This window comes from Mustela nivalis, assembly GCF_964662115.1.
Source record: "Mustela nivalis genome assembly, chromosome: 19".
Lineage (NCBI taxonomy): Eukaryota > Metazoa > Chordata > Mammalia > Carnivora > Mustelidae > Mustela > Mustela nivalis.
The window spans coordinates 16,682,434-16,818,479 of record NC_139038.1 but is presented as its reverse complement, the minus strand read 5'-3'; the positions used below and the strand labels follow the sequence as shown (position 1 = coordinate 16,818,479).

The window sequence follows — 136,046 nt, the reverse complement described above, 5'->3', positions numbered from 1 at the left end:
CCAGATCTTAATTCTCTTCTCAGCTGCTCATTAAAAAGAAAGAAAGAAAGAAAATAAGAAAAAAAGAAAGAAAGAAAGAAAGAAAGAAAGAAAGAAAGAAAGAAAGAAAGAAAGAAAGAAAGGGAGAAAGAAAGAGAAAAGAAAAGAAAAAGGCTTTAATTAGGGGCCTTTAACAAAAATGCTGGGTGGGGTCATCACGGGTCCCTGAATTCAAGAACAAAGAAGACCCAGAAGGGGCTTCTGAGAACCACAGAGTTTTAAAGATGTACCCAAATGCCATACTGAAAATTCTATCACCAAACTGTCATTTGCTTAGGCATACAGCAGGGAACATGTTTTTTTTTTTTTTTTTTAATAAAATAAAATATAAAATAAACTGGTAGTAAAGCCATGCAGAAGGTAGATGGGTGTTCATTGTTTTATCCTTGCACCTTTTCTGAGTTTGAACGTTTTCAAAATAAAACAGCATAGAAAGATCCAGAATCTGGCTAGTCTTGCTCACATTCACTGCTGCCTCCCTGGGCCAATCTCACTGCTGCTCCAGAGCCCGAGACGGCTGCCACCCGAGCCCAGTCCTCCCAGCGGTCGCCGGACCACCCCCTCCCTCTCCCACCAGGATTCCCTCTGCTCCTGCCACCCATTCTGGCTTCTGAAGAATGTCAGCCTTGGGGTCTTGGGACCGTAGTGGCCCCACTTGGAAGGCTCTTCACCCAAGTAGCTGGACGGCTCCCTTTCTCGCAAGTTTTGGCTCAAACGTTACCTTGTCTGGATGGCTTCACCCTGTTTAAAATTCTGCACCCCCCACGGCCTCTCCCTCCGCTCCAGCCCTGCTTTCGCTCCGCCACACTGCACGCCCTGTCATTTGCTGTATCTACCTTTGTCTTCTTTTTTTTAAGATTTCATTTATTTATTTGACGGACAGAGATCACCGGTAGGCAGAGAGGCAGGCAGAGAGAGAGGAGGAGGCAGGGTCCTTGCTGAGCAGAGAGCCCGATGCGGGGCTCGATCCCAGGACCCTGAGATCAGGACCTGAGCCCAAGGCAAGGGCTTCGTCAAGGGCAGAGGCTTGGACCCACTGAGCCGCCAGGTGCCCCGCTGTATCCACCTTCTTATCTTGTTTCTGCCTTTCTGCCCCCAGGACGTAAGGTTCGTGGCAGGACAAGCCCGGGCTGTGCCCGCGGCCCCTGGAAAGTGCTTCTCCACAGCAGGTGCTGGGGACGGGGATGGGCAGTTGCCAGGCTGAGAGAAGGAGCGGGCATCCCGCGGGCCAGAGGGGGCCGAGGACGGGGTGCAGCGCTGCGAGCCGCGGGAACCCGAGCTGGCGGAGGTGGGGTGCGGGCTGTGGTTTGAAGGCCCTGCCCAGCGCGCACCCCGACTTCTGGAGGCTCTCCCGGCTGCTCGAAGGCTGTAGAGCTTCAGAGCGCGGCACCACTTGTGTCTGCCCCACCCGCACCTCCACCCTCCGTCCCTCACCAGGGTCTGGACGTGCAGCTCTGACCTTCAGCAGGTCCTTGAAGAGCCATTTCCTGCCAGACACCGCAGCAGGTGGGAGTTGGCGCAGCACAGCCTGTCTCCCCTTGCTTCGAAGTGGGGTGCCAGGAAAGACACAGGACAGGGGACCGGGGCACCTGAGCTGTGTCACCTCCTCTCTGTGTGGCCTAGGCTCAGTCATTTCACCCCTCTGCCTCAGTTTCCTCATCTGTAAAATAGGGATAATAATGCTATTTTTCCAAAATTTGGGGGAGGATTCAATTAAGTTAGCGTGGGGCCCTTGGTGAGAACTTATCATCTAATAGCTGATGTAATAAGAACCGAATTGATAAGTCCGATTGTGATCTTCCAGGTTGGCGGGGGGGGGTTGTCCAGGGCGCCAGGATGTGGGTTTGCTTTGGGGCCCTGGGGTCTTTCTTTGCATCTATAACCCTGTCCAGGGACAGGCAGGCCTTGTTCTCCGGGGAATTTCCATGTGGCCGGAGATGTCTATGCACTGGTTTATTCACTGGACAAAATTGTTTGGTATTTTTAAATCAAAGTAATGATATTATAAATACAGAGGATTCATCACCAATGACCAGTCTCCTCCCCAAGTCATGGTCTGGGGGAAAAAAAATGTTTTTAGGGGCGCCTGGGTGGCTCAGTGGGTTAAGCCGCTGCCTTCAGCTCAGGTCATGATCTCAGGGCCCTGGGATCGAGTCTCACATCGGGCTCTCTGCTCAGCTGGGAACCTGCTTCCTCCTCTCTCTCTGCCTGCCTCTCTGCCTACTTGTGATCTCTGTTTGTCAAATAAATAAATAAAATCTTAAAAAAAAATAAAAATTAAAAAAAATGTTTTTAACTTATTCTAGTCTCAGTTCTTCCGATGGGTCCATATCCCTAAACAGGCTGCTAATTCAGCTAGTTCTTCCCATGCCCCCACTCTGCCTGCCATAATCTACCAGCTTCCTCCTCAGTGGCTGGACCCTTGGCCCACTGGCCTTGTCCCACTTCTCAGGTCAGCTACATCCCTTTTTAAGGCTTTGCATCTGTAACTAAAGTTGCGTTATTTTATTTTATTTTATTATTTTTAAATATTTTATTTATTTATTTGACAGAGAGACACAGCAAGAGGGAACACAAGCAGGGGGAGTAGGAGAGAGAGAAGCAGCCTTCTCACTAAGCAGGGAGCCTGATGCGGGGCTCGATCCCGGGACCCTGGGATCATGACCTGAGACGAAGGGAGACACTTAACGACCGAGCCACCCCGGTGCCTCTAAAGTTGTGTTATTTCAGATAGTAGCCCTGGCTGTGGCCATCTGGTCAAGCTCCACGGCACAGTGGTTAAGGAAGTGGACTCTGGGGCCAGAGTTTCCGAGAGTGTGTGATCCTGGGCACCGACGCGGCCTTCCTGTGTCTGCCGTTGCTCACTCATGAGAAGAGGCTGAGCCGGGCAGTTTCTGCCAGGCTGCCCTGTCCCGAGGGCTGAATGAGCTCGGACGTGGGCGGTGGTCGGAACAGTGCCAGCGCTGTGCACGTGGGCTGGAACGAAGCCGCCACCGTCACTTCGCAGCTTCCCTTCCCTTAGCTCTCTTCTGTCCAAGATCTGTTAAGTGTCCGTTTGCTTTTATAGGGCTCTGGGTAGACGGTACTCGCGTTCTCTTCTGGTAGTGTCTAGAGCTGTCCTACCCCAAACGGCAGTGACTAGCCACATGGGGTTATTTTAATTTAGATCAGTGAAAATTAAATAAGATTTTAAAATTCAGTTCCTCTGTTGCAAGTAACCGGCTACATTTCAAGTACTTGAAAACCACGTGTGGCCAGTGGTTACCTGACTGGATGCAACCCAGTAACCTATTTGCTGCATCTCACTGGCTGGTCCAGAATTTCAGTCTAACAATAAAAAACCATTAATTGTCTTTCCTTTTAAAGGTTATATAATTTGGGAAGCATCTGAGTGGCTCAGTCGGTTAAGCCTCTGCCTTTGGCTCAGGTCATGGTCCCAGGGTCCTGGGATTGAGCCCTGTGTCAGTCTGGGGAGTCTGCTTCTCTCTCTCCCTTGCCCTTCCCCTTGCTTATGTTTTTTTCTCTCTCTCAAATAAATAAATAAATAAATGAAATCTCTTTTTTTTTTTTTTTTTTAAAGATTTTATTTATTTATTTGACAGAGAGAGAAATCACAAGTAGGCAGAGAGTCAGGCAGAGAGAGAGAGAGAAGCAGGCTCCCGCTGAGCAAAGAGCCCGATGCGAGGCTCGATCCCAGGACACCGAGATCATGACCTGAGCCGAAGGCAGCGGCTTAATCCACTGAGCCACCCAGGCGCCCCAATAAATGAAATCTCTTATTTAAAAAAGTTAATACTTTTTTCTGTGCACAGCCAATACTTTACTATGATTATCCTGAATTATACATCTTTCCATTTTTCTTTGTGTTTCTTCTTCTTTGTTTTTTTTAAGATTTATTTATTTATTTATTTGACACAGAGAGAGAGATCACAAGCAGGCAGAGAGGCAGGCAGGAAGGAGGCGGGGCTTGATCCCAGGACCCTGAGATCATGACCTGAACCGAAGGCAGAGGCTTAACCTACTGAGCCACCCAGGTGCCCTTTTCCTGGAGTTTCTAATTGCTTTTCATAATTCCTTGCTCCAAGAGGAGGCCTCCCTACCCCCTGCCTCTTCCTGTTGCTACACAACTTTATCCTAGAACCAGTGGCTGTTTCTCTCCCCGGTGGGATCCCCCAGTTCCTGTGCCTAACATCCTCTTCTTTCAAAGGCTTAACCTCCCATTTTAATTGTTATTGTATTTGTTCATTTATTTTAAGTAAGCTCCATGGCCAGGTGGGGATTGAACTCACAGCCCTGAGATCAAAAGTTGCATCCAGGCACCCTCTTATTTTTTCTAGAGCACATCCTCAAATCATTTCTTAATGAAGAGACCTTCCTAAGAAGAAGATAAACTTTTTGATTAATCTTTCCCCTAGATATGTCTTTATTTTATTCCTACACTTGCCTGATATAGAATTCTAAGTTAAAAATTATTTATTTTATAGTAGGATCTGAACACTTGATTTTACTGAGGAATAGTTTGGTGTTAATGCAAGAGTTTTTCTTAAAAATAAAAAGAGTGGGGGCGCCTGGGCGGCTCAGTGGGTTAAAGCCTCTGCCTTCGGCTGAGGTCATGATCCCAGGGTCCTAGGATCAAGCCCCGCATCAGGCTCTCTGTTCGGTGGGGAGCCTGTTTCCCCCTCTCTCTCTGTCTGTCTCTCTGCCTACTGTGATTTCTCTCTGTGTCAAGTAAATAAATAAAATCTTTAAAAAAAAATGAAATAGCATGCAAGATTGAATTCTTAGAAATTAAAACTGTGATACTGAATTAATAAAAGTATTAGAATATAAAACAAGAAACCATCCCCCAAAACAGAACCCTCCAAAAGTGGAAAGTGGGGGAGAAAATATGAAAGACAATATATAAGACCAAATTATTTCAGACAAAACTTTGTGTTATAACAAAGAGGTGGCCAAAAGAACAAAGTAGATCATTTGTCCTTAATGTAAACAAGTCCAAGTGAAGCGGCGGTGGTGCTGGTGAGGCAGCTCTGTATCTCACATCACTCAGAGACCAGACCACTTCCTCCTCACTTTTATACCATCCACTGGTGCTTAGATAAATCTACTATCTTGAGTTTTAACTGGCAGGAAGAAAAGAGAGTGTGGAGGAGGCAGGCCTTGCCCACCTTCTTAGATGTATGTCTAGAAGTCTTTGTTTTTAAAGATTTATTTATTTAAGTCATCTCTACACCCAACATGGGGCTTGAACTCATGACCCTGAGATCAAGAGTCACATGCTCTACTAAGCCAGCCAGGGGCCCCTGTTTGCCTGAAAGTCTTAAACATCAATTTCAAAACATTCTGTTGCTGAAAACGTAGTCAGATGATCACGCCTAACTGCAAGGGAGGCTGGGAAATGAGGTACAGCCACGTCAGCAGTGGGAGAGGGGATGATTGGATTTTGGCAGAAAATGAGTCGTGCTCACCACAGAGAGACAGAAGGTCAGTTCAAGAGGCTCGAGCCAACCATACCAGGAGGAGAGCACACACACACACACACAAGGAAGAAGGTTAATTATCAGAGAAATAACATCAGACACTCACTCAGCTGAAAACGCACTTTCAGACAGATCCCAATAAAAGACTCCTTGGCTATATTTATTTCTATGTATTTTATTTCATTTTTTTAGAAGAATTGGTAGAAAGTCATTTATTTATTTATTTATTTATTTGAGAGACAGAGAAAGGGCATGTTGAGGGGCAAAGGGAGAGGGAAAGAGAGAATTTTTAAGGAGGTTCCACACCCAGTGTGGAGCCCAACATGGGCTCTATCTCATGACCTGGAGACCCATGACCTGAGCTGAAATCAAGAGTTGGACGCATAACTGACTGAGTCACCCAGTTGCCCCTTCTTATATATTTTAAATTTTTTGATGCAATTTGTCCTTTTTTTTTTTTAAGATTTTATTTATTTATTTGACAAACAGAGATCACAAGTAGGCAGGGAGGCAGGGAGAGAGAGAGAGAGAGAGATGGGGAAGCAGGCTCCCCACTGAGCAGAGAGCCCGATGCTGGGCTTGATCCCAGGACCCCGGGATCATGACCCGGGCTGAAGGCAGAGGTTTTAACCCACTGAACCACCCAGGCACCCCACAACTTGTTCTTTTTGATGGAGATTGAAACATTCCCAATAAAAGAAGACTCATGCCCAGACACTTCACAATTCCCAATGATGCCAAATATGACTTCCATCTTTCCGAAGGCATAGAAGGCACCTGAGTCCAAAAAACACAGGATGAAATCAGAAATGAAAAAAGAGACATTACAACTGATAATTCAGAAATACAAAGGATCTTGAGAGACTACGATGAACACTTACATGCCAACAAACTGGACAGCCTAGAAGAAAGGGATAAACTCCTAGAAACCTACAACCTACCAAGACTGAGCTGTGAAGAAATAAAATATCTGACAGACTCATCACTGGAAGGAGATTGAATCAGTGACCAAAAATCTCCCAACAAACAAAAGTCCTGGACCAGATGCTTTCACTCATGAATTCTACCGAACATTTAAAGAAGAATTAATACAAATTGTTCAAACTCTTCCAAAAATAGAAGAGGAGGGAATACGTCTGAACTCATTTTATAGAGTGAAAGTTACCGTGATATCAAAATCAGACAAAGAGACTACAAGAAAAGAAAATTATAGACCAATATCCCTGATGGACACAGACAAAAAAATTCACAACAAAATATTCAACAATACATTAAAAGGTTCATAAGCCATCATTAAGTGGGATTTATTCCAGAGATGCAAGGATGATTCAACATCCGTGAATCAATCAATATGATACCACATTAACAAAATGAAGGGTAAAAATTATATGATCATTTCAATAAATGCAGAAAATGCATTTGACAAAATTCAACATTTATGACTAAAAAAACCTCTCAACACAGTGAACGTAGAACATAATATCTCAACATCATAAAGGCCGTATATGGCGAGCCCACAGATAACATCATACTCAATGGTAAAAAGCTAAAAGCTTTTCCTCTGAGGTCAGGAACAAGGTAAGAATGTCCGTTTTCACCACCTTTATTTAACATACTATTGGAAATTCTAGATGGAGCAATTAGGCAAAAAAGAAAAAAAAAAGACATTTAAATAAAAATAAAATAAGTAAAAAATTAAAAAGGCATTTAAATCAGAAAGGAAGAGATAAAACTTTCTATTAGCAGATATCATGATATTATATATAGAAAATATTAAGACCACCAAAAAACTGTTAGAACTAATAAAGGAATTCAGTAAATTTGCAGGATACAAAATCAATATAGGAAAGTCCATTGCGTTTCTTTCCTTTTTTTCTTTTAAGATTATTTATTTATTTATTTATTTGACAGAGAGATCATAAGTAGGCAGAGAGGCAGGCGGAGGTCGGGGGAGCAGACTCCTCACCGAGCAGAGAGCCCGATGCGGGGCATGATCCCAGGACCCCGGGATCATGACCTGAGCCGAAGGCAGCGGCTTTAACCCACTGAGCCATCCAGGTGCCCTGTCAATTGCGTTTCTATTCACTAACAGTGAATTATCAAAATGAGAAATTAAGAGAACAATTTATAATTGCATCAAAAAAGTAAAATGCCTAGGAATTGATTTAACCAGTAGATAAAAGACCTCTACACTGAAAACTATAAGACAATGATGAAAGAAACCGAAGAGGATACAAATAAATGGAAAAAAAAAAAAACCCTCCATGCTCATGAATTGGAAGAATTAATATTGTTAAAATGTCCATACCAACCAACATAATCTACAGACTCAATAATCAATTTAATCACATAGAAAAATTCCAATGGCCTTTTCACAGAAATAGGACAAACAATTCTAAAATTTGTATGGAACCACAAAAGACCCCAAAGAGCCAAAGCAACCTTGAGAAAGAACAAAGTTGGAGGCATCATCCCATCATGATTCCTATTTCAAACTATATTGTAAAACTGTAGTGATCAAGTATGGTATTAGCATATTAGTATAAAAACAGACACACAGACCAACTGAACAGAATAGAGAGCCTAGAAGTAAACCCACACATATATGGTCAGTTAACTCATGACGAAGAATCCAGACTATACAAATGAAGAAAGGCTAGTCTCCTCAATAAGTGGTCTGGGGGAACTGGGCAGCAATTGAAAAGAAAGAAAACAGACCCTGATCTTACACCATACACAAAAATCAACTCCAAATGGATGAAATATTTGGACATAAGACCTGAAATCATAAAGCTCTTAGAAGAAAATATAGAGGGTAAACTTGATATGGATCTTGGCAAAGATTTTTTTTGGATTTGACTACAAAAGCAAAAATAAACAAGTGCGATGATGTCAAAAAGCAGAACCGAAAAGCTTCTGAATGGCAAGGAGCCGCTGGCAAAATGAAAAAGCAACCTACCCAGTGGGATAAAGTTTTTGCAAATCACATATCTGATAAGGGATTAATGCCCCCAGTATATAAAGAACTTATACAACTCGATAGCAAAAACAAAACAAAAACAATTTGATTAAAGATGGGCAGGGGAGGGGCGGTGCGTGGGTGGCTTGGTGAGTGAAGCATCTGCCTTTGGCTTGGGTCATGATCCCGGGGTCCTGGGATTGAGCTCTGCACTGGGCTCTCTGCGAGCAGGGAACCTGCTTCTTCCTCTCCCCACAGCTCATGTTCTATCTCTCATTCTCTTTCTCTCTCAAGTAAATAAATAAAATCATTTTTTAAAAATGGCCACAGCAGGGGTGACTGGCTGGCTCCGTAGAGCGTGCAACTCTTGATCTCAGGGTGGTGAATTTGAGCCCCACGTTGGGTGTGGAGCCAGTTGGGTGGGCAGAGGATTTGAATAAACATTTTCCTGAAAAAGACATACAGATGGCCAGCAGATTCATGAAAAAGTGCTCAACATCACGAATCATCAGGGAAATGCAAGTCAAAACCACGATGAGAGCTATGAAATAGGACCTGACACCTGTTCGAGTGGCTATGGTAAAAAAGAAAGAAAGATGGAGGGAGAAAGAGAAAGGAAGAAGAAGGAAAGAAGGCAGGCAAGAAAGAAAGAAGAGGAGGAGAGGGAGAGGGAGGAGAGGAGGAGGAGAAAGAAAGGAAGGAAGGAAGAGAGAAGGAAGGAAAGAAAAAGTGTCGGTGAGCATGTGGAGAAGGGAGGACGCTGTGTGCCATTGGTGGGAATGTAAATTCATGACGCCACCATGGAAACCAGTACAGAGATTTCTCAAAAGCTTAAAAAGAGAAATATCATGATTTAGCAACTCTACTTCTGGTATTTATCTGAAGAAAATGAAGTCACTAATTTGAAAAGATATCCACACTACCATGTTTCTTGCAGGGCTGTTTATAATCGGCAAGGCATGGGAGCAGGCTAAGGGCCCATCAGTGGGGGAATAGAAAAGACACACACACACTCACACACACTCACACACACTCACTCACACACACACACACTGGAATATTATTCAGCCATCAAAACGAATGAAATCTTGCCGTCTGTGACCGCATGGCTGGACCTCGCGGGCATTATGCTAAGTGAAGTAAGTCCAAGAAAGACAAATGCTGTCTTGGTCTCGCTCGGTCCCACTCACTCTTGTTTTGGACTCTAACACAAGACAAAACCAAAAAATGAATTCACAGATACAGGGAACGGACAGGCGCAGGTCAGAGGGGGGTGAGGAAGACCTTGGGCAAATGGGGGAAGGGGGTCAGAGGTACAAGCCCTGGGATGTAATGCAGAGTGTGAGGACTCTACTTCATAACGCGGGGCTGTTTATGGGAAAGTTGGCTGCAGAGTAGAGAGATACTAGTTCTCATCACAAGAGAAAAAAAAACAACCGTGTCACAATATATTTTCAGTAGATTATTGTGGTGATCTGCCAATATGAATCCACTCTATTGCTACAAACACATTCTGCTCTATACCTCAAACTGATACAATGTTGTATGTCCATTTTGTCTCTATTTTTAAAAAAAGAACATAGATGAGGAGTTAAAATAAAAATGAGAGAAAAAAAATCCAAGCCTAGTAAAGGGCCAATAGAGGGACCAAGTTGACATTTGATGTGGAGCTTCCTGGGGCTAAGCCCGGAGGGGACAATTTACCGTCAAAAAGGAGAAACATGGTAGTTAGTTCCTCTGAGGAGTCCAGAACCCACTTCTAAAATTAGTTCTCATGAGAGACCGTACCTCATGCCAGCTGATGTCACGGCTGTAATGGCGGGTGGACAATGTGTCAGTCACGAGAGAGGGTCTGGGGCCTGGAGACAGACAAACGGGCTGGAAGGGGACTCTGCCGGTCATTGACTGTGTACTCCTGGGCACATTTCATTTCTGGGCCTCAGTTTTCCTGCCTGCCCCCACTTTCTAGGAGATGTGGGCAGAGAGAGAGAGAGAGAGAGAGTCCCAAGCAGGCTCCACACGGAGCACAGAGCCCCACGCAGGGCTCGATTTCACGAACCCTGAGATCATGATCTGAGCTGAAATCCGGAGTCGGGCGCTTCACTGACTGAGCCACCCAAGTGCCCCAAGGCCCTTGTTGAAATGGGTCACGCTTGGTGTTCTCTGAGAACCTGGAGGAGGCCGGTGGCTTGAGCAGAGCACAGCACAGGCAGAGGGTGGAGGGAAATGGCCATGTCCTGTGAGGGGACTTGAGGACTTCTGCTCTGGCTGCTACAGGGAATCTGGGGGGACATGGCGGGGAGCGGGGAGCAGGAGACCCGGACGGACGCTCCTGGACCAGGCCAGGTCGGAGACCACCAGGTCCGCGCCAGGGTGATGGGAGACGCGGAGAGACGCGGGCAGGTGTCAAACATCTTTTGAGGTGGAACCAGCAGTTGTTTAACAGGCGGGATGTGGGTGTGCAAGAGAGAGCGAGGACAACACCAGGGCTGTGGCCGGACAGACCGTAGCGATGGAATTGCATTTTCTGATATGGGGAGGCTGGGGTTGAGCTGGTTTGGGGAGGAAGATAAGGGTTTATCTGGGGGCAGCGCAAGCCTGGGAAGCCCTAGTAGACAGCCACGTGGGGTACCAAGTGAGCCGTTCTGAAGCTCACAGAGGGGGTCTCCACTGAAGACATAAATTTGGGGGACATCAACATTTGGATGGTGTGGGGTTTTTGTTGTTGTTGTTAGATTTTGTGTATTTATTGGACAGAGAGAGAGACAGAGCACACAAACGGGGAGAATGGCAGGCAGAGGGAGAAGCAGGCTCCCCGATGAGCAGGGAGCCCAAGGTGGGGCTTGATCCCAGGACCCTCGGATCATGACCTGAGCCAAAGACAGATGCCCAGTGACTAAGCCCCCCACAATCCCCTGGATGGTGTTTAAAGCCATGAGTGTAGACAGGTTCACCTCAAGAGTGAGTGCGAAGAGAAGAGCCCAGCACTGACGTGTGAGATGGGTACTACTCCAACTGCAGAGAGAACCATAGGGGCTCAGAGAGGTTAAGTAACTTGCCTCAGGACACACAGCTGGTAAGGGGTGGAAGCCTTGGGGCTTGTTGCCCTGAGCTGGTTGTGATCTACCTGCCACCCCCAGATCCATCCTCTGCTCTGCTCCATGACTTGAAGGTTCCTTTGCACTCGGCTTCCCCTTGGGCTTGGCTAAAGGGAGGACGGGTTGGAGAGCAGAGGGAGAGGCAGAGCAAAGGCGTCAGGACATTTCTTCCTTGCTCCCTTCCTAATGTGGGTCGCACCTCTGGCAGTGGCTTCATCTCCACACGCTTGTCTAGCGTCTGTCAGGTGGTCCCTTGCGATAGTGGGACTTATCATAAGACTATATATTTGGTCTCTGTCCCCGTTTCTGGCACGGAGTTCTACACACACACACACACACACACACACACACACTCTATCACTCTCTCTCTGGAACTGGTGATCAGGATTTTAGCTCTCCTCCGCATCTCCAGCTTTTCCCTAGTTTCAGTGACAGCATTCCGCCCCTTCCCCAACACTCCGGTCCCTTGTTGCTGGCCCCTGAGTGCTTCCACATTCCTTGTGGGTTCTTTCAACCATCCCCACCTCCACATGGAGTCCTTGTAGTCAAGTCTCTAGAATTGGTTTGTGTGTATGTGTTTTTTTAAGATTTTATGTATTCATTTGGCAGAGAGAGGGAGAGAGCACAAACAATGAGAAGGAGCAGAGGGAGAGGGAGACGCAGACCCGCACTGAGCGCAGAATCCAACGCCCCAGCGTGGGGCTTGATCCTCAGACTCTGAGAGCAGAACCTGAGCCAAAACAAAGAGTCAGATGCTTAACCGATGGAGCCAGCCAGGAGCCTGGGGATTGCTTTTTCTTTCTTTCTTCTTCTTCTTCTTTTTTTTTTTTAAGATTTTAATTATTTATTTGAGAGAGAGAAAGAGAGTGAGCACAAGCAGGGGGAGGGTCAGAGGTTACCTATTGAGTTGCTGAGAGTTCTTTGTGTATTCTAGATACAAGTCACTCCTATTAGCAGCCACTCCTCATTCCCCACTCCCCCCACGCCCCCACCCATCGTGGCAACCATTAATCTATTTTTTTAAAGATTTTATTCATTTATTTGACAGACAGAGATCACAAGTAGGCAGAGAGGCAGGCAGAGAGAGAGGAGGAAGCAGGCTCCCTGCTGAGCAGAGAGCCTGATGCGGGGCTCGATCCCAGGACCCTGAGATCATGACCTGAGCCAAAGGCAGAGGCTTTAACCCACTGAGCCACCCAGGCGCCCCCAAAAACAGACTCGTAGATACAGAGAACAAACTGATGGTCTCCAGAGGAGCGGTGGGGGGAGGGGAACGCAGGAAGCGACGAAGAGCCCCTGTCCCAAGACGTCCCTCGGGTATGGTGGCTATGCTAGTCACTCCGGCCTATCCTTCAGGAAACTCCTCTGGACACGGACTGGCCTGGCCAGTGGAACGTGTGACTCTTGATCTCAGGGCTGTAAGTTCGAGCCCCACGTTGGGTATAGAGAGTCCTTAAAAAGAAAATCTTAAAAACAAAACAAAACAAAAAAAACCAGACCCCCCCAAAACCCCCCAAAACAAAAACCAAACACCAACTCCAGGAAGCCCCAATTTCCAGGGAGTGCTAGGTTTAGACCTGGACAGCAAGAGCCCCGCTCGGCCCGTGTTCTAACGTGCATAGCATGTGCCCCCCGTGTACCCCGGGGCACCTTTGTCATCAGGTAATGGGTTTGTGCGTCGTGAATCCGTCCCGTGCGTAAGTCAGCCTCGAGTCTAGGTGCACGTTACGGTGCTCGACAGACCGGCAAGTCCGGCTCCGGCGCGCTCCCGCGGATGTCCGGGGCCCAGGCTGCGCGCGCTGGGCGAGCCGGCGGCCGGGGGGGTCCCAGGTGCCCGCGCCAGGCTCTTGGCTCCACCCGCTCGGCCCGGCCGGCCCCGCCCCACGCGCTCGCGGGCTCAAGAACGCGGAGAACAGCGCCCTCTGCTGACCTGCACGGAGAACTGTGGGTTCGTTTGCGGAAAACCAGAGGCTGCCCGCGACCACGGATACTGGGGCGCAGCCTAGTGCGACCCAGAAGCCTGACCGGGGCTTCTGATCAGGATGAAGAAACGGGGCCCAGATACACCCGATGTGGACAACAGCGGCCAAAGAAAACTATTCCATTTCCTTACGACCCACCGCCCGTTGACAAGTCTGCGCCAGGCACGGGGAACTTCCTCCGCGCACTCAACGTCTTTGATGCTAACGCCTTGCTAAGGGCAAAAGGCAGCATTGGCTTGACATTAGCCTGACCTCCAGGATCCTGTAAGTCTCTTTTAACATGTACAAAATTCCTTTGGAAATTTCCTTTATCTCTACTCCCCAAGATACACGGTAGCAATCGTCTTCCAAGCATATGACCCACCAGTAGACATCTGAAGGGTCTCAGGACTAAGATTTTACTAGACAGTCATAAATGACCTTTTTCTAACAACAGCTATCCCCGCAAGGTCCCGGAAACCTTGCTTCCAAATTCCTTAGCAACTTCTAACCCCCTTCCAACCTGAAAGTCTACAATCAGTCCTTCCTCACAACCCTAGTGAGCTCTTTCGGCCCACGGGTTCTATCCCCATGCTTTAATAAAACCACCTTTTAAAAATTTTTTATTTTTTAGAATTTTATTTTTTCAGTGTTCCAAGATTCATTGTCTATTTCTTTTTAAAGATTTTATTTATTTATTAGACAGAGAGAGATCACAGGTAGAGGGGCAGGCAGAGGTGGGGCGGGGGTGGGAAGCAGGCTCCCTGATTAGCAGAGAGCCCGATGTGCAGCTCGGCTCGGTCCCACTACTCTGAGATCATGCCTGAGCCGAAGACAGAGGCTTAACCCACTAAGTCAGTTGCCCCAAGATTCATAGTTTATGCACCAAACCGGGTGCTCCATGCAATAACCACCACCAGGCTCCCTGGGGTGGCTCCCTCTGCCCCTCCGCCACTCCCTCCCCTCCAAAACCCTCAGTTTTGTTTGTTTCTCAGAGTCCACAGTCTCTCATGGTTCGTCGACCCCTCCAATGTCCCCCACCTCACTTCTGCTGTCCTTCACCCAATGTCCTTTGTTATTGCTTATGCTCCACAAGTAAGTGAAACCATATGATAATTGACTCTCTCTGCTTGACTTATTTCACTCAGCATAATCTCTTCCAGTCCCATCCATGGTGCTACAAAAGTTGGGTATTCATCCTTTCTGATGGAGGCATCATACTCCATAGTGTATGTGGACCACATCTTCTTTAAAACCACCTTTTTTTGCACCAGAGATACCTTAAGAATTCTCTCCTGACCATTTGCTCCCAAACCCCAACATTTTCACATCTTAAACAAGAAAAAGAACTTTCGGTCCCTGGACAACAGGCAGTGCAGGATAGAGAGCCATATGGCTTCCTTGGCTCCCTGCCTGGAGAGAATTTCCGGGCTGTAGCCCAGGAAGAGGGAACTCAAACAGACGCCAGCAGTCTCCCTGGGGTGAGGAGACCACGTTCCACAGGGAGAATCCGCAGGGCAGAGAGGGACGCTAGGCCCCGGGCAGAGGTTGCCACACACCTTCAGGTGAGCACCAAGGGGGTTAAACAATCCCCAGGGTCTGCGTGCGGTGGAAGGAGCTCGTGGTCCCACCAGCCAGAGCGAAAAGATCACCAAATGCACAGGTGTCTAGTAGAGGACTCAGAAGGTCATTGCCACGGCAATGGGGCCAAATTCACCCTAGACGGAAGCTATTCTGGTCCTGTCTAACATGTAAAGGCAAACCTTGAAAGGATCAGACTGTTTCCAAGCCATTAAGACCCTCCAAACTTTTTGGACGAGGAACAGAACGATTTCCCAGAACAGAGTTCAAAATATTTAAAGGAGGACGTTTCCACCTACGGTTGAGTGGGGAGGTCAGCAGATCCTCTCGCCAGAAGCAGCTCTAATGCTGCACAAGGCAAACCAAACAGCCCGTTCAGGGCTCTGAGATCCACCAAAGGCCGACCACAATCTGAGAAGCGAACCGTCTTGAAACCCACTCAACTTTGAGTTAGAACAGGGGGAGTCTCGCTTCCCAGCATGGGAGTCGCAGAGGCTCTGGCAAGGTTGGGGGTCGGGGGTGGGCTTTGAGGACTGGAAGCTTCCCTGCTGCAGGGGGTTTCTTTGATTTGGACGTGTGGACGATGGCCACACCCCGTGATGTCGCCGGAGGAAGCTGCCGGCTCAGTGGCAAGTGAGTGTGGACAGTGAAGCCCACAGCGCTCTTAGCCTGACTTGGGGTTGGGGTGGAGGCACGCATGCTCCCTGCTGAGGCTGTGGGCATTTGCAGGCCTAACCCTGGGGCTGCGTGCGCGGGGGCGGGGGAGGAAAGCTGGGGTCAACCTGAAAATGGCCCGAACTTTGTCCTCTCCCACGCACATATAGATCATTGTCAGAGGACAGAATTCTCACTGGCTCAGGGTGGGGGGCTCAGTGGGTTAAGCGTCTGCCTTTGGCTCAAGTCATGATTCCAGGATCATAGGACCAACCCCCCTTTCGGGCTCCCCACTCAGCCTGGAGTCTGTGTCTCCCTCTTACTCTGCTGCTCCCCCTGCTTGTGCTCTCTCTTTCTGTCAAATGAATAAATAAAACCTTAAAAAAAAAAAAAAAAGAGCGGACCTGAAGCTGCACAGACACAGGGGCATTCCTAGGAATCCGAGCTTAAGAATAAAAACAAGAATTATTTTAAATGGGGCAGAGACAGCAGTGGCCACCCACCCTGGGGGAAGCAGATTCACTGATTTGGCCCAGGCAATTGTTAAACAAAGAAACAAACAAAAGCCAGTGACAACAACCACCTGTAGAGGGCATCAGAATCCAGTCTAAACGCAGGAAAAGCAAGTACTCTAACCTGTCTCTGCTGGGGCCCAGATGTTGCAGTTAGCAGACTAAGACTTTGGAACAGCTATTATAAAATATGCTCAAAGAACTAAAATAAAAAGACTCAAAGGAAAGTGTGACAACAAAATAAATAATCTTGATAAGGGCTTAGAAAAAAAATTTTTTGAGAGAGAGTGGGGAAGGAGCAGAGGGAGAGGGGGAGAAGCAGACTCACTGCGGGGAGCCCAACGCAGGGCTCGATCTCGTAACCCTAACTGAGGCGATGACCTGAGCTGGAATCAAGAGTTGGCCGCTTAACGGACTGAGCCCCCCAGGCGCTCCAGAATTTTTTTTTTTTTTTAAAGGAATGAAGTACTGACATGTGCTACATTATGGATGAGCCTTCCAAACATGCTAATTGAAAGAATCTGGATGCATAAGGAAAAATACTGGGTTTGGGCTTTTTTATTTTTATTTTTTAAGGGAGGGAGGGGAGGGAAAGAGGGAAGGAGAATGTTAAGCAGGTTCCACACCCAGCATGGAACCCAACATGGGCCTTGATCTAATGACCCTAAGATTATGACTTGATCCAAAATCATGAGTGGGCTGCTGACCCGACTGAGCCACCCAGGTGACCCCAAACGGAAAAATATTGTATGACTCCACTTATAGGAGATACCTAGTATGAAAATTCATACACAGAGACAGAAATAAAACAGAGGTTATCAGGAGCTGGGGGAAGGGAGGAATGAGATGTTGGTTAATGGAGTTTTTGTTGAGAAATGAATCGTACATGTACTTAATGCTATTGAATTATACACTTAAAAAATGGTTACAAGGGAGGCGGGTCTGTCCGACTCGGTTGTTGGAGTGCGCACCTCTTGATCTCAGGGTTGTAAGATAAAGCCCCACGTTGGATGTAGAGGTTACTGAAAAAAGAAAATCTTAAAAAAAAATGGTTAAAATAACAATAAAAAATAAATAGGAGCGCCTGGGTGGATCAGTGGGTTAATGCCTCTGCCTTCGGCAGGGTCCTGAGATCAAGCCCCGAGTAGGGCTCTCTGCTCAGCAGGGAACCTGATTCCTCCTCTCTCTCTGCCTGCCCCTCCATCTACTTGTGATCTCTGTCAAATAAATAAATAAAATCTTAAAAATAAACAAATAAATAAATAAATAAATTCCAGAGTTGAAAAGTGTAATAATAACTGAAATTTAAAATTCAGTAGAGGAACACCTTACTGGCTCAGTGAGTAGAGCACAATGACTCTTGATCTCGGGGTTGTAAGTTTGAGTCCCATGTTGGGTATAGAGATTACTTAAAAAATAAAATCTTAAAAAAAATTCACTAGAGGAGCTCAACTACAGATCTGAGCTGACAGATGACCGAAGCAACGAACATGAAGATGGGTCGATAGAAACTATCCAACCTGCAGAGGGGCAAAGGGAAGAAGAAATGAGTCCTTACTCAGAAATCTGTGGAATGACATCAGGTTTACCAGCATAAGAATAATAGGAGTCCCAGTAGGAAAGGAAAAGGGAGAGCGGAAAAAGATACTTGAGGAAAAAATTGTAGAGCTTCCAAGTTGTGTTCCACTAGAGTTCCACATACTGGGAGGGTAGCACACCCCATTTTCATGGGACCCAAAACTCCTGAGCTTGGGACCCTTCCAGACCCCATCCTGTGTACTTCTTCATCTGGCTGCTCATCTGGTTGTCTGTATTTTTTTTTTCCTAAAGATTTTATTTATTTATTTGACAGAGAGATCACAAGTAGGCAGAGAGGCAGGCAGAGAGGGGGAAGCAGGCTCCCTGCTGAGCAGAGAGCCCGATGTGGGGATCATGGATCATGACCTGAGCCAAAGGGAGAAGCTTAACCCACTGAGCCACGCAGGTGCCCCGGTTACCTGTATTCTTTATAATACTCTTTATAATAAAGCAGTAAACATAAATTAAGACTCAAAGTCACGAGTCTCGAAGCCATGTGTCCAGATTCACACAACTCATAACTGGTGGAGCTGGAATTGAAATCTGGGACTCTGTGTCTAGGAAACCAAAATCTTAACCATTTTGTCACAGAATACATCATCACGAGAACTCATAGAGTACTTTATCAGGGAAAAGGAGAAAAAAGAGAGAAACAATGGCCAAAAACTTTCCAAATTTGATAAAAAACTAATCTACACATCCAAGAAGTGCAGTGAATGCCACATAGGAAGAATATGAAGAGCCAGTCACATCACAGTCGACATAGTCAGACACATCATAGTCAAACCACTGAAAGAGAAAACAATAAAAGCAGTAATGAAAATGACTCATTATGTGCAAAGAAGCATTGATACTGATCTACACGAACTTCTTGTCTTAAACAATGGAAATCAGTAGAATGACATATTCAAAGGGCAACAGACCAAAAATGAAATTAAGAAAGTAACTCCAAGAACAACTTTGTGCCAGTAAATTTCAATCATATAGATGAAATGGACAGATTCCTTAAAAACAGCAACTGCCAAAGCTAACTCAAGAAGAAATAGAAAACTTAAATAGCCCCACATATAATTAATGAAATTGAATTGTAGTTAAATCTTCCCATAAAATTAATTGGAGCTCTGTGCCTAAAATAAAAGCATTATTTTTGGAATGGGCACAGACCTCTAGGCACTGAGAGGAAACCTGCCTAGAGGTCTGTGCCCATTCCAAAAATAATGCTTTTATTTTTCTCTTTCATTCCCAGAAATACTGTTTCATCATAAAATGTTTTGTTGTTGTTGTTGTTGTTTTACAGGAGCCAACTTTCAAAATATTTGGAAACAGAAAGGATTCTCTCTCAAGTTTCTCATCATTGCTTTGCTGGTGAACTTGATATAACCTATTGAATTCTTTTACATTTCCCATATACTGGAGATAATAAATGGAAATATTCAGGGGAAAATATTCTTACAAAAAAAATTCCAGGTACAGGGACGCCTGGGTGGCTCAGTTGGTTAAGCAGCTGCCTTCGGCTCAGGTCATGATCCCAGCGTCCTGGGATCGAGTCCCGCATCGGGCTCCTTGCTCGGCGGGGAGCCTGCTTCTCCCTCTGCCTCTGCCTGCCATTCTGTCTGCCTGTGCTCGCTCTCTCCCCCTCTCTCTCTCTGATAAATAAATAAAAATCTTTAAAAAAAAAAAAAAAATTCCAGGTACAGATGGTTCCCTTGGTAAATGTAGTAATTCTACATAGATTTAACATTATTCACATCAAACTCCAAAAACATTTTTTTTAAAGATTTTGTTTATTTTATTTATTTGACGGAGAGAGATCACAAGTAGACAGAGAGGCAGGCAGAGAGAGAGGAGGAAGCAGACTCCCCTCTGAGCAGAGAGGATGTGGGGCTCGATCCCAGGACCCTGAGATCATGACCTGAACCGAAGGCAGAGGCTTTAACCCACTGAGCCAACCAGGCGCCCCTCCAAAAACATTTTTTGAGAAATTGACAAGCTGATTCTAAAATCTGCATAGAAATGCCAAAGGACCTAGACTAGCCAAAACAATTGGGGAAAAAAAAAAGTTAGAGGATGTTCACTACTTGATGGACTCACTCTAAAGCTAGTTATCAAGACAGTACAGTATTGGAGGGCACCTGGCTGGCTCAGTCAGTAGACTATGCAATTCTTGATCTTAGGGCCATGAGTTTGAGCCCCATGTTGGGCTTAGAGATTTTTTTTTTTTAATGAAGGAGAAAAAAGACTGTATGGTATTAGTATGGAGATAACCATTGAAATCGATGGAATAGAGGTGCAGGGGTATCTCAGTCGGTTGAACATCTGACTTTTGATCTCAGCTCTGGTCTTGATGTCAGGGTTGTGAGTTCAAGCCCTGTGTGTAGAGCCTACATTAGAAAAGAGAGAGAGAAAAGGGGAGAGAGCATGTACCTACGTGGCTCAGTCAAAAGTCTGCCTTCAGCTTAGGTCATGATCCGAGGGTCCTGGGATCGGGCTCTCTGCTCAGCCGGGATCTGCTTCTCCTTCTCTCTCTCTACATCTTCACCCTTGCTTGTGTTCTTTCTCTCAAATAAATAAATAAAATCTTTAAAAAATTCCAATCAATAGGATAAAATCTGTAATCCGGAAATAGATGAACATATATGTGGTCAGTTGATGTTTTGCAAAGGTGGCACGGCAATTTTTCAACAGCAGAAAGGATAATCTTTTCTACAAAAAGTACAGACACAACTGGCTACCCACAAGCAAAAAAAAAAGTGTATACAAAAGTTAACATGAATGGGGGCACCTGGGTGGCTCAGTGGGTTAAGCCTCTGCCTTCAGCTCAGGTCATGATCCCAGGGTCCTGGGATGGAGCCCCGCATCGAGCCCCATATTGGGCTCTCTGCTCAGCAGGAAGCCTGCTTCCCCCTCTCTCTCTGCCTGTCTCTTTGCCTGCTTGTGATCTCTGTCAAATAAATAAATAAAATCTTTGAAAATTAATTTTAAAAAAGTTAAAATGAATGGATCGTAGACCTGATGTCAGAGCTGAAACTATAAGACTTAATGAAGATACAGGAAATTTGGGGGATTCTGAGATTTCTTGAATAGGACACAAAAAGCCACAAACTGTAAGAAAGAACAATAAAAAATTAAACTTCATCAAAATTTAAAATTTTGACCCTTCAAAAGATATTGATTAAAAACAAGTTTAAAGGGGCGCTTGGGTAGCTCAGTGGTTAAACTTCTGCCTTCAGCTCAGGGCATGATCCCAGGGTCCTAGGATCGGCCCCTGCCTCAGGCTCCTTGCTCAGCAGGAAGCCTGCTTCTCCCTCTGACCTTCTCCCCTCTCATGCTCTCTCTCTCTCTCTCAAGTAAATAAATAAAATCCTTAAAAAAAAAAAAAAAGGGAAAACAACAGGCATTTCACCAAATTTTCTGGCTAGACTTTAGGATCCCACAGACCCAGGTTCACTTGCTGGCTTTACCACTTTCAGGCTGCGTGACGTTAGATAGTCACTTTACTTCACCTCTATGAGCCTCATTTTTCACATCAGCAAAATGGAGGAAACTTGTAGTAGGTAGTCAAGAAAATTCTTTCTTCCCTTCCAAATACAGATAGGTTTAGTGATCGAATTTCAAGCCTTGGAAAAGCCAACACTGTGTTTAAGCCTAAGAGGTTAAGACAGAGAAATGTGTCCAAAACAGCGCATCGGAGCGGCCAGCGCTGGGGCTGCAGGGCAGAGATCCAAGGTCGGCGGAGGTCGGAAACCAAAAGCAAGAATAATAGCGTCGGGACAGGAAAACCAGACGCTGCCCAAGCAAATCTCAGGCAGCACACGCGTCTGCTGTGGGTTGTACGGGCTTGTCGCATGCTGTGTTTACGCAGGTGGGGAGACCCACCAGCCTCCTGGAGAACAGGGGACCTGGTGGGGACAGGGTAGCAGCAGCCTTCACTGGCCAGAGGGAGATGTGTGCTGGGATGGCCCCTTGGAGGGGGCTAAAGCCGTCTGGGGATGGGGGCACAGCACCTCCCATGGAAAAGCATACCCTTGAACCTGCGGAATGGCCCAAAAGGACCAAGGGGCAGGCCTGGCCTCCAGGTGCAGTTCAGAAGTGGCTACTGACTGGAAGAAACATCCACACTTGGGCCTCGTGCAGAATGTTTGCTTCCAAATCTACCCTGGGGTTGAGTGTCTAGAGGGGCTGGGCATCTCTAGGGCTTTAGCTTGGTTCTTGGGAGAAACAGAACGGAAGGCCAGCTGCTTGGGCCCAGGCCTGCCACTGCCTGGGAGCCTGGCATTCAGTGACCCTGCCTGCCGAGGAGGCTTCAAGCCCGCCAGGTGGGTCTGGAAGGGGTGACAGATGGATCAAAGGCATGGAGCCCCCCCACCCAACTCCATGGGCTTTGTGGAGCCTGACTCTTCACTTATTTTAACTCCTTTTGGCCATCCTCCGTGGTCTTAGTCTCCCTCAAGACCCCACAGATGCCCAGGACAGACCGTGACACTCTGAGCCCAGACTCGCCTTCTCCCACTCCTGCTAGTCTTCTGGAAAATGGTCTACCAAAGACAAAAGGGTGCATTTCAGAGGTTCTCATGTCATTAGTACAGTGATGACATCTGGGCGTTTGAACTTGAGCCCCCCTGGAAATTTTGCCAATGGCCCCGGGGACACCCCAGGAAGAATGACCTTACTGACCCCTCGGCCTTGTTCCCTGAGACTCTTGGATCTAGATACCTGTACACTGCCAGGTCATAGCTCACCCCTTCGGGGACAACAAATAACCCCATTAGCCCCAAGTTTCTGGTCTTGCTCAAGAGGGGAGTGTCCCACGCAGGACCAGGAAAGACTTGGCCCGTTCCCTATTCATTCGTCAGGACTGATCTCCAGTCTCCAGCTAACTGGTGGAAACAGACCAGGAAAAACTGTCCCGGGTGTGGCGTCGGGCATCTACGCTGTTGGGCCCAGTGGAAGAAACGCTGACCGACCGGGGGGTGGGGAGTGGGTTAGGAAGCCTTGTAGGGAAAGGAGGCTTTTGGTCAAAGTAATCATGTTGGTTCATCACAAAGACCCGTGTATTAACTGGTCTTTCCCGGATAAAAGAAGAGAGAAAGGCATCCCTGCGCAGGCCTGGAGAAATGAAAAGGCCTCGTTCTGGGAGGAGGCTGGGGCTTGCCGTCAGGGACGGGACGGGACAAGGAACGCAAAGGCGGACGTGGAGCTGGAGAGCTCGAGCCGGGCCGAGGCCTTCTCCGTCAGCTTCAAGCTGTTGAAATTTATCTTTTTTTGTTTTTTTAAGATTTTATTTATTTACTTGCCAGAGAGAGAGAAAGCACAGGCAGGCAGAGAGGCAGCAGAGGCCGAGGGAGAAGCAGGTTCCCCGCCGAGCAAGGAGCCCGATGTGGGACTTGATCCCAGAATGCTGGGATCACGACCCGAGCCGAAGGCAGCGGCTCAACCAACTGAGCCACCCAGGGGCCCCTGTTGAAATTTATCTTGAGGGAAACGGAGCCAATACAAGTTTTCAGTAACCGGGGGGGGGGGGGGCTTCACCTCCACGGTCTACCTTCCCAAAACCCATAACCCATATCTAAGCATGAGAAAATACCAGACAGAAAAAGCCTACATTTGAGAAATATTTTACAAAATACCTAGTCAAGGCTTCTCAGAACTGTCCGAGGCAGCAAAAACAAGTCTAAGAAACTGTCAGACCAGAGTTCAAGGAGACCTGACAATTGCATGTGAGGGAGAATCCCAGAAGAGATTCTGAAACAGACAAGGGGCATTAGGGGAAAATGAGTAAAATCCAAAGAAAGTGTGAGGTTTAGTTAATGGTAATATAGTATACATCCATACGGCAGGACAGTATTCAATAAAAAAAAAAAAGCATAGAGTACTGTTACGTGTTACACAAATGAATCTCGAAAACTGGCCAAGTAGAAGCAGACGCAGAAGGCACGAGACCACATGTTTAGGCGTCCGTTTGTATGAAATGGCCACAATAGGCAGCTCTGCAGAGACAGGAAGACTAGTGGTTGCAGGGACAGGGGTGGCGGGAGGATGAGGGGGTGGAGAGGAAGGGGGGGCTGCTGATGGGTGGGGGTTCTTCGAGGGTCGACAAATATATTCTAAATTTGGATTGTAGTGATGTCTTACAACCCTAAGGATATACTGGAAAAAAAAAATCACTTAATTGTACACTTCAAGTGGGTGCGTTACATCTCAACAAAGTGGTTGGTCAAAGTAATCATGTTGGTTCATTACAACAAAGGTACCAGTGAAAGAGGTTAATGAGGGAAACTGGCTGAGCTCACTGTGCTATTTTGTACGTTTTCTGTAAATCTGCAACACCACTGTGTTGTATAGAAGGCTTAAGAAAAATTACATATGTCCGTATCTACCCGCAGACGTGTACACATTGTTTAAGGAAGGGCAAGGGCGGGGCGCCTGGGGGGCTCCGTGGGTTAAAGCCTCTGCCTTCGGCTCAGGTCATGCTCTCAGAGTCCTGGGATCGAGTCCCGCATCGGGCTCTCTGCTCAGCTGGGAGCCTGTTTCTCCCTCTTTCTCTGCCTGCCTCTCTTGTGATCTCTCTCTGTATCAAATAAATAAAATCTTTTAAAAAAGAAGAGCAAGAGAATCAAGCGTGGATAAGGGCTGGAAACAGAGACAAGGCCACCCGGAGAGAGAACTTAGGGACGTTCGTGGGAGGGGAGGGCATTCAGCTAGATGGGGAATGTAGTTTCCGACTACAGCTGTAACAAGCATAAATTCAGTGGCTTGCAAGACAGACTTTATTAGGATTCTAGAGGTCAGAAGTCCACAGTGGTTCCCACCGGGTTCAGACCCACAGGAGGGCTGCCTTTTGTGGTGGCCCCGGGGAGACGTTTCACGCCTTTGCCAGCTTCCACAGCCACACATGCTTTGGCATATGGCCCAGTCTTCCATCTCCAAATCCAGCAGCTGTTTAACGCCCTCACCTCCCTCTCTTCGACCCTCCCGACTCTCTTCGGCTTTGTAGGCCCTTGTGATGACACTGGGCCCACCCACCACAATAATCCAGAGTAACCCGTCCCCCAACTCAGTCACTGATTTAAGCACCTACAAAGTCTCTTTTGCCACAGTAGGTCCCATATTCAGATTCTCTTGAGGATACGGACATCTTTGGGGGACCACTGTTCTGCCTACACACAGCATCATCTGGAAGGTTGGGGCATCCTGGGTGGCTCAGTGGGTTAAACGTCTGACTCTTCATTTCCGCTCAGGTCATGAGCTCAGGGTGCTGAGGTCAAGTTCCATGTCGGGCTCTGCATCAGGCTCTGCACTGGGCATGGAGCCTGCTTTAGATGCTCTCTCTTCACTTTACCCCTCCCTGCCCAGCTGGCTCTCAAAAACAAAACAAAACAAAACAAAAAACAGAACAAAACAAAAACAAACAAAAAACCAACCGTCAAACCAACGGTGAGCACTGAGAAGACAGGGTGAGCTCTGGATAGGTCTGTCCAGTGGTCCTCCAAGAGCACCATGCCCTTGGCCTTCATCTGTTCACCAAACACTAAGCCCCTCCCACAAGTCAGTCACTGGGGTTATAAAAGTGACCGGTCTTTTGCTTTTCACTTCTGAACGTTTCTGAAATCAAGACGCACCTTTTAATCAAGGACATCATATAAAGGTAACTGGCAGGGGTTTCTCTCTTAAGACTTACCACAGGCCAAGGCATCTTGGAGTCAATGAACACCAAGTCTGGGCCGGCACTAGCGTGGACCCCGTTATTAGATGAAGCTGGAGCCCTCACGCGAGCCCCGACTCTCCCCGGGCCGTCCTCGTCTTCCTGCTTCCCAGCCGGGCTCCTTCCACGTGGGGCTCTGGTGCTCAGCAAGCCTGCGCCACATGCCAGCGTGGCCCGGCCACACGTGCTCAGCTCTGCCACCACCGCAGGATCTGGGAAGCTGCCCCTTCCTTGTTCTAGGCAAACCGAGGCACGGGAGTCTGGTGCTTCTCCACCTGTCTGCACGCTGGAACCCCCTGGGAGCTTTCAGAAGCCCCGACCACCTAGCCACTACCTAGCCCGATTCATTTGGAATCTGAGGAGTAATCTTACAGCTCCCCCGAGACTCCAATGAACAGGGAAGTTTCAACCTCAGCTGGTGCGAGAAGAGGCACGTGGCAGCACGGGGGAGAGGCTGGGGTGCCGGGTCCAATGACACCTGCTTGTCTCCCTCCCGACCCCACGCCCCGGAATCTCAGTTCCTGAAGGGGATCAGCCCCTAGTTAGCTCAGTTCCCTCAAGGCACTAGCTTCAAACCAGGCACACTTGTGGGAGCCCAGGAAATGGAAGCTTCAGGGCCTCAAAAGTGCCACGAAAGGCCTAGGAAAGAAGCCCAGTGGGTCTGGGCCAGCCCCCTGCTTTGCTCTGAGCTCGAGGGAGGCACTGGTCTTTTTTGTGTCCAATCAAGTGTTGGCCCAGGTGGCCCGGAGTTCCCCCTTCCTCTGAGGAGCACGAGACCCCTGGGGGGCCAGTGTGTACCAGGCTTCCTACTCATCCCCAACAAATGTCCTAGCCCTTGGAGGCCTAAAATCTTCACTCCTGGCGCTCTACCTTATAATGGCTGCAAAGACAGACTCGGGGGTTCTAAAAGCCGAAGGCCGAAGAGCAGCGAGAGGAAGCCTGCTCCGGAAATACTGGAAAACAGCATGTGAACAAAGGGGTTTTTTCCGGTGAGCAGAGTCCACTCGCCCCAGGAGCGGTAAACAAAAGTGAGGTGGTTCAGGTGACCAGAAACTCCCAAGAAGGAACTCGGGAAACAGTCATGAGGCGAGTCCAAAGGGGCTGCGAAGGGCCTCGGCTTCCGGTCAGCAGCACAGCCAAGGCCCTGATGTACAACTAAAGGCTTTTATTGGAAAAGGAAAATTGACTGAAAAGTGGCCCCCAAATCCTCACTGCCTGAGGCAGCCGGGGCCTCCTCCAGAGAGTCCAGGAAAGAAGGGGACACCAAGCTGGGCCCTTGGCCAGCTCAGGTATAGAGGTCAAAGTCAATGCGCTTGGAGTTGTAGAACTGTCCACCGGGAGGGTCCAGCTTCCGGCAATAAACGCCGTCCGCGAAGTAGCCTCCGTCCACCCAGGTCTGCAGGGAGAGAGCGCGGAGCTGAGAAAGGCCTGACCTGGGTGGCGGGGGTCGGGGGAGCGAAGGAGCAAGGGGCTCACCTGCATCTGGGAGCTGGTGAAGGGGCCGTGCAGCTCAGCATCCTCCGTGTTCTCCCATTTGTACTCCCACATGACGTCCGCCAGACCGTCTCCTGGCAACTCTGCTTCTAAAATAACAGGCGGGGCCATCTGGGCGGTTGGCGCCCTGCTCCCTGCCCCCACCACCCCTCCGCCACCTTCCAGCCTTACCTCCCTTCTGGGTAGGAGTCGGAGTCTCCAGCTCCCCCTCGGCCACTTCGTCAGCAAACATGTCCAGAGAGGGGGGCGGTGTGGGCTCAGGGGGTGCCTGAGTCTGGGACCCCAACCCCTTCAGCCGCATGGCCAACCGTTCCCTTGTCTCCTGATAGACACCAAGGTTGCCCCGGGCCACCATCTGGTCAGCCAGCCCAGACAGGCGATCCAGGCGCTGGGGGGAACTAGGCCGCCCCGCCCCCTTGCCGCCCCCTTTGCCGCCGCCTCCTCGGGCCCCCAGACGCCTCAGCGCTCCAGCCACCGTCTCTCGTGGCAACAGCAGCTCCAGAAGGCCCTCCAGGAGAGCCTGGGCGCTCATTGGTGTCTGGCCCAGGCCGTCCTCCTCCTCGGAGTCTGACGGCGGGCGCTGATCAGGTGGCCGCTCCCTGATCTTCACCTAGGAGAGGAACACGGGAGGGGGGTGTTATCTCCAACTAACCGTGAGCGGGGCCTCAGCCCAGCACTGTCTGCCTCCAGACCCCCAGCCAGGTCAACCCCTGGGCCACACCCAGTCGATGTTGTCCAGCCAGCTGTCCCGGATCTGAGCATCCCGGTTCAGGAAGTAGTTGCCATCGGCATCAAAGTGGCCTTCCTCCATCTCTTCCTGCAGGTTGAAGGGTGTGATCCGCACACCCCCCTCACTGGGGAGTGTGGCTGCTTCCTGACCTGCGCCCAAGACACAGGCGTCCCACACTGAGCAAGCAGAAGGACAAAAAAGCGCTCCCTGCCCCGACCCCCTGAAGCCCTGTGTGTTCCTCCCGTGGCATCAGGGGTTGGGCTGAGCTCACCCTCCACATCCTCTGAAGCCAGGATGTCGTACTTGCTGGGCCGCTCGTCGTCATCCTCCTCCTCGTCGCTGTCCAAGGAGTGCTTGTCTTTGAAGCGGCTCCCAGGACCCCCTGCCCCGGTCCCCGGATCCGCCAGCTGCGAGAGGGGCCGGCGAGTCAGGACACGTGTCCGGACACGCAGGTCACTGGCTCCCCCCCGAATACTCCGGCGAGGTTTGTCTTCTCAGCCTCACACTGGAAATTCCCCCGACGCCCCTCCCGGCCCTCCCCAGGTCTTCTCGGTCCCTCCCGTCCCTCCTCCCCACGCCGCCGCAGCCCGGCCTCACCTTCTTCCTGGGGACACGGGTGTCGTCGTCGTCCTCATCTCCGACGCCTTGGAAGGTCACTTTCCTCTTCGGCATGACGGCACACGGGGGCCTTCCCAGGCGGCCCGAGGTGAAAGGCGCGGACTAAGGTTGCTGGGAGAGGCCGCTCGGCTCCGGAGGCCCGGCCGACGAATAGTCACCTGCGCATCCGATCCGGCCTGGGGGAGACGGAGCCCAGTCAGGGGCCGGGAGAGAAGCCGGCGGCCCCGAGGCCGCGGCACTTGGTCCGGTCCGCAGGAGCTGCCGGAGCCCGGCCCGAGGCGGCGCGCGGAGGGGCTTCCCACGGGCAACCCCGCCCGAGGCCAAAGGACAGAGCCCCCCCCGCACCCCGTCCTGGCCCTCGCAGGCCTGGGGCGACCGGGCCCAACTCGGCGGGGTGACCCGCAACTGTCCGGGGCTCGCCATACAAGTCAGAGGGCGGCAGAGGCGCGGGGATTCGCGGGGCCCCACCGGCGCGCGCTCACCTAGGGATCCGCGGGAGGCGGAGGGGAAAGAAAGAGAGAGAGGCCTGCGCCAGGGGCACGTCCGGGGCACCGGCCGCCATCACCCGGAAGAGAACTGCGAGGGCGCCGCGGAAGCCGGAAGTGGCTTCACCCGCGGGAGAGACTAGCGGAGGAGCGGGCGGAAGTGCGCCCGGGGCGGGGAAGACGGCTCCGCCCTCCCCAGCGGGACGTGCGCCGCGGGGGGCGACAATGGCGGCGACGAGGGCCGCCTGCACGCCTAGACCCCGGTCCGACGACAGGGCTGGCCGGATGCGGTTTCGGCTCCCTCCTACAGCAGTTAGAGGCTCTGGGAGAAATGGGGGCGCGCTCTGCTTAAAGGGGCGCCCGGGGCCATGACTGGACCGAAAGGGGACCGTGGGTTTCGGCCCGTTTCCCTTTCCAGGGTTGTCCCCCTTCCCCAGGGCTGGCCCAGAGCCTTGCGCCCCTCGCCATCTCTTTGGGAACCCTGCCTTTCCCCTCAGGGTCCAGTTCTGTCCACTCCCCCTCCGAGGTTCGGCCTCGCTCTTCTCCCCGCGGCGGCCCCGATGGCTCTGGGGGCGTGGGCGGAACTCCGCTCTCTTTAGGACCCGGGGGAAGTCCTTCACCCCACGCCTGCCCCCGGGCCAGTTCCTGCCTTGCGGGGTGGGGAGTCGCCGGAAAGGTGACGGGGATACCTGTGCCCGGCACTCAGGCCAGACGTCTCTTGTGCCCTGACCTCAGGTAGGCCTGCAAAAGGGCACCAGTGCCTCGCAAACCGCAGCCGCAGGTAGACAGGAGCCCAGGCGAGCGGCCCCTGCCCTGTTTGTAAACTGGCCCAAGGGGCAGAGCTGGAGGTGGGAGGTGTGGGTCCCAGTGCCGTGGGGGCAAGACCGCGACCTCTGGCGGACAGTCTTAAATCCCACTGGGCTAGGACCACCTCTTCTCTGCCGCCCCAGGGTGGACTCCCCGATCGGATTACCATGAAACTGCACCAGAAGTCCGTGCTCGGTTTCTTCCGTGGCTGCAGAGCACAGGCTCCAGACCGGGAGGGCATTTTGCTAAAGAAGGGAGCCCGAAACACCAGCTATCAACGCCGCTGGTTCGTCCTCCGGGGAAACCTCCTCTTCTACCTGGAGAGCCAAGCGGACCACACGCCCCTGGGCCTCATTCTCTTGGAAAACTGCCAGGTGGAGCCACGCCTTGGGGCCACAGAACCCCATGCCTTTACCATCCTGACCCCCAGGGTTGAGGGCACAGGTGGGCGGGCCTACAAGCTGGCAGCAGAAAATCAGGAAGAGCTGGGAGCCTGGCTGGGGGCGCTGGCTGGGGCGAGCTGCAGGCAGCTGGTGGCGCTCCTACCCACCCTGGAGGCCCAGTACCGGGAGCTCTGCCAGGCAGCTGGCCAAGAGCCCAGCTCACCCCCAGAGGGCTGTGGCTTCGTAGCCACCCTCAGTACCCCCTCCAGCTTCCAGGAGTTGCACGAGCACTTCGGGAAGGAGATCCGGGTGCTGCAGGTCATACGTGGAAGGCCCCAGGCCAGTAACAATGGAAGCAACAGATCCCAGGCAGAGGAGGAGCCAGAGCCCAAGAGCTGTTGATGAGGGACTGAAAGATGGACCAAAGGCCAAGAGGTACCTACCTGCCAAGACCAGCCAACTGCTGCAGTCGACACCCAGATCCCGCTTACTCCACTGTTTTCCACCCCCTGTCCAGTCCTTACTCTGCCCCCCATCGTCAAATAACAAAGCAGGAGACAAGCCCAGGTACAACAGCAGGTTCTTTTCTGATTCCTCAAAGCGCCGCACAGGGTGGGAGCAGAGACAGAAGAGAATGTAAACATTGGGTTCCACCCCCTGGAGCCCAAGGGAAGACCCCTTCCCCAGATAGGGGCTGGAGGGGAAACAAGGCGAAAGGTGGGGATCCTGGCGGAGACAAAGCAGGAGAAGCCTGAGAACACACAGGAAGGTGGGTGAAGAGGAAAGAGCCAGGATGGCAGGTGGGGGGGGACATTTCCTGCTCCAGCACGTGTCCCTTTAAATAAGTGAGTGCAAGAACACTGGGGAAGGAGAACTCAAGGACAGAAGACAGAGAACACACCCACCCTGGACCCCCCAGGTCCTCTGTACATAATTACAACAGAGATGTCCGAAGGAGAGCGAGGAGAGCCTTGGCCCCGGGCAGGAAGAGGGGACCGGCAGAGCTGAAGAAGGGGAAAAGGAACCCAGCTCCACGCACGGATAAGGGGAGCAACTGGTGTAAGAATCTGAAAACTGCTCATTCCCACTGCCAAGTCACCTCCGAGGTGACAAACCGCCCATCAGGACTGCACCTGGGACGGACCCCAGAGGGAACTGGGGCAGGACTGACAGAGACCCCAGCCGGGCCCAACTGGAGGTGAGGGCTCCAGACTTGTTCACGGCTGCCCCAGGCCGGGCCTGCTCTTGACCAAGGAAGAGGGAGGCCATGCAGTCCAGCTCTAAGACAGAGGTCAGAAGTAAGCATCCTGCCGGGCTTCAGATGCCGAGGACCTGTCCCCACCATCCTGGGGGGCCGGAGGCCCATCTGCCTTTCGACGCAGCGAGAGCTTCCTGCCTTGGGCCTTCTTCTCCTGCTTCTGGCGCTCCTTCTCCTGCTTCTGTTGCTCCTTCTCCTGCTCTTTTTCCCGCTTCTGGCGTTCCTTCTCCTGCCTCTCCCGTTCCTTCTCCTGCTTCTGCCGCTCCCTCTCCCGTTCCTTCTCCTGTTTCTGCCGCTCCTTCTCCTGCTTTCGAGTCTCCTTGCTGGGACCCAGTGGGGTGCTGTTGCCAGTAGGCGAAGGAAGGGATGGATGCAGTCCCTCAGCGGTGACCACAGGCCCTGGGGCAGGCCCCACACTGGCCCGGCGGGCAGGAGGGGGTGGAGAGGGGGCCCCCCCAGCTGCCCGGGAACCTCGGCTCTTGAGGCCAGGGAGGCTAAGAAGGCTGGAAGAGGGGCCCAGGGGTGGCTGCTGTCGCCGCCGCTCCTCATGGATGGCCCGGGAGCCGTGTAGTCGCCGCGAGGGCCGATACTGCAGCTCGCCCCGGGTTTCCCGCCACTTCTTGAGCTGGGCCGTGTTCTCTCGCTCAATCAGTGCTTCCGTCACTGGGAGGGTGGTCACCTAGACCGAGAAGGACTGGGTAGCAGGATGCAGGGGAAGGGGAAGGGGAGGGCGGGGGCAGGCAGAAGCAGGTGCCGTGGCCTTGGGCCGCCGTGGCCTACCTCGTGCACCAGGAAGTCCTCCTGCATGCACTGCTGGGGCAGGTTGCGCAGCTGCTCCATGGTCTCGTACATGCCCTGACAGGAGCGAAGCTTCTCCACTGAGCCCAGCGTGTGCCTCAGCAGCACCAGGGCCACCCGGAAGATGATCTTGACGCCTGGGAAGGCAGAAAAAGAAAGCACAAGCGATCAGGGCTGGAACCGCAGCCCCCCTGTGCCCAGCTTACTGCCGTCCTCACAGATGAGGAAATGGAGGCCCCACGGAGGGAAAGGAGCTGCCTTGGGTTTCAGGTTCCCGGGAGGGAGTAGACTTCAGGCTGATGGCACAGCCAAGACCGGGCCCCAGTGTCTCCGGCCCCCACACCACATACAGGGAAGCCAAGGCCCCGGCGTACCTCCCGGCAGCACGCCCCTCTCTGGCAGCCACTGTGGAAACCCCAGGCCCTGCCGTGGGCTGAACGGGTGCAGAAGTACCTTCACAGAAGAACATGTCCCAAACACGCAGCACGGACGCCCAGGGCAGGGTGCGAGCGAAGATGCACATGAACCACTCGGTCATGTAGAGCACGGGGTCGATGCGCTGCCGCCGCAGGTGCCGGTGCGCCAGTGGGGAGGCCCGGCGCAACAGCGCAAAAAAGATCTCTCCGTCCAGCTGAATGGCCTCCTGCGGGTGGGAGAAGCCATGAGGGGGTCTACGGGGACCCCCTCAGGGCAGCCCTGTCGCTGGGAGGACATCCTCACTTCAGTGGGAGAGGCGCAGGGTGGAGGGACAAATGCGCAGGACAAGGACCTCCCCGCGGCCTGGGGCGCCCGAGCCTTTGCACACTCACCAGCCCTGCGCTGTAGTAGCCGGGGAGGTACTTGTCACAGATCTGCACCAGGCACCAGAAAGCTTGCTGAGGAAGGCAAGAGCAAGCGGGGGAGAGATGGGGCCTGAGAACAGGGAGGGGAGTGCTCCCCGGTCGCGCTGTAGGCCCAGGTCCTCCCAGGCCCTCCCCTCCCAGGACCAGGGGATGCTGACCTCCGCAGGCATATGCATGAGCAGCACGGCGGCCACAGGGGCCTGGGCCTGGCAGTAGCCCTCATCGGGCCGGTAGATGGTGTAGGCCTTCAGGATTCGGTACAGGTCCTGCTGCCTGCGGGCATTGGGGAAGACGATGAGGGCAATCCCAGGGGCTGGGGGCTCTCTGCCCCAAACCAAGCCTGCTCCCCCTGCCCAGCCCCATTCCAGACCCTGCCTAGACCCACTTCCAGATTAACCTCACAGCTTTGCCACCACATGCCTCCACTGATGCTCCGAGTGCTGCCCATCGAGATGAAGCCAAAGACTCCGACCATAACCAAAGCATTCCAGGCTGCAGCCTCACACCCTGCCTGCACACCCCACCTGCTCCCTACCCATTCCCCCGCACAGGCTGTGCTCTCTCTCCCTTCTTCATCTGCCACCATCCCATAGACCTTCAAGGTCACCTTCTTGGGGAAGCTTCCACTGCCTGCAGCCATCAGCCCTCCTGTCACACTGTCTGAATGCTTTTAGCACCCCAGGGCAGGGGCTTTCCCAGGGCAGGGCCCGCCTCATCTGCCTCACTGGACTGAATCAGGTCCCTACCACTGTGTCCAGTGGGCCCTGGTTCTTGGAGAAGGCCTGGGAAGCCAGCTGTGCCTCAGACCTTTCCCTGGTCTCTGCAGCCAAAAGGATCAAGTCCCTGCTCTCGACCCCACTCCTCTCTTGAAGGTGCGCCGTCACTGCGTCTGGGGATCCATTCTGTCAGCCCCACATTGGAAAAGAGAGGCCTTCATCAGTTCCAGTGGCTCATCACCAAATCTCACCTCTTGAATTTCATTCGTGCCTGTTCCTTCAGCCTCCGCAGCCATTCCGTAGCATAAACCCTCATTTCTTACCCAGAAAAACATAAAAATGACCTCTTCTATCCCAAAATGTAGTCACTGATGTGTGATCTTCATTTGTGCTTTGTTTGCATACCCCCTGCTCTTTTTCACTTCGTATCTTTTCTCCGCTTTGCAACGGCATCCGTGAAAGGACCGGTTGGACGCACTAGTTATTCTAATACCTATTCCAGTGACACGAAATGCCCACAAGCTCCCATGCTTCCCTCACCTGCCTCCCTGCATGTGTCCCTGTTTCCTCCCCCGTGGCTCTGGGGGAACTGTCTGTGATCCTGGCCAAACACAACCTTTCCTCTTGGGCGCCGCTGCCCATCCGCTCTCACCCACACGGGCCATCACCCCAGCCAGCTCCCACCTCTCCCGCACCATCAGATTTCCTCTCCCTATTAGATCATTCCCCTTGGCTTACCAACATCTGTTATTTCCTCCTGCTTAAAAAAAAATGTCTCTTGGCACCCCCCCCCCGCCCCTCCAAACACCACATCATCCCTCCTTACCTACTCAGCAACACTTCAGGGGACAGACTCGCTGCCATCAAGCTCTCTCCTCCCGTTCTGCAGTCAGGCTTTAACCCACTGCCCCGCACAAAACGGCTCTTATCAGGGTCATCAATGACCTCCACTGTGCTGAGTCCCGAGGTCAATCTGCAGACTTGACTTTACTTGACTCATCAGCAGGATTTCAAGCAGCTGGACCTGAAACCCCTCTTCAATTTGCTTCCAGAAATCACACTGCTCTGGTTTTCCTTCTACCTCTCCAGTTTGTTTCGAGTCTCCCTCATTGGTTCGTTCTCATCTTCCCATTCCAGAAAATGCTGGAGCTGCAGGGCTCAGTCTTTGAGCTTCCTTTTATATCTACACTTGCTGCTCTGATGATCTCATCCAGTCCTATGGGTGAGATTTAGTCCCATCTGGAAGCTGACAATCTCCAGCTCACCTCCACTTTAAACTTCTCCCCAAGTCCCCGACCTGGATGCGGCAGACGTCCATCCGACTTACTCGGCGTCTCCGTCTGGACATCGAATCAGCATTCCAAAGCCTCATATTCCATAACTGAGCTCCTGACGTGCCCCTCAAACTTCTTTTCCCCATCTTCCCCATCCACATCAATATATAAAATTCCATTTTTCTTGTTTCTCAGGCCCCAAACCTTCTGAGTCAGCCTGAATTGTACTCTCTCGCTCGCTCCCTCTTACTCCGCATCCAATCCGCTGGCAAATCCTTCTGGCTCTACCTTCAGAATATATACCTTCTCCTCATAGTTCCACAGCTACCATTCTGGTCTATATATCATGATCTCACTACTGGATTACAGAAATGGCCTCCTAACGGGTCGCTCTCCTTCTGTCCTTGTCCCCTTATAGTCTACTCTCAGCACAGCAGTCAGAATGATCCTTTTAACACACAGATCCGATCACTTGTAACTCCATCTCCATTCTCATTCTCCATTCCCGTTTCTGGTTTTAAACTCCTCTTTCATACTTACCACCATTTCACATGCAACATACTTTTTCTTTGGCTTCCTTATGTATTGTCTATCCCCGCTAAAATGTAGTAAGCTGCATAGGGGCAGGAGTTTTTGTCTCTTGTTAACTGCTGTCATCTGTGGCTAGACCAGTGCCTGGCAGACAGCAGGAGTTAAGTATCTGCTGAAAAGATGAACCAACTAAAGAAGAAAGTCCACTTGAGAACCACTTGATACCATCTTGCATACTACTAAGGACTGATATATACACATCTCGGGGAAGCCTAGTAGATACAACAGAAGTACAAGTGCCTGGCACGTTTTTAAGGGCCTTTGGTGACCTGGCCCTAAACTGCTTCTCCAGCCTCAGCTCTACCCAACTGCACACCCCAGACAGAAACCCCCAGCCACGACAAACCTGCCCCTGCTCTGCTCCCATCTGTCCTTCAAAACCCAGTGCAAATGCGACCTCTTCGGTATGTTGTTGTGCCCTCCTGTCCCGCCTCCAGCAGTCCCCCAAGATTCCAAGTCAGAATCTTCCTCCCAGGACGTTTCCTTCAGTACGGCCTGACACTCAGCCCGTTAAGCGCCGCTCTCCTACAAGCCCTGGAGAGCAAGAACCACTTCCAACCCAGCCCTGTATCCACTGGAGCCCTCTACCAATGCTTGCTGACTGACGCACGCGGTCCGGCCATCTTACCCATGCCCCCCTCGAGCAGCAAACATCTCATGGAAAGGGAACTGGCGGTGCAGGTCCTTCTCAATCACATCCAGCCACTTAGGGTCCCCAGGCGCCCGTTCCAGCTCCTGCAATGCGACAGCAGGGATGGTCTCAGGATCTGGGGGACTGATGATACCCTTCACACCATGTCACATCCCCATACCCTGGACACACCTCAAACTTGCCAGGGTTCTGCTCCAGGAGTTCCTTGCTATTGGACAGGTACTGCCAGGCCTTGGCTCTGAGGGAAGAGGGGATCCCCTTCCGGCAGCGCAGCTTCACCTAAGACAGAACGGCGGGCAGGGCAGCAGCTCCAGGGGCTGGCAGAGCCTCCAGGCTTTCCCCAGCAGTCCTCAGGCTTCCTGGCACACCCCTCACACATCCCATTGGCTGGACTCCACTGGACCTGGCCTGGCCTTCTATCAGCAAAGCTGCTCCTCCCCCCAGGCCCAAGCACCACCTGCCCCCAGTGTAGTCTAGAGAGCAAGAACACGGCTTCCCCGGAGCACATGAGCCCTCCCAGACCTCTCCACAACCGGCCCCATTGGCCTGCCCACCACTCAGCCTTCCAAACCTTCTGGAAACGCCGTGACAGCCACTTATCCCAGTTACTGAACATCTCCAGCCATTTGAGCTCCCGCTGCCGAGCCACATCTACGGGAATGGAGCTCTCTCTGCAGGATGAAGGGAACATGGAAGGGGTCAGAAGGAGTCGTGTAAAGCAGGGACTGCTGGCAGAACCGAAGCAGGCCACCTCCCCGGTTTCAAATGAGAGACTGGATGCAAAAGCATTTTGTGAGCTACCAAGCCATCAGGACATCTGGCCGCTTAGCCATCCAAGAGCCTTGCTCACCACACAGAAGGACTTCTCTTTGGAAGGAATCTCTATACAAAGGTTGAGCTCCCATGGTGGATCTCTATACACGCTGGGTGTGTTCAAATCCGGCTTATGGCACATACAAGTTTGGGGGTAGGATACAGAATATTTAAAAACCACACTTTGCATGAGACCTGGGTCCAGGTTCTAGCTTTACCACTCATTCCTTGTGTGACCTTGGGCAAGTCACCGAATTCTGAGCCTCAATTTCGGCATTTGTAAGATGGAGGTCATACGAGGTAGCAAACAGCAAGTGCTCAGTAACAACAATAATTATCCACAAAATAAAATCGAGAACAAATGTATTTCTCTGCTCCTTAGAAGCAACTATCTGAGTTTCCTCCCGTCAGACTCTTGCGATCTCCTTGGCCGTCTACAATCCCCTCTACCTCCTCCTTCCTGAAATCACCCTCGATTCCCAAGTACAGGAAGTTTTCCCTCCACAGTTTGCCCACTGCTCTGTCACAGCCTCACACTCAGAGCCCCATGAGCCTTGAAACAGTTACTTGTAGGAGCCAGCACCAGGAGGTGAGTGGAATGGAAGAGCGAGCCTGAGTTTCCAGACAGACCTGAGCTCAAATCCCAGGTCCGTCCATTAGAAGTTGGGGAATCTTGGCAAGTGATTACCTGAGTCTCTTCCTCTTCTATAAAAAAGGGATGTCGCCACCTACATCACAAAGTTATGAGAGGATTACTGAAAAACTATAGAAAGGACTGGTAAATGGGAGGGCTCATTAAATACTAGTTTCTTTTGTCTTAGGAACCCCTTAAACACCTCTCATTAATTTCCATCCAAAGTCAGTTCCAAACCCTGCTAAGGATCAGAAGAATAAGATAATATCTTTCCTGCCCTCAAGAAGGTCACAAGCTTGCAAGGCAGATAATTACAATGGATATGGGAAAGGCAATGAGAAAAATTGCACAGAAGAGACACCGACTGGAGTAGGAGCAATGGATACCAGAAACGGCTTCCTGGAGGAGGAGACATCGAGTTATAAGCCATGAAGGACTAAACAGGACATACGAAGGCAAGAAGAGGGAGAAAGGCGTTCCTGGCAGGTGCGGAAGCCGGAGTAGGAGGGGAGAGACTACAGCCCGGCTGTCCAACAGGACCGCAGGACTAAGTACGTGGTAAGCAGTCGTGGGAGAGAAGACCAGAACGGCTGGCAAAGCCAGATACTAAGGAGCCTATCTGCAAAATAGAGCACTTGGGACTTTATCCTGTGTCCTGTGGGGAGCGACAAGCTTTTAGGGTAACATGTACCTCAGTCAGTCTTGCCTCAGAAGTATATTCCTCCAGCCCAGATGATATATTTTATTTTATTTTTTAAAAGATTTTTATTTATTTGACACAGAGAGAGTATGAGAGAGAGCACAAGCAGAGGGAGCAGCAGGCAGAGGGAGAAGCAGGCTCCTGGCTGAGCAGGGAGCCCGATGTGGGACTCAATCCCAGGACCCTGGGATCATGACCCGAGCTGAAGGCAGATGCTTAACCGACTGAGCCACCCAGGTGCCCTGATGATAGATTTTAGAGGGACAAAATTACAAAGCATAGAAAGAGCAACCAGCACGGTGCCTAGCACACAAGGGGGGGCTCACTAAAATCCAATTCAATCCAAGTTCCCCAGGGCAGCATAGTACTGACAAGAAGCCCATCACACAGATCCAGATGTGAGTGGGGTAATTCACTCAACTACTTCCATGCTGTTTCTTCACCTATAAATTGGGTACAACAATGCCGCCTCTGTGCATGGGAAAACACCACGGTCAAACTTCGGTGCCTTCCTAAGACCATGAATGTTGGTGCTCAAAGATTTTCTATTTTGGGGATTATAAAACATGCTTAGATTATCCTCCCAAGTGCTTCCCCCAACCCCAGGCAGGTGCCCCCCACCCCAACACGCACATACACAACTAAATCCTATTCATTCTTCGGCATTCCCACCAGCCTCAGCGGACTTCTGAGTGGGTCCCTTCCCTAGATGCTCAGGAAGTCCTGTGGCGACCTCCAGGCCAACCCTAACACGCGCTGAAACCCACTCTTTAAGTATGTGCTGCTCCCTCCGGACGATGAGCACCTTGAAACAACTATTTCATCCCTAGCGCCCCGCACAGGTCTGGCACCGGGGTGCTCGGGCGCTGCTGCAGGCTGACCGGACCAGCAGGTGAAGGGCTACAGGAACAATGCGCCGGATCCAGAGAGGGAAGGAAGAAGTCAGAGGCGATCACACTCCTCCATCAGGAGTGACTCAGGCCCCTGGAGGGAACTAGGAAAGAGTAAGCCGGGCCGCGGAGATGAGGAAATGGGGAAGAGGCCTCCCCCAACCCCTTTCCTTAAGTAAGAACACAAGACCGCCCTTCTCTGTTCTGCACCAGAGCCCTGCCTTCAGGGTCTCCCCTCCATCGCACCGCCCCATCAGACCTAGGGCTACGGGGCGGGGAGATGCCTGCATCCCTCCTTTCCCCTCAGGCACCAGCGAGCTCCACCACAACCCTGCCCAGCCAGCTTTCCAGACTATGTGGCCCATAGCTGGAGTTCTGCATCTAGGACCTGGGATGACCTTAGGTACGGTGTCATTCAACCTTTCACTTTACAGAGAAGGAAACCGAGGCACGGAAATAGGGAAGAGCCAGCTCAAGAGCACCGGACACACTCAAAGCCCAGCTCCAACCCCGAACTCCTGGCACCTGGTCTGAAACTCCAACACGCAAGCGCCATCGGAACCTCAGGATGCTCCGGGCTCGAGCGGGAACGCGAGCACCTCACTCCTCTGCTGGAGCCGCTCCCCTGCAGCCTCAAAGGAGGCCGGGCCGCCAGAGTCTGGGCAAGGCGTGTCATTTCCTCCTCCCCAACCTCTGCTCCCCTGAAGCAGTCCCACTGGACGCCCACCGGGTACTCACAGACTGCCCGAATACTGGCTGCCCCCGAGGAAGCCATACTTGTCCGTCTTGCGCAGGGCCAGCCCGTTTATCTCCGAGTCTGAGCCCATGGAGCTCACATCATCCGCCAAGGACTCCAAGGTCCCAGACATGAGGCTCACAGAGTCCAAGTAGCTCAGAGTGTCCGGGGCCTGCCCTCGAGGCCCAGAGATGCCCGGCCCCAGGCTGGACGTGGAGCCTAGGTCCTGAGAGTTTTCAGCCGGCTCCGGAGCCGGGGTGACCGTCACGACAGCTACCAGAGCCTCACACGTCCCGGACGCGCCCGGGCCAGGCCCTGAGGGGTCCTCTGGAGCCTGGGCGGTGGATGCTGATGTCGCTGCTGCAGCTCCATGTCCACTTGTCACCTGTCCCGCTGTCCCTGCTGCAACCCGCGCAGTCACTCCCGGGCCAGCTGTGGCTCCCGGCTTGGGGGCAAGCGGGGGTTTGGCGATCAGAGCCCCAGGAGCCGTTCTGGAAGGGGTCCGGGTGGGGGTCCGGGTGGGGGTCCCGGTGGGCGTCCCCGGTCCAGGGACGGGGGAGGGTCTAGCCTCTTCCGTCTTCGGAGAGTCAGCCCCCGGGCCCAAAGCCACGGACGTCTCGGTTCCGGCCACCGCCGCGGGCACCGGGGGTTCTGGGCCGGGGGAGACCGGCGCCCTCGCGGCTTCGGGTGAGGCCTCCAGCGTCAGCACCACTACCGTGCTGCTCGCGGCGGTCGAGGCCGGGGCCGGGGCCGGGGCCGGGGCCGGGGCCGACGTCTGCGGGGGCTCCGGGGCCCAGGCGGGCCGCGCCTCCCCGGGGGGCACCAGGCTGACCGGGGCCGAAGTGGCCGTGGTCACTGGCGGCCCCGGGGCCACCACCACGATGGGTCCGGCCCGGGAGCCGCGGGGCGGCGGCGAGGGGGCGGCGGGGGCGCCATGACGGCGCGGCGGGGCCACCAGGGGCGCCGGGCCGGTCTCCATGGCCGCGGGCCTACCCTCACATCCCCTCGCCGGGGCGGCCGCAGAAGGCGCCGCCCCTCAGGCCGCCGCGCGCCGCCCGCCGAGGAAGGGGAGAAGGAGAAGGGCGCGGCCCGGCGCGCGGCGGGGACGGGGGCGGGGGCGGCGCGCGGGCCGCCGCCGGGCGCGCGGAGGCGTGGCAGGGGTCCCGGGGCGCCCGGCGCGGGGGTCCCGCTCGCGCCCTCTCACCCCTCGCGCTCTCTCGCGGCCGCCCCCTCCCTCCTGCTTCAGGCGAGCGGCCGACCTCGCGCCTGCGCACATGCCCCGGAGCCGGCGAAGCGGCCGGCGTTTCGGCGTTTCACGCCTGCGCGCGGGCAGGCCCATCGCGCTCCTTTTTTTTTCTCCCGCCTCGTCAGAGGCTTTGGACGAATAATAGGAGAGAGGGAACTGGGCTTCTGCCAATGGTTGGAAGGGTGGGTGGGGTTGGCGGTGGGAAGGGGCTGGGTAATTTGGAAAGAGGAAATGGAGCGCAGGGCTAGAAGACCAATGAGAGGGCGAGCGAAGGCAGGAGGAGGCGGAACCAAAGGGATAACTAATCGAAAAGCGGGAAGCTGAACCTTCTGGCCAATGAAAGTGGCTAGAGGGTGAGTGACCGCGGGAGGAGGCGGGAGCTGCCGCTGGAAACAGTAAAAAGGGAGCCAATGAAAAGCGGGAGTCGGAGGAGGGCAAGTTGACAGACAGCGGTGAATCGGGGCGGTGACAGACAGCAACCGCAGTCAATAGGAAGAGCTGCGGAATGCTTCAGGTCTCCCAAGAAGGTCAAGAAGGAATGACAGCTGGGGGGGCGGGCCAGGTTTGCTATGAATTTGCATCGTCAGCCAATGAGCGTATTCCCTCGCTGAAGCGGCAGAGAGGGAAGATAGACGGCTGTCTCGGCCAATGGCAGCATCCAGAGGGTCGCGGCGCGGCCAGCAGGCGGTGCCCGCCCAGGGACATCGGTGACAGCCGGGGACAGGCGCAGGAGGAGGTGACAGTTGGGGACAGCGCCTAGAGTAGGCGGGGGCCGCGGACCTTCGAGCAGCCCTTAGCCAATAAGGAGGCCGTGCTGCTTGGCTTGAGTCCTCTGGGGGCTGCCATTCTCTGTCTCTCCAGTGAGCCCGGGGGGGCTTGGACTCACCCCGGGATGGAGAGCCGCAAGCCCTACCGACTAAACCAGCCAAGCGCCCCCGGGCTCCCATTCTGCATCCAGAGCCGCCTCACTCTGGTGGTGTGTGACGTCCCATCAGAGATCCACTGGCCTGATCAAGGAAGGACCCTCAACCTTCACGTTGTCTCTAATTTTCCTCTAGGCCCGCAACCAGCCTCAACATTCAAAGCCCAGACGACTATAACCAGAGCCCCCACATCCCCTAAGCGTCCCATCTCCCTGGATCCTCCGTTTCCTATAGGAATCCCAAGCCCTAAGTTCCTCTCCTCAGCAGCCCCCCGCCCCAATCTATCTCAGCTCCTCCCCAGAATCCAGGCTCTAATTCCTTGGACCTCATCCTCTCGATGCCCCCCACCCCCACATTGTAGTGGGTATCCTAGACCCCAAACCATGAACTCCTGTATCTGTGTTCTTATTCTTTGGGGGATCGGGGACCCATCAACTCCTCTTCCATCACCCCCACACCTCTTTATACTCTCATTTTCTGCTGAGATGCAGACCCCAATCTCATGAGCCCCCAGGCTACCATACATGACAAACACAGAGTCCTGACTTTAGGAGTCCCTCTTCTCTCTGACCCCCATCTCTTTGAGCCTCAGGGTTAGAGGTCCCCAATTTCCATAAAGGGTCCACCTCCTGAAAGTTCAGTCAGGCCTAGCTCCCAATGTCCCAGGCCCTCCTTGGTTTCTGAGTTCTCTTAGGCTACTCACTCCCAGCTCAGACCCAGATCCTGTGTATTTCCATTCAGTGTCTGGGTTAGATATACAGCTCCTGATCTGCTTCTCCTCAATTTCCTCCCTTTCCATGTGATCCATTTGACCTGAGCACTTCCTCCCTTCCCCTCTTTGGAGCTTATCTCCCCTCGCAGAACCCAGGATTAAGTGGGCTCCTCCCTGGGCCTAGACCCCCATGGTAACCATATAAGGTGAGACAGCTGTCGATTGACGCGGGGAGGAGCCAGTGTAGGAGGCCAAGGACAGCCGCTAAGTTTAGGGTGGCTCCTTCTCTTTTCTTGGAGGCAACAGGTGGCTGAGCCCCAGTGCCCAGAAAAGAAAATGTCTTAGAGACATCGGCATGAGCCTGGAGGAGGGCAAAGGGAGGAGGCACCTTCCTCAGGACACTGGGTCCTAGAGGGAGCAAGAGAAGGAGGAGATGGGTGTGCTTGCCAACCTTGGCCTCCTGGGGTTTCCTCACCACTGTTTCTGTGGGCGAGGGTACCTCAACGCCAGACAGTCAGCCGGGGTGGTTCCTGCCCGGAAGGGAGAGAAAGGAACCACTGGCCATCCCGACTGGGAGGAGGTGACCAACTAGTGTCCCTCTTGGTGCTCTGACCTCCTCTGAGTTCCAAATTTCCCAATAGGATCCAAGGAAATGATTATAGATGCATGTTAGATTGTGTTCTCCTGTTTCAAACTTTTCCAAGGTTGCCAAGGTCTCAGTCCTCAGCCCTCCCAGTCTCCAGCTTACACCCTCTGCTCCAGTCCCAACACCGTCCTGGCGACCTGTTTTTTCACTCCTCTAGGGCTTTGTCCGTCTGTGTCTCCGCTTAGTGCGCCTGCCCTTCCACTTTGACCTGACTCACTTCTCCTGGCCTTCATGAAGTCATCGCCTCCTCCCACACAGGGGCCCTGTACTTCTGTGCTCCTAATCGGCTATTATGTCATTTTCTCCCTTTATCTTGTCTCCACAGCTAGGCTGTACCTGCACCAAGGCAAAGCATAAGTATTAATTGGAATGACTATATTTCATGAAATTGTTTCCAAATAGCGTTCCTAGCCACAAGTTCTGTGGGATGGGGAAAACAGGGCCCCGGGAGCTGAAGCACCAAGCCCAGGATCACAGTGCAGGCTTTCTGCTCCGGGCAGTCTAGCCTCTTTCTCCCAAGTCATTCCATACTTGGCATCTTTTCTCGAAACATCCCCCCTGCCTCCACCAGAGGGGATATAGAAGACCGTCTTGATTCTTCAGCTTCCCCAGACCGCTGTCTCCCTTTCAATTCTACCAGCACCCCACACACATACACTTGACTGTGAACTCCCGCAATGGGAGTGGGAGCTGTGCTTGCCAAGGGGCACCCATGAAGCACAGCCCAGTGCCTGGCATACTCTAAGTCCTCAGTAATTTTGCTGGCTTTCAATCTGGATAGAGTGCCTGGCTGGCTCAGTTGGTTAGAGCATGCAATTCTTGATTTCTGGGTTGTAAGTTTGAGCCCCACACTGGGTGAAGAGATGACCTAAAAATAAAAATCTTTTTTAAAAAAAATACAAATACATGGAAACAGAAAAATGTTAATTTCCAAACAAGGAGTGTTTTAGACATAAATAAATAAATAAATAAATAAATATGGACTCATCCCACTCAGGGGTGCAGGGGCCTGTTTGATCATTCTCCCAGTACTGTACCTCACTTTGGTTCCTCTCTGAACTCTGGCACATTTGAGCCCCCTGGGAAAGAGAACATCCTTTCCTGCCCAGGTCCTAGGGAGACATGCATCCCGAGACCCACTCCCTCCTCCCTTCCTGGGCTCCAGCTGCTGCCGGCCCTCCAAGAAAGGAGAGGCCCTGAGCTGGGCTATTTTGGTAACTGGGGTGGGCACCCACAAGGCTAAGGTTACCCTGGTATGTTGAGGGCTCCCTGGGGCAGGACTATATAACCCCAGAGGGACAGGCAGAGGCTGACTCTGCTCCTTTCCAGCCAGAGCCACAGCCTTGCCCCCAGGAGACTGAAGACATGGTAAGAATCCCCCAGCCCCTACCCGGATCCCTCTGACCTCAAGGCAGCCTCACTTTTTAAAAGAAAGTAGCCAATTCCCAGTCCAGTAAGAGGAAACAGATGAATCCTCTCTTTCTTGGCATTGTTAATGAGGAGCATACAGAACCATGGTCTAAATCTGCTTAAGTCTGCCCAGGATCATCTGCCCAGACTGTCCACACACAGGAGACCCATCGCTCTCAATGCGTGCTCCATAGCTTCCTGCACCCCCCCTTCCTAAAACCCTCTGGGATCAGTCAGGCAAGGACTCCAACTCCCATTTTATTAATAACAGAGCAGAGATTCAGACAGGCTGAGTGAGTAGATCAGGGTCACACAGCGAGTCTGGGACTCAGAGAAGGCAAGCTCAGGGCACTGAGAAGGGGATTTGCTGAGTCCCACTTGTTGGGAAGGATGGAGGATACGAATGTGGGGTTGCACCAAAGCATGTCCCCTCAGCAAAGAGGTCATAAGGCGGGGAAAGCCTAAAGCCAGAAGCGTTGCTTTTAAAAAATGACTCAACTCAAAGAACCCCGAATCTAATCCGTTGCCTCCAAAGAGGAGGAGGCATTAGCTCATGGACCCCTTTGCCCACTCCTCACCCCCACCCCAACCCCAGGCACCCAAGAAGGCCAAGAGAAGGGCAGTGGCAGAAGGCGGAAGCTCCAATGTCTTCTCCATGTTTGACCAGACTCAGATCCAGGAGTTCAAGGAGGTGAGTAAGGGGAGGAGGGAGACTGAAGACTGACCCCCTGCCGCCCCTCCCCCCAATACTGCCTCCCCGGAATGTGCACCTGTTTGGGGGGAGGGGAAGGGCTTAGAACTCCCTGCTCCCCTTCGCATTTGGCATGCAAGGGAACAGCTGGCTGGGGACCAGAATCTGATCTGCCTGGGGTAAAGATGCTGAAGCCTGGCCATGGGGCACCTAACCTCTCCTTGCCCCTGCCTTCCACAGGCCTTCACGGTAATCGACCAGAACCGGGATGGCATTATTGACAAGGAGGATCTGCGGGACACCTTCGCGGCCATGGGTGAGCCCCTTATCCCACCTGTAAAAGGCTTCCGAGTACCGGGAATTCAGAAGCCTTGGGTTTCAGCCCTACGGGCTCCACGCTGGGCCTCAGTCCACCCAGACGAAAAATGGGTGGGATGATCTGAATTTATGGGAAGGATCAACCCTTGGCCATGGGAGCCCACACCAGCTTCCCCCACCCTGCTCCAGGGCGCCTCAATGTGAAGAATGAGGAGCTAGACGCCATGATGAAGGAAGCCAGTGGCCCCATCAACTTCACCGTCTTCCTGACCATGTTTGGGGAGAAGCTCAAAGGTGAATGAGGTGTCCAGGGCCTGAGCCCCCCGCTGCCTCTCCCCAGACTTTTCAGGGACAGACCCTCCAGCGACTCTTCAGCTTCATGTGCCTTCTGATCCTCCAGGTGCCGACCCTGAGGACGTGATCACTGGCGCCTTCAAGGTCCTGGACCCTGAGGGGAAGGGCACCATCAAGAAGCAGTTGTAAGTGACCCCTCCAGCTTCTCTGGCACACAAAGCCTCCTTAAATTCTTTCTTTCTTTTTTTTTTTTAAGTTTTTGTTTGTTTGTTTGTTTTTATTTTGTTTGTTTGTTTTTTTTAGATGTTATTTGTTTGAGAGCGAGTGAGCATGGGGGCAGTGGGGATAGGGAGAAAGGGAGAAGCATGCTCCCTGCTGAGCTGGGCTCCATCCCAGGATCCCAGGATCCCAGGATCATGACTTGGGCCGAAGGCAGCTGCTTAGCAGACTTAACCCAGGTGCCCAAGCCTCCTTAAATTCTTACCAGATGTTAGGTATGATGGAGGGGCTACGGGAAAAATTAGGACCGTGGAAATGGGCAATAGGATTACATCTTCACAGCACATATAGGAGGGGAAGAGCAAACACTCGGAGGCCAGACTCTTTGGAAGACCAGTGAGGGATCTAGCGTGACTTCGGTTTTCAAGCTGATACTAGGAATGGCGACCAGATGAGGTGGGAGGGAGTGGAGAGGAACCACGAAGCCCGATCTCAACTCCCCGTATGTCCCCTCTCTCCAGCCTGGAGGAATTGCTCACCACGCAGTGTGACCGCTTCTCCCAGGAAGAGGTGAGCAGGGGAGGGGGCCCGGGGGAAGCAGAGGGAAGGGGGAGGGCAGCAGACAGAACCCGTCGGAGTCGCCCCTACATCTTTCCCCAGATCAGGAACATGTGGGCAGCCTTCCCCCCCGACGTGGGAGGCAACGTAGACTACAAGAACATCTGCTACGTCATCACGCATGGTGACGCCAAGGACCAGGAGTAGGGGACCCTGTTAGGCCTCCGCTGGCCAATGCCTTGCAGCCACCCGATCCCGACTCTAATAAAACTAAACTGGTCTCTGTTTCTTAGCGGTGGCGCCTTCAGTGAGTTTGTGGGCGGGGGGCTCCGGGGGGACAGCGGGGCTGAAATACCGCCCGGCAGGAAGCCAGCGCCCGAGTGAATGATTCGTGGCCCAGAGGTCTGGGTGGGGCGGCTCCGTTCCACCCGCTACACCCGCCACTTACTCCCGCTGGGAAAGGAAGACTCGCGTGGCCTCCGGGAAACTGCTTTTATTTTGTATTATTTAAGATCTACCGATTTATTAGAGAAAGCGCGCGAGCAAGGCGGGGGGAGCCGTGCAGAGGGAGGGAGAGAGAGAGAATATCTAGCAGACTCCCCGCTGAACAGGGAGCCCAGGGCCGCTAGATCCCGGACCCTGAGGTCGTGACCTGAGCCGAGATTAAGGGTCCCACACCGATCAGCCTGAGCCACCCCATCCCTGAAATTGCTTTACTGAAGTCACAACTTGATGGAAAAGCGGCGGGGAGGGGCCAGGGGCGGGGCTGGGGGCTGGGGCGGGGCCAAAGGCGGGGCTACAGACTGGGGACTGGGCAAATCCGCCCGCCCGCGAGCCGCCTGCCGGGGCGGGCCTCTCGGGCTGGGGCTCCAGGATTGGTCAGGAGACCGGCTGAAGGCGGAGCCGAGGCGGGGCGGGGCGGGGCGGGGTCCTCAGAGAGCGTCCGACTGCTCGCCCGGAGTCTGGCTCTGCTGCATCTGGGCCTGCATCTTCTCCAGCATCTCTTGCATGCGGCGCAGCTGTACGGGGGCAAGATGGTGGGCGTGGGGTCGGGGAGGCCAGAGAGGGACTTCGAAGAGGACTTGGGGCCTTGGGGGAAGGGGGGAAGAGAGATCCTTGCTCACCTCTTCGTCTTTCTCGCGGATCAACTTCTCGGTGTCTGCCAGAGGCAGCATGGGCAGCGGGATCTCTGTGGCGCTCTGGCGGGAGAGCTTACTGGGGTCCGGGGGGGGGGGGGACAGGGAATCAAGGGCGGGACACTCCGCTGTGGGTCGCAGGAGCGAGGCGGGGCGTGGGGCGAGGTTGGGGTCTAGGAGGCGCAAGCAACGTGGGCGGGGAAGGATTCTGGGAGAGTGGTCTGGGGGGTGAAGGCCGGTCCGGGACTGTGAGGGCCGGAACTTGGGAGCCCCTGGGACTCAGGTCGGGCTCTCACCTACGACTGGCCCGATCACGAGCCCCAGGCCGGGCCAGGCTCTGCAGGCAGCGGGCCCGGTAGCCCTCGTAGAGCAGATCGTGGGTCACCTCCTTCAGGTCCTGCAGGTGGGTCTGCACCAGCATCCGTCGCAGGTTCAGGAAGTCGCAGTGATGTGGGTTCTCCACTGCGGGGCGGACCGGCGAGCGTCAGGAAGCTTTGAGTCCAGCCCTACTGGCCGGGTCGGGTCTGCCCCGAGTCCTGACCCCCGCTCTAGGTGAGGGTTTGAAGTCCGAGGACCCCTCTTTTGGCTCTTAGGACTCCCGACTTCATGTGTTGGGTGCGGTTGACTCAGAGGCGTTCTGGGCTCCCTGTTGGCCTCACAAGTCGCGCCCACCATACTCACCCTCCACTGTACCCCAGGAGTAGCGACGTCCCCTCACCGGACGGGTCCCGCTGTCTCTCACAACCTCACAGGAACCAACCACTGCGAAAGGGATGCTTTCCTGGAAGGCAGGAGTCGGGGATCGCCGTTGGAACACGCCACCCCCCCCCACACCCCGCCGACACTTAATGTCAGCCTCCACCTCCACATCCGCCTCCCTCGCTTCTTTGAGCCTTCCTCCTCTGCCTCTGCACCTTCATTTCTGCATCCTGCCTCTTGAAGTCTTCATCCTCATCAGAGTCACAATCAGGGAACTGGTAGATGTTGATTTCCTCCTCTTTCAGCTGGTCCCGGATCTAGAAGCAGACATGCACAGACGGTGAGAAACAGAGAGGCGGTGAGCGGCAGACATTGCTTGGCTGGACCCAGTGAGACACAGGTCCCCGGTGGTCAGAGACAGAGAGGAAGACATGAAAGAGATGGTAACATACAGGATGCCCCAAACCAAAATCTCAGAGGGGCGCCTGGCAGGCTCAGTCAGTAGAGCTTGTGACTCTTGATCTCAGGGTTCTGAGTTTGAGCCCCACATTGGGTGTAGAGATGACTTAAAATCTTGGGGCGCTTGGTTGGCTCAGTGGGTTAAGCATCCAGCTTGCTTTCAGCTCACGCCTTCATCTCAGGGTCGTGAGTTCAAGCTCCGTGTTGGGCTCCACGCTCGGCGTGGAGCCTACTTAAAAAAATAAATAAAAATAAGAAATAATCTTAAAAATAAATCTCAGACAATGAGAGAGATATAGATGGTGAAAAAGAGACAAAGACACCCTAACAGGGGTGACTGAGGCCTGGAAAGATTGTAATATGAGGGAGACACCAAAGGCCCTGGACAGAGAGGCCTAAGCAGAAAGAGTGGGAGGGGCCTCTGAAGTCACAAGGTGAGTCATTCTCCCAGGGCTGGAGGGATGTCAGGAGTCATCAAGTCTTTGCTGCCACCCTCAAATAGGCCTTAGCCAAGTATCCAGTCTGGGGATTGTATTCGGGCCTCCAGGGACACTGCTCCTTCAGCCTTCCTTGGAAACTTTCTCCCACAGTCTAGCTTGACCTGTTAGGCTTCCCAAAGGCAATCCCAAGATCAAAGAAGTCAAAGCCGAGCTCAGATGTGATAATGACTTCTGGCTTCACATGGGGCAAAGCAACCAGAGGTCACCAGACATACCTTCTGCTTGAGGGCCTGGGTTTCCTTCGGCATCAGGGCATCTGCTTTGCCAATGACCGGGATGATGTTGACCTTTTCGTGCACTGCCCGGAGGAAGGCCACGTCTAGGGGCCGGAGCCTGCATGGAGAGATCGGTCAGGGCTCAGCCTTAGGCCACAGAAACCCTCCCTGCCCCTCCCCAAATACCCCCACCCCCCAGGGTGTCCCCCAGACCCTCGGCCAAAGGGGGAGATGAAGTAGAGGCAGCAGTGAACACGGGAATCCTGAATGTTCTTCCGGTTCAGGCCGCTCTCATCCCTCAGATACTGCTCGAATTGCTCCTCGATGTAGCGCACCACAGGCTGCCAGCTGGGGTGTGGGGCGAGGGAGCCCAGTCAGAGAAGAGCGGCTGCAGGGCCAGGAAGGGGCAAGGAAGCCAGGACTATGGGGGTGGGCACTAGTGTCTTGGGCTCCAACCAAAGACATCGGAGAGATCAGCGGGGTGTAGGCCGATGTGGGAAGCACGGGCACTCCGGGCCACGTGGCCCCCAGTGGCAGCCCCCGCCTTCTGGGAAGGGCAAGGGCAGAGCGGACCAGCCCTGGAGTCTTCACAGAGCAGCCACATCAGGCAGCTTGGTCCCCGCTCCTTCCCCGGCTCCTCACCAGTCTGAGCAATCCACGGAGTCCCCAAAGCCAGGTGTGTCCACCACCGTCAGCTTCACCTTAATACCCCCCTCCTCGATCTCCACACCCCGGCGCTCAATGGTCAGCGTTTGTGTCAAGCGAGCTGTGGGGATGGGGAGAGGCCAGGGGGCCGGGTAAGGGTCTGAGCCGGGACTGATGTCCCTTCTCAGAATCACAGTTTTTAGATCTTCCTGAAAAATTTGTGAAAATCACAAATTTTCATTTTTCCCTTCTCAGAATCACCCATTTTTCAGGGGAGTCTCAGAGAAAAGCAACGAGCTGCCCAAGTCCCCAGAAGGTCAGGGGAAGAGCCAAATGAAGAGAAAGAGAGCACAGCCTGGGGGTGGGAGAGACAGAGTCCCTGGGGAGGACAGGAGGGTCTTACCACTGGCCTCTGGCAGTTGCCGGTCCTCGTAGAGATTGGTGAGAAACAGGCTGTTGATGAGGGTGGATTTTCCCAGGCCTGACTCCCCTGTAGACAAGACAGACCCTCCCACCTGGTCAGGGGAGGGGACAGCCCGGGTCTCTGGAGGAAGCCCACTCCCAGGCCCCACCACTGGTCCCCTGTCCAAAACCCATCAGACCTGCTACCATGAGTGTGAAGTCAAAACCCTTCTTGACGGACTTGCGGTGCAGCTGGTTGGGGAGGGCGGCGAACCCCACATATTCCTTGTCCTGTTGGTGGGAGGGCACACGGTATGAGGCTGCTGGGAGCGGCAGGCAGGGCCCCCAGGATAACCTGCCCTTGCGGGAGAGAAGTCAGTCTACTGTGGCTTGACCTGAGCCTGGCTACTTTGGGGGTTGGGGGCTGAGGGCAGAGATGCCTGTATTCTGGGGCAGGAGGACTCACCATGACCCTGCTGGCTGTCGCTGCACCTGTTGTCTCTCCCCACTTCCTCTGGTGGGGCAGGAAGTTGAGTGTGGCAAATGAGGGGGCGGGCAGTGTAGGAAGCCGAGATGCTCGAACGGGTGGGGAAAGCCAAGACCAAGAATACCTGGAGTTCTCACTTCCTGGATCCCTTTGGCTCTCCCCCCATGGGAGGCTTTGGCACCTCAGTTTTCTGCACACCCTTATTCCGAGCCCCTACTGTAGCCCCATCACCCTGGTGGGAGGGAGGGGTGTAGGCAGAGAGGAAGGAAGCAGATTGGTGTCTCTAACAAGTGAGATGAAGGCTTGGACTGGGATGGTTAAAAAAAAAAAGTTCCCAGGGTCTAAGTGGACCAAAAGTCATAAAAGGATTAGAGATGGAGGGGGCTATCAATTCGGGCAACTGATTCTTTTTCTTTTTTTCATGCAATTGATTTTTTTTTTTAAAGATTTTATTTATTCCTTTGGGGAAAGAGAGAGCACTCTACATGTGAACAGGGGAGGACGGGAAAGGAGAGGGGCAGAGGGAGAGAAGCAGACCCCCAGCTAAGCAGGGAGCTCACCTTGGGGCTTGATCCCAGGACCTTGAGATCATGACATAAGCTAAAGGCAGACACTTAACCGCTGAGTCCTCAGAGACCCCTTTGTGCAACTGATTTTTTTTTTTAAGGTTTTTTAATTATTTATTTGACACAGAGAGAGAGAGAGAGAGAGATCACAAGTAGGCAGAGAGGCAGGCAGAGAGTTGGGGGGAAGCAGGCTCCCCGCTGAGCAGAGAGCCCAATATGGGGCTCGATCCCAGGACCCTGAGACCATGACCTGAGCTGAAGGCAGAGGCTTAATGCACTGAGCCACACAGGCGTCCCTGTGCAACCGATTCTTCAAAGGACTTCAAGTCTTTGGACACCACTGCCAGACACACCTTCCATTAGAATCCTGGCCAAGGCATTCCCCTGATGTAGCTCCTTCAGGGCCTTCCCAGTAATTTCAGAATTAACTCCGAGTTCTGACCTGGCAGCCAGAGCTTTCCACATCTGACCTCATCAACCGTCCCTCACTCCTCCTTGGAGAGCGCCCACCTCCCTCACTCTGTCCACACTGAGCTTTTCCTTCTGCTCTTCCAGATCTTTCAAGGGTTTGGTTCCAAGATCTCTTTTTGCTCCTCTAGGAAATCTTGCCCAGTTATGCCAGGAACAGTTGTTTTCCCTCCTCCAAACTCTCTAACACCTTCCACAGACCTCTCCCCAATGCTAGCATTTGTTCCTCTGGTTATCTTTTCTGCTGGCTGAGCTTTCTGAGGTCATGGACCATGTCCTCTCTTCATTTCTACATCCTCAGGGTCTTGCCCTGGGCCTACCACAAAGCAGTGTGGGGAAGTAATGTCCTAGATGAATGTGTGCATGAAGTAATGAGTGAATGAAGTTGGTCATGGCCCAAGGCTAGCAAAACATGTAAAAGGAACCATGCTTTGGAGGCAGAAAGCTCTGCAAACCTCAGTTCTCCCACTTATTATGGGACCTTGGGTGAGTCACTGCCTCTCTAAACTCCATTTTTCTCCTGGTAGAATGAAATATACACATTTCCACCTGGTTTTCAGGACTCCCGAGAGGTTTTGAATGCCATGAGCTTTGGAGTCCGATCAGCTGTATACATGAGCCCCTTATGAACTGCAGGCTTTAACCTTTATGAACTGAGTCACCTCTCTGAACCTCTAAGGCTAGTCTCCTCCTAGGGCCTCGAAGGCCTGGCTGGAGCTCCATCGTGTCTGCTGCTCCAACCTCATTTCTTTCTCCACTCCTTGTGGTTCTACTTATTATTTTCCTGTTCCCCACTTTTGTGGGCTCACTTATGTGTCCCCCCCCCATGCCCCAGTCCCAAATTCATATGCTGGAGCTCTAACCCTCAATGTGACTTGGAAAGAGGGCCTTTAAGAAGATAATTGAGGGGGCACCTGGGTGGGTCAGTTGTTAAGCGTCTGCCTTCAGCTCCGGTCATGATCCCAGGGTCCTGGGATCGAGTCCTGCATCGGGCTCCCTGCTCAACGGGAAGCCTGCTTCTCTCTCTCCCACTCCCCCTGCTTGTGTTCCCTCTCTCGTGTTCTCTGTCAAATAAATAAATAAATAAAATCTAAAAAAGAAGAAGGTAATTGAGGTTAAATGAAGTTGTAGGGACCCCTGATCCCATAGGTCTGGTGTCCTTATAAGAAGAGACACCTGTGATCTCTGCAGATGAAAGGCCACATGACCACATAAAGCCACTGTGAGGAGGAGCTCCCACAGAATGCTAGTTACTGCGAGCATGACTTGAGCGGAGGGCTATGACAGTGTCACCATCCCAAACCTAGTGACTGCTCCATGCTGAGGATCCAAACAGGGACTCAAGAGTTTTGGCCCTCTGGGGAGACGGAGACAGCCACCCGTAAGTGCCACAGAGCGCGGGTGCTAAAAATGTCGTGCAACAAGGAGATAAACAGAGGACTTGGAGAAGCCAAGGGAAGGGATAATTATAACCCTCCTCACTCCACCGCAGCCCTTCCTCCTGTATTTCTTATCAAGCTGAGCAGGCCTAAGGTCTTAATTAAAACACGGAGCTCCTCCCCTCTGGGGGACACAAGTATGATGGACCTTTGACCTGCACTGGTTTAAACTGTGCAGGTGGGGGCACTTAGATGAAGACTTTTTTCCCCCTATAAATGTATTTTCTCGTATGGTTTTCTTTCTTCCTTCCTTTCTTTATTTAAAGAGCTTATTTAGGGGCGCCTGGGTGGCTCAGTGGGTTAAAGCCTCTGCCTTCGGCTCAGGTCATGATCCCAGGGTCCTGGGATCGAGCCCCTCATCGGGCTCTCTGCTCTGTGGGGAGCCTGCTTCCTCCTCTCTCTCTCTCTGCCTGCCTCTCTGCCTACTTGTGATCTCTGTCAAATAAATAAATAAAATATTTTTAAAAAATAAAATAAAGAGCTTATTTATTTATTTGACAGAGAGACACAGCAAGAGAGGGAGCACAAGCAATGGGAGTGGGAGAGGGAGAAGCAGACTCCCCGGGGAGCAGGGAGCCCAACGCGGGGCTTCATTCCAGGACCCCAGGATCATCACCCGAGCCAAAGCATAACCAACTGAACCACCCAGGTGCCCCATTGTTAATTTATTTTTAAAGAGATTTCATTTACAGGGGTGCCTGGGTGGCTCAGTCAAGTATCTGCCTTTGGCTCAGGTTATGATCCCTGGATCCAGCTGGGACAGAGCTGCTTCCATGATTTGGCTATTGTAGATAACGCTGCTATGAAAGTCAGGGTGCAGGTATCCCTTTGAACTAATGTTGTTGTATTCTTTGGGTAAATCCCTGGTAATGCGATTGCTGGGTTGTAGGGTAGCTCTATTTTTAACCTCTTGAGGAACCTCCATACTGTTTTCCACAGTGGTGGTACCAGTTTGCCTTCCCACCAACAGTACACGAGGGTTCCCTCTTCTCTGCATCCTCGTCAAGAACTGTTTCTTGTACAGTTGATTTCAGCCATTCTGACAGGTGTGAGGGGAAACCTCCTCGTAGTTTGTTTGTTTTATATTTTATTTGTTTATTTATTTGACAGACAGCGATCACAAGTAGGAAGAGAGAGAAAGGGGGAAGCAGGCTCCCTGCTGAGCAGAGAGCCTGATCAAGCCCTGGGGCTCGATCCCAGGGCCCTGGGATCATGACCTGCACTAAAGGCAGAGGCTTTAATCCACTGAGCCATCCAGGCGCCCTTCATTGTCGTTTAGATTTGCATTTCCCTGATGATCAGGGATGTTGAGCATCTTTTCATGTATCTGTTGGTCACCCGCATTATCATTTCTATAGGTGTTGGTACTTGGATTGACTCCGGTTTTACTCAGTTGACGAACAATGCTGGCCTGGGTTGGTCATGTTTGTGGAGCCATCATTGTGTACTTGTCCGATGGTTTCCTTAGGCCTTTCTGTAAGAGGAATTACTGAGTCAAAGGAAGTCACGTATTTGAGGCGTTTGTGCCTGTTAACAAATTGCCCTACAGAAAAGGCTCCTGGGGGCGCCTGGGTGGCTCACTGGGTTAAAGCCTCTGCCTTAGGCTCAGGTCATGATCCCAGGGTCCTGAGATTGAGCCCCGAGTCGGGCTCTCTGCTGAGCAGGGAGCCTGTTTCCTCCTCTCTCTCTCTTCCTGCCTGTCTGCCTACTTGCGATCTCTGTCTGTCAAATAAATATTTAAAAATCTTTAAAAAAAGAAAAAGAAAAGGCTCTTGGCTTGTAGAGATAACATGAATTACGGGGGGCACAATATTCCATTTACACACTTACTACTCCAGTGAATTATGTCCATTCATTCATGCAGTAAGTTTTGGGGCCTGTTCAGAGAAAAATCCTACCTTGAGAGTCCTATGGAGGAATATATAGTAGATAGACATCTTCGCATTTAATCATCTGGATTAGTTCTTTTTCATCTTGCCACCAACCTTATATTTCCAGCAGGCATCTCTAGATGGGGGGGTCTCTAGATCTCTAGATGGGGGCTTCTGCACCTTTGGACCCAATAACTCCACGCTTTCTCTTCCCAAAGTCAAAGGTAGCTCTGTGAGGAGTGTGGCGTGCGGGCTGGCCACACTTCAGGGGAAGGTTCCTCCACGAGGGGCTAGCTCTCTGTCGTTTGGTACCCTCTTATCTCTGTTTTCCAGCTCAAGTGCCTGGCACTTGTTGGGGCTCCAGGAAATGTTTGTGGAACAAATGAATAAACATACTGTTCTATCTTCAGTTTCCACTGCTTTCCAATTATGTGAACTCATGACACATTAAAACACAACTATTCTGTCTTTCTCTCAGAGAATAGGTCTTAACCATCTTTGGATCTCAAACTTCTAGCACATAGTAGGTTTTCAATTAGTGTGTAGGCAGGGGTTCATTTCATTCCCTCTGCCTGGAGTTCAGTCAAACCCCGCTTCAACCTGCTCTGGACTTGGCAGAAATCGGAGCTGTTCTGAAAGGTTTAGCTAAAAAATGCCAGTTTCTTTCTTGGTTGCTCCAGCCAAAAGAGTAAAAGCTAATATTTTTGGCTAAGCACTTTATACATAGAACACATGTGAATTCCTAACCACTCAAGTTGGCTATTATCATCCCCATTTTACAGGTTAGAAAACAGAAGAAATCTCCCCAGGGTCAAACAGTAAAAAATGACAAGGTCAGGAATCAGACTGCAGGAATGGCCTTAAAGACAGAGTCCACAGCCACCAACTCGACATCTCTCTCCACTCCCATCATATTTTTCTCATCAGGTTGGTAGAGAATCTGGCTTATCACCCGAACATCTCCATATTCTACTGGACCAAGAGCTTCCTGAGTTCCTTAGTATTTTCAGCGTGTAGACCGTGTCTAGATATTGGTTGGTGATCCCTAAGTATGTGCTGATTGATTTGTGGTTCTGGTTTCGGTCAGTGTCTAACATCCATGCACACCAGGCACCCAGAACCATGCAGACTCATTCCCACAGCTTAGAATTCTCCCTGCTCTCCCACACTGTCTCGTAGCAGTACATGGAACTGTCTCATGCCCTCACAATTCTTTTATTATTATTCATTTGAGAGAGGTAGACACAGATGGAGAGAGAGAGAGCACAAGCAGGGGAGAGGCAGAGGGAATAGGAGAAGCAGACTCCCCCCCTGAGCTGGGAACCCAACAGGAGGCTTGATCCCAGGACCTGGAGATCATGACCTGAGCCCAAGGCAGACGCTTCACCATCTGAGCCACCCAGACGCCCCTCACAATTCTTTCTTTTTCATGATTGGTGTGCTTACCACATGGAACCATCCAAGGACAAATCTTACATGTGTTTCATCTCTTTGTCCCACACTCTTGGCTTAGCATTAAGGTGCTAATTAAATGTGAATTAATAATACAAACCTCAGTCACCCCTCCCTATCATCAGATCATCAAGGGACACTTCCAGGCACTCCCCTCTTCCCCAAAGGCAAGCTTGCTCAGAGCGCAGATGCCCGGGAACACAGACCCAGCCATGGCAGCCGGCAGCCGGTGGCTGCACCAAGCTGGGAATCAGGGTTTAATGTTTTTAGGTTCTCCCTGGGTTTGGCCTCTGTAGGTCTGCTGACCTGTCCCCTAGTCTCCCCGAGGGCTCTTTCTTTGTGTCCCTATCTCTTTGTCTCCGCCTGTTTCACTGTCCTTTGTTCCTCTGCCTCTTGGCCTGCTTCTCTCCGGATTCCCTCCGTTTTCTTACAGTTTCTCCGACTGCGCTTCGTACCGATCTCTCAGGTTTCTACATCCCTTTGTCTCCGGCGGCCAGTCTCTTGCTCCTGTATTTTTAGGCCGCCGCAGTCTCCCCCTCTCTGCCTTTGTCTCCCCTCTGACTCGGGGCTCTTGGGCTGCGACTTTAGGGGTCTCTGGCTCAGGGGCTCCGCTCCGCGACCGTCTCGCCGCCGTGGCTCTGGAGCCCGCCTCCACCCCCGGGCGGCCGCTCGGGCCTCGGTCGGCCCTAGCCCGGCCCCTCCCCACTCCCCACTCCACCCCCGGCCCGCGGCCCCTCGGACCGGCCCCGCTTTGTTTCCTGCGTCTCGGCGCCCCGCCCCCGCCCCGTCCGGGGTCTCCGCCGCCCGCCGCCGCCCTTTGTTTGGCGCGGTCTCTGCCCCGGCCTCTCCCCGGGTCAGTCCTCGGATCTCTCTTTGTGTCTCCGGCCCGGGGTGGCCGGCGCCGTCGGCCAGCCCCGGAGGTCGGCGCCGGGGGCCCGGCCCAGCGACCCTTAGGCGGCGTCTCCGGCCCGCCCGCCGGTCCAGCCCAGGAGGTACAGAGTTAATACCACCGAGTTCGGGCCGCCGTCCGCGGCTTAGAGTAGCCCCGTCCGCGGCTCGCGGGCTCCCGCCGGCCACCGAGCTCCGGAGGACGCGGGCGGCCCCGCCGGCGCGCGGCCCCGCCCAGGTCCTAGAGTGGCTCCGCGAGGACCGGCGCTTCCGCTTCCCGTCCCCGCCCCCGGCGGCCGCCCCCGGGACGCCTGGCTCCGAGCCCCCTCCCCGTCTGGCGCGGAGCCCGCATCCCGGGGCCGCCGGCGGCTCGGGCGGCGGAGCCCGGCCCGGGAGCCCGCGAGGGTGTTGGGGTGACACGGCCGGAGGCGCCCGGGAGGCGGAGGGGGCGCTGCGGGCCGGAAGGAGCAGCAGGTGCAGGGGCGGCCGGCGGCGCGGGCGGGGGTCCCCGGGAGCCGCGCCCCGCACCTCGGACCCGGCCGCTGCCCGGGGCGCGCGGTGGCCGGCAGAGGGCAGCGGCAGGGCGCCGCGGGCCGCACATGGCTGTGTGACCGCGGGATTGTCTGTCCCCTTGCGCAGGGCGGCGTGCGGGCGATGGAGCGCGCGGTGGAGCCCTGGGGCCCGGATCTCCGGGGCGCAGAGGAGAGGGAGCAGCTGCGAGGCGCCCGCACAGGTGAGGGCCGGGGCGGGTGCGCCGCCAGCGGCAGGTCAAGGCCGGGAGGGGACTCCGGGGGCCGGGCTGTGTCTGGCCGAGACCCAGCAAAATCGGACTTGAACTGTGCTTCCAGGGGGAGGGGGAGGGGGGAGAAGAGCCGAGGTCCAGGAGCCGCCGTTTCTGAGCACCTCCTGTGCGCCAGACCGTGAGGGGCTCCGTCTCGAGGGCTCTCCCGGCTCCTCGACGAGCATCCCCAGCCTCGCTGCCTCTGCCCTACTTCAGGCCTCGTTCGATCTCATCCTGACCGTCGCAACTGCCTCCCCACATCCCTGTTCTCTTCAGCGGTGCACTCAGCGGCCACGTTGATCCAAGTCTAGATTTAATCCTGTTTCCCTTCTCAGAAACCTTCCCTAGCTCCCTTCTGCCTACTAATCAAAAGCCTAGTGTTCGATCTAGGCCTTACGTGCTTAATCGAGTCCCAACATCCCTCTCCAGCTTTATCTTCCATTCCTCTCCATGGTTTACTCTTTTCTTTTGTTGTGAAAGCGTGGCCCTGTCTCCTTAGTTCCTCTCTCTCCTGTGACAGCAGTTATTCCGAGCCCACAATTCTAATTATTTGTGCTTCATCGTCTCTCTCCTACCAACCCTATGCATTTTGAGGGACAGGCATGTGTCTGGGTCCTCTCAGGTGCACGCAAGATGATTGAAGTAATAAATTACAGGATGGGCTAATAGAAGAAGATATAATAGAAATAGCAAATACTAGGTTTTCCAAATACAGTATAATGTGGTTAATACAGGCTTGGGAATTAGAACTGAGTTAGAAACGTGGCTTTGCTACTTTCTAACCTTTATAACCTTGAGCAAGTAACTTAAATTCTCTGAGTCTTCCTGTCTATAAAAACGGAGTAGTAACCATATTTTTTTTTTAAAGATTTTATTTTTTTATTTGACAGAGAGAGATCACAAGTAGGCAGAGAGGCAGGCAGAGAGAGAGAGAGGAGGAAGCAGGCTCCCTGTGGAGCAGAGAGCCTGATGCGGGGCTCGATCCCAGGACCCTGAGATCATGACCTGAGCCGAAGGCAGTGGCTTAACCCACTGAGCCACCCAGGCGCCCCGGAGTAGTAACCATATTATCTCGTAGCATCGTTTGCAAGGATTCAGGGGTGCCTAGTTGGGTGACTGGCACACGTTAAGGCCATTACCATTGTTAAGGAGAGGCAGCAATAATAAGTTGCAGAAGTTCAGAGGAGAGAGAGGGAAAGCATACTGTGACCGCAGATTGCCAAGGAAGCCTTGCTGGGGAAATTGTTATCAAAGATAGGGGCTGAGCCAAAGGGCAGGGTCTATTGGTCCCTTTTCTTTCCCCAGGTATAGGGAGTGAGAATGTGGAGATTTCTCAGCCGGATGAGTTTGAACATACCCCACAGGAGGATGACTTGGGGTTCAAGGAAGAGGAAGATTTGGCCCCAGGTCATGAAGTAGGAAATGCCTCTCTCAAACCTGAAGGCATCCAGACCTGGGATGACTTGTGGGTCCAGAGAGAGGGACCAGGAAAACCTCAGGCTCGGGACAGAGGTCCCCGGCTCCTGGGAGAGCCACGTTGGGGCCAGGCTAGTGATCGGGCTGCTGTGTGTGGTGAGTGTGGCAAGAGTTTTCGGCAGATGTCAGATCTGGTAAAACACCAGCGGACCCATACAGGGGAGAAGCCCTACAAGTGTGGGGTCTGTGGCAAGGGCTTTGGGGATAGCTCTGCCCGTATAAAACATCAGCGAACTCATAGTGGTGAGAAGTCCTACAGAGCCCGACCACCAGCCCAAGGCCCCCCAAAGATTCCTCGGTCCAGGATCCCAGCTGGTGAACGCCCCACAATCTGCGGCGAGTGTGGCAAGAGCTTCCGGCAGAGTTCTGACCTGGTGAAACACCAGCGGACACATACGGGTGAGAAGCCCTACAAGTGTGGCATCTGTGGCAAGGGCTTTGGTGACAGTTCTGCTCGCATAAAGCACCAGCGGACACACCGGGGGGAGCAGCCTCCCCGGCCCGTGGTGCCCAGACGGCAGCCTTCTCGAGCGGCCACGGCAGCCACCCAGGGACCCAGGGCCCAGGACAAGCCGTATATCTGCACCGATTGTGGCAAAAGATTTGTGCTCAGCTGCAGCCTTCTGAGCCACCAGCGCAGTCACTTGGGGCCCAAACCCTTTGGCTGTGACGTGTGTGGAAAGGAGTTTGCCCGGGGCTCAGACCTGGTGAAGCACCTGCGGGTGCACACAGGAGAGAAGCCCTACCTGTGCCCTGAGTGTGGCAAGGGCTTCGCTGACAGCTCTGCCCGGGTCAAACACCTCCGCACCCACAGTGGGGAGAGGCCTCACGCCTGCCCAGAATGTGACCGCACCTTCAGCCTCAGCTCTACCCTTCTCCGCCACCGCCTCACTCACATGGAGCCCCAGGATTTCAGCTTCCCAGGCTACCCCCTGGCCCCCCTGATCCCCAGCCCACCCCCCAGCTCAAGCCCACCCCCACCTCCCCTTGGCACGAGCCCCCCGCTGACACCTCGAAGCCCTTCACATTCAGGTGATGGGCCGTTTGGCCTGCCTGGCTTGGAGCCAGAGCCCGGGGGGCCCCAAGCTGGGGAGCCTCCCCCACCACTGGCAGGGGACAAGCCCCACAAGTGCCCTGAGTGTGGCAAGGGCTTCCGCCGAAGCTCGGACCTAGTGAAACACCATCGCGTGCACACAGGGGAGAAGCCCTACCTCTGTCCCGAGTGCGGCAAGGGTTTTGCTGACAGCTCAGCCCGAGTCAAGCACCTCCGTACCCACCGTGGTGAACGGGCTCGGCCACACGCACCATCCACTCTCCTGAGGCCACACAACCCCCCTGGCCCGGCCCCCACAGCCCCTCGACCCCGAGCCCGAGCCCAGCCCTCCGGACCCAGCCAGCCCCATGTGTGTGGCTTCTGTGGGAAGGAATTCCCCCGGAGCTCAGATCTGGTCAAACACAGGCGAACACACACCGGGGAGAAGCCATATAAATGCGCAGAGTGTGGCAAAGGTTTTGGGGACAGTTCTGCCCGCATCAAGCACCAGCGTGGGCACTTGGTTCTGAGGCCCTTTGGGACAGGGGATGGTCGGGCAAGGCCCCTCAAGGAGGAGCCGCCCACGGGACTGGAGTGATGGGGTCCAGGGAAGGTGGAAGCCCAGGAGACCAAAGGGAGGGTGTCTGCTGCTGAAGCAGAGACTAAAGGGCCGGGGAGGTGGTGGGAGGGAGGAGGAGGGGAGGAAGTGGGAGAAAGGAGTGAATAGATAGAAATAGAGATTGGAGACAATGACCTTGAAGCTCAGGAAACTGTCCTGGCTGGGCTCAGTCAGGACCTTGACGGTATGGTCTATACCCCCAGCTTCTAGAACACTGCCTCATATTCTGAATAGTGTAGGCACTCAATACTTATTGAATGAATAAACTGGCCTTAGCCTGAGGGCCCTAAAAAACTAAATTCTGCTGCCTCTTAACCTGTTAAGAATTGATCCCACCCAACTTTGCCTCTAGGTGACCAGCACCCTGGCCAGCACCAAACAGGGTTGTTTTGACTTTATGAGCCACAGCAGTGAGACTTCAGGAGTTTGGGGGTGATAGGCAGGGGGCATCTTGAACCTTCTGATGGGAAGAGTATTGCTAAGTGGATTGCAGTATGCAGTCTCCGGCCACTAGACATGGTCTTAGCCAGGAAGGGTGCTGTTGGACAGCCCAGACCTTCCTGCCCTGGAGAACCCCAACCAGCCCTCACACCTGGACGCTGGCCGAATAGACCAGAAACAGCAGGAGGAGCAGTCATACACTCGATGCCAAGCCCAGGTCCCGGTGGATGGCAGCAGAGACAAAGCGGCTGGGTGAGGGCAGGACTGGAGGGAGGAGAGGCCAGGGAAGCTCCAAGGCGGGCAGCCACGTCTCCGTGTATCTCCTCGCCAATAAACCTTCTCGTCTGAAGCGTGGACTCTGCTTGTGCGTGTGTGCGGGGAGGGGTAGGGGACGGTGGCAGAGCCTCACCACGCCTGAAGCCATGGGCAGACTCGTGAGGGTCCCCTGCCCGCTTCGAGCCGGCCAAATAAAGCAGCTGGAAGAGTCAGCCGCTTTCCAGCGGGTTGGAATCAACGGCCACCGGGGCTGTCAGCGGATGCCCCAGACCTGCGTTCTGGCTGTCCACAGGCGCCCCTACGTCACAACGTCCAGCGCGACCCCTAAAAGGAAAAACACTCGGCGCCCCGGGGGGTGGCGGGGGGTGGGAGTGGGGGGAGGAGTCGATCGGGGAGCGCCGTTGCTATGGCGACAGGTGGGGGAGGGAGAAACGCGGGGGTCGGTCTAGTTCAGGCGCGGAGGTCGCCCCACTGAGGCTCTGCCTACGGGGACACCCCGCCTCCCTGAGACCCTTTTTTTTTTTTTTTTTTGCGAGAAGCAGGTCATTTGCTTAGTCCAAAAGGAGGGCAAAGGGGCTGCCTCTTTCTCTCCCGGAAAAAGCAGCCCTATTTTCCCAGCGACCCATGCGTCATCCAGAGCAAGACCCACTCCCCAGCTTTTTCCGAGGGGGGCGCCAGTCGGAAAGGAAGGAAAGAGGAACCGACCCGACTGGCCAGGGACAAAAATAAGTAAAGACGCGGATGGTTCACCCATCTAGGGCACCGAGTGCAAGCCCGCCCGCAACTTCACGCGCTGGGCGTCGGGGCTGCTCTCCGTGGGGTCCGCGCACCGAAGCTCTCGCGAGATCTTAGCCACGGCCCGGGCTGCCCCAGAAACCGCGGAGGCCGCCCGCTGCGCTCCCGCTGCGCTCCCCGCCCCCGCCGAGCTCCGCGCGCTCGGAACGCGGCGTTCGGGCCTGGGGTCCTCGGCGCCTTCGGTCCTCAGGGGCGCACGCACCACAGGCCTGAACGGAGGCCTTCGGGGGCGCCTGGCAGGTCGCCGCTGCTGGTTTGCGTGTTTCCCCGCCCTCGATCCTGCAGCGATCTTCGTAAAATTAATCTGCGTGTGTCGCTCCCTGTTCGAAACCCTGTCGGAGCTCCGTCTGTCTCCTCTGGAAAATGCAACCCCTTGGCATCCAGGTTGGCATTCAAGGTCTTGCGTTGGTGTGGTTTCAGCCCTGTGCCTCCTGGTTATCGCTTCTTTCCCTTGGGATGCTCAGTCCCTCCGCCACCCCACCCCGGCCCGTTCAGCTCTCCAAGTCAGACCACTTCAAGCACTGCTTGCTCCCCGAAGCCCTCCCTGGACCTCCAGCCCGAGTTAGAATCTCCTTCTTCTGAACACCCGAAGCACGGGGAACGGCTTGAGGATGGTTACCGGCTGCGTGCGGGCTGTGGGGTGCCGAGGGGGGCACAGTCTCTGGCCTCAGCTTCTATGCAGAAGACAGACGTTGGCCAAATAACTACAAGTGTAGCAAGGGCTATGCAGGAAGAACGCTACGGAAGGGAGTCCTGCCTGATCCCAGGGCCTCTCCAAAGAAGTGGCAGCTATGTTTACCCCACGGATGACTCGGACTAAGCCAAGAAAGGAGGAGTAAGGGGTGGTATAGGAGCGGGAGGCGTCTAGGCAGAGAGAAGAGGTTGCTCCCAAGTCCTTGGGCATTCAAGAACTGAAGGAAGGTTCTAACGGATCTGAACTCAAACAGTGAAATGGCCCAGCAGGAGCCTGGAACACAATAGGCCTCACTAAATACTTTGGTTCTCAGTGTCCTTGGACCATGTTATGGTCTTCACAAGAGTTTACCGTCCCACAAGCTGCTGCCTCCTTGTCAATATGGCAAACTCCCACTCATCTTTGAAGGTCCTTCACATTTCTCTCCTCAGAGAAGCCCGCCCCGATGACCACTCCCTTCCCAAGGGATTATTGTTATTCACTCATCTTAATATCTGCCAGAACATTTATAGACCTACTGCTTTTCCTTCCATACATATATATTTATATTTATTCATATAAAATATGTATTTTAAGTGCAATCATTTTGCTAGACTATGAGATTCTCAAGAACAGAAACTGAGTCTGAGTTCAGGTATATACTTGCACATGTTTGTAGAACAAGTGGACAGAAGTCCTTTTCTTTTCCAAGAATCTATTCCAAAGCCCTCCTCTGGCAGGACACCCTTCCAGGGGTGACTTTTCACTGTTCCCGGCTGAGTTTTCTCACTGATTGAATCAGGGCAAGCCTTTTGCTAGGACCGGGGTTCTAGGCATAACCTGGTCCCTTCACACATCTCATCCATCTCTCATGTTACACTTCCCCTTACTAACTCACTTGGCTCCGGCCGCACAAACCTTTCTGTTCCTCAAATATGCCAAGCTTATTCTCACCTTAGGCCTTTGCAGGTTTTTTTTTTTTTTTTTTTTTTTTTTAATTTTAAAGGCTTTATTTATTTGGCAGAGAGAGAGAGAGATCACGAGTAGGCACAGAGGCAGGTAGAGAGAGAGGAGGAAGCAGGCTCCCCGCTGAGCAGAGAGCCCAGTGTGGGGCTCCACCCCAGGACTCTGAGACCATGACTTGAGCGGAAGGCAGAGGCTTAACCCACTGAGCCATGCAGGTGCCCCATGGCCTTTGCAGTTTTGTCTAGAACACTTTTCCTCCAGATTTTCACATGCCTAATCCTTTCTCATCATTCCAGATTCATCTCAAGTATTATTTTCTGAGATGCCTTCCCTACACACATGAAAGAAGCCTCCAAGGGGCGCCTGGGTGGCTCAGTTGGTTAAGCGTCTGACTCCTGATTTCAGTTCAGATCATGATCTCAGGGTCTTGAGATCAAGCCTAGCGTCGGGCTCCATGCTCAGCAAAGGGTCTGCCTCAGTTTCTCTCCTTTTCCCTCTCCCTCCTTCCCCTGACTCTCTCTCTCTCCTGCGTCTGACTCCTGATTTCAGTTCAGATCATGATCTCAGGGTCTTGAGATCAAGCCTAGCGTCGGGCTCCATGCTCAGCAAAGGGTCTGCCTCAGTTTCTCTCCTTTTCCCTCTCCCTCCTTCCCCTGACTCTCTCTCTCTCCTTCTCCTAAATAAATAAATAAGAAAGCCCCTAACCATACCCCCTCTATCGTATCAACTTGCCCTATTAATTACATTATCTGCAGATACCTTGTTGATTTACTTGTTTACATTTTTACACTCTTAAAAGTGCTGTAGCAGCCAAGCTTGTTGTCTGTTCTGTTCACTACTCCATCTAGGCATCTCCAATATCTAGGATGGTACCAGGCACATAGGAGGGCCCACACAACCGGAGTGGAGATCTTGAGTGTGAGTATCCAGTCATCTGCCCCTTTTTCCTGGCTCTGAGGAAGAGCAAAAGTTTGACCAGATTGACATCCCAACATCCAAATTATGCCCTGGCCTCTGAAGACTGAGACTGAGGTTTGAACAGTGGCTCTGCCACCAATTTCTTCATGTAATTTCATGTCTGAAAGATAATTTGGTGCTGGTGCAACAGAAAGATCATGAGCTTTGGAATCTGCTACTTACCAGCTTTGTGACTTCAAGCAAATTACTTAAGTTCTCTAAGCTTTAGTTCATTTGTCAGAGGGAGACAATATTATTATTATTTTTTAAAGATTTCATTTAGGGACACCTGGGTATCTCAGTGGGTTAAGGCCTCTGCCTTTGGCTCAGGTCATGATCCCAGGATCCTGGATCGAGCCCGCATCAGGATCACTGCTTGGCAGGGAGCCTTCCTTTCTCTCTGCCTGCCTCTCTGCCTGCTTGTGATCTCTGTCTGTCAAATAAATAAATAAAATTTAAAAAAAAAGATTCCATTTATTTACTTGACAGAAACAGAGAGCACAAGCAGGGGGAACAGCAGAGGGAGAGGGAGAAGCAGGCTCCCCACTGAGTAGGGAGCCAGATGCAGGACTCGATCTCAGAACCCTGGGATCACGACCAGAGAGGAAGGTAGAGGCATAACCATCTGAGCCACCCAGGGGCTCCGGGAGACAATATTATTGATCTCCACAGGGCTGTCATAAATAGACATAAGGATCGCAAGCACTTACTGAATGTTATTCTTCTTTCCTTTCTGAATCTTAGGTGCCCCATTCATAAAATGGAAGAATTGGGTACCTTTTTCAAGAGAAGTGGAAAATACAGATCTTTATACAAAATATCTCAATATTTAAGTGTGGGAAATTAAAATGTGTAAAAGACCACTATTTTTAAAAAACGAAACTTTTTAAAATATTTAGTCAGAGAGCGTGTGCACAGGCAGAGGCAGAGGGAGAAGCAGGCTCCCTGCTTAGCAAGGAGCCGGATGTGGGACTCGATCCCAAGACGCTGGGATCATGACCTGAGCTGAAGGCAGCCGCTTAACCAACTGAGCCACCCAGGCGTCCCTCCTGATCTCTTTTTAAAAAAGATTTTATTTATTTATCTGAGATAGAGAGAGATCACAAGTAGGCAGAGAGGCAGGCAAAGAGAGAGGGAGAAGCAGGCTCCCTGCTGAGCAGAGAGCCCGATGCGGGACTCGATCCCAGGACCCTGAGATCATGACCTGAGCCGAAGGCAGAGGCTTAACCACTGAGCCACCCAGGCGCCCCTAAAACGTATTTTTAAAAGTAAAAATAACCTGAAGGCCAAACAAGATACTTCCGTGGACTGGATCTACTGGAGCTACTGGATTGGGGCTACCAATTTTCCACTTAGCCTATCAGTTGTCAGGAATGCCATGACAACCCTCACTGTGTAACTTAAGCAAATCTGTTTTATCTCCCTCAAGTTCCTTTAGCTCACCTGTAAAATGGACCCACCCTTAGAGGATCAAAGATCAGGCGTGTAAAACGTTTAGCCTAATGCTGGCGCGTAGTGGGCACACCACCCAGTAAGTAGCGGCGGTAGCTTGGGTGGCTGCTTTGGGACGTCCATATTCAAAAGGGGCAACACATCCCCTAGGCAAGGAGACTGGGAAGGCGACGCCGGGAAAGGAGAAAAAATGGGAGGAAAACAGGGAAGGGAAGAGGTGAGCAGGCAACAGGGTCCGCCCTCCAGGCGGGGCGCCAGCGAGAGGCCCAGGCCGGGGCGGGAGCGCACGTGGCCTATTTGGGGCGGAGCAGGAGCGCCCGGCCGCAGCGGAGACCTCCGACGCGGCCACGGGAGACGAGCCTTGAAGGTAGGTTACATCTGGTCTGCGAGGACCTTGGACGCCGGGAGGGGCGGCCCGGGGGTTCCTGGGAGTTGGGGTACAGCGAGGGGCGCCAGACCTGGGCTCGCCACCCTCTTGGGGCAGTTCTGGCCGGACGCCTGGGTCCTCTGGGCCCCTCCCCCTCGGGGGCGGGATTAGGAGACCTGACCAATGAGCGGCCGTTCGCGAGGCCCCGCCCCGCCCCGCCCCCGGAGCCGCGGCCTCGCCGAGTGCCCAACCGCCCGGCGCCCTGGCCAGGGGCTGCGCGAGCGCGGAATCTGCGGCTGGTGAGTGCGCACCCCCCCGGGGTCTCCGCCCCGATCCCGCCCCCAGCCCGTGCCCTGGAGCTCTGGGCCGCTGGCCGGGGCGCCGGGGAGTGACTCAGCGCGGGGAGGGTGGCGACTTGCCGGGGCTGGAGATTCGAACTACTCAGGGCCTTGAATGCCGGGATGAGTGGGGAGAACGAGTGTCTTCGGAGCTGGGCCTGGGGTGGAGGGAAGGGGGCAGTGCAGGGCGGGCGAAGCCAAACCCTCCGCCGCCTTGCTGGGGTCAGGGCCATGGGGCGGGGGGCAGGGTGGTGGTGGGGGCGATGCAAGTCCTGAGCTTTTGACCCAGCGCCTCCCCCTAGGACGCCAAGATGCCTGGTGAACAGCAGACAGAGGAAGAGGAAGAGGAAGAAATGCAAGAGGAGATGGTGCTGCTGGTGAAGGGTGAGGAAGATGAGGGTGAGGAGAAGTATGAGGTGGTGAAACTCAAGATCCCCATGGACAACAAGGAGGTACGTGTCCCACCCCTGGGGGCTTGGTCCCCCTTAAATCTGGTCAGGCCCAGCCTTCCCCGGAGAAACCAGCGATCCAGCCCCTACTTTCCTCTGAGTCTAAGACGAGGAATCTCAGGGTTGGTGGCTCATCCTTCTCCCCTCCTGTCCACAATGCCGTCATACAGATGTCACACGTACTGTGCTAGCTGTCCTTGGTTCCCTGTGGAGCTTGATGTCTAGCGGCACGGGACTGATGAATAACCGTGTGATGGGTGCAGGCCCAGGAGGCATGGAGGCCCAGAGCTGGGAACTGCCCGCTTCGGGGTGGGGGCAGGGGCGTTAGGAAGGCAACAACAGCAGCACCGAGTGACCCTCAGTAGCATTTGCTATGCGTCAGACACTGTTCTAAGCACTGCAGATCTGGAATGTAGGTAGTATTTGTTCCCTTTTACAGGTGAGGAAACTGAGGCCCTGGAAACTGGACCGTTTGGTGACTGGCCCAAGGTCTCAAAGTCAGTAAAGGGGCGGCTTAGCTGAGACCAGTGGGGATCTGAGATTTAGAAGGAATGGCCCTAGTCATCGCTCAGGGTAGTGGGTGGGGCACTGGGAGAAGTGGAGGCGGGTGGTTCAGTCGTGGGGCGCAGGGTGAGAGTAAGGTGGTTGGCAGGCTGGGTGGGACCGCTCCTCTGGGCTTTATCCTGAGGGTTTTGAAGGTTTAGAGAGAGGAGTTTTAAGGAGATCTGAATATGAGTTAGATTTCCCTTTGGGAGATCCTAAATGCTACGTGGCATGTTTTCACCTCCCAGAACCGTGTAAGACTCACCCCCCTGCCCAGGAGCCCTCTGTCCACCTGGAGGACTCCTGTTGGGCGGGGTATGCGGGCCCAGGCTCCCTCCGATTTCTTCCTGCAAGGGGCCCGTTCTCTGGGAAAGACGGTTCTGCTGCCCCCTAGTGGGCATGGTGGGCCCTAGGGGAAGGGGGCCGGCTTCGGCGACCAATTGCAGTCCAAGTAACAGTTGAATTCCGTGTTCGAGGCCTCCTTGGCCTGTCATCCTAGCGCATCCTGCCTCTTCTGGCTCTATGGAGCCCCTGATCTCACCTTTGGCGTGTAAGTTAAGAACTCAGACTCCAGGGGCACGTGGCTGGCTCAGTCGGTAGAACACCTGACTTTTAATCTTGGGGTTGTGGGTTTGAGTCCCATGGTGGGTGTGAAGATTACTTAAAAAAATAAAATGTTGGGGCGCCTGGGTGACCCAGCGGGTTAAGCCTCTGCCTTCGGCTCAGGTCATGATCCCAGAGTCCTGGGATCGAGTCCCACATCGGGCTCTCTGCTCAGCGGGGAGCCTGCTTCTTCCTCTGTCTCTGCCTGCCTCTGCCTACTTGTGATCTCTCTCTGTCAGATAAATAAAATCTTAAAAAAAAAAAAATAAATAAAATGTTTAAAAAAAAAAAAGAACCCAGACTCCAGAGCTTAGGTAGACTTCCAACTCCATCAGCTCCCAGCTGTGTGGCCTTGCATAGGTTTCTTCCCCTCTTTGTGGCTCAGTTTCCTCTTTGTAAAAGGGAAACCATAACAGCATCTACTCCTTGAGGTTGTGAGGACTAAATGAGTCAGTACTTGAGAAGAGTTAGAACCGTGTCTGGTGCATAATAAACACTATGTAGAAATTTGCTGCGGATAGTCCTTCTTCTTGTGGTTCAGGACCTTGCACGAGGTCATCCTTCTGGAGATTTTTCAACTTGTTTTTATCAAAGAACCTTCTGGGCTGAACCCCAGGGTTGGGAGTGAACAGAGCAATCAGACTGAAGGCCTAGACAGAGGACTGGGGGGAGGCTTCATGAAGGTGACTTTTGACTTGGTGTTTGAAGACACCGTGGTGATCTGGCAAATGCAGAAGGAGAAGGGGCATTCCAGGAGGAGGAATAGCGAACGCAGAGGTTCAGCGGAGATGAGGCCAGAGAAGTCGGGGGGAAACAGTGAGTAAAATGGCATTGGAGCCAGCATAGGAATTTAGATCATCAAATCGGGAGAGGGACATGACTGGATTTTCTATTTAGAAGAATCACTGGCTGCTGTGGGGAAGACCAGGCCAGGGAGCGCTGACAGCCTGCTCTAAGGTTGTGATGGCAGTGGCGATGGAGAGCAGGGGATATCTGGGAACCCCGACTGGGCTGGCTGGAGGTGGGGAGGAGGCATGTCTAGTCATCGAAGGTATGGAGGGCTGGACTCCAAAGGGTGTCATGTAGCCATGAAAAGCATGGGTTCAAATCCCAATTCTGTCATTTACCAGCTTGGCCTTAGCTTTCTCCTCTGTAAAGAGGAGTAATGAAAGTTAAGGTCCTCGAATACCAGCCTGAGAAGTATCATCTGGGTTACTGGGTTTGGGGAAGGAGGTTGGAACTGATGATGGCACACAGACACCCGACCAGTATTTAGCGCTGTACCCACCGCATAGCTCATTAACTTGCTGTGTGGTCTCCCCGAGACTCAGTTTTCAAAAATGGTGATCTTGGAAGCTCTTTCCAAGGCTGACATTCTGTGACTTCTTGCTATCACACAGTCCCGTGGCCACTCATTGTCCAGAATAGACCTTAATTATGCTGCACTCAGGGCCTGGAGAACCCTCTCGCTGCCTATCAAAATCTAGTCTATCTTTAATGAGTAGAAGAGATTTTCTCATAGGGCCCTGAGCACATCCAATCCTGCCTCTTTTTGCTTAAATCCTTGAGTGGTTTCCGGTTTCCTTCAGGCTAAAGTCTCAGCTCCTAAGCCTGGCATTCAAAGCTCCCCACCCTCTGACCCCCCCATCCTGGCTATCTCTAATCACTCAGTCCCCATCCCATGCCCTGACTTCAAACATACCCGACCCTTTCTCGTCTCTAAGACTTTGCCCATGTGGTCTTTCAGCCTGTAAAGCCCTCTTCCCCCTTTCTACCTGCTTTCTCCAGCAGTAACCCTCTTCTCGATCAGGTTTCTTCACTTTTAACATGCATACAAATCACCTGGTGATTTTGTTAAAAATGAAGGTTTTGATTCTATAGGTTTGGGGTCGGCCTTGAGATTCTGCATTTCTAGCAAATTCCTAGGTGATGCTGATGTTGCTGACCTGTGGACCACAATTCCTGTAGCTAGGAGCAAGAGAATAGGGTCATTATTTTATGCTTTGTACCAAGAAGGGGAGATGAGATCCTGAGTGCTAAAAGAGCCTAGGACAGGGAGACAAGCTGTGTAGGTGATCTCCAACTTGTCAGTGAGAGAGAATTGCATCATGGCTAACAGAATAGGTATTTTGGACAAGGACGGACTCTCAGTGCCAACCCTGGCTCTGCCATTGATTAGTGGTAGGGCTTTGGGTCATCGCTTTATTGGTGGGTCTTATTTCCTCGTTCAAAAATGGAGCAGATAGTACCTAACCCAAAGGGTTGTGAGAGTTTAAAACGAGAACATGGATGAAAAGCCCTTAGCACAGTTCGTGGCACATAGTGAATCATCAGTGATGGCAGCTGTTGTTCTTAATTTAGGAAAGTAATGGCTGGGGGAAACAGACATGTTTGCCCTGATTTAAAGAACAAACAAATAAACAAAAAAAAACCCTAAGCAAACAAACAAAAGTATAAGCAGGAAGACAAAATCACAAACTTCAAATACTTGGATTTTCCCGTTATGATAGAACATTGATTATATACTCATAGCACCTCTCATGATAGTGCAAATACCATCCTAATGATGAAGTCTACTAGCTGTAGAATTTAAGACACAGAAGGGCCTTTAATGATCCCCTAGCCAGGTATTTGCCAAGCTTCAGTGACATGTACATTGCCCACCTGTTGCGCTCCTTTATTTAAAGCTTTTCATCAGATAGATTCACATCTTTTTGTTAAATAAACCTGCCTTCGTCTACACAATAACATCGATGGAATTGTGGATTTCCTGTGATCTACTGTTTTTCTAAAGTCCATGAAAATGGACACATAATGATTATAAGAAAATAGTTTCCCCACGTAACACCTAGAGTCCTCTTGCCTCTTGTGGGAAATTTTTTCTTTTTAAAGATTTTATTTATTTATTTGACAGAGATCACAAGCAGATGGAGAGGCAGGCAGAGAGAGGGGCGGGGGAAGCAGGCTCCCTGCTGAGCAGAGAGCCCGATGCGGGACTCGATCCCAGGACCCTGAGACCATGACCCAAGCTGAAAGCAGCGGCTTCAACCCACTGAGCCACCCAGGCGCCCAAGTTGGGAAATTATTATCTCCCCTAGCCTACCTCGCCTTCCTTGGGACACTGAGGCAGGGGAAGGGAGTGACTTGCCCGGAGTCTTAATGAGCTCGACCCTGCCTGTCTCACCAAGATTCTTCCTGGAGGGTTCCTGGCTGGCTCAGTTGGTAGAGCATGTGACTCTTGATCTCTTGTGTTTGAGGGTCATGTGTTAGAGCCCCACGTTGAGTGTTGAGATTACTTAAAAAAAAAAAAATTCCCAGGAGGCATCCAAGGCCCCTCTTCTTGAAGCTAGAGATACACAGGCTACTCATGTGAAGAATTCCTTTCTCATAAGGCAGTGAACCCAGCATAAGGAAGCCCGCAGGCTCATCAAAGTCATCTTACAGACGGATGCAAAAGAAAAATGGGCCAGAAAAATGTAAATATAATAAAATCCTCACCACAGTGGCTGACATGTTGAAATAAAGCCAATAGATGTCAAAACCAGGGCAAGATTGGAAAGTATGACCTTGAATTCAGACTGTGCCAAACCTGCTGTGGGGAGTTTCTTGATTTAAAGTATCAAGTTGTATTTTAACCTTGAATCCCTCTTGGAGAGCACCCGGGACTTGGAGTCCAGCCTCTGTCGCATCTTGGCTGTTCTAGGTGGGGAAGTCGTGTAGCCTACAGGGTAAGGGTGATTGCTCTAGAGTCAGGCACATCTCCCCCTGGCTTTTGAATGTAACTCAATGAGCCTTTGTTTTCTCAACTATCAAAAGATAACACCCTATTCAAGGGGGTGACAGGAAGCTCTAATACAATAATGTACATAAAATAGCGTTGTCAAAGCCTTACAGAGGTAATGTTATCACTGTTCATCTTTATGTGTACTGTTTAAACAAGAGTTCCCTTGGCTCGTCACTAATTTCCCAAACTGCCTTACTTTCCAGTTTCTGAGTTGGTTACAGAAAAGCTGCCTTTTTACAAAGGATCTCGAAAGGCTTGAAGTTGCCCTGCTTGCAACGTCAGAAAGAAAAGAGCCTTACTGTTCCTTGTCACTCACCCTCTCTTAACAGTTTCCTGATCTATAAAATGAGAACAGTACTAACTGCTTTGTGGAGACTGAATATGGGGAGACGCGAACACTTTCTTGTCCTTAATCTGTGCCAGGCATTTTTTTTTTTAAGATTTTATTTGACAGACAGAGATCACAAGTAGGCAGAGAGGTGGGCAGAGAGAGAGAGAGAGGAGGAAGCAGGTTCCTTGCTGAACAGAGAGCCCGATGCGGGGCTCGATCCCAGGACCACAGGGACCATGACCTGAGCTGAAGGCAGAAGCTTTAACCCACTGAGCCACCCAGGCGCCCCTTCATTTGGTTTTGAATTAATGTGCCTGTCTGGTTCACATTAGGTGTTCAGTGTATCATTTTCGCTGGGACGAGCATTCTCTTTTCTGAGAAGGGAGCAACATGCCCCCAATATTCCTTTTCACTCTTCTGTTGGTACAAAATGTTTTCTCTTCCCCTGCCTCTTACAAAGCATTTCTTTTCTTTTTTAGATTTTATCTCTAAAGGCTCAGACCTCATGAAACTGGCTCATTTTCAAAATTTTCCATTTCAGGCCTTGCTTTCTTCTCCACTTAAAAAATGATAGGTGCTTGTTCTGAAACGTTTATGAAAGGGCCCGGACTCTGTCCCGGCCCGACTTCTAAGACACTCTGCCCTCCTGGCTCTCCGGCCTCCCTGACTGCTGGCTGCCCGTCTTGCTCCCCGAGATTCTCTGCCCATTCCTGTGAGGGTCTCATCCAGACTCCGCTTCAAAGACCACTGATAGGCTGACAGCTTCTCAATCAACATCCCTAAGCGCAGGCCTCTTTCAGCTCCAGATGTGGCCAGAGCCGCAGATGTGCTCCCAAGTAGATCTCATCTACCACCTTGCTTCCCCACTGCCCTCGTCTCTGAAGATGGCCGTTTTACCTTTGCAGTGGCCAAACTCACAACCCCTGGAGTCACTTTAACTCCCCTCTTTCGTGACGCCCCCTCTCCGCTCTGTTATCCGATCCGGGGTCCCACACCGCGGAAATACCCAGAAGCAGATCGCCCGCCTTCACTTTCCACCTGTCCCCTCGGTCGGAGCCAGTCTTCTCTTCGGAGACGGCTGCGGAACCGGTGGCCGCTCTGGGCTCCGCTTCTGCCCTCTCCCCTCCTTTCCCTTCTCCACGCCAGCACCCCGAGGGTGACTTTTAAAGGGAGTCTGGTGGCTCAGATCCCGCTTCCAAACCACCTGACCTCTCTGCTGGCTCCCGTCTCCTGCCTGTTACGTGGCCCTAAGCCGAGCGATGCCGTCCAGGTCCCCCATTCCCACCACCCTCGCCCTCGAGCCTCTGCCTTGGGCACCTTCCCAAGCCGTCCTGGACCCAGCAGGCGGCCTCCCCGCAGGGCTCGCTGGTCCGTGTAAATGTGCGGCCGCTCCTCCCTGCCCCATACCAGTCCCCGGCCACTTTTCCTGAAGCAGATTTTTTAAATTCGATGGTGAATCCCCATTGCCTACCCCGGGCCGGGCACGGGGTACGCGGTCACTGCACAAGTCGACTGGGAACGAACTGCGGGCCCGACGCCAGGCCGGCGCACGCGTTAACCTTCCGTCTCCCGGGAAGGGCACAACCGCCCCGGGGCGCGCGCCGCCGCTTCGCCCGGTTCGCCGACGGGGTCGGGGAGGCTGCCGCGCGCGCACGCCCCGGCTCCGGCTCCGGCTCCCGCGCGCGGGCCCGGCAGTCGGGGCTGACGCGACCCCCCCTCTCCCCGCAGGTCCGGACGAGCGAGGCGCCCGCGCCGTCGGCCGACCCGGCGCGCCCACACGCGTGCCCCGACTGCGGCCGCGCCTTCGCGCGCCGCTCCACGCTGGCCAAGCACGCGCGCACGCACACGGGCGAGCGGCCCTTCGCGTGCACCGAGTGCGGCCGGCGCTTCTCGCAGAAGTCGGCGCTGACCAAACACGGCCGCACGCACACGGGCGAGCGGCCCTACGAGTGCCCCGAGTGCGACAAGCGCTTCTCGGCTGCGTCGAACCTGCGGCAGCACCGGCGGCGCCACACGGGCGAGAAGCCGTACGCGTGCGCGCACTGCGGCCGCCGCTTCGCGCAGAGCTCCAACTACGCCCAGCACCTGCGCGTGCACACGGGCGAGAAGCCGTACGCGTGCCCGGACTGCGGACGCGCCTTCGGGGGCAGCTCGTGCCTGGCGCGCCACCGGCGCACGCACACGGGCGAGCGGCCGTACGCATGCGCCGACTGCGGCACGCGCTTCGCGCAGAGCTCGGCGCTGGCCAAGCACCGCCGCGTGCACACGGGCGAGAAGCCGCACCGCTGCGCCGTGTGCGGCCGCCGCTTCGGCCACCGCTCCAACCTGGCGGAGCACGCGCGCACGCACACCGGCGAGCGGCCCTACCCGTGCGCGGAGTGCGGCCGGCGCTTCCGCCTCAGCTCGCACTTCATCCGCCACCGCCGCGCGCACCTGCGGCGCCGCCTCTACATCTGCGCGGGCTGCGGCCGGGACTTCAAGCTTCCGCCGGGCGCCGCGGCCGCCGCGGCCACCGAGCGCTGCCCGGAGTGCGAGGGCAGCTGAGCCGCCGTTGCTGGGGGCGCGGGCGCGCGGGGACCCTGCGTGGGGCGGCACCGGGCAGGACGGCGGCGGCTCAGCACCCGGGGCTGGCGGGGGGCCGGGAGCGTGCGCGACCCGGACCCGGGACCAGGCCACCCCTCGCTCCTACACCCCGACCCTTGTTAGTGAATAAAGTGTTCGGTCCCTGCCCCGCCGTGCGTGCGAGTGAGCTGGGGGCGCGGGAGGAGGAACGCGGGCGCGTCACCCACGCTTGTGGCCTCTGAGCGAAGTGGGGCCGGGAGCCCCGAGGGGTTCCCCGACTTGATGTGCGGGGCGCCCTCCTGGCTGCACAGACACAGCGCGTTCCGGCCGCCGCGCTGTCGGGGAGCAGCACCGGACTTCAGTCTGGGGAGGACCGGCGTGGAGGCGGCGGCCGCGTCACGCCACGCACTGCGCGCGCGGAGTGTGAGGTCAATGCGGGAGTCGGAGCCCTGGAGACCGCGGCGCGGGGCACCGGGTCCGGGGGGCACCGGACGCCTCTGGAGGACGGCACCCGAGGGGCCGACGGAGCAGCCGCAGCTAGAAAGGAAACCGAGCGTCCTGTCTGGGCGTGTGGAGGAGGGGGTCTCACGGGGGGTCAGCTCTGTGACCCCCGACGCTGCAGTTCCGGGAAGGTGGCGAGGGGGGGGGTGCGGTCTAGACCGGAGGAGGAGGAAGCCCGTGGATGGGTGTAGACAACCCATGTGGGGTGTGTCTGTCCGGAGGGGGGACACCCGACTCTGCTATGCGTGCATGCGGTTGGCCGGCCTGGTGGAAGGGACGAGAAGCTGGTCACACTGGAGAGAGGGGACCTGACTGCTGGGAAGCATCGGTAAGAGACCGGCAGGGATCACCTCCTGCCGTCCCCAGTGGGGACAGGAAAGCTGGTCTGCGGATACAACGCTGGAGCAGTTCCAGTCCGGGCTGTTTTCCCCGGGAAGCAAGAGGTCCCTGGTTAAAAGGGACTGAGCTGGTTAATAGCCGTGAGGCCGGTAGGGAGGAACGCCTCACTTCACTGATGTGGAAACAGACTCACGGGGTGGCAAACGTCGTTTGCGGGTTTTTCCCCCCAGCATCCCTCCACAGCAGAGGGGAGGCCATGGGTATCCCCAGAAGGGAAGTGATGTGCCTGAGGTCTCACATGGGGTAAATCATACACACCCCACACTGTCGTCGTCCCAGTGGAAACTGGCCTTGAGAGGACAGGGGAGGAGGCAAGAGGCCCTCTCCAAGGGGAGAGGTATCTCTGTTCCCCACATCCGGCACTTGACCCCCAATTTGTGAGGAGGCCCAGGGAGAGGGGCATTGGGCTCTCACAGCCTTGGGGTCCTGATAGGCAAGGATGGGTTTTAGGCCCAGGCCCCTCTAAACTGTTGACACTTCCTGCTCGGGGCCCCTGAAAGTTCTGAGTTGAAAAAGCAGAGAACCACACACTGAGAAAGTCCCTCCTATGTGCCAGGCACTCTCCTAAGCGCTTCGTTTAAAAGTAACTTAGACCTTACAACCCTATAAGGTAGACACCATCATTTTCATTTTAGATGAGGAAACCAAGGCAGAAAGATGAAGTAATTTGATGAACATCATCCAGCTCGTAAGTATCCAAGTACAGCATCTGAACCCAGACAGCCTGGCTCCAGAATCGGGGCCCTTATCCAACACTACATACGGATTCCAGTCCCCGTAGAGGTCCAGCAGGGGTAAGGGAATCGCATGACACCACACCAGGATCTTGCTGGAAATCTGATCTCTCTGCCCTGTAGGTGGGAGGTACCCTAGGAAAACATGGCGGCTGGGCTCAGAGGCGTCCCTGGTGCCCCTCTCTAGTACCTGCTGAGATAGAGCCTCCCCAGTCACTCCAGGAAGAATCTAGAAGTTGCTAACCAAAACTTTTAATGAGCGAAAAAAATAACAGGAGGCTGTCTGGAGGTGTTTGGGCCGCAGGCCTTAGGAAGTCCGCAGGTCCCCGATCCATTAGGAAAGGACTAGAACAAATTTCCATGGCCAGGCCATACTCTGCTTCTCAGATGCCATGCTGGGTTGCAAAGTCCTGTGCCCATGTTTCTAGGTTGAGGCCTGGCCTGTGGACTCACGGTCACGGTCTCCAGCCCCCACAGCTTGGTCTTCAGAGGTGGCCCCATGGGGCAAGTCTGTATACTTGACGGCAGAGCCGCGGGACAGATGTGCTGGGTAGCGCCGGCGGTTGAGTTCCATCTTGGAGAGCACCGCTCGGGGCAGGTCCACATGGCAGCGGGCTGCTAACGCTACCAGGTAGATGAGGACATCACTAAGCTCCTCCTGAAGGGCTGCCCGTTCCCTGGGGGGCCAGGCTTGGGGGCCAGGCTCTTCATCGGGCTTCCACTGACTGGGGGCAGAAAACAGAGGTAGACACAAACACAGATGCTAGCTAAGATGATGGGCTCCGCCTCTCAGGAGCACCCCAGTCCTTGCAGCAATGCATTCCTACATCTTAGGAAGTTCCTCCAACTCAACCCACCTGGGCCCTAGGCAGAGTCGGGGCGGGAAGAAGAGCCCGCAGGTAATTCATCCAGACCTCTGTGTCCCAACCTGAGCCGAGGACTGGCCAAGAGAACATGTCATTTGTTCATTTGTTAAGACCCAATTCTACTTCTCCCCAGCCCTAGCCATTGTGACTCCAGACTAAGCCCCAGAACTGGACCACTCTGAAAGCTGCCTAACTCACCTTCTACTCTTGCCCAGTACCACCTTTTAAACCCACAAATTACATTTTGTCCATCTGTTGCTATAATCCCCCCAACTGTACTTAGAATAAAATCCAAACCCCCGGCCATGCTGTATAGGTCCACATGAGCTCTCTCTTCAAAGTCATTATCCACCCCCTCCCCCTTTCTCCCCACCGAAAGCCACTCTGGCTTATTCTGTCTGGCTAACGGGTCAAACTGTCACAGGGCCTTTGCACGTAACTGCTCCCTCTGCTTTAAATGCTCTCCCTGCTCCCCGCAGATCCTTCCCATGGCTGTTCCTTCCCATTCTTCAGGTCTCGGCACAGATGTCCCCTCCTCGGAAAAGCCTTCTCCTTCTGTCACTTTCTTTCTCATCACCTTGTGTTATTTTCGTCATAGAATTTATTACAATTCCTGACCTTTTAAAATTAGTTGAGGGGTGCCTGGGTGGCTTAGTCAGTTAAGTGTGGACTCTTGATTTCAGCTCAGGTCATGATCTCAGGGTGGGGAGATCAAACCCTGTGTTAAGCTCTGTATTGGTGGTGAAGCCTGCTTAAGATTCTCTCTCCCATGGCACGCCTGGGTGGTTCAGTGGGTTAAAGCCTCTACTTTTGGCTCAGGTCATGATCCCAGGGTCCTGGGATCAAGCCCCACATCAGGCTCTCTGCTCAGCGGGGAGCCTGCTTCCTCCTCTCTCTCTGCCTGCCTCTCTGCCTACTTGTGATCTCTGTCTGTCAAATAAACAAAATCTTTGTAAAAAAAAAAAAAAAAAAAAAAGATTCTCTCTCCCCATCCTCCTGCTCGCTTTCTCTAATAAATAGATGTTAAAAAAAAAAAAAAAAAGTTATGCCTTTTTTCTCCCCGAAGATTTTATTTTTAAGTCATCTCTACACCCACAACCCTGGGATCAAGACTTGCATGTTCCACTGACTGGGCCAGCCAGGCGCCCCAGGAACCATGTCCATCTTGTTCAGGGCTTCATTCTAGAAGTCCTAGCACAGCGCTGATGCTCATTCATCTGTAATGAATGAATGGCTTGCCCTCACACATATCTCTGTGCTCTCAGGTCTCCATGCCCTGGTCTAGACCCGACTGACCACCTCTTGCCCGATCGGTATCAGTCTCCTCCTGGGTTGCCCCTGCCCCAATTCTCTTGGGGACCCAATTCACCCTGCAGAAAGGGATCTTTCTACCAGTCGAATCTGGTCAGGTCTTCTGTCCAAACTCCATCCCTTCCTAACTTCAGCTCTGTCGCTCTGAGTTCGTATTGGCTCCCCTCTCTTCCACAGCCCCATCACTCGTTCCGTAGATATCTACTGTGGCACCCCAGGCCTGTGGGACATGGCAGGCCACAAAACGGATACAATATCCTTGCCCTTCCTTGAAAAGCTTACCCCGAAGGACTTTCAGAATCTCCCTGAATTCAACTTGCCCTTTCCCACTTCACCACCTTTGCCAATGATTCTCAAGGCTGGAATGCCCTGGGAGGTCTTCCGAAAAATACCCTCTTTTCCAGCCCAGAGGCTGCCACCATCAGCCTTATGACCTGGACCGGACTTGCTGTTTTCACACCTTTCTTTCCCAGAAGACTGGATGCCCCAAGAGGGCAGAGGCAGATGAGTCATCCCTATCCCCGGGTACAGAGCCCAGCATGGATACTTAATGATCAGATAAATGTTCCCCTCCCCCGTAACACACAGACTAATCCAAGAAGACTTCATCTACTCACAAGAGTTCTGCCAGCTCCCCCACTTCCCCCACCAAGGCCAGGAGGAGGTTCCGAGGCTGGTGGAACTGGCCCCAGTCTCGTTCAGCAGCAAACTCAGCATGGAGGCGGCGGCTGGAATAGAAGAAAGAAGTGGAGGTCCTGGTGGTGGGTTCGAGAACCCAAGAGAAGACGCAAAGCGCAGGCGGGCGTCTCCGTGATATGTAACGGGGACATAGGTATCGGGTTCTGCAACGAATTCTTTGGATGGCCTCAAGCAATCATTCTTCTTCGGGACCTGGACTTCTCATCGATAAAGAGGGGGTGCGCTGCGCAGGCCTCAACTCTACGGAAAACTGACAACACCCGCTCTTCCGTTACTGCACCTTCCACTGCTGCTTCCGCAGTTTCCTCCACCGGGAACATCCCCCTCCCTGCATATCGAATTTTCCAAAGTGCAGCTCCAGGGACACTTCCCCTGAGAAGCCCTCCTTGACTTCCTGCAGCAAACATAGTATCACCCACCTTCCAGCTCTGACATCTGCGCTCGCCCCACCACCCGCTCCTGGAGGGCAGAGGCCGGGCAGAAGCAGCATCGGAAGCAGCAGCCCAATTTGCCCAGGGCCGGTTCTAGTACTACTCACCGGGCGTCACCGGTTCCCCCGCCTCCGGTGTGCATCACTACGTCCCATGTGCAGATTAGGAGGTTACGGGACCCCAGCAGAGCCGCTCGCCTCCTTCCAGACCACGTGGAGAGACCCTCCCCAATACGCGACCTCCCCAGCCTGGGTAGGGACGGCTTACATGTCCTCGAGCGTGGGCTCCGGGCTGAAGCCGAAGGGGCCGGTGGCCGCAGCGCCGTCCCCCTCCGTGCCCCCACGCGCGTCCCCATTCGCCCGAGACATACCGCCCACGACGCCGCGCTCGGGATGCACCGCGAGCACCACCGCGCCGAGCACGAGCCCCGCCTCCGGCGCTCCTGGCCAATCACAGGGGTTCACGACTGCTTCCGGGGCGGAGCCTCAGGAAAGGCCAATTAATTAAGTGGACTTTAGCGCAGCCCGCCCTTTACGCCCACGGTCTTGGATTCCTCGGTCTCGGCCGAGCATCTTAAAGGTACAGAGACCAGATTCGGCCACCAAGAGACAATGGACGCGGGGCGGAGAGGGCGCAGGCGCGTCTCTTCTCTTGTGGGCGCCAGATGGCGCCAAAGAGAACTGACGGAGCCGGGGAGAGAGCGGGGCCCTCTGCAGCCCCAGAGAGGGCGAGTTCAAGTAAGAAAGGGGAATTTGTTAGAAGGACACAGAGATGTCTCCAGGGTTTAGGAGCTAGGGTGACCATTCTAAGCATTTTACCTATTTAATTCTTACAAAAGTGATGATTGTGTCGTCCTCATCCTCATTTTACAGGTAAGGAAACGGAGAGATTGAGGAATTTAACTCAACAGCTAATAAGGCGGTAGCCAGGTTTCCATTCTAGGCAATTTGGTTTCAGAGCCTGTGTTATTAACCCCTACATTATAATGCCTCAGATGATGAGAAATACTATGGAAGAAATTATTTAAACACTGAAAAGTGGGGGCAGCGTTAGATTGCATGGTACAGGGAAGATCAAGCATTGTTGGTCACCAGCTCAACTATCTTTCCCCCCTCCTGCATTCTTGCACACGAGTGATTTTATTCTGGTGTTCACCCTCCTCTCCTTGATTGATCATGTGGCCCCATTGCCTGGCCTGATCAGTCTATGGGTGAGTATATGGCCTAGTTCTTGACTATGCGAAGTTGGGAAGTCTGTTGGAGACTTCTGGGAAAGATTCTGAGTTCTTTTGTTAAAATAGCACAGGATGTGTCTACCTTTAGATATTAGTACGTGACGGAATCTTTGTGAGGAGGCTAGCCCACAAACTGGGGTTGGTTGACAGGAAGTTAGAAAGGGCCTGGATCCTTGATAACATCGTTGCGACGCTTATTTTCCAGAAAGGTCCTAATTTAAGACTTTGGTCATGTAAGAAAATAAATCTGTGGGTCAAACCACTTTTGGTTGGGTTTTCTGTTACTTGGCTTTGAGAAAGCAACATTTAATCTGAGCAAAAATCAAGGGGTATAGAGATCTAGGTAGAGGGAGCACCAGTGCTTAAAGCAGGAAAGTCTTGGCATGTTCTAAAGACGAAAGGAATTCCAGTGTGTCGGGAATGTAGTGAGCAAGGGGGAGAGTCGTTGGATGTGATATTAGGGACGTGACAAGAGGCAAAATCAGATTGATCAACCATGAATTTTATTTCATATTTTATTTTTCATTTTAAGTATTATGGAAACCCTTTGAAGGGCTTTGGCAGGGGAGTTATGTGATCGTATTTTGTGTTTATGAGCCCTCTGGCAGCTGTGTTAAGAATGAATTGGAGGAGGTCCAGGGCAGAAGCAAGGAAAGGAGTTACTGCAATTGTCCAAGGGAAAGATGATGTTGACTCTGGGCCAGACCGATGGTGAATGAAGATGGAGAGAAGTGAGTGTACTGGGGAGATATTTTTGGAGGTAGATCTATAGGCTTTGTTGATTTTGAATAACATGTTGTTGAGCAACATGGTGAGTGGGGGTGACACATACGGGATGAGAAAAGTGAGGTTCAGGATTGAACACACATGGCATCAGGAGTTTGGTTTAGTACAAAGCTCATTGAAGCTACATATCAATTTGGCAGGTGGATTTATGAGATGAAGGTTTAGAGGAAAGACGAGAGCTAGAGATTCACAGTGGGTAGTTTCCGTCATCAGACAGTGCTTAAAGTCGTGGACTTGGAGAAGAATGACTACTACAAGAATCTAGATAGACCAGACTAAGACTAGACTAAGACTAAGATTAGATTAATGTTTAATAGTTGACCAAAAGAGAAGAGGCAGGTGAGATGACACGGAAATTGAGAGTGTGGTTTCATAGAGGCTGAGAGGAAAGTGTTGCAAAATGAATGGACATCTGATTTGGATGCTACTGAGCTGCAGGATAAGAAGAGGGCACAGAAGTTGCTGTTGGATTAGGCAACATGGAAGTTGGATATGGGAGTTGGGAGAAAAGAGGGAGTCCTGGGTAACTCCTGGGTTTCTGGCTTGAGTAAATGGATGGATAATTTTGTCATTTGCTGAAATGAAGACACAGAAGATCCAAGAGTTGGGGTGGGAGGGAAGATAATGAATTCAGTTCAGGGTCTGTTGAGTCTAAGATGGCCCTAGAACATCTAGATGACGTCTTGCAGGCAGATGGACATACAGGTCTGAAGTTCAGAACATTGAGCTGCCTCTCAATCTGGGAACTGAAAGTACTTTCCATAGCATCTACCGTGATATTTGCTAACTTCTCCAGACAAGAATCCAAGGTCTTTTACTGGAATGCAAAACACAGCTTTCTCAGGAGTCCTCTGCAACTCAGATTTTTGAAGTCAGGAACCAGGACTTGTAGAGCTCACAGGTCAGATGGTCCTTGGTGATTGACAGGAAGCAGGAGACACTCTCTGTGGGCCTGCCTCTGCCTTCCTCCTTGGGGCTCCTGACTGGTTTGTTAAGTTTTTGTCAAGCATCCCGGAGAACATCCCAGTTTTTTACTCCATGGCATTGTCCTTGGAAGACCAAGCAAACCCAGCTCCAGCACAGCACATTGTTGGAGGGGTGGGGAAGACCCTCATGTTGGAGAGGGAACAGACCCAAACTTACAATTGCCCCATGATCTGGACCCTTCATGCAGACTTTTTCTGTACCCTCATCCCCACATCCGTTCACTTTTCTGCATTCTCCTCAGACACATTTTAGCAACCCAACCTCCCTGCTTTAGTAAGGGCCTCAATGTGCTTGCTCTTGGCTTTTGGTTCACATTTGTGATTAGCCTTTACAAGCGTATCCCTTTAGGAACTGGGTGCCCTAGTCTTTTCGACCAAAGATGTTTTCCCAGTTATTTTCCAACTATTATTTCCTAATAAATGTTTAATGACAGGATGGGCAGGCTGGGACAAGTAAACATAAGCATGTACACGCTGTCCTTCTGCTATGCAAGAGTTTGGCTGCCTTCACCACTGGAGCCAACCATGAGCAACTGATCCCAGGACAGCTTTTGAGAAACCCTAGAGTGGGGGAGGTTGTGGTGATTGGAGAACAAAGTAGCAGAGACCCATAAGCTGAGTGGGTGGTGTTGGGGTAGGGGAACCTGGCAAACTAAGGGTCAGGTGATTGGGAACCCAAGCACAAATGTCCTTGGGAAGATTGTTTCTTTTCTCTGAGTCACAGTTTCCCTATGTATGTAATGGGGCTCTGGCCTAGCTGGCCTCCGATGACCCTTCAGGTGTGTGCTGGCAGGGCTGGGACAATGTGTATTTAGTTTGTATCACAGTGCTGTTCTTATTGGAGGTAGGGCCATTGACCTTGTTGGTTTTGAACTGGGGGATGGCAGAAATGATGCGCTATAATTAAAAATATTTGTTCTTACTAAGTTTTTCAGGGGGAGTCATGACAGAGGCTTTGAGCAATCTCTAGATTCGCCCATTCAGGCTGGGGAATCCCTAAAACCTTTAGGAGCCCTTGTTAGGGCACCTGGCTGGCTCAGTCAGTAGAGCATGTGACTCCCGATCTCAGGGTCATAAGTTCAAGCCCCACTTTGTGTGTAGAGCTTACTTAAGAAAAAGAAAGTGAGAAGTCCTTCCCCAGTCTATGTATCCAGTCTTATTTTCCTAAACCCATGCTGAAATCCAGCCAGATGATCCCCAATCTCCTCCTCCCTAATTTTGCTCATATACTGAATGCCCACTCCCCCTTCTCTGCATATCCAAACCCAAATTCTACTCATTCTGCAGAGGCCTGCTTTGAAGCCACCTCCTCTGGGAAGCTTTCCTAAACTTCCTCCAAAAAGGAAATATTTGACCTTCTATAGTACTTAATCCACTCTAGTCTTTATGGCACTTAGCATTCTTGGTCTTGATTTTGGGATGATGGGTGTCTCCTTTTAGACTGAGGCTCCTGAGAAACAGAAGCAGTGTCAGGCTTTTGTTTCTCCAGGGCCTGATACTTGAATAGATCTAATACATACTGATTTATAACACCGTGTCTCATGGGATCCCCTCCATGACTTCTCTGCAGTAGGTGGGTATGGCTGTGCCTGTTTTACAGATGAAGAAGCTGAGGCCCAGAGACTTATCTGAGAAAGGTGAATGCTGAAGCTCACCAGCACCCGCCCAGTGCTCCTCAACAAGTGAAAGAAATCTCCCTACCCCCACAAGAGTGTAAAAGAGGCAGCTCAATATTTTGGGTATGTGCTTAGGTGACCTTGCTACTGCCTTTTCTTCTATCCTTCTGTCATGTCTCTTCATCTTCTTTCTCTTCCTTTATCTTCAATGTCCTCTCCTTTTTCTTTTCTGCCTTTGGCTTCCTTTTCCTTTTCTTTCTCTTTTCTTCCATCACCTTCCTTACTTCTATCTGTGATTCTGTTCTGATTTCTACCTGAGGTCCTGTCCCCTCCACCACCTGCTGCCTCTGTTTTGCTGCCCAGCTTCTCCCCAAGGAAAAGATGGATGCCTATCTTGCTGTCAACCCCTAACTCTTTCTAGGTTAACTAAGAGGACGCAGGCCAGGTACGCTTCCTTCATTTTCCTCCCCTTTTGTACGGTCCACTCCAACCAGTTAGAGAGCTGTGTATGTGGACAAACAGAACTGAGGCCTAAATTTCTTCTCCAAAGCCTTGAGAGATTGGTGATACCATTCTCCACCGCTAGGAGACATCAAGAGCAAGGAAAGGGGCGCCTGGGTGGCTCAGTGGGTTAAAGCCTGGGCCTTGGCTCAGGTCATGATCCCAGCATCTTGGGAACCAGCCCCGCATCGGGCTCTCTGCTCAGCAGGGAGCCTGCTCCCTCCTCTCTCTCTGCCTGCCTCTCTGCCTACTTGTGATCTCTGTCTGTCAAATAAATAAATAAAACCTTAAAAAAAAAAAAAGAGCAAGTAAAGTGTGGACATTGAGGGTGCTAGGGTCCCCAGTGTGTATTCTACTCACTCTCTCACTCATTTATTCAATATATCCTGAGTACTAACTATGGACCAGATGGTGTTCTAGGTACTGGGGGTAGGGAACATCCCCTGACATCTTGGAGCTTACATACTAGCAGAAAGGGACACTTAGAAAGTAAACTAACACATTCTCAAGGTAATTACAGATTAGGGTTAGAGCTGTGAAGCCAATAAATGATGTGAAGAGTTGGAGATTTGGTAGGTGTTGGCTGATGTCAGAGAAGATTTTATGAGGTTTAATTTTAGCTGAGATGGGGTTGAGGGTGAGCCTGCCAGGTAGAGAGCCTGAGGTGAGACTCCAGATAAAGGGAGCTGCGGAATACAAAGGATATCTGTTTGTTTGGAGCTCCACAGGAAGGCTAATGGGCTAGAGTTTAGTGAGAGAGGGAAGGCGAGTGCCATGAAATGAGGCTGGACATACGTAGCAGGGATTGTATGGAAAGTGATTTCAGAACTTTGAGTAGGAGAAAAGCTGATTGAATTTTTAAAATTGATTTATTGTTGTAGTTAGATAGTATTTACAACTATGTAAATATTCATTGCTGAATACTATATATGATTACATTTCATTTGTCACACACAGTTTTATTTTTTGTTGAGTTGATAACTGCCTCTTTTTTTTCATTTGCTAGTTTTCTATTTAATTGTCACTAATTCTTTTTACATCTTCCATTAACCTTCCAGTGTAATTTTACACAAAATCAAAAGTATCAGTGCTCAAACAGGCCCATTTTCCTTTCCTGGGAGCCTTCAGGCTTCTCTTCCTGAGTGATGTGCCTGTTCCAGTCTGCTCGCTCTCTAGACATGCTGTGGAGCTGTTACCTGGAAACCTCCCTTCACCTTCTCCTGTGCTGGCTTGGGTTTCCTGAACCTCAATTTTCCTCTTTCCCAGTTTGGCCCCTTATTTTCCTCGAGCACATTGTCTAGTAGTTTCTTGAGAAAGAGTGTGTGGGATGAAACCACTTATACTTTGCATGTCTAAAAATATCTTTATTCTGCTTATTTGTAAGATGTGGCTGGGTATGGAATTATACAGAGAAAATAATTTACCCTCAGGATTTTGAAGAGATTACCTCATTATCTTTTAGCTTCCCTTTCCCTGTTGAGAAATCTGATACCATTCTTATTGCCAGAACTTTCTATGTGCTCTTCTCCTCCCCAGATAGTTTGAGGAGAGCATAATGGGGGCATCTGGCTGGCTCAGTCAGTGGAGCGTGCAACTCTTTTTTTTTTTTTTTTTAAGATTTTATTTATTCATTTAAGAGAGAGATCACAAGTAGGCAGAGAGGCAGGCAGAGAGAGAGGAGGAAGCGAGCTCTCCACTGAGCAGAGAGCTCGATGTGGAGCTGGATCCCAGGACCCTGAGATCATGACCCGAGCTGAAGGCAGAGGCTTAACCCACTGAGCCACCCAGGCGCCCAAGGAGCATGCAACTCTTGATCTCGCCATCATAAATATGAGTCCCACGCTGGGTATGGAGTTTATTTAAAAAGTAAAATCTTAAAAAAGAAGAAGAAGAAGAAGAAGAAGAAGAAGAAGAATGGACTCTGGATTTACACTGCCTAGCAGTTGGCCTGTGCAATTTTGGATAAATTTCTTAATCTCTTTGCACCTCAACTTCCTCCTTTGCAAAATGCAAAAAAAACTGCAACAGTTTCTTTGAACTGTTGGCAGTTCAAAGAAATATATATACACACACATATAAAGCATTTCTCTTTATCACTGGTATTTTATAATTTAATAAAAATTAATGTATGTCATTTTTCATTCACTATGCTGGGAAGTCAGGAGATATGTGGTATCTACAACTTTTTTAAATTTTAGAAAATTTTCTTATATCATTTCATGTATTTTTTCCTTCCATTTCCTTTATTATCTCTTTGGAATTCCTCCTAGATGTTGAACCTCTGGGCTTTCCTCTAATTTCCATATTTTTTTCCTTCTATTGTGCATCTTTTTGTTGTTGTTCTACTTTCTGATAAATTTCTTCAACTTTGTCTTCTAAGTATTATACTGAATTTTGAAAACTTTAAATTTTATATCCTAAATGCTTCGTTCTCATTATCTTTTTATGAATACTATCTTCTTTACCTCTTTTTTTCTTCTTCTACTCCCTGTTTTATCTCTTTACTGAGTTTTTTGCTTTCTTTGACTTGTTTTCAAGTTAGAGGCTTACCTCAAATGTCTGGTGATCCTTGACCGCTTATATTTAAGAATGGGGCATGGAGGGGCACCTGGGTGGCTCAGTGGGTTAAAGCCTCTGACTTTGGCTCAGGTCATGATCCCAGGGTCTTGGGATCGAGCCCTACATCGGGCTCTCTGCTCAGCAGGGAGCTTGCTTCCCCCTCACTCTATCTGATTGCCTCTTTGCCTACTTGTGATCTCTGTCTGTCATATAAATATCTTAAAAAAAAAAAAGTATGGGGCATTGAAAAGAATGTGCGGGAGTGAAACTGTTCAACCGGGAGGCTTCCTGGCACAGGGATTTTCGCTGGGGGCTCACCGAATGTTCATATAGGTCTTTATTTCTGGGCACATTTTTCTCCAGAGAAGCAAAGGCAGTATAAGCTTCCCAGACAGTGTTTTTAAGGGGGGTAAGCGGGCTGGGACAGTCTCTTTCAGTCTTTATTTTTATTTTTGGTCAGGTCCCCTGTCCTTTACTATGATGTCCCCAGCTTTGTAGTATTTTTAAAATTCATTTTCTAGAAACTAAACATCCCTTTACCAACAGACTGTAAGAGGCAGTCATCTGGTTATGTGACACGGGGGACAGGTTTATGAACTTCAGAGATTTAATTATAATTACCCTGTATAGAAGCTTTCAAACAGTATCTGTCTTTACCCCCACCCTTGACCCGTTAGTACCTCCAAAGCACATCTTGCTTCCTGTTAGTATTCCCCAACTCTGAAGGAATTTCCTTTGGTTTCCTCTCTTCTGCTAAGTCACTTACCCAAATCTTCCAAGAAGTGTTGGGCCCTTTCTTTTCCTCTCCCATCTGCTAGCCCTTGGGTTTTATGCCCGTTTAGAGTCCTTTGCTATCAACACAGGGAGAGGGGTGCAAACCTAAATCTAGGTGTTAAATCCTGTGTCCAGAATCCGGGAAAACATTTGCGCTCGCCACTTGCCAGACTCTAAATATATCAATTGGTTCATTTTGTAAGACTGTAAAAGAGTCAGAATTCCAAGAATCCAAACATTAGCCACAAGAATTTTTCCACAAAGTCCTTTTTATTTATTTCGCTAAAAATTACTTTATTGATTAAATCACCAGGAATTTTCAACACAAGATTGAATATCTTAATGACCACCAAGGTTTGGGCTCTGGGGCTTGTTCTGCCTCTCCCAGTCCTTAAAGGGGTTTAGAGAGAGAGACGTCATTAACAGAGACCAAATGAGATGGTCGCAGGTCCTCCTTTCCCAGTCATTGGACAAGCTGCTCAATTCTTGTCCAGAGCAGGAAAGAGCCAGTACTTCAGAAAAATCTAATGAAGAATTTGACAATGCAATGTAAGATCTCTCTTAACAATTTAGATTTATCAACAGTATTGGTCCAAACGTATTTGCTTCTGATCTAAATCATTTTGCAATTTACCTTTTTTTTTTTTTTTTGGTGTGTATGTAATTCTAACAAATAACCTTACTCCCTGTGCAGGCATGAATCAACCCAGTGCCAAGAAAGAAAAAAAAAAAAAAAATCCCTCAAACCAGAATAGCTTTATCTTGCTCTTGGAAAGAACTAACAGGTTTTTCTGCTTTTCTTCCACATATGAGATGAACAAACCTCCCCCCTGAAGTCCAAAATGTTACTTCTGGCCTTGGAATGTGCAGCTTATGATGGGCGGATTCAAATGACCTCGAAAGGGCCACTGGAACTACTGTGCAGGCGGCGTTCTTTGGAAATTTCTTCTTAAAATAAAGTTCTGAGAATTGTTCATGATGGTGCACAAAGGCTCTAAGGTCCAAACAGCTTGTGCTATTCCATCTCATGAACTCGGCTCAGAGGCGGCATTGGAGTTGTCAGGAGCCAGAGCAGTAGCAGTAGCCCCACGAGGTAGGACCTCAATAACTCGAGGCTTGTCAATGATCCGGGCTGTCCGGTTTCCCTTCTCCACAATCCCGACGATCCATGCCTGGTGGCCCTCTCCGTACTTGGAAGATTTGATTTCGGAGCAAAAGCGAGCTGCCTGTTCTCTTGGCAGACAAATCAGCAATCCCCCGGAGGTTTCCGCCGAGGTCCCCTGGAGGAGCCCGAAGCGCCCGCTGGCCTTGCTGATGGCTGCCATCTTGGCAATAATGGGCAGATTATGAATCACAAACGACACCTCGTTTCTCTGTTGCTTGGCCAGGTTCTGAGAGTGTCCCAGGATGCCGAAGCCGGTGACATCGGTGGCCGCGTGCGCGTTAAACGTGTGCATTAAGCCGGCGGCCGTCCTGTTCAGCGTCGCCATGCTGAACATGGCCTCCTGGTAGGCCAGCTCCACCTCCTCCCTGGAGACCACCATACTGACTTTACTCCATCGCTCGGGGCTGTCCAGCCACTGGTGGGCGTTGACCGCGACCTGGGTTCCTAGGGGTTTGGTCAGCACGAGCACGTCCCCCACGACCGCGCTGTCGGGCATGATGAGCTCGCTGGGCTGGCACACCACGGTGGCCACCCCCCCGACGATCACCCAAGGGTTTACCACCGTCTGCCCCCCGGTCACGGCGGTGCCTCCTTCCTCGGCGGCGTCGCGGAAGCCCCGGATCAGCAGCGGCGTGATCTTCTCCCGCTCCTCGTCGGTCATGCTCTGGCTGACGCTGAGCAGCATCAGCATGTTGTCGCACTCGGTGATGCCCATGGCGTACAGGTCGCTCAGCACGTTGGCGCAGGCGATGCGCCCCATCATGTAGGGGTCCTCCACCAGGGGGTAGAAGAAGTCCGTGGTCTGCACCAGCGACAGGCCCCCGTGCCTCAGCGGGACGACGCACGAGTCCATCCCAATGCCCAGGGCCGGGGGCGGGGCGCTGGGCTCGGCCCCGGCCGCCAGGCCTCCCTCCTGCGCCGGCTCTTCCCGGGCCCCCCCCAGGCCCGGGCCGGGGCCCCGCGCCGGCCGCACGTCGGGCCGCGTCAGTCCCGCCAGGAGCTTGAGCAGCGTCTCCTGCGGGACCTTGCAGCCTCAGCCCTTCATGCCGGAGAAGCCCGTCAGCCGCCAGCTCGGGCTCAGGCCCAGCGCCTGGGGCTCGAAGGGCCGGTAGCTCGCGAAGCCCCGGCCCGGGGACAAGCCCGCGGGGCCCGCGCCGGCCGCGGCCGCCGCCTCTCCGCCCGCGCCGGTGCCCGCGGCCTCCGCCATGGCGCCCGCCGGTGCGGGGCAGACGGAGCGCAGCGGAGCGCGGCCCTGCTCCCCGCGCCGGCCGCCGCCGACCGCAGACGTCCCCGCCGGCGCCCGCCCGGCCCGCGCCGCCGCACTCCCGCCGCGCCGCGCGCTCCTCGCCGGCCCGAGGGCGGGGCCGCCGGCTCCGCTGCTTATAGTCCCGGTGATTGACAGCCGCGCCGCCCAATGAGGACTCCGCCCCCGAGAGGCGGGCTTCCTCCCGTCCGCAGGGCAGTTACGCCGGGAGGTCCGGGTGGCCCGGCTCGCTGCCCGCGGCGGGTTAAACGCTCTCCGGGCCGCGGCCGGCGGAACTTTGCTCCCCTGAGACCGTTGCCCAGGGGCCGCGATTTCGAAGCTGGGGCAGATCGGTCCCTTGGCAGAGCTCACGCAGGTCGCAATGGTCCGGGGGTCACTGGACAGCGCTCGGGACCCGCCCGGGACAGGAAAACAGCCCAGGGAAAAATTCGGAAAGATTAATGAGAAATTCGATAGGAAGCTACTACCCTTAAGCAAGCAAGCACTAGCCGCAAAATAATGAAATGTTAAAATGGGCTTCAGAGAATTTCGAGTCTCAGGGGCGCCTGGCAGGTTCAGTCCGAAGAACATGGGACGCTTGACCTCGGGGTCTGAGTGCCAGCCCCGCACTGGGGGGTCGAAATGACGCTTAAAGAATAAGATCTTAAAGTCCTCTAAGACTCTTAAGTCCACCACTAACTGTGAGTCACTTTCCCTCTCGGGCATCAGTTGACTTCTGGGCAACAAAGTGGCTTATATTGTTCTGTTCTAAAGTGGCTACAGATCTTTAAGTTAGTATATATGATAATCTGTAATGTGTCCATTGAGAGCAATTTGCCAATATCTATTAAGAACACAACTTTATATAACACCTTTGACTCAGCAGTTCCAGTTCTAGGACTTTATCCTCCAAATGTACTCAGGAGCTGTGAGTGGGAAAGGATAGAGTGCTTTTATTTTGTTTTGTTATTTCTGTGCTGCTTGTAATATTAACATACTGGAAAGAACTTAAATGTTTATCAACTGTGATTAAAATAAATCGTGGTACATTTATATAATAGACTACCCAAGCAACTCTAAAACAGAAGGAGAAAACATTGATATAATTATATTGATAATAGTTACAATTCTAAGAGGTATCTTTCTAAATGCTTTAGTATATTAACTAACTTAGTTCTTACAAAAACCTTTGAGTTAGGATTCTTTCCACGTTTTACAGATAAGGAATATAATGCACAGAGAGATTAAATGACCCACTCAAGGTCATAGCCAGTTTAGAATGGAGCTGGATATGAATCCAAGCAAATCTGTTCCAAAGACCACCAGGTTATATCATCTATGATGTTTGTTAAGAGAAACAAGCAAACTTCTGAGCAGTATTTATAGGATACAATTATTTGTTGTAAAAGGGGGAAATGTATGCAGTGGCATATTTCTGGGAGGAGAATCACCAGAAACTGGTGAATTGATTGCCTCTGGGGAGGGAATGAGGTGGTTTTGGATGGGAGATTCTTCACTGAATTATCTTCTTGTTCCTTTAACATTTGGACCTTAAATTTTTTTGAAAAAAATTTTTTTAAAGATTTTATTTATTTAACAGACAGAGATCACAAGTAGGCCGAGAGGCAGACAGAGAGAGAGGAGGAAGCAGGTTCCCTGCTGAGCAGAGAGCCCGATGCGGGGCTCGATCCCAGGATCCTGGGATCATGTTTAACCCACTGAGTCACCCAGGTGCCCTTTTTTTTTTTTTGAATTTTTAAAAAAAGATTTATATATTTGTCAGAGAGAGAGAGCTAATGAGCACAAGCAAGGGGAGCAGCAGGCAGAGGGAGATGCAGGCTCCCTGCTATTTAAGTGTATTACATACTTAAAACAACAACAACCTGCCTATGAGACTATAAATTGGTACAACCATTTTGTAAAAGAGCTTGGCTTTAACTGATTAAATCAGACATGTGCAAACCCACCCCCCGTCAGTTCTAGCCCTAAAACATGCCCTAGAGAAACTCCTGCAAAGGTGCCTCAGGGGACACGTGCAAGAATGTAGGAGCTCTGGAGATTGATTACACAACAATGTGAAGAATGAACACTACTGAACTATACACTTAAAAGAGGTAAGACGGTAAATTTTATGTTATGTATATTTTACCACAATTAAAAATGTAAAAATGGGGCGCCTGGTTGGCTCAGTGGGTTAAGACTCTGCTTTCGGCTCAAGTAGTGATCTCAGGGTCCTGGGATCGAGCCCCACATCGGGCTCTCTGCTCAGCAGGGAGCCTGCTTCCCCCTCTCTCTCTGCCTGCCTGTCTGCCTACCTGTGATCTTTCTCTCTGTCAAATAAATAAATAAAATCTTTAAAAAAATGTAAAAATATAGGAGATACTTATAGCTCTTCTCATAAGTCATTACATTTAGCTTTTATTATTCTCCAGTACAGTGTGAAGGCATGGAGTAAACTGGAAGAAACTCAAACATTAAAATTAGACTGAGTTGCAGTCTAGGCTCTCCTAATGACCTTGGGCGAATTGTCTAACCTTTAGGAACCCCACTTTCAGTACCTATAAAATAGTCCTTTCACCTGAAGATAATGATAGACACCAGATGGAGTGTTTATGAGAATTAAATTTTTAAAATATGTGTGAAGCTCCTAACATGGTTCCTGGCCGTTGGTAAGCTTAACATAAATGACAGAACCTAGTATTGTACACCACTGTTAGTGTGGATGTAGTAGGGGCTGGAATTTAAATTCACAAAACTTATAACATCTTGGAATTTTTAAAAAAAAATAAAAACAAGTCCCTTTGTCTTCCTAAAGAAAAAGAAGACTGGAAGACCAGAACAGTGGTCTTCCGTGTGTCTGTTAACAGGGAACGCATTATAAATATAAATATAAAATATAAATATATAAATATAAACAAATCATCGTATAACTACCCAATGGGACATTGTTTATCTGTGAAAATGAATGATAGGTCTAGACATCATCAATATGGATAATCTCAAAGATAAAATGTTGGGAGCAAGAAGCCCGTTGCAGAAGAATCCATAAACTAAGATGCCATTTATACAAAGTTTAACACCAGGCAAAGCAATAATATATTGATAAGAGATGCAAAATGATTAAAAAAAAAAAGTTTTTAAGAGTAAGAGAGTTGGGATCGGGAGGGAGACAAACCATAAGAGACTCTTAATCTCACAAAACAAACTGAGGGTTGCTGGGGTGGGGGTGGGTAGGGAGAGGGTGGTTGGATTATGGAAGGTATGTGCTATGGTGAGTGCTGTGAAGTGTGTAAACCTGGCGATTCACAGACCTGTACCCCTGGGGCTAATACTACATTATATGTTAAAAAATTAAAAATTAAAAAAAAAAAGAGTAAGAGTGTGGATGATTAACAAAATTTAGCATAGGGATTATCTCTGGGGAAGGGGGCCTAGGGTTCCGTTTTCTGTTCTTTGTCTGGGGTGTAGTTGCATGATGTTCTTTAAACCATGCACATCTATTTTTCCCATGCTCTTTTTGTAAAGTGCATGTCAACATTTTTTAAAAAAGGAAAAGATGCTATATTTCAGAATTTAAAATACTAAAAGGTAAACGAAATAATGAAAAAACAAGATATATGGAAGCAAGAGACCTCTGGATTTTTTCTGAACGTTGGATTAGCTGTCAGTGAGCTGTCTGCCCTTAAAGAAGAGATACAACCTTTGTACATCTTAGTTTCCCCTTCTGTAAAATGAGGGTCATCTCTGCTTAGGATCTGGTATAAGGATCATATGAAAATCTCCACTATGAAACCTTCTTTGTAAAATGTTCAGTATAGGGGGCACCTGGGTGGTTCAGTGGGTTAAAGCCTCTGCCTTCGGCTCAGGTCATGATCTCAGGGTCCTGGGATGGCGCCCCACATCGGGCTCTCTCTGCTTGGCGGGGAGCCTGCTTCCCCCCCCTCTCTGCCTGCCTCTCTGCCTACTTGTGATCTCTCTCTCTGTGTCAAATAAATAAAATCTTTAAAAAAAAATAGTGTTCAGTACATTGTACCTGTTACCAATCTTATTACTAAGGGAAAAATGAAAACACTCTGCTTACATGTGTAGTCACCTCACCTGGGTCAGAATGTGATTAGATCAGGTGCCTCTGTTAGTATGCTCTCTTTGTTCTTTGAACTTTCTCCTCTTGGCATTTATGACAGTTTGGATTTTTTTTTTCAAGATTTTATTTATTTATTTGACAGAGAGGAAGAGAGAGCAAGCAAGAGAGCACAAGCAGGGGGAGCTGCAGAGGGAGAGGGAGAAGCAGACTCCCTGCTAGCAGGGAGCCCAGTTCCGGGCTCAGTCCCAGGACCCCGGGATCATGACCTGAGCAGACAGCAGACGCTTGTGCTTCTCGAGGTTGATCCTTGTGACTGTGTCATGAGCATCTGAAAGCATTCCTTTTATCTTGTTCTTGTTTTTCACCGAGAGAGTCAGTGAACCACGTTTATGGCTTGGGTTAAAACTTACGGGTCAGAGATTGCAAGAGTACAGACCTGGAGGTGGGAAAGCAGACAAAGGAGAGAGGTTTTAAAGAATAAGACGGTTTGAATAGGAGCCTTTCATTTGGTTTTCACATACAACAAAAGCAATGGGGCTAATGCTCGTTAGTTTTTTCGCATTATGATAGTTTCCAGTTATAACACTACACTTTAAGGTTCAGTACACTTTATGTTTTTATTTTTTAAGATTTTATTTTATTTTTTAAAAGATTTTATTTATTTGACAGACAGAGATCACAAGTAGGCAGAGAGGCAAGCAGAGAGAGAGAGAGAGGGAAGCAGGCTTCCTGCTGAACAGAGAGCCAGATGTTGGGCTCGATCCCAGGAACCTGGGATCATGACCTGAGCTAAAAGCAGAGGCTTTAACCCACTGAGTCACCCAGGTGCCCCTAAGATTTTATTTTTAAGTCATCTCAACACCCAACGTGGAGCTCAAACTCACAACCCCAAGGTCAGGAGCTGTATGCTCTATTGACTGAGCCAATCAGGTGCAGGTTCAGCACACTTTAAAGAGTTTTTAAATCGTGGTAAACTACACACTCAGTGTTTTTCTAGTATATCGAAAATACTTCAATTAGTTTAGTAGACATTTTCTTTTCTTTTCTTTTTTTGTTTAGTGCACTTAAAAAACATTTTATTTTATTTCTATTTTTTAATTTTTCTAAAGTCTTTATTTTTAAGTAATCTCTGCACTGAAGGTGGGGCTCGAACTTACAATCCTGAAATCAAAGAGTTGCATACTCTGTAGACTAAGCCACAAAACTTATTACACAATCATTATGCTGTCATTGGAGAAAAATCACAAAATGTAGCTTAGTAAAAAGGAATAAAGTTAAATAACTCGAAATCCCTCCTCTCAGAGAGAAGGTGTTGGCAACACTTAGTAGAGTGAATTTTAGACATTTTTCTTCAAGGTGTGAGGGGAGCCACTACCTCGCACTGAACTCCAGAGGGCGCCCTGTCACCCCTCCAGGTCAAGTGGGGCTGTGTGCTGTCTTCTTGCTTATATTTCTTAACTTTTTAAAACAAAAATGGGATCATTCCTACTATTTCTAGTAAGAAATGACATAATGGGTGAAAATAATCCGTCATTAATAGATGTCAACACCCCCGCTGGGATCATTCATAAATACTTATTGAAAACTTTTTTTTTTTTTTAAGATTATTTATTTATTTATTTGACAGAGAGAGATCACAAGTAGGCAGAGAGGCAGGCAGAGAGAGAGGAGGAAGCAGGCTCCCTGCTGAGCAGAGAGTCTGATGTGGGGCTCGATTCCAGGACCCTGAGATCATGACCTGAGCCGAAGGCAGCGGCTTAACCCACTGAGCCACCCAGGCAGAGGAGGAGGGAGAAAGAATCTGAAGCAGACTCTGTGCTGAATGTGGAGCCTGAGGTGGGGTTTGATCACATGACCCTGAGATCATGACCTGAGCTGAAACCAGGAGTTGGGACATTTTATGGACTGAACCACCCAGGTGCCCCCTATTTATTGAAAACTTTGGTGCACTAGATATTGAAGCTGTCACAGTGAATTCCAGGCAGAAGTCCCTGTCCTCACGGAGCTGACATACTAATGGAAAGAGATTGCAATACGTAAGATCAATGATTAGTTAGCAACAGATATCGAGGAGGGAATGATGAAGTCTGAAGAGAGGGAGGATAGGAAATCTGGTATGTGGATGTGACTTTGAAGTAAAGATCTGAATAAAGGGAAGAATGGCATGCAGATATCTGGGAAAGAGTGTTTCAGGCAGAGAATGGCGAGTGCAAAGGCCCTGAGGCAGGAATATACCTGGGGCATTCTAGGAGCAACAAGGCAGCCAGGATGACTGGTACACATTGAGTGGAGAGAGCTGAACGGAATGAGGTCATACAGGTGCGTCACAAGATTGGTGAAGATGGCACAGGACATAGCACCTTACAGGTCTTTGTAGGACTGATGTAATCTGACTTTACTCTGCAGTAAAACCCCAGAGGTCAAAATATTCCCCATTGGTCTCAGCCCCCACCACCCTGGCCCAACATCCAGGTCAATGTTCCCATCGCCGGCCCCCAACCCTGAGCCAGACCCAGGCCAGGCACAGCCTCAGCTCCCAATCCCACCTCCCCTGGGCTTGTCCTGTGGGGCTGCCAGCAATAGGCTGTACCGTGGGAAACTTCAGAACTGACACCCATGTTCACGGCCCCTCACACGATTAACCATCTTCCATCACCTTATGGGGCAGGAAGTTTCATCTTTGCCTTTGGGGTAAATGTGAGAAGCCATACTGAGTTACTGCTAATAACAAGAGAGACGCAGGACAGAGAGAGACTCAGAGTGACAGCAGAGCTCAGAGAATGGAAGGTTTGGAGAGGGAGATAAAGAGTGAGAAGGTGATTTGGAAGGTGCTGAGGAAGGACTCATGGCATAACCTGGCAAAACAGCATTCTTGGCAGAAAAGCACCCATGGCAAAGGCCCCAAGATGAGCAAGCCTCGTGAGTTGGGTGGAGGCCAGTGTGGTTGGTGACAAGGGGGTGAGGGAGGAGGAGGTGACATCACAGTGGCAAAGAAAGGCCGGGTGTGCAGGGCCCCTGGACAATGGTAGGGCCTTCAGCTTTGGCTCTGGGTAAGACGGGAGCCATGGGATGGTTGAGACCAGAGGGTTACATGGTCACTCTGGCTGGGGTGAGAGTGGACTGGGTTGGCAAAAACCCAGGGGAGAGACCATGGTGACTTGGTTGCGTCGGAGATAATGATAAGTGCTCATATTTGGGGAATTCTGGAACCAACAGATTTCCTGATGGATTAGATGGAAGATCTGATCCCCCAAGGTTGGGATGCCTGGGTGGCTCAGTCAGTAAAGACATCTGCCTTCAGCTCAGGTCATGATCCCAGAGTCCTAGGATCGAGCCCTCCATTGGGCTCAAAGAAGCAGAGAACCTGCTTCTTCTCCTCTGCCTCTCCTGCTTGTCTACACCCTTTCTCTCTCTCTCTCATGTATTCGTTCTCTCAAATAAATAAGTAAAATATTTTTTTAAAAAGATCCAATGGGCCATGTGAAGGAATTTTGTAATTTTTTTCCCAAGAGAAAGGGGAAGTCACAGGATTGGTTTTAAGCAGGGAGGTGGCATGGTTGTATTTGTGGTTTTGAAAGATCACTCTGGCTGCTATATCAAGAACAGACAGGAAAGGAATGCTGTGGCAGAGGATGGTGGCGACTTGGACTAGGGTAGAGTAGGGTATGGGATGGACAGAACACAGCAGAGTTTTCTCTGCCTCAGGGCCTTTGCACCAGTCACTGTTAATTACTCAACAACGCTTCATGCCCAACAAAGCCTATTATCTTTAAGACTTCAGGAAATCCCTCCCCCGTGACCCTATAACCCTGAAATTTCCTTGTTCTAGCAATTATCACACTAGATTTTCTCTGACATCTGTGAGGTCCTCATACCTAGGACCACACCTCACTGGATTCCAGGAGCTCAAGGCCCAGCTTGGGGTCTGGTGCAGAGAAGGCCTTAGAGAACTTTGTTGATGAATATGTGGAAAGAATGTGATAAGGTGAGAGATTGATGCCCTGATATTTGGAGCTCACCTCTGTGCGCTCTCTCTCAAATAAAATCTTAATAATAATAAAAGATGTGACACACACCAGTAATTCGCTTTTCTTCTCCTTACATCCGCATGACAATCTTTCTGTGCCAGTACATGTCAATCTACCATATTTTGCTAAAGGCTGAGTAGTAGTTCATAAAATGGGTTTACTTAACTGGTATAACCAACTTCTTATTATTGTTAGAGATTCAATTTATTTTTTCCTTTTATATTTTTTAAAAGATTTTATTTGGGCCTCTGGGTGGATCAGTTGTTGGGCGTTTGCCTTTGGCTCAGGTCATGATCCCAGGGTCCTGGGTTCCAGCCCTGCGTTGGGCTCTCTGCTCAGCAGGGAGCCTGCTTCCCCCACTCCCTTGCTGTGTTCCCTCTCTCTGTGTCTCTCTGTGTCAAAATAAATAAAACCTTTTTAAAAAAAGATTTTATTTATTTACTTGAGACAGAGAGAGATAGAACAAGCAGGCAGAGGGAGAGGGAGAAGCAGGCTCTCCACTAAGCAGGGAGCCCTATGCGGGGCTCGATCCCAGGATCCTGGGATAATAACTTGAGCCGAAGGCAGATGCTTAACGGACTGAGCCACACACATGTCCCGATTTTTCCCTTTTTTAATTAAAGTATTTCCTTGAGGGGCGCCTGGGTGGCTCAGTGGGTTAAAGCCTCTGCCTTTGGCTCAGGTCATGATCTCAGGGTCCTGGGATCGAGCCCCGCGTCGGGCTCTCTGCTCAGCGGGGAGCCTGCTTCCTGTTGGGCTGGCAGGAAGGGGCAGAAAGTTCCCGCCACAAGACTGAGCTCGGACAGGAGAACAAAGGCCCAAGCAGGAATCTGAGACCCCGGCCCCGGGCTCCTGTGGACCAATGGGATCCCGACGAGCAGGCGGGATATCCGAATAAGGGAAACTTGCCAAAAGACCCCTGAGCTCCCCCCGAGACCCCTTAAAAGCCCCCTCCTCCCTGCCTTGGCGCGACGTCCCCCACTCTGCTTTCCAGAGTGGCAGAACCTCGCCCGAGGGCGCCCACCTCCTCCCGGCGCCACTTTCCCAGCTCCCCTTCTCCTGAGCCCTGAAACTTCGCCCGAGAGCGTTTTTAATAAATCTTGCCTTGCACCCGCTTTGCCTGGTGTGGTGGTTCTCTCGCCGGAAAAAAACTTTACACTTCCCCCTCTCTCTCTGCCTGCCTCTCTGCCTAGTTGTGGTCTCTGTCTGTCAAATAAATAAATAAAATCTTTAAAAAAAAAAAAAGTATTTCCTTGAATATCTTCGTTGTGTTTATTTCAAGGCACCAGATTTTAGGAGGATCGCTTTAACAGGTGTTCCTCCTGGGATGGTCAGAGGACTTGAGACTTTGTCTTAAGGGGAATTAGATATACTTGTTCAGCCTGGAAGAGAGACTGATAAGCTGCGTCCACACTTCTGAAGAGGCTTCCAGATGGGAAAGAGAACGAATTTGTCGCGGGCGTTTCAGCCGGAGAGAACCAGGTCTAAAGCATGGCAGTCACAGAGAGGCAAGCTCACAGGGAATACAAGAAACTGTTTTCCTATGAGCAGAGCCGACGGAGGCGCAGTGGACCTCCGTGGGAAGCCGCGAGCATCGCGACTCTGGAGGGCCGGCAGGAGAACCTGGTTGGAGATTTACTAGGAAGTATGACATCAGGGACTTGAGTGCAGTAGGCCAAAGTTGAATTAGGTGATATTTGAGAGTCCTTTCAAATCTGACATTTTGTTACTATTGTTTTCAAAAGATTTTCACTTATTTATTTATTTATTTATTTACTTGAGAGAGAGAACGAGGGGCAGAGGGAGGGGGAGAGGCAGGTTCCCGAGCAGACTCCCCGCCGAGTGCGGAGCCTGGCGCTGGGCTCCCTCTCACGACCCCCAGGTCACCATCCCAAGACCATGACTCCAAGGTCATGACCGGGGCTGAAACCGAGAGTCGGAACTTACCTGACTGCGCTCCCCAGGCCCGTAGGACAACACTTAGGTGTCCTAAAGGATGCACAAAGAAGTTGGCCGGAGGCCTCCGGGCTGGGACGGCTTCAGTACGCGGCGAGGGGGATGCACGGTCCAGGCAAAGGCTGGTGGAGACTGTGGGGAGGAAAGCAGGGCATGAAGCTAAAGAAAGTTGTCGAGTGAGATTTGAGCTGGCCCCAGGTAACGAAGAACTTCCAAGGTCGGGGGTGAGGTGGCCAGAGGCTGGTTTGTGTTTAGGACCCTGTTTCCTTGGCAGTAGCTGGTTCCCACAGGCTGGACGTTTCACCCCAGCTCGGCCGAGTTCTCTTTGCTGAGAAATTTGGAGTATGTGGAAAGTTGGGCTGAGGTTGGCGCCGAAGGACAACCTTCTTCAGCCTTTGTTGAAGAGGTGGAGAAGGGGCTCTCTTGCAGCCACCTGGAAGACCTGGTGGTATTTGGGTTTTTCTAAGGGCTTCGTGATACCCTTCAGACAAATGTATTTGTTTGCTTCCCGTCAGCTCCGTGGCCTGCCCGTGAGTACTCAAGAGAGCCATGTGGCAGAGCACCCCTGCCTGTGGTGCACGCAGCTCAGCCCTCCCTCAGAAAATCCCAAGTAGAGTTTCTAGAACTTTAGAATGCCCTGGTGCCCCTAGCCATGAGATCACAAGAGCCATGGAATAGGGGGGTGGCCTCCCAGCCCCACCCACTCTGGGGCCCTCGGGGACTTTGTGACACCCCCCGCCCCCCCGCCCAGTCTCCTTCGCCGGTGGTTTCTCCCTCTAACTTCCTGGCAGGTGGGAAGCAGGGGAAAGCGCGCTGTGATGAACCAGATGTTTCTGCTAGAACCATCCTGACCAAAGTGGCCTATATCACTTACCCAGGAGGAAGTGGTGGGTGGGGAGCCGCGGCTAGCAGGCTGCTGTGGATGGCAACCAGCTGCTTTGCACCAGCAAGTCCTCGGGGTGGATCTGAAAAGAGAACTTTGCCCTGGTTTGTCCTGGGTTCGTAGGCAGTCGGGCCTGGTGGGCTGGGGGCCGTGGGGTACGGGGGACGCCCCGGCTTGCTTTTCCCGCGGCCATCTACATCAGCCGGGAGCCCCCTGGTCCCCAAGCAAGCTCAGAGGCTCCCCGCCGCCACGCCCTTACGTAATGCAACCTTGAATTCATTTAAGCACCACAAGGGAAAGGGCTCAGCATGGCCGCACTGGAACTAAGGAGGCCATCAGGAATGGCCGCAGCCCTCCAAGCCATCACCACGCCTCGTTCACAGACCTCACGATTCCGTCTCATGGCATCCATCTCTCTGTATGTCTGCGCCCTTCTCTCCTCGCGAACTGGCCCGTCCCCTCTGCGCCCTCCAGTTTCTGTGTTTTTCTAAGTGTTCATCTGAAAACAATGAGAATTTTCTCTTGCTCCACTCAAGAGAGGAAACAAGACTTGTGTCCAGCCATCTCTCGTCTTCATCACTGCGCATCCCCTGGCCCGAGCGACCATCCGCTTGTGCCTAGACTTTGTGGCAGTCCCCTAAATGGTCCCTCTGCTTCTAAGCTTGTCTCTGCTATAGTCTGCTCTCCACACAGCAGGCAGAGAGATCCTTTAAAAATATAGACCAGATCATTTTATTCTCTTGCTCAAAACCCTCCAGTGCTGCTCCATTTCACTCAAAATACAAGCCAGAGTTCTCACTCTAGCCCAGAAAGCCTTAACCTATCAGTCATCTCACTGTCTCTCTGAAACCCAGTCCCCCTCGTGCTCACTCCTTTTCAACTATACTGCTGTCGTGGCTCTTTGCTCATTCCATCATACCTCTGCCTCAGGGCCTTTGCACTTGCCATTCTTTTGCTTGGCTTTCCCAAGAAAGCCTCATGGCTCATTCCTGCATCATCTCCTTTTAATTTTGCTCCTTAGCACTTGTGGGCTTCTACTTATACTATCCAATTTACTTATCCACCTGGGTTATTGTCCATCTTCCCTATTACAATATAAACTCTGCCAGGACAGCTTTATTATTTGTCGTCGCTATTCACTACTGTATCCCCAGTACCTAAAACAGTGCGTGGAGCCTAGTAGACAAATATGTAGTCAGCAAATATTTACTGATGAGTGACTGCTTGGGGCTCCTCTTGCTGCTAAAGACAATGAAGAGGCTTTTGCTTTCCAGGGTCTAGACTCTTCGGAGCAAAAAGCTGTATTGTCCAAGAAAGAGAGGTTGGGGAGTTGAAAGTGGAGGCCCAAATTAAATAATAGATTGAACTTAATGTATGAAATTAAATAATAAGTTGGTGGCGGGTTAGCAATCAGTTGGCTCCCTTCAGAACAGAAGTTGGAGGGTTTTGAGCAAGAGAATAAAATGATCTGGTCTATATTTTTAAAGGATCTCTCTGGCTGCGGTGTGGAGAGCAGACTACAGCAGAGACAAGCTTAGAAGCAGAGGGACCATTTAGGGGACTGCCACAAAGTCTAGGCACAAGCGGATGGTCGCTCGGGCCAGGGGATGCGCAGTGATGAAGACGAGAGATGGCTGGACACACAGTCTTGTTTCCTCTCTTGAGTGGAGCAAGAGAAAATTCTCATTGTTTTCAGATGAACACTTAGAAAAATAAGGCATAACTGAAATCATTGTACCTGACAAAGGACACAAAAGACCTGAGCCATCCAGGCTGCCGAGAGCATCTTAGATGCACAGATTCTGGTACCCCAGAACCTCCCAGTTGAGAGTCTCATTTGTCACTCCCCCATGAGATGATATGTTTGAGTCCGCTTCCATGGAACACTGGAACTGTTAAGTAAGTGGAATAATCAAGCCATCCCAAAGAGAGCTGGCATCTCTTGGGTTAAATCTATCTGAGGCGACCTTCACCCTGAGCACTGACCTTGGGGATGGCCAGCTGTCTCTTTGCCATGCCAGCACCAGCAGTTTCTTTTCCTTTTATTTATTTTATTTTAAAAAAAATTTTTTTTTTATTTTTAAAAATTTTTAAGTAATTTTATTTTTAACTAATCTCTACACCCAGCGTGGGTCTCAAACTCACACCCCCAAGGTCAAAAGTCGCACACACTCCACTAACTGAGTCAGCCAGGCGCCCCAGCACAGTCGGTTTCATACTATTCATTTGATGCAGGCGAGATAACATCAAGCAGAAAGCACCTACTGAAGCCCATTTCCTCAAGAAGGGCTGGCAATATGGCCGACGCTCTGAGTTTCATAGAATCCTCTCTAGATACTTGGTCTGTTTAAACCCTGATGAGTCATTGGCTAGCTAAGTTAGAGCACAGAGTCCGGAGAGACAGTGAGGCCCTTGAAAGCCATGCCGATAAACTTGGACGTGATCTTATGTATGCAAAAGGGGCACTCCTCTGAGTTTTGAAAGCCTAAGAGAGACATGCTCAGGTTTCTTGAGGTTAATTTGGAATTCCCCAGGAGGTAGAACCTTCTCTAGAGGCAGGAGAGTGAAGGAAGAAAGAGCTGTCGTGGTTGTAAATTGTTCCTATGGGAACTGGTGGGGATTTGAACACACGGACTAGAGAGACCTGAGTGGGTCCTCGGAGAAGTGACGGTTGATGAGGGCCCAGGACTAATGAAGTGTGTGAGTGTGTGTGTGTGTGTAAGGAAAATCTTGCCTCAGCACTTCCCCACTGGGCCCCAGCCTGAGATCTCTGCACCCCGGCTCCTCAGCGAAGTCACCTTCTCTCTCCAACCTGGAGCCACGACACCCTAGAATCCTTGGGGGCCTCCTTACGCTTTTATAGCTTCCTCAACCCTACAGTCCTCAAGGAGAAGGGGAAAAAAACCATTCTTCTGTTCTTTTAAGCTGAAAACCAGAATCTGATAAATATGTAAATGAGCGCGTTTGCCTAATGAAGCATAAGCTAAGCTACAACCCAAGCAGTGGTGACCTTGAGATATTTCCTGAATTCCTTCTTTTTTTAAAAAAATATTTTTTATCTTTTTATCTATTTATTTGACAGAGATCACAAGTAGGCAGAGAGGCAGGCAGAGAGAGAGAGGGAAGCAGGCTCCCTGCCGAGCAGGGAGCCCGATGCGGGACTCGATCCCAGGACCCTGAGATCATGACCTGAGCCGGAGGCAGTGGCTTAACCCACTGAGCCACCCAGGTGCCCCCGAATTCCTTCTATTCCAGGTGTTATGACTGATACATCTGAAGATTCTATACACTTACACCTTAATTTAAGAATTTAAATTTTGGGATGCCTGGGTGGCTCAGCGGATTAAGCCTCTGCCTTTGGCTCAGGTCATAATCTCTCTCAGGGTCCTGGAATCGAGTCCTGCTCCAGGCTCTGCTCAGTGGGGAGCCCTGCTCCCACCCATCCCGCCTGCCTCTCTGCCTACTTGTAATCTCTCTCTCTGTCCAATAAATAAATAAAAATCTTTTTAAAAATTTTTTATTTTTATAAACATATATTTTTATCCCCAGGGGTACAGGTCTGTGAATCGCCAGGTTTACACACTTCACAGCACTCACCAAAGCACATACCCTCCCCAATGTCCATAACTCCACCCAATAAAAATCTTTTTAAAAAAAGAATTTAAGGGGTGCCTGGGTGGCTCAGTGGGTTAAAGCCTCTGCCTTCAGCTCAGGTCATGATCCCAGGGTCCTGGGATCGAGCCCCGCATCGGGCTCTCTGTTCAGCGGGGAGCCTGCTTCCTCCTCTCTCTCTCTGCCTGCCTCTCTGCCTACTTGTGATCTCTGTCTGTCAAATAAATAAATAAAACCATTAAAAAAAAGAATTTAAATTTTGAAGACAGTCCAAAGGCAAACCTTCACACTGGAAGGGGCCAATTTGACCATTAATTCTAGTTGGATGTTCTGTGGCGAGATAATTAACAGTTTCTCCAAACAGGTTCAACCTGTATGGTTGATTACTAGAACTAACAATTTTTTTTCTGTCACGAAGAAGGTACAGCTCCAAATTGTTGCCGGTGGTTATTTTTGAGATTTAGGGTATGCGTGTGAGGGGGGGGGGTGGATATTAAAAGAGAGTGTTCATCCTTTTACTTTACACATTCCTGTGGTGTCTGAATTATTTTTTAAAAGATTTTATTTATTGATTTGACAGAGATCACAAGCAGGCAAAGAGGTAGGCAGAGAGAGAGAGAGAGGAGGAAGCAGGTTCCCCACTGAGCAGAGAGCCTGACGTGGGGCTCAATCCCAGGACCCTGGGATCACGACCTGAGCCGAGGGCAGAGGCTTTAACCCACTGAGCCACCCAAGCACCCCTGTGTCTGAATTTTTAAATGTGTATTCTTTTTTTGTAGTTTCAGAAGGACACAAAAGAATTTGATTAGGTACAAACCATAACTGTCATACAGAGGATCAAAGCAGCCAGCCTGAATTATCTGATTTTAGCTGAATTTGAAAAAGACTACCTGATATTATCGAAGTATCAGGATGCAACTTCTCACACTGCAGCCACCTACCAGCGGATGAGAGATAATGTGTCTGCAAAAACAGCCCACGGACCATGACACTAGAAGGGGCCTTGCGAGCTAAACAGGACTTCCTCACAACAGAGGGAGAATCTGAAGGGGTTCCCACTTTCCCAGAAACAAATACAAGTTCCTCTATTCTGTTGTGTTTTTAATTATTTTTATTTTCTAAACTTACGTAAGTTATACATCCTCATTGTTAAAAAAAAAATTCAGGCAATACAGAAACATGAAAACCTTATTCTTTTAGAAATAACCACTGTTCGGAGTTTGGTTGTGTGTCCTTTCGGATTTTACACACACAGGCGCGCACACACACACACACACACACACAGTTTCAACTCCTATTTTTCTTTTCTTTTTTTTTTCTTTCGTTTTTTTAAGTAGATTCCACACCCAGTGTGGAGGCCATTGTGGGGCTTGAACTCACAACCTTGAGATCAAGACCCGAGCCCTGACCAAGCTTCGGATGCCTAAGGGACTGAGTCACTTCCTTTTTGATTTTCTTTCTCTCTCTCTCTCTTTTTTTTTTTTTAAGATTTTATTTATTTATTTGACAGACAGAGATCACAAGTCAGCAGAGAGGCAGCAGAGAGAGGAGGAAGCAGGCTTCCCGCTGAGCAGAGAGCCTGATGCAGGGCTTGATCCCAGGACCCTGAGATCATGACCTGGGTCGAAGGCAGAGGCTTTAACCCGCTGCGCCACCCAGGCGCCCCTTAAGATAGAATTCACATACCATAAACTTTGCCATTTTAAAGATTTTATTTATTTATTTATTTATTTATTAGAGAGAGCGAAAGCAAGAGAGATCACAGAGGCAGAGGAAGAAGCGGACTCAGCACTGAGTGGAGAGCCCGATGCGGGGCTCAATCCCAGGACCCTGAGATCATGAACTGAGCTGAAGGCAGCCGCTCAACTGACTGAGCCACCCAGGTGCCCAAAACTTTGCCATTTAAAAATAAGTGTACAAGTCAGTGGTTTTTAAGGATTTTTTTTAAATTTCAAGTAATCTCTACCCCCCCACATGGAGCTCAAAATCACAACCCCAAGATCAAGAGTCAAATGCTCTTCCGACTGAGCCAGCCAGGCGCCCCATTCAGTGGTTTTTAATATATTCATAAAGTTGCACAATCATCACCACTAATTACAGAACATTTCACCACCCCGAGAAGGAACCTTTACCTATTGAGTTGCGAGAGTTCTTTGTGTATTCTAGATACAAGTCACTCCTATTAGCAGCCACTCCTCATTCCCCACTCCCCCCACCCATCCTGGCAACCATTAATCTATTTTTTTTCAAGATTTTATTTATTTGACAGACAGAGATCACAAGTAGGCAGAGAGGCAGGCAGAGAGAGACGGAGAGGAGGCTTCTCGCTGAGCAGAGAGCCCGATGCGGGGCTCGATCCCAGGACCCTGGGATCACGACCTGAGCCGAAGGCAGAGGCTTTAACCCACTGAGCCACCCAGTTGCCCCTCCATTCATCTATTTATTATCTCTGTAGATCTACCCATTCTGGACATTTCACTTAAATGGAATCACACAGTATGTGCTTAGTGTAAGGTTTTCAAGGTTTGTCCCCTTTAAGGCATGAATCAGTGCTTCATTCCTTTTTATGGTTGAACAATAATCCATCGTGTGGATAGAGTCCATTTTCTTGATCTGTTCATCGGTTGATAGACATTTGCATTGTTTCCAGTTTGGGGCTAATAGGAATAAGGCTGCTATGAGTATTGGATACATTTTTGTATGAACGTCCATTTTTGTATGAACGTCCATTTTCCATTCTTTTAGAATTGCTAGGTTGTGTAGTAACTCTATGTTTAACTTCTTTTGAGAAACTGTCAGACTGTTTCCCACAGCAGCAGCACCATTTTACATCCGTCCGGCAATGTACAGGGGCTCCAATTTCTCTACACCCTCATCGATCTGTGTTCTTTTCTTTCTTTCTTATTCTAGCCGTGTGGTATCTTATTTTGGTTTTGATTTGCATTTCCCTAAGGACTGATGATACTGAACATCTTTTCTCTGTGACTTGCTATTTGTCTTATCATCCTGTTTACCTATCGTCACCCAGGGGCACCTGGGTGGCTCAGTCAGCTAAGCATCTGACTCTTGGCTTTGGCTCAGGTCATGATCTCCGTGTCCCTGGGATGGAGGAGCCCAGAGCTGAGCCCCGTGTCAGGCTCCGCACTCAGTGGAGAGTCTGCTTGTCCCTCAGCCCCTCCCCCAACTCGCGGGCTCGCTCGCTCTCTAAAATAAATAAAATAAAATCTTATATATCATCCTCGGGGAAATGTGTTTTTAAATTCTTTGCCCATTTGAAATGCTGGATCATTTATCTTTTTACTGTTGAGTTACGAGCGTTCTGTGTATATTCTAGATACAAGTCCATAGCAGATACAGGATTTGTCAATATTTTCTCCTGTTCTGTGGATATTCTTTTTCTGTTTTTCGAATAGAAGTAAGTCACTAAATACACCATCTGTAACTTGCTCTTTTTCTCCTCGGTGCATTATGGGCATCCGGCAATGTCAAGAGAAAAGGAGGTCTTTCTTCCCTTTTCCTACCTGATATATTATTTCTTCCTTTCGCTCTCATTTTTTTAAAGATTTTATTTATTTATTTGACACAGAGAGAAAGATCACAAGTAGGCAGAGAGGCAGGCAGAGAGAGAGAGAGGAGGAAGCAGGCTCCCCGCTCAGCTGAGAGCCTGATGCGGGGCTCGATCCCAGGACCCTGGGATCATGACCTGAGCCGAAGGCAGAGGCTTTAGGCTTTAACCTACTGAGCCCCCCAGGCGACCCCCCCCCCCACTTTTTTTTTTTTTTTTTTGGTGGCATTCATTTATGATTGTACCACGGCTTCTTCGGCGAGTCTTCTGCTGAGCTTTATAGAGTCTTCGGTTTGCGTGTCAGTGAAAGACCAGGGATCCGCAGCTCCTGGGCAGGGCAAGCAGACCTCTGCCTACTGGTTGTCTGCTCCTGGATGCTGTGAAAACTCAGGCGGGCACAGGAAGTGTCTCTAACCTGCTTATACTTCCTCTCAACCCCTGTGGTTTCACAACCCCTGCAGGCTCACCCCCACCCAGTGTCACCAGCCTGTCGCCTGTGTGAGAAAGTCCCACTGTAAGAGGCCCTGGGGCATCATCATTTCCTTGTTTCACGCTGTCTGGGTTGCCAGCAAATCCCCAGGACTCTCAGAAACCAGAGTGTTGGATTAGGTCCCTCCAGCCGCTGGAAAGATGGACTCCTGCGCCACCGTCCTGAGGCGACTGCTGTGTGGGCTTTTTCTCTTTGGTAGGCAAGGGGAAAGGGGCCGGGAAGGGAAGGGACATGGATGTGTGGCCAGAGACAGCAGGGCTTTGTGGAACTGGACTAAACGAGCAGCTGCCGTGGGGTGGGACGGGCCGTAGGTGACGGTGAGGCTCAGGCATCTTGGAGGGAACAGGGAAAGGAAAGAAAGTCCAGAGTCCAAAGCTGGGGCACGTTCTGGGCGGAGGCAGAGAGGGAGACGCAGGGGGCAGCAGAGAAGCGGAGCGCTGTCTTAAAGGGAGGCAAGTGGCTAATGAGTCCCTGCAGCCGTGGCTGGGGTCTGGTCCCGCCGGAGCCGCGGCCACGGGCCACCATCACAGCCCTTTCCACTTTGTGCGCCTCGGTCTGTTTGCTGGAACAAACGGCCGGCGGCTGCTCTGCCCTCCAGGATGCTGCGGCAGGAAGCCCGATGCCGGGAAGGACAGTGGAGCCCAAAGGGACAGTTGGGGACCTGTGGACGGTGCTGGGGCTGCTTCAGGTCGGGGGTGACACGGGGGAGTCCGAGAGCTGACGGAAGGCAGAGCGGTGCGGGGTGGCGCGGGCAGCAGGGAGCATTAGATGAGAAGCAGCTCCACGGAGATCGGGGACCCTGAAACCACGAGTCTGCGGCAGAAGCCGGAGGCCAGTGGCTCGGGTCTCAGGCCCAAAGGAGAAGTGGGTGTGTGGGGAGATGCGCCCTGCCAGGGGCAACCCCATCGCCTGAGCGGCCCCTTCCCGCGGCCTCTGTCCCACGGACCTCCGCCTCCTCGTCCTTCCCTCTTTGTGGGAGGCCGAGCGGGCTCTGGGTGGTGAAGGCGTCGCTGCTCCCAGATGTCTCCCCCGAGTCAAGTTCCTGAAAGGGGAAGCCCAAGGGGGAAGGTGCAGAGCTCGCGGCTGGCGCGCCCGGAGGAAGAAGCCAGGTCTTCCCCGGTCGGCCGCCCCCTGGGGACACGTGGCGATGGCCCGACCGCACTGGCGGCTCTGGGGGCACGTGCAGGGGGACTGGCCGGCCGGAAGCGGTGACCGCACCCCCTGGTCCCCCTCAGCCAGGGCCTCCGGCTACAATCTGGAAGTGCGGCACGTGCAAAACTTCTCCTTCCCACGCGCCGGGAGGCATTTCGGGTACCGCGTCCTGCAGGCTGGAGACGGGTGAGCTGGGGCCCCAGGCCCTCCCTGGCCCCGCAGAGCCAGGACGGGCCACCAGGACACCAGCACCCGAGGTGGGCCGGATCCGGGGACCTGGGAGGGCCCAGGGTCTTCCTGGGTGGAAGGGCCACGGTGGGATCTCTCGGCGACAGCAGCGAGGCCTCCCAGACAGGAACAGGACCGGCTGCCCTGAAGCTCCCACAAGGGGAGCTATCACGGCCCCTAAAAGGCTTCGCAACCCTTCCAGATTCCCCATGGGGGCTCTGACTAGACAGAGAGCGCCTTGATGGCGGGGATTTGGGGTCTTTCATTTTCCTCCCTCATCCCTAGTACATGCCCCAGCCTAGCAAGTAGTCAGTATGACATAAATGATTTTTAGAAAGATTTTATTTATTTATTTGAGAGAGACTGAGATCACTGGCAGAGAGGAAGGGCCGAGGGAGAGGGAGAAGCAGGCTCCCCAGTGAGCAGGGAGCCCAACGCAGGGCTTAACCCAGGACCCTGGGACCATGTCCTGAGCTGAAGGCAAATGCTTAACCACTTAACGGGCTAAGCCACCCAGGCGCTCCCCCATAAATGACTTTTGAATTGATGACTCATTGAATGAACTCATAATTTGACCTTCTGGCACATCAGTCTCTGGTCCTGTTTTTCTAGACTATGAATGAAAAAGATTCTTACCTTTCTAGAAGTTTGATGTATTCGATAGGGAAGAGGTAGGGGCTGAGCAGCCTCCCTGAAAGGGACTCGCTGCAATGTTCCGAGATATTTGTGGATCTGAATCCCCTAATGGGTAGGAGTGGGTGGGTGAGGACGGGGCGATTCCCATCTCACCGGTGAGATTTCTCATCAGGCTTGTCGTGGGAGCTCCAGGTGAGGGGAACAGCACAGGAAACCTCTATCAGTGCCATCCAGACTCTGGCCACTGCCTACCAGTAAGCCTGAGTGGTGAGTAACTGGTCAGGGGCCTGGGAGGAATGGTGTCCCAGTGAAGCTGAGGCTGATCCCACCACACCTGGATTACCTAAGCTCCTCCAGACCCACCTCCCGCTGCCTACAGGTTCCAGTTATACCTCCAAGTACTTGGGAATGACCTTGGCGACAGACTTCACAAGCGGAAAGCTTTTGGTAAGAATCTTGGGTAGTGTGGTATCAGTCAATGCTAAGAAAGACAGATGGAAAAGAAGGAAGGGAAAGTTGAGTAAAGATCCTATAGAAGATTACAGGCATCCGAGAGATTCCGATTCAATCCACGTTTATTAAAAACCCAAGTGTGAGCCAGCTATTTTTGAGACCTTACATATGTGGCTCTTTTTCCAAATATGAACTGTGGCCATTGACATACAGAGATGAATTTTGGTGGTACACAGACTTTTCACGTTTTATAATTATATTTTTATTTAATAGTTTGTTGGGAAAAATATACGACACATCAAATAAATGATGTCTTGGATCAGATTTCTTGAGACGAGGCTACGATTTAAATTTTAAAAAATTTTGAAGTAAATAAAGCATTAAATAAATACTAGTCTGCATCATATGCCCAGAAATTGGGAAGTGATGCGCAAATGCCTAAAGTTCTCTTTTTTAACCTTCAGTCACTCGGGAAGGATCAGGGATCCTTATACACATTTTACACACAAGGAAATGAGACCCAAGGGCTTAAGAGGCTTGACCAAGGTCACATGGTTTTAAAGAGGGAGAGCCAGGATGAGAATCAAATTCCCCTTTGGTTCCAAGCCCACTGCTCTTGACTGTTCACCCCAGCAGCGTCTCCTGACAGAGGTGGATGAGAGACAGACGGCTGGCTAAGTGAAGCATGTAGCGAGCATCGACTGACGCTTGTTTACTTAGCTACTTTTACATGCCAGCCAACGTGCTAGGCTCCTACAGGGTCAGACAAGCGAGTGATAAAGATAACATGAGCCCGGACTTTCGAGAAATTGCAGTCTGGCAGGAAAGATCGTCATAAATGAAAGAAATAATATTGTATATTCTGGAAATAGTGGGTGATTTGCCTTAAAAACAAGATGTGATTGGGAATGGAAGGGGATAGGCCTGGACATGTAGGAGAGGGTCCAACGGTCAACAGTATGAATGCCCAGCTCAGGAGCTTAGACTCTATCCTGTAGGCAGTGAGCCTCCCCTGGCACTCAGCTTTGGTAGTAGGGCTGGAGAGGCAGCTCTAAGACCTGGAGGCAGAATTACCTTGCCTTGGTCACCTGTTGGTTGTAGGGAGTGAGGTCAGGGGGTGGTGACTCTGCAGGTGGTTGTTCTTGGCCGAGGGGGCCCAGAAGACACAGAGGAAGACGACCCAGAGGAAGACGACCCCAGCCCTTTGTTTGAACTTGTGCCTCCTTCAGGCATGTGATCCTGGGCTATCTCGGACGTGCGACCAGAATGTCTACCTAAGTGGCCTGTGTTACATTTTCCACCAGAATCTGAAGGGTCCTGTGCTGCAAGGGCGCCCTGGTTATCAGGGTAAGGAGCTGGGGATTCAGTGAGTAAGAATCTCTCCCACGTAGCTGCCCGTATAATGGAAACAGCATGGACCCGCCAACCCATGGAGACACTTCAGCGCGTCCCTTTGTGTCTGGCCTCTCTAGAATGTATAAAGGGCAACGTGGACTTGGTGTTCCTGTTTGACGGCTCAATGAGCTTGCAGACAGACGAATTTCAGAAAATTGTGGACTTCATGAAGGATGTGATGAAGAAACTCAGCAACTCTTCCTACCAGGTAAATAGATTAATTAGTTCTGATCGTAGGCCAGAGATGCCTGCTTGAGCTAACTTAAGGCATAAAAGAAAAAATTTATTATGAGGTGTCTTCAGAACCTAAAGGCGTAGTTGGACTGGACTTCTGGAAGAGACAAGAAACTAGGAAGTGGAAAGTGTCTGGGATTCTCGTTAGTTCTCATTTCTGTTTCGTTCTGGCTTTTGCTTCCCCTCCTCTCTCGCCACACACGGACCCCCTCAGCTTCTTTGGATCACATGGGCCTGTGGAAAGCGCCTAAGCTCGCAAGTTAAATTTTCAGGAGGGTTTTCTCGTCCTCTCCACCAACCCCTCCCTTTGCAAATTTCAAACTCCTGGAGAATAGATTCTCACCGGCCTCGCCTCCGCTGAGTGGCGTGTGTGGCCCAACCAGCTGGGTCCAGCTTAGCGGGGTCCCTCAGCAGAACCATCCCCAGAGGATAGGAGTTTAGCAGATGGCACTACATAAGGGATCAGGGGTTTAGTTAATTTTATTTCTGTGTTTGTGTATATATTACTTCATTTTCAAAAAAAAAAAAAATGCTCTGAGGCAGGAATGTGGGGTTGGGTTACCAGGTCCCAGATAAGAAATTGACTAGAAGGAGCCCCTGGCTGGCACAGTTGGAAGGGCAAGGGGGTTATGAGTTTGAGCCCATGTTGGGGCTAGAGATTACTTAAAAATAAAGTGGGGGGCGCCTGGGTGGCTCAGTGGGTTAAAGCCTCTGCCTTTGGCTCAGGTCATGATCTCCGGGTCCTGGGATCGAGCCCCCTGTCAGGCTGTCTGCTCAGCAGGCAGCCTGCTTCTCTCTCTCTCTGTCTGCCTCTCTGCCTACTTGTGATCTCTGTCTGTCAAACAAATAAATAAATCTTTTAAAAAAGTAAAAAAAAAAAAAGAAATAGATCGGAGCAGATAAATAGGAAGGGATAGGAAGCAATATTTCATTTCTTCCTTCTTTTTCTAGTTTGCTGCCGTTCAGTTTTCCACGGACCACAAAACAGAATTTAATTTCTTGGATTATGATAAGACGAAGAACCCTGATGTTCTGCTGGGCAAAGTAAAACACATGCGCCAACTGACCAACACCTTTAGTGCCATCAACTATGTCGCGTGAGTCTCCATTTGTGGGACACAGTGTCAGTTGCACTGGCCCCCTCAGGTTGCAGGGTATAGGAACTCAACAGATGGGCTTAGAAAGGGGCAGGCTATTGTAAGAATTCAAGTGGAGCAATTTTAGTCCAGGTTCTTTCATTTTTTTAAAAGGATTTTATTTATTTACTTAAGAGAAGGCGAAAGCATGAGCAGGGGATAGGCAGCGGGGGTGGGGAGAAGCAGGATCCCTGCTGAGCAGGGAGCCTAATTGCGGGGCTCAATCCCAGAACCCAGGGATCATGACCTGATGCTTAACAGACTGAGTCGCCCAGGCTCCCCTAGTCCAGGAATCTGCTTCATACTAACTAAATCCCCAACGGCAATTCTTGGGAGGACGCAGGGGTAGATCATGAGCCTTTGGAACAGGGAGTAATGCCAAACCTCACGAGGATCTAGTGCTGAGAACTTGGAAAGTGATCGTGAACATGACAGCCATGGTTGGGTCTCATGAGTTGGGGATCAGCTCTGGAAGTCATTGGGTGGACAAAAATCTCTCTTAGTGAATGTTCTCCTTGAGTAATTCCTTGAATAATTCATAAAATTCAATATACTCGAGTCCCTCATTGGAAGCTAGCATATCCTGATTTCCTAAATCTACTCTAGAAGGTTTTTCTCCCTGGAGGTAGACCAGGTGGCTGTGTTTCAATTGAGACCTGGATGAATGCAGTTGGATTGTGCTGAAGGGCCATATTGTATATTTTATTTGATTTTGGGGGGGTTAATGATTATAAACAAGACATTTACTTTTCATACTCATTTGGGGGAAAGGAGAAAAATCAGTTTGCCCAACTCAGTGATGGTCTTTCTGAAAGAGTCTCCATTCATTCTGTAGAATTGGATAGGTTGCTTGATCTGAGGATTTTGTACTTTTAATTCATAAAGAGAACCTCCTTTGAAGAAAGTGATCGAAGGGTGAGTCTTTTGAGTAGCTTCTCTGGTGCACAGCCACACTCCCTCTCTGAGTGAAGCTTTTCCCACATGGGACACACAACTGGGGTGTCTCTCTTGTGTGAATTTTGCCTTGCAGGAGACAGATGCTCCCTGGTGTGGAAACTCTCCTTACGCTTCGTACAGGCATAGAGTTTCAGGCCTGTGTGGACTCTGATGTGACCAATTCACCTTCCTTTCTGACTGAAGGCTTTTCCACACTTGCCATATCTATAGGGCTTTTCACCACTATGGACTCTTGTATGAACAGCAAGGTTTGATTTCTGAAGCTTCTCTACAAATAGCCTACTCATAGGGTTTCTGTCCAGTGTGGGCTCTCTCACTAATGGCCAGACTACCCCATTGACTAGAGTTTTTCTAGCACTCCTTGCACTGATTGGCTTCTCTCCTGTGTGTATTTGCTGATACGTAACAAGATTGCCCTTGGCCCCGAAGCTGTTTCCCCAACAGATACACTCAAAAGACTTCGGACTAGTGCAAGGTTAGACTGCCTTTTTGCCCTGAAGGATTTTGCATGTTCCTGACACTCATAGACCCTCTGTCTCCAGGTGAATCTTCCTGTGGTGTCTTAGAATCTGGGGATTTTTGTTCCAGTTTCTCCCTTCAAAGGAATTCTGGAAATCCCAGCTGGAGGATCCCATGGCCTCAGAGTGATCATATTTGCATTGGGCTTCTGTCATCACGGTCACTGAGAAATGCTACACTCTGGGCCTACCTTCCATGAGAGTCCCGCAGAGTGGCTGTTGGAAATCCAAACACGGCCACGCCTGCCGTATGACCCTAATCTCCACCTCTTCATAGGATTCGTCCATGGGCTGTTCTTGAGTCCCACGGTGGCAGATGCCACAGACAGAGGCCAGCATCGAGCCACAGCAGTGCCAGTGGACTAAACTACAACTCCCAGGAGCCCATATTATATATTTTTAAAAAATACCTATGGGGCACCTGGGTGGCTCTGTAGGTTAAGTGTCTAACTCTTAATCTCAGCTCAGGTCTCCAAGCCCCACTCTGGGCTCCATGCTGGGCAAGGAGCCTACTTAAAATAATAATAATAGTAATAATAGTAACAACAATTTTAAAAATAGAAATACCTGTCTTTACACATTAAAGTGGCCAGAGAACCTGAAAATGATTTGGGAAACAAGAGAATTGTATCTTTCCTTCTCATGCTGCCCCTGGGCATACACAAAACTTGAGTCAAAGAGCAGGAAGGAATTCCTGGGCCATGACACTTATTTTTCTGATTCTGATTTCTTCCCCAAGCATGTACAGCTGGATTTGCATAAGTTAAATATGCATGGCTTGAATCTTCTCAAGGCTCTGCACAAGTGTTCCCAGCCCTTTTCTTCTGAGGCTCACTTGACCTGTCATGTCCACTTTATTCTTCTCTTTGTAGACAGCTTTGGTGCGTACATGGCAAGCCATGTCCACTGGGGGAAAAAAGAATGACAGCCTTGGCTCCTCAGTCCAGGAAAACAATCTGAATTCCAGCTTCCAGGAGAGAAAATCTGATTGGCCGAGGCTGGGTGTCTACAGGTCCACTCAGCTCTGCCTTAGGCATCAAGGCACATGGCACAGACATGGATTCTGGGGTCCCAGAAATGTAAATACCCTTTTTAGCTCATGGACCATACACAGAAGCAAGCTGTGGGCTGGCTTTGGCCTGTGGGTTGTTTGCCATGTTCTGTGTTCTGGGAATACAGCAGCGAATGAAACAAAAATCTCTACTGTCTTGACGGTTTAACATTATATTAGGGGAGAGAAACGCAATAGACAGGATCAGTGTGTAAATTAGATAATGTAGTAGAAGATGGAAGTTTTTGTTTTTTTTAATATATATATTTTATATTTTTATTTATTTATTTGACAGAGAGAGAGAGATCACAGGGAGGCAGAGAGGCAGGCAGAGAGAGAAAGGAGGAAGCAGGCTCCCCGCTGAGCAGAGAGCCCGATGTGGGGCTCGATCCCAGGACCCTGGGATCACGACCTGAGCCGAAGGCAGAGGCTTCACCCACGGAGCCCCCCAGGCGCCCGAAGATGGAAGTTTTATAAAGAGAGAGAAAGCAGTAGGCAGTAGGAAGATGAGCGAAGGTTACATTTGCACAAAGACTGGTTGGAGGTGAGGAAGAAGCTATGCCAATACCTGGGAAGACCATTCCAGGCAGAGGGAATAGTAAATGCTTGGGATGTTCCAAGGAGAACCAGGACACCAGTGTGACTGGAGAGAAGTAAGTGAAGGTGGAAAGTAGTAGGAGATGAGGTCGGCGAGACCATGGGAGGCCAGAGCACTTAGGGCCTTTGAGGCCATAGGGAGGACTTTGGCTTTTCCTCAGAGTGAGACGAGAAGTCACTGGAGGTTTTGAGCAGAGGGGTGATAATCTGATTTATGTTTTTAAAAGGATCCCTCTGGGGCGCCTGGGTGGCTCAGTTGGTTAAGCGTCTGCCTTCCGCTCAGGTCATGATCCCGGGATCCTAGGATTGAGCCCTATTTCGGGCTCGCGGCTCAGTGGGAGCCTGCTTCTCCCTCTGCCTCCCCCCGTTCATGCTCTCTCTCAAATAAATAAATTAAATATATTTAAATTTAAATATATATTTAAATTTATATTTATATATTATATTTTATATATATATTTATATTAAATATATATTTAAATTTATCCCAGAGGGATAAATACATATTTATCCCTCCGGTTGCAGGGCTGTTAAGCTGTGGAGGGGACGGGGTGGGGCAGGAAGGCCAGGTCGAAGGCTAAAAATAGAGATGAGCGGTGACGGCGGCTTAAACCAGGGTAGAAAGCCATGAACAGGAGCCATGAGAGGCCATGTCTATGTGGACAGAGGCTGGGGAAACAGTTTGCACCCAAGATGGAACAGAGGCCTTGGCCCTGCCCCATCAGAGCTTCTCCACCTGTCACTTCCCACCCACCCCCAACCCTGCTGTGTGACTCTCAGCTTCTGCTCCCAAGCTAGGTCCCGTCATAAGTCAAGGGCTATACTCTGTGTAGACTGGCTGCTCTTGGATTAATTGTCCGTCTCTAGTGAGCTGTGGGGTGGGGAGGCAGGATCAGATGGCACAGGGAGCACTGCTGTCCTAACAGAAACGGGGCACCCTGTCTTGCTCCAGAAGGAGACCATGGGCAGGTGCGACTTTGGAGCACGGGCCTGTCCAGTGTTCAGGACTCCCTTCTCCCTTCCATGTCATATGCGCTGAGCACCTGCCCTGTGTCAGGAGCCAGAGACACAGGAGGAAATCAGACGCGTTCCTACCCCGGGGGAGCTCATGATCTGGGGAAAACTGAAAGGCAATAGGTGACTTCCATTCCCTGGAGACATGCTGTAGCAGAGACACCTACAGGCAGCCTGGCCATCAATGGTGGGGCGCTGCCAGATGAGCTCGTTCTGGAAGCATGACTCCCCAGTTTTCTCTAGCCGTGGAGCCCGTTTTCTGCATTGAAATTGCACCTGGATCCCCAACATGTCTACCCAATAAAAGGGTAGTTGTTGTGTGGTTGAACTGGAGAGTAGGAAGCCCAGGGTCTCTCCTCACAAAGCCTCCCCGTCACTGTCCATGGGCTCCAGGACAACCTCTGGCAACCCAGAGTTCCATCGAAGACTGCCAGTCTGGAAGGAGTGGGGTGGCAGCCGAGGTGAGGTAGGAAGTTCAGAAGAGAACTTGGAAGTCTGGGAACACCTGCCTGCCTGGGGGATGGGAGAAGGGCTTTTGCATAAGCAACAGGACAGTGACTTAATGAGCTGAGTGAGTCGGGAGAGCCCTCATGATGTGGGGGAGTCGCTCACATGCGCCTCTTCTGGGACACAGGACAGAGGTGTTCCGGCAAGACCTGGGGGCCCGGCCAGATGCCACCAAAGTGCTTATCATCATCACTGATGGGGAAGCCACTGACCACGCCAACATTGACTCAGCCAAAGACATCACCCGCTACATCATCGGGGTATGGCCGGGTGCTGGCCACTTCCCAAGTCCTATCCTGCCTCTCCTGTTCCCGATCCCCACCCCCCCTTTCTCCTCAGGGGCCAGGGCCTTATCTGCGAATCTGGGGACGCCAACTCTCCAGTCTTCCCTCTCTCACAGATCGGGAAGCATTTTGAGACCAAGGAAAGTCAGGAAAGGCTCCATGAATTTGCCTCAAAACCTGCGAAGGATTTTGTAAAGATCCTGGACACATTTGAGAAGCTTAAAGATCTGTTCACTGAGCTGCAGAAGAAGATCTATGTCATTGAGGGTGAGTGGCGAACCCGGGGTGGGGGGCAGAGAGGGGAAGTCGCTTACGGAAGCTCATCAGGGGCGACCAGACTAGCCACGTGCTGGTGATGGTGGCGGGAGCTCGGAGCGTCTGAGGCTGTGCGACGGGCTCTCCTGGAAAAGGGCCTCAGAGGGGAGTTTGGGGGGCCGGCCCCTTGAGGAGCAGCCTCTGCCTCCCCCTGAAATTCCATCTTGCTCCTAAAAGTCAGCTGGGGCCAGGGTGAGGCCCCGGACTGACCTCTAGCTTGCTGTTGTTAACCGAGGCCTGTGGAAGAAGTAGAATCTCCCACTCTCCCCACCCCCGCTCAGCTCCCTCATTTTCTCTTGTCTCCACTTACTGAAGGGGGACCAGTGGGCTGGGGACCAAGTGCAGGGAGCCCTCAGGCCCTCTTGGTCTGCAGTAAGAGAAGGTTGGACTGCAGTCTCGGGATGGAGGACTTGCTCTGGGTGAGGGTATTTTCCCAGGAGTCCTGGTCTGCTGAAAGCTACGGGATTCCCTCTGGGAAGGCCCCTGTGCTAGGACACGGGCTTTGGGTTTGGTTCGGTTGAAGAAGCAAGTGGTGTATATAATGGGACTGGGCGGACCGCTCAGGAAGGCGCTCTGCCTGTGCTGTGTGACCTCAGCCAGGTTACTTTCTCTCTCTGAGGCTTGCTGAGTTCTCCGCGAACTGGGGCTAATAATACCAATCTCACAGCTTTGGGAGGTTTGACTGTTGTACTAGTTTCCTAAGGCTGTTGTAACAAAGTACCCAAAACCGAGAGGCTTAAACCAACAGGAATTTATTGTCTTGTACTTCAGGAGGCCGGAAGTCGGAGGTCAAGGGGCGGGCGGGGGCGGGCTCTTTCTGACAGGTCTCGGAGAGAACACTTCTTGCCTCCTCTAACTTCTGGCATCCGCAGCAGCCCCTGGCATCCCTTGGCTTGTGGCTGCATCACTTCTGTCATCTGAGTGTCTACAAGCCACTGCATGTCTGTCCTCACGTCCTCCTGTCTGTGCGTGTCTGTCTCTCTGCGTCCACACTTCACTCTTTCATAGCGACACTGTAAAATATTGGATCCTGTCGGATCGAGGCCTATCCCGGTGACCTTATTTTAACTCGATTGCACTGTAAAGACCCTATTTCCAAACAAGGTCATATTCTCACGTACTAGGGCTTAGGTCGTGAAAATAACTTTTTTTTTTTTTTTTTTTAGACAACACAATTCAAGCCCCAACCCCAGCTTAGCAGAGTGCTTGGTACCTCTCAGGCCCTCTGTAAATCGCAGAGCTGGTTATCTCTGGCTCTGATCGCCTATCCTGACCTGCCCTGACACATGCTTCAGATGGTATCTTAGATGTCACTTCCTCTGATACGTTTTCCCAGAGCCCGAGTCTAGGCTGAGGGCTTCTTTCCGGGTGCCACTGTTAAGGGCTGTATGCTCCCTCTCAGAGCCTCCCCATTATGTGCAGTATTATTATGCAGTGAACGAACAACGAACAAAATCATGGTCATTGCTGTGTTTCTTGAAAGCTTTGCAAGGTAACAGGCACTTTTTCTATATCATTTAATTCCTTCCTCTCAGAAGCTTTGTAAGGCTGGTGGGATGATTTTCATTTTATTAATTCAAGCTTGCACTAACCAGGTACTGGGAATAAGACATTCAGGGGCACCCGGGTGGCTCAGTCAGGTGGGCGGCGGCCTTCCGCTCAGGTCATGATCCTTGGGATGGAGCCCCACGTCGGGCTCCCTGCTCGGTGGAGAGCCCGCTTCTCCCTCTCCCTCTGTCTGATGCTCTGCTTACTTGTGCTCTCTCTCCGTCAAATAAATAAATAAGATCCAAAAAAGAAAAAAAACACACTCAGGGATATTGTCAGCGTGGGCTCATGTTCAGGTTGGATAAGGAAAGGCAGAACACAAAAGGACCGGGCGGTTAGAGATGACGGTCGAGGCTGTAAAGGAAATTGATAAACTGGACAGAAAGATTTCACGGGGAAGCCACGCGAGATGGGCTTTCCAAAAGGCCTTTCTAGATGCTTTATTTTTCAAAGGAGGTAGAATTGCCTCTGAGGTGACATTCGAACCGAGACACGGAAGATGAGACTCGAACAGCCACGTGAGGAATGCGGGCAAAGGGCGTTGGAGTCGGAGAAGAGCCAGCGTGGGGCCCAGAGGTGGGGAGGGCAGGCGGGCCGGAGGAGCAGGCGCCGACGAGCCGGGGAGACAACGTGGTCGGGAGAGGCCGGGCCTTCCAGGTCCTTGTAAGCAGCTGGGCTGATCCCAACGGCGATGGCCACGGATAAAGGGTTTTTGAGAAACGGAAACATGTGCTCTGATAGACATTTTTGCAAAAGATCACTCCGGCTTGCTCTGCAGAAGAAAGACAGGACAAGAGGAAGAACGAAGTCAGGGACTGACTGGGTAAGGGGCGACAGTTGTCAGGCCAAAGGCGAGGGTGGCTGGGCCCTGCGTGGGGCCGGCACGCTCCTCAGAGAAGGCCGCAGACGCTTTGTGAACGTAGAACCATCCCGACCTGATGACGTGGTGGGGAAGCCCGAGTGGGAGCAGGAGCTCAGAGCTTCTCGTTTGCCCGGCTTCACGCTGAGCTCAGCCCACGTCGCTGCCCAGTCCGACGGTCGTGCCGGCGGCTTCTACCTTGCCCAAAGGCCGGGGCCGCGCTGCTTTCTCGGTCCTTCCTCGAGTGTCCACCCTTTCTCTTCACCTCGTCCCTAGGCACCAGCAAACAGGACCTGACATCCTTCAACATGGAGCTGTCCTCCAGCGGGATCAGCGCTGACCTCGGCCACGTGAGCGCCCGAAGCGGGGGTGGGCGGGCTGAAGGACGCTGTGGGCACCAGGCTAAGCCTGCTCGTCTCCTCCTGCGCAGGGCCATGGCGTCGTGGGCGCGGTTGGAGCCAAGGACTGGGCTGGGGGCTTCCTAGACCTGACGGCAGACCTGCAGGATGACAGTTTTGTTGGGAATGAGCCACTGACACCGGAAGCGAGATCAGGCTATTTGGGTGAGTACTTTTCTGGTGCTTTCTTTTGGTCTGAGGGGCCAGGGTCACTCAGAACAACTTTTAAAACCGTAATGAAGGCAGTTAAGCAACCAGCATGAACAAACTCAGAGTTTAAATAGGGCTGTAATGTTCATTATTTTTTTTTAAGATTTTATTTATCACAAGTAGGCAGAGAGGCAGGCAGAGAGAGAGAGAGGGAAGTAGGCTCTGCTGAGCAGAGAGCCCGATGTGGGGCTCGATCCCAGGACCCTGAGATCATGACCTGAGCCAAAGGCAGAGACTTAACCCACTGAGCCACCCAGGTGCCCCAGGGCTTTAATGTTCTTAATTTTCCCCGTAATATCTCCTCCGCTGTGTCGTAGTCATGTTTTTGTTTTCTGCATTTTATGATGCTTGGACATCTTGAGGCCTTGTGAGTCGCAGAGACACTGCCCCTCCCAGGGCTAGCTAACTCCTACAGATCGTGTACAAGGGGCCTGTGAGCAGTTTGCCAGCCAACCCTGAGCCCGTATCCCCAGCCACCTTCTTTACCCAACTTCCACACACCAAGCCAGTATCCCCCCCGACCTGACTCTCTAGTTAGCTAAGGACCACCCTTGGTAGACCAGTGCCAGCCAGTGTTGTTGAAACTGTCCCATCCAAAGCTTGCTCAAGCTTGCCTACTTAGCCACCTCTCTGGGTCTTACCCATAAATTAAATTCTGGGTCCATTTTACAGCAGCCTGCCTCATTAGTAAGGGGACCAGAAGGTCCTTCTTGCGGCTTCCTCCTCTAGAATTGCCCACGAACTCCAAGGTTGATTCACCTCAAGAGTTCTTCCGATGCCAAGGGCGGAACAAAGGCACCTGGTCAGCCCACAGTTGCAGCTGCTTCTCTCTGCCTCATGGTACCCCTGTCGGGAGCTTGTCCTGCACAGTTCTGGGGCTGCTGGTCAACCCAAGGGGTACCCGTCTCAGACACAGAGGCCCTACTCTTGTGAACAGAGGTTATAGCTCTTCTGGTTCATGCTCATGTAGTCATCCTGTGTCAAGGCACAGACTGGCTTCAAGAGCCCTGGGATAGGACTGCTTCCAGGCTCTACCTAGAAACCCTCTCACCCCGCTTCATCCATGAGTGTATAGGGGCAGGCCACGTCTTTATTAAACTCGCAGAACAGGGATACCTGGGTGGTTCAGTCGGTTGGGCATCTGCCTTCAGCTCAGATCATGATCTTGGGGTCCTGGGATGGAGCCCCGCATCAGACTCCCTGCCGGCCAGGGAGCCCACTTCTTCCTCTGCCTGCCACAAACCCTCTTGTGCTCACTCTCTCTCTCTGCAAATAATAAATAAAATGACAAATGACAAATAAATACATAAAATCTTAAAAATATATCTATGCTTTATAAAAAATTTTAAAAATAAACTCCCAGAAACAAAGACTTTATTACACAATTTCCTTGGGAAAATTAGTGCCCTTCATGTTGCGTCTACTCTTCTAAGCAAAGCTGCCCTCTCGGACTTTCTCTCTCTCTCCCTTTCGACGTTCCTTACTGAATATTATGTGTCAGGCCCTGGTCTAAGCACATGACATGTATTGACAAATTTTATGTCATTTTATTCTTACTATAACCCTGCTAGTTGGTATCTTTATTATGTACACTATTTATTTTTTTAATATAATTAAAATATAATAAAATTAATATAATAAAATATAAAAAAATTTTCTATTTTTTTGTTAGAGACAGAGAGCACGTGCATTCCAGAGCCGACAAGCCGGGGGGAGGGGCAGAGGGAGCGAGAGGATCCCGGAGGTCACTCCCCATTGAGCAGGAGCCTGACGCGGGGCTTGATTCCAGGACCCCAAGATCATGATCTGAGCTGAAATCAAAAGTTGGTTGTTCAACTGACCGACCCCTGCCCCAGGCGGCCCTATTACCCTTAGCTCCTACACTATCACCTTCGGGGGGCTTTGTGTCCTACAGTGTTCTGCGAGCCAGCCAGCAACGTTGCTCGTTCAAGAAAAAATAATCCCTATTTTACCCTCTAGTTAGGCACCGGTCCCACTAGACACACACACACACACACACACTGCATATATTGTGTATATATGGACATGATTAAAGAAAAAGAGAAAAAAGAAAAAAAAATTTCAATTCCTGCTCACATAAATAAATAAATAAATAAAAATATGATCTTGGGCGCCCTGGTGCTACCCTCCTCCAGATCTTGGTTTAGATGTCGCTAGCATAGCACTAAGCGTTTTCTATTCGTGGTCGTCTTGAATCCTCAAAACCACCCTGTTGAGGGTGGGCCTACCCTGTGTTTCGGTTGAGAAAACTGAGCCTCAGGGCACAGCGTAATTATGCAAGATCTCACAGCTGGGAGGCGTAGGCACTGAGAATACAACCTCCCCCTGATTTCCACCGGCAAGTTCCCAACGCCAGCATCCCAACACCTGCACTCCAAGAACGTGCACAAACGGAGGGGAAGGGGCTCAGCCTCTCTTGACCTTCCTCTCCTGCGCGGTGGCGTCTCGGATGGTTCTGTTGGTGTCGCTCCTTTGCACTACTCTAAGCAGAGAAGACGAAATTGGGTCAGTTAGTCTTCCTGAATCAGAGCGTCCCTAATGGATGGGTGCTGGCTCGGTCCCTGGTCCGGTTTCAGGCAGCCGTTCCTCAGCCGCCCCAGCAACGTGCTCACAGGGAGAAACCTCGTTGCCCATACAAGTGTGGACGAGTTGGGTGTGTCTACACCTAGTTGGGTGTCTCTACACCGCCAAACAAAATGTGCTCAAGTCTCCTGCCTTATTTTGAATATTCATGCAGATTTTTCATTCATCTTATGACTATATCTCACTTTATTTTTTAAAAGATTTTATGTATTTGAGAGAGAGAGCACACACAGGGCGAAGGGGCAGAGGGAGAAGGAGAAGCAGACTCCCCACTGAGTCGGAAGCCCAACCGGGGGTCATGACCCGAGCTGAAGGCAGATGCCCAGCTGACTGAGCCACCCAGGGGCCCCCTTATGTGATCATTTTAAAATAGTGTAGTCTCCTTTTCCAACCTTCTGGTCAGCTGAGGCTCAGGAAGATGCTCCAGGTTTCCTGGCTGCTTTTTCCTGGGCCTGTGTGTTGACCAGAGTTTGAGAAATGCAGTGTCGGACCAAGATGGCAGGATGTGTGCCCCTCGGAGCTCATGGCTGCTTTTCTCTGGGGAAGGTCCTCTGACTGTTTCACAGCATCTTTGCTTCTAACCCAGTTTCCCAGAGTTTCTGCTCTTTTTTGTCCCGGGTTTTACCTTCTTCCAGCCGCCGCTGTGCTCCTGATTCCAAGCCCTCTTGCCCATTCTTTCTCTCTCTCTTCCCCTCACCCCTCTCAGGTTACACAGTGACCTTGCTGCCCTCCCAAAGGCTCACTTTGCTGCTGGCCACTGGAGCCCCCCGCTACCAGCACGTGGGGCGGGTGCTGCTGTTCCAGGAGTCAGAGGACAGAGCACACTGGAACCAAATCCAGGAAATAGACGGCAGCCAGGTGAGCGCGGCCCTGGGGTCTTCCGCAGGTCAGGGACTGGTAGGGCGCCAGTCGCGCTCCCTGCTGTCTGCAAGCACGTACCCACCCACGGGGCTTCCTCGGTCCTCTTCCTCTCCCTACAGATCGGCTCTTACTTCGGTGGTGAGCTGTGTGGCGTTGACATGGACCAAGATGGGGAGACAGAGCTGCTGCTGATCGGAGCCCCCTTGTTCTATGGGGAGCAGAGAGGAGGCCGGGTGTTTATCTACCAGAAAAAACAGGTGGGGACCCGGAGCGCCAGGCGTTGGGAGGAGAAACAGATTCCCAGCCCACCCAGGTCCCAAGTATCCTGAAAGCTTTCCTTGTTGGGTCACGGTGGATCGGACCTTTAGAACCACGGGAGCTGAGCCTCCGTGCCCAGGGAGGGTAGGCTGTGGGCCAGGCCCAGGGCCAAACCTTTTATCTACAGGACACCTTGGGTGGTCCTCACAGAGTCACCGTCTGGGAAACCCTGAGCTTTTCCTGGGTCACCTTCCAAAGCCCCAAGGTCACCCAGACAACCAGGGGTGGAGCTGGGACCTGAGCCCAGGTCAGTCCGCCGCTCTGGGCCGGTTCTGTGAGAGACCGCACCCGACCCCTCCTTCAGGGCCGCCCCCTGCAAAGGCTGGCCAAGTGACTGACATGGGGCCCGTCACTCTGCTCCTTCCTAGCTGGGGTTTGAAGTGGTCTCAGAGCTGCAGGGGGACCCTGGCTACCCGCTTGGGCGGTTTGGAGCAGCCATCGCCGCCCTGACGGACATCAACGGGGATGGGCTGGTGGACGTGGCCGTAGGGGCCCCCCTGGAGGAGCAGGGGGCTGTGTACATCTTCAACGGGCAGCACGGGGCGCTGAGCCCCCAGCCAAGCCAGGTGAGAAGAGCCCTGCCTGGCCCCCCAAACCCATTCGCAGGCACCCAGAAGCCCCCAAACCCAGACCCCGCTCGCCGGCCCGACTCATCCCACCCTCCGGCCGTCCTCTCCCTAGCTTAACAGGAATTTTTCTCTTGGTCTCAGCGGATCAAAGGGACCCAGGTGTCCCCGGGACTTCGATGGTTTGGACGCTCCATCCATGGGGTGAAAGACCTCGGAGGAGACGGCCTGACGGATGTGGCTGTGGGCGCCGAGGGGCTGGTGGTTGTGCTCAGGTAAGACAGGACTGAGGATGACCGCGGCTCTCGTCCGTCGAGCAGCTCCCGGTGTAGCGCGGCTCCTCCGGTCTTTGCCCAGCCCCGGCAGGGAGGGCCTCCTCCCGCACAGCCTTCACGCCTTACTCTGCTTTAAACGGCTGCAATTCAGTGCCACACTGGGGGTTGAACCCAGGCCAGGCTGACGTTACAACCTGCTAGAGAAGCAGCAGCCGGGGACGGCTCTAGAACCTGGTCACCCAGATGTGGGTCAGAGCTCTGCCACTTACTCCTTGGGTGGCCTTACCCCAGTCACTTAGCTGGGGGCTCAGACCATTGAGCGTCTGACTCTTGGTTTGCGTTCGCGTCCTGAGCTCAGAGTCGGGCGATGGAGCCCTGTGGTGGGCTCCGCCCTGGGCGTGGAGCCTTCTTGGGGTTCTCTGTCCCTTTCTCCTTGCCCCCCCTCACTTCCCCAAAGCGCATTCTTCCATATGGAAAATGGGTCAGAGGGCGTCGAGAAGGAAACGGGAAGCCCTGATGAATTACCATTATTATTACTGTTTCGAGGAGACAGGGCTGTTGAGGTCTGCTTTCGGGGATTAGAGCCCTCTGGAAGCTTGTAGAAGGAGCCCCAGGTCGGACTGGGAGTACAGCCGAGGCCCAGGGAGAGCGTTGCTTCCCACTCCGCAGCTCCCGGCCCGTGGTGGACATCCTCACTCAGATCACCTTCTCCCCGGCGGAGATCCCGGTACACGAAGTGGAATGCTCCTATTCACCCAGTAACAGGAAGAAAGAAGGAGTTAACATCACAGTCTGCTTCCAGGTCAAGCCTCTCACCCTCCAATTTCAAGGTCAGTGTCGTTTCCCAGAGCAGCTGCTTATGGCCCCAGGGCACCCCCCAACCCTGCCCCTTCAACTTCTGACTTTTCTGCCCGCCCAGGACTCCTGGTTGCCAACCTCACTTACACTCTGCAGCTGGACGGCCATCGGAGCAGGAGCCGGGGACTGTTCCTGGGAGGGAGACATCAACTCAGCGGCCACACAGTGGTCACTGGACACCCATCCTGCACCAAGTTCTGGTTCCACTTCCCAGTAAGGAGCCGTGGGGGCTGCCCTAGGAAGTGCGGGTGTGGTGACCACGGTGCCGGGCAGCAGCGGTGCAAGGCTCAGCTCGGTCACCATCTGGCTGGGTCACAAGGCCCTTGGGTCTCTTGACACCACCATTTCCTCATGTAATAGTGGTAATAATACCATTAGCATATTTCCTCTAGTTCTTAATCTATGGACGTAGGCGTTTTAACATCGTTACCATTAGAAAGTACTTCCCATTTTTTCCCCTAATTTTTCCACACATCATATATTTACGCTGCTACCCAGTTTTTCATAAGTATTTGAATAGCTACAGAATATACAGTTATGGTGCACATCCTGGTTTGCCAGGTACCCATAGTCATTTATTATTAACATCCATTGCAGAAAAAGATTTTCTTTTTTTTTTTTTAAGATTTTTATTTATTTGTCAGAGAGAGGGAGAGAGAGCGAGCACAGGCAGACAGAATGGCAGGCAGAAGCAGAGGGAGAAGCAGGCTCCCTGCTTAGCAAGGAGCCCGATGTGGGACTCGATCCCAGGACGCTGGGATCATGACCTGAGCCGAAGGCAGCCGCTTAACCAACTGAGCCACCCAGGCGTCCCAAAAAACATTTTCTTAATATCAATTTGGGCAACTGCTGAGACACCCAAATTCAGTTTGCTTCTAACAGTCCTGTGTAAAATAGGGTTGATGGTAAATTATTCTGATCCCTTAAATATTTAACAAGAGATTGGGTGTGGGACTGGTGTATAAGAACTTCAAGTTTGGGGGCACCTGGATGGCTCAGTTGGTTAAGCGTCCAACTCTTGATTTCAGCCCAGATCATGATCTTGGGGTTGTGAGATCAAGCCCCGGGTCGGGCTCCACACTCAGCATGGAGTCTGCTTGAGATTCTCTCTCTCTCTCCCTCTGTCCCTCATCCTCCTGACAAAAACAAAAAGATCCTGAGGTTCATTTTAAATTTTTTGTTATGGAGAAATTCCAAACATATAAAAGCAGAAAAAATAGCTCAGTGAGCCCCCAAATAGCCATCACAGTGTTAACAGTTCTGAGCTCACTCTCCTAGTCATTCATACCTGCCCTCCGTGCCCCTCTGCTTGCCTGCACTCACCCCTACCCCCCATAAGATTTGGAGATTTTCGACATAAATTTGCCAGAGAAAAGGTAGTGTGTCATGATGGGAAGACCTTGGACTTGGGGATTGGATGGATTTGGGCTCACCTCCTGGCTCTAAGCCTTAGGAAACTTGGGTTACCTTCTGTTCCTCCTCTCTAACGTGGGGATAATAATGCCTGCCTCTTAGGGTTGGTGAAGGAGTTCAGGGGAAGATGATTTGGGTGCCCACAAAGTGCCAGTTTTGTAGTCCCAGGGACTGGGAATAACATAAAAGGCCTAGACCCATCCCTGTTCTCAAGGAACTAGGATATTCTAGTTATTCTAGAATATTCTTTTCTTGTGCAAACCTCGGTAATGGCTGCCTAGAGTGGTTTGACAGAGATTCAGGGGTTTTGGTCAGGACTCAGTGGGAAAGGTGGGGTGGTTGATCAGCAATGTCTGCCATGGGAGTTGGGGCTGAGGGAGCTGACTTGTGCTGAGAAGGGACCCCGGGCATAGTAATCGCCTGATGCTAGAGTCTCACCATTTGTAAAGTATAAGCCAGGTGAGCATTTAACTGGAAGATTAAACTCACAACACCCGTGCCATTCCCATCACCTCCAGGTGTGCATTCAAGACCTCATCTCTCCCATCAACATCTCCTTAAATTTCTCTCTCCCGGAGGAAGAAGGGACGCCGAGGCACCAACAGGCGGTAAGAAGCGTTCACCTGGGGAATTGATAGGAAACGGGAGAGTAGAATTTCAGTTTAGCAGGACTGTATTATCGAGGAGTCTTTGGTTTTAAGCAATAGAAACCAAATGCAGCAGGAAAGGAACGCATGGGAGCTTGTATTTGGCAAAGCAGGAGTGGGAAGGAGAATCAGTGGAGGCGCTGGGGGCCCTTGAGGGGAGGGGATAACGGATGGACCCTGCAGGCCGCAGCCCCCTCAGTGAATGTCCCTGCCTAGCACCAGCCTCAGACCTCCGCAGGAGCCAACACTGCTCAGGCTGCAAGTTCCAGGGAGGCCAGGGCACCCTGGTCAGCCTTCTCACCGAAGTGTATTTAGTTGTGAACAGGTAGTTTCCTCAAAGCCGAATTGGGGGACCATCATGATGGTAAAACGAGAGGAAAGTGTACCTTTCCTCATCTGCTGGACCACACACTCCCCACCTGGGGCCAAGGCCAGATTTCCTCTCCTCAAGTCCTTGATGCTCAGCTAGCGGTTTGGCTTCAAGGCAGCAGAATCTGGTGGAAAGAGCCCGAGCCTTCCCGCCCAAAGATGTGGATTTCCTTTTTCCTGGCATGAACATCTGAGCAGGTTCCATCCATCTCTCGGACGGAGTCCCCGTCCATCAACTGCATCACGACATCGTGAGGCCTCTCGCAGAGCTGGAGCTGGGGACTGCTAAGCGCACTCTTTCTCGTGGCTTCTGGCAGCACCCACTGAGGCTCCCCGGTGCATGCTCACTCTCCTGGGGTCTGCAGGGAACAGTGGCTCGCTCCCCAGACATGAAAGCCCCTGCCCACCAAAAGCTCATTGAGGGCTTAAGGGAAGTTGATGGAGCCCCTGCCTGTGCAAAGTCCTGTTCTGGGCACTGGCTCCACGGAAGCACATAAAACATGGTCCCTGCCCGGAAGGGGCTCCCAGCCTGCTCTGGGAGTCAGAGGAGTCAACAGGCAGTTAGGACAGGTGTGGGAAGATGCGACCCTTACAGTCCCCAAGTAGAGCAGAGAAGGTGGACATTCAGAAAGGAGGCAGAGTGTGAACGCAGACAACGAAGACGGCAGAACCCCACGCAGCCGGCGGGGGAGAGGGTTGGACGGGCACCCCCTTCCCTTTGAGACTGATGCACACCCTTACATCTCATTGGTCAGAACTTGGTCACATGGCCACGCCTGAGAGCCTGAGAGGCGCAGCCTCCTGTCCAGCACCCCCTTTCCACCAACCCCATAACCCGATAAAAAGGGGAGGGTCTGTTTTAAAAGCAGGTGGCGAGAGACGATATGTGGAAATAATCAGCAGCCTCTGCCATCGGCACTATTTTTTTTTCTTTTTTCTTTTTTTTAAGCCAGGCAGTGTGGAGTAGAAACTCAGGGTAAAAAGAGACTTAGGCTCCCAGTTGTCCAGAAAGTCTTCCTGGGGGACGTGGCTCTGGTTCTGGGTCTTGCAAAACGAGTCGACGTTGGGTAGGTAGATTGAGGCAAAAGGAAAGCTCTGGTGGTACCTTCAAGGGAAATGAAGAGGTGGGCTTAGCTTCTGGAAGGAGGACACCTGAGCAAGACAGGGACCCTGATGTCCACTTGGGGGCTGGCTGTGGTCTAGTGAGTGGCAGGAAACCACCAAATCCATGTGGTCTAGCGAGTGGCAGGAATCCCATCTAGTGAGTGGGAGCAGTCAGCAGAGGCCCCCAGAAACCCTGCCCTGGGGGGAAGGGTCTGGAGGTTCTTTGGCAGGTGGCCTGGAAGTGGAGGAGGTTGGAGCCTTTCTAGAACATTCAGCTAATAACTCACAGGACACTTCTATGACGCCATTACCCTCAGGATAAAATCCCAGCTGCCTAATGTGGCTTCAGGGCCCAGGGGAACCCGGACCCTGCTGCGGGCTCCCGCCCCCCCACGCCCCTCCCCCACATAAGCTCTGCAGGGGTCCAAGCATCTTCCTGATGCTCCCACAGACGCCGTCTCTCTTGCCTCCTGTCCTTTCTTCCTCCCGCTCCATTCTCTTCGCCGGGCTCTCTCCTGCTCGTGGTTTAGAATTCAGTTGAGATCCATTCCTTCAGGAAGCCTCCCTGACCCCCCCAGGTGGGGGACAGGATTCCCTTCTGCAGGCTCTGGATGTACCCCGTACTGTCCCATCAAACTCTCGAAGATGCTGGTCATTTCTCCCCCCAGACTGGGGCACGGGCTGTGTGTTTCTCTGGTGTGCAACCGGCGCTCAGCACAGGGCTTGACCTGGAGCAGAAACCCCGGAGATGTTGGGAAAACTGGCCTTGAGCCGAGGAGAGCAGGAGAGCTGCTCCGGGCGGGGTCTGCCGGGACCACAGCGGGGACCACAGCGGGGACCACAGCGAAACCAGTCTCGGGCGGGTGAGCCCAAGGAAGATGGGCTGCGCGGAGCTTTGGAGCTCCTTTGTCAAAAAGGCCAGGTTCTCCTGTCCAGTGGACACCCTGAGCTTCAGCGTCCCTTAAGGAGCTGCGCAGGTGGCCTTGGGGCGGAGTCAGGAGGATGAGGTGCTGCCTGGAGCTCCTGAGGGGCCCCCCAAGCCGGCCCAGCCGAGCCCCAAGCTCTGAGCTCCTCAGCCCTCTTTCGACAGTTCCGCTGCCTCAACTTAACCATCTTGTTTCCTGCCCCCCCCCACACACATTCTGTGCTCTGCAGGGCAAGAACGTACAGCCCATCCTGAGGCCCTCACTCCACGCAGAGACCAAGGAGGTAAGGGGGCAGGGGACAGCTGGAGAGGTCAGGGCCCGTCACTCGTGCTTCTGGGGCCTGGGCCTCCTAGGCTTTCTCCTTGGCCTTTCAGATCCCTTTCGAGAAGAACTGCGGAGAGGACAAGAAGTGTGAGGCGGACCTGGGGGTGTCGTTCGCTCCAGGGTAAGGCCTGGAATCCCGTGGGCTCTTTTGTCCCACTTGGTGTTTCCCTGAGGTAGCTCCCGGGTGTGGGAGAGAACAGGGGGCTTCGAGACAGAACACCCGCCTCTGCACTCACTACATGTGTCCTGTGGGCCTTAGTTTCCCCCTCTGAGAAATTCCAGGCCCTTGGGCCCCCCTGTCAGGATCCGATGAGGTCGAGTCTCTCAAAGCCTGAGCTCAGGAGCTGATTTCGGTGGATCTGTTTCTTCTAACCCGGCCGATCCCTCAGTTCTGAGCCTGCTTCCCGCACCTGGGCCCTTGTGACTTTTGCCGGGTCTTGCCCGCAGATCAGGAGTCCTGCGTCTGACCCCGTCTGCCAGCCTCTCCGTGTCGCTGACGCTGAGTAACTTACAAGAAGACGCTTACTGGGTCCGCCTCAACCTGAGCTTCCCCCAGGGACTCTCCTTCCGCAAGGTGGAAATGCGCAAGGTGAGCACCAAGGCCTGGCCTGCCTGAGGCCACCCTTGTCCCCACAGCTTCTGCTCCCCTGGCAGAACCTCGGGCAGACAGGACAGCCTGAAGCTGTGGGCAGCAGCTGGCGTGCTGAAGCCTTAGGTCCACAACGGGGTTCTCACGCCAACGGCCACCCCCTCCCTCTGTGGGTCGCGGATCCCACCACCCTGGAGGCTGGGGGCACCTGCAGGGCTCGTGAGAGGGTCCCCTGGAGTGGAGACTGTGACACAGACTTCGTGAGCTCCGGCTCCCTCCCTCTGAAAGGCGACCAACGTGTTTTCCAACGTGTTTTTGCGGAGTGGCCTAGGTTGTTTTAGATACAACGTTTACTCTGTTAATTATTAGCGCAGAAGTAATGCATGATCACCCCCAGAAAGTTGGAAATCGCAGAGAAGCTGAGAGAAGACTACCGCCCCGTATTCTTAAAACCAGCAGTTACTGCTTTTAACGTTTTGGTGTTTATCCTGCTGTGTGTCTACGCAGGTGCATACTAATTACATGGCGTCTTCGTTCATTCTCTACCTGTTCTAACTGACTGGCATTTTGTTCTCATTTGGTTATTTTTCCTCCTTATTTTA

At 51.8% G+C, this 136,046-nt stretch overlaps 11 protein-coding genes and 1 long non-coding RNA gene across 21 annotated transcripts in view; 5 read left to right on the top strand and 7 right to left on the bottom strand.

The window, feature by feature from the left end:
• The window catches only part of SPN (sialophorin), a gene marked incomplete at its 5' end in the record, with an annotated part of 18,665 nt that extends 6,093 nt beyond the window's left edge, over nt 1-12,572 (bottom strand). Inside the window, 1 exon segment of the mRNA XM_082713068.1 lies at nt 12,569-12,572. Within this exon segment, the coding sequence (XP_082569194.1) occupies nt 12,569-12,572 (4 nt within the window).
• A 14,142-nt stretch (nt 12,573-26,714) lies between these two features.
• On the bottom strand, nt 26,715-29,022 carry CD2BP2 (CD2 cytoplasmic tail binding protein 2). Its single transcript, XM_082713856.1, has 7 exons — nt 28,889-29,022; nt 28,386-28,582; nt 28,060-28,195; nt 27,780-27,937; nt 27,230-27,668; nt 27,041-27,147; nt 26,715-26,960 (listed from the first exon to the last, which is right to left on the bottom strand). The coding sequence occupies exons 2-7, from the start codon at nt 28,458-28,460 to the stop codon at nt 26,850-26,852; spliced, it is 1,026 nt and encodes a 341-aa protein (XP_082569982.1). The 5' UTR covers nt 28,461-28,582; nt 28,889-29,022; the 3' UTR covers nt 26,715-26,849.
• Nucleotides 29,023-29,444: 422 nt separating this feature from the next.
• LOC309854568 (sesquipedalian-1-like) lies at nt 29,445-34,055 on the top strand. Its single transcript, XM_082713863.1, has 2 exons — nt 29,445-29,626; nt 29,842-34,055. The coding sequence occupies exon 2, from the start codon at nt 29,866-29,868 to the stop codon at nt 30,481-30,483; it is 618 nt and encodes a 205-aa protein (XP_082569989.1). The 5' UTR covers nt 29,445-29,626; nt 29,842-29,865; the 3' UTR covers nt 30,484-34,055.
• On the bottom strand, nt 30,645-41,242 carry TBC1D10B (TBC1 domain family member 10B). The gene is made up of 9 exons (XM_082713855.1): nt 39,988-41,242; nt 36,784-36,883; nt 36,384-36,491; nt 36,189-36,295; nt 33,138-33,252; nt 32,947-33,012; nt 32,591-32,780; nt 32,120-32,274; nt 30,645-32,018 (listed from the first exon to the last, which is right to left on the bottom strand). Exons 1-9 carry the CDS (start codon nt 40,962-40,964, stop codon nt 31,374-31,376), a joined length of 2,463 nt encoding a protein of 820 aa, XP_082569981.1. The 5' UTR covers nt 40,965-41,242; the 3' UTR covers nt 30,645-31,373.
• Nucleotides 41,243-41,520: 278 nt separating this feature from the next.
• Nucleotides 41,521-47,294, top strand: MYL11 (myosin light chain 11). Of its 3 annotated transcripts, XM_082714465.1 has the most exons (8): nt 41,794-41,967; nt 44,842-44,880; nt 45,518-45,613; nt 45,854-45,929; nt 46,121-46,225; nt 46,332-46,410; nt 46,966-47,014; nt 47,105-47,294. In XM_082714465.1, the coding sequence occupies exons 2-8, from the start codon at nt 44,878-44,880 to the stop codon at nt 47,207-47,209; spliced, it is 513 nt and encodes a 170-aa protein (XP_082570591.1). In that variant the 5' UTR covers nt 41,794-41,967; nt 44,842-44,877; the 3' UTR covers nt 47,210-47,294. The 3 variants fall into 3 exon arrangements, with proteins under 3 accessions (XP_082570592.1, XP_082570591.1, XP_082570593.1); XM_082714466.1 differs by lacking the exons at nt 41,794-41,967; nt 44,842-44,880 and adding an exon at nt 41,521-41,758; XM_082714467.1 differs by lacking the exon at nt 44,842-44,880.
• Nucleotides 47,295-47,479: 185 nt separating this feature from the next.
• Nucleotides 47,480-57,977, bottom strand: SEPTIN1 (septin 1). 3 transcript variants are annotated; one of them, XM_082714413.1, is made up of 11 exons: nt 57,797-57,977; nt 51,259-51,349; nt 51,060-51,146; nt 50,654-50,777; nt 50,225-50,359; nt 50,012-50,129; nt 49,053-49,154; nt 48,820-48,919; nt 48,435-48,600; nt 48,127-48,217; nt 47,480-48,021 (listed from the first exon to the last, which is right to left on the bottom strand). In XM_082714413.1, exons 2-11 carry the CDS (start codon nt 51,266-51,268, stop codon nt 47,935-47,937), a joined length of 1,020 nt encoding a protein of 339 aa, XP_082570539.1. In that variant the 5' UTR covers nt 51,269-51,349; nt 57,797-57,977; the 3' UTR covers nt 47,480-47,934. The 3 variants fall into 3 exon arrangements, with proteins under 3 accessions (XP_082570539.1, XP_082570538.1, XP_082570540.1); XM_082714412.1 differs by lacking the exon at nt 57,797-57,977 and adding an exon at nt 51,525-51,586; XM_082714414.1 differs by lacking the exon at nt 57,797-57,977 and adding an exon at nt 51,454-51,526.
• A 473-nt stretch (nt 57,978-58,450) lies between these two features.
• ZNF48 (zinc finger protein 48) lies at nt 58,451-62,928 on the top strand. Of its 2 annotated transcripts, XM_082714350.1 has the most exons (3): nt 58,451-58,703; nt 58,869-58,962; nt 60,316-62,928. In XM_082714350.1, the coding sequence occupies exons 2-3, from the start codon at nt 58,884-58,886 to the stop codon at nt 62,115-62,117; spliced, it is 1,881 nt and encodes a 626-aa protein (XP_082570476.1). In that variant the 5' UTR covers nt 58,451-58,703; nt 58,869-58,883; the 3' UTR covers nt 62,118-62,928. The 2 variants fall into 2 exon arrangements, with proteins under 2 accessions (XP_082570476.1, XP_082570477.1); XM_082714351.1 differs by lacking the exons at nt 58,451-58,703; nt 58,869-58,962 and adding an exon at nt 59,232-59,855 and having other exon boundaries at nt 60,070-62,928.
• Nucleotides 62,929-68,074: 5,146 nt separating this feature from the next.
• ZNF771 (zinc finger protein 771) lies at nt 68,075-76,683 on the top strand. Its single transcript, XM_082714424.1, has 3 exons — nt 68,075-68,364; nt 68,706-68,855; nt 75,842-76,683. The coding sequence occupies exons 2-3, from the start codon at nt 68,715-68,717 to the stop codon at nt 76,655-76,657; spliced, it is 957 nt and encodes a 318-aa protein (XP_082570550.1). The 5' UTR covers nt 68,075-68,364; nt 68,706-68,714; the 3' UTR covers nt 76,658-76,683.
• Nucleotides 76,684-78,545: 1,862 nt separating this feature from the next.
• DCTPP1 (dCTP pyrophosphatase 1) lies at nt 78,546-82,066 on the bottom strand. Of its 2 annotated transcripts, none has more exons than XM_082714457.1 (3): nt 81,884-82,066; nt 81,104-81,214; nt 78,546-79,034 (listed from the first exon to the last, which is right to left on the bottom strand). In XM_082714457.1, exons 1-3 carry the CDS (start codon nt 81,982-81,984, stop codon nt 78,734-78,736), a joined length of 513 nt encoding a protein of 170 aa, XP_082570583.1. In that variant the 5' UTR covers nt 81,985-82,066; the 3' UTR covers nt 78,546-78,733. The 2 variants fall into 2 exon arrangements, with proteins under 2 accessions (XP_082570583.1, XP_082570582.1); XM_082714456.1 differs by having other exon boundaries at nt 81,724-82,046.
• Nucleotides 82,067-90,323: 8,257 nt separating this feature from the next.
• SEPHS2 (selenophosphate synthetase 2) lies at nt 90,324-92,565 on the bottom strand. The gene has a single exon (XM_082714318.1). It carries the CDS (start codon nt 92,442-92,444, stop codon nt 91,098-91,100), a length of 1,347 nt encoding a protein of 448 aa, XP_082570444.1. The 5' UTR covers nt 92,445-92,565; the 3' UTR covers nt 90,324-91,097.
• Nucleotides 92,566-111,033: 18,468 nt separating this feature from the next.
• The window catches only part of ITGAL (integrin subunit alpha L), a 37,701-nt gene continuing 12,688 nt past the window's right edge, over nt 111,034-136,046 (top strand). Inside the window, exons 1-21 of one of the 3 annotated variants that reach the window (XM_082714282.1) lie at nt 111,034-111,293; nt 112,334-112,436; nt 113,287-113,381; nt 113,494-113,561; nt 114,797-114,914; nt 115,040-115,170; nt 116,148-116,293; nt 121,104-121,236; nt 121,377-121,527; nt 124,259-124,332; nt 124,413-124,545; nt 127,901-128,052; nt 128,175-128,312; nt 128,742-128,939; nt 129,084-129,214; nt 129,884-130,044; nt 130,134-130,285; nt 132,004-132,093; nt 134,761-134,814; nt 134,906-134,976; nt 135,303-135,444. In XM_082714282.1, coding sequence (XP_082570408.1) covers nt 111,239-111,293; nt 112,334-112,436; nt 113,287-113,381; nt 113,494-113,561; nt 114,797-114,914; nt 115,040-115,170; nt 116,148-116,293; nt 121,104-121,236; nt 121,377-121,527; nt 124,259-124,332; nt 124,413-124,545; nt 127,901-128,052; nt 128,175-128,312; nt 128,742-128,939; nt 129,084-129,214; nt 129,884-130,044; nt 130,134-130,285; nt 132,004-132,093; nt 134,761-134,814; nt 134,906-134,976; nt 135,303-135,444 — 2,496 coding nt within the window. In that variant the 5' untranslated portion in view covers nt 111,034-111,238. Of the gene's footprint in view, nt 111,294-112,333; nt 112,508-113,286; nt 113,382-113,493; nt 113,562-114,796; nt 114,915-115,039; nt 115,171-116,147; nt 116,294-121,103; nt 121,237-121,376; nt 121,528-124,258; nt 124,333-124,412; nt 124,546-127,900; nt 128,053-128,174; nt 128,313-128,741; nt 128,940-129,083; nt 129,215-129,883; nt 130,045-130,133; nt 130,286-132,003; nt 132,094-134,760; nt 134,815-134,905; nt 134,977-135,302; nt 135,445-136,046 lie in introns of all 3 variants that reach the window. The other 2 variants (XR_014306433.1, XM_082714283.1) reach the window with 2 other exon arrangements.
• LOC309854865 lies at nt 126,258-130,255 on the bottom strand. 2 transcript variants are annotated; one of them, XR_014306458.1, is made up of 3 exons: nt 130,160-130,255; nt 129,740-129,961; nt 126,258-127,093 (listed from the first exon to the last, which is right to left on the bottom strand). It is a non-coding gene; the product is annotated as an uncharacterized lncRNA (long non-coding RNA). The 2 variants fall into 2 exon arrangements; XR_014306459.1 differs by lacking the exon at nt 126,258-127,093 and having other exon boundaries at nt 129,732-129,961.

Coding starts and splice junctions, on each gene's coding strand:
- CD2BP2 (XM_082713856.1), bottom strand. CDS start 28,460: ATGCCGAAGAGGAAAGTGACCTTCCAAGGCGTCGGAGATGAGGACGAC. Junction 27,669..27,779: donor GGCTGGACAACATCGACTGG/GTGTGGCCCAGG, acceptor TTCCTCTCCTAG/GTGAAGATCAGGGAGCGGCC. Junction 27,148..27,229: donor GACTCCTACCCAGAAGGGAG/GTAAGGCTGGAA, acceptor CTGTTATTTTAG/AAGCAGAGTTGCCAGGAGAC.
- LOC309854568 (XM_082713863.1), top strand. CDS start 29,866: ATGAAACTGCACCAGAAGTCCGTGCTCGGTTTCTTCCGTGGCTGCAGA.
- TBC1D10B (XM_082713855.1), bottom strand. CDS start 40,964: ATGGAGACCGGCCCGGCGCCCCTGGTGGCCCCGCCGCGCCGTCATGGC. Junction 33,013..33,137: donor TCATGCATATGCCTGCGGAG/GTCAGCATCCCC, acceptor TGCCTTCCTCAG/CAAGCTTTCTGGTGCCTGGT. Junction 32,019..32,119: donor AGGACTTCCTGGTGCACGAG/GTAGGCCACGGC, acceptor TTCTCGGTCTAG/GTGACCACCCTCCCAGTGAC.
- MYL11 (XM_082714465.1), top strand. Junction 45,614..45,853: donor AGATCCAGGAGTTCAAGGAG/GTGAGTAAGGGG, acceptor TGCCTTCCACAG/GCCTTCACGGTAATCGACCA. Junction 47,015..47,104: donor ACCGCTTCTCCCAGGAAGAG/GTGAGCAGGGGA, acceptor ATCTTTCCCCAG/ATCAGGAACATGTGGGCAGC.
- SEPTIN1 (XM_082714412.1), bottom strand. Junction 50,360..50,653: donor TCCGTGGATTGCTCAGACTG/GTGAGGAGCCGG, acceptor CCCACACCCCAG/CTGGCAGCCTGTGGTGCGCT. Junction 48,601..48,819: donor CTCCTGGGGTACAGTGGAGG/GTGAGTATGGTG, acceptor TCCGCCCCGCAG/TGGAGAACCCACATCACTGC.
- ZNF48 (XM_082714350.1), top strand. CDS start 58,884: ATGGAGCGCGCGGTGGAGCCCTGGGGCCCGGATCTCCGGGGCGCAGAG. Junction 58,963..60,315: donor GCTGCGAGGCGCCCGCACAG/GTGAGGGCCGGG, acceptor TTCTTTCCCCAG/GTATAGGGAGTGAGAATGTG.
- ZNF771 (XM_082714424.1), top strand. CDS start 68,715: ATGCCTGGTGAACAGCAGACAGAGGAAGAGGAAGAGGAAGAAATGCAA. Junction 68,856..75,841: donor TCCCCATGGACAACAAGGAG/GTACGTGTCCCA, acceptor CTCTCCCCGCAG/GTCCGGACGAGCGAGGCGCC.
- DCTPP1 (XM_082714456.1), bottom strand. CDS start 81,971: ATGGGGACGCGCGTGGGGGCACGGAGGGGGACGGCGCTGCGGCCACCG. Junction 81,215..81,723: donor GGGGGAACCGGTGACGCCCG/GTGAGTAGTACT, acceptor CTTCTATTCCAG/CCGCCGCCTCCATGCTGAGT. Junction 79,035..81,103: donor GGGGAGCTGGCAGAACTCTT/GTGAGTAGATGA, acceptor TTCTGCCCCCAG/TCAGTGGAAGCCCGATGAAG.